Source organism: Aphelocoma coerulescens, chromosome 2 (assembly GCF_041296385.1).
Source record: "Aphelocoma coerulescens isolate FSJ_1873_10779 chromosome 2, UR_Acoe_1.0, whole genome shotgun sequence".
Taxonomy (NCBI): domain Eukaryota; kingdom Metazoa; phylum Chordata; class Aves; order Passeriformes; family Corvidae; genus Aphelocoma; species Aphelocoma coerulescens.
Window position 1 is genome coordinate 125,504,753 of NC_091015.1, and position 110,060 is coordinate 125,614,812.

The following is a 110,060-nucleotide window of genomic DNA, read 5'->3' on the forward strand; positions in this document are numbered from 1 at the left end:
GCTCACCTGCTCATGCAATTGAACAAAGAGTTCAGAGCAAAGTTGATGCATTATCTTTTATTGGCAGGCATATAATAAAAATGAGATATGCATGAGCAGGTCATATTTTTTTCATATCCATTATTTTACATATTTTAAAAAGCTATCTTTCACAGATCTTTTCTCTATATGTTGATTATTAACCATTCTGTAAGCATCACCAGGCTTCTTGATTACTTATTTGCAGCTAGGTATGAGGCCTGTCAAGATTATGTTTCTGATTGAGCTGGGACAAGTTCACAGCATGGCTGGCTTCCATAATCCTGTGTGGATAGGTTGGATGCTTTCTCTTATTCCTCAGGATGGCAAGAGTGACATATGCGTTCTGCAGGTTTTCATGCCAGTAGATACTGACCTGGATGTGACAGAAAAAGGCTGAAGAGAGGTATGAATGATCTTAAAATTCAAAATGATATGGACAGAAAAGGCTTCTTTCCCAGTTTTCTCTATTTTACAGCACTTCTCTGGAAGTCCTTTCCATTTCCTTTCTCTGTATTTTTGCATATATCTTCTGTAGGGCAGGTACATGTTTAAAGGGTGGAGCTGAACAGCTAGCAATAAAACTCCTGTAGTTTTTTTATATGCAGAAGTAGTCTTCTGTCTCTGGAGACTGATAGATTTAAGGTCCTAGGCCAATTGTTATATACACAACTGTTGGAAAATTAGGACACAGTTGGCCATGACTATGAACTTATGCAGAGCATTTACTTCAGTTTTCACTCTTCCAGAATAAGGGTGGAATTCTGTGTTTCTTGCTGTAGTAAAGTCCTGCTGTTCAGCTGAGTCAGTGTAATGGACAGTTGCCTGAATGCATTTAGAAATAGAGGGCCAAGCAGATTTTCTCTTCTTTATTAGCTTTCTTCCTTGCTGTGGGATTTCAGCACATCCCAATCTTGAATACATTTCTCTATGTAACATACTTTTGGATGGAGGAAAATGTTATCTTCCCAAGTCTGCCTGTAGGGAATTGACATGGGGAGAAGTGAAGAACTTTGAAGCATTCAGGTTTCCAGTGGTACAGGTGGGCCCTTACTCAGGTAGCTGGACATTTTAAAAAATGCCCCTAGAGATGTCTTTCTGAAAGTGAGCAACGTGGCAGAGCAGGGACTGAACCCGCCCTGGTGTCCCAGATGCTTTAGCTAGTGCTGCAAATGCTGGCTTACCCTTCCTGTCCTAACACTCTAGTTAGTCCTGTCACTGCTGCCTTTGATTTAGAAGGGCCGCTCTGAATAGAAAGACTGTACTCAGGGTGAGTAATGGTGGTGAAATTTGTCTTTTTAGTAGTTGATTTTTAAGCCTGAAAAATCTGGCATATTCACAAACTGTGAATCAGTGCATCCAGCTACAGATGTTATCCTCTGGAAATTGAGGATCCTGTACCCAGCCGTACTGCTGTCGAACTACATAAATGCTCTGAATGTGATTCCTGTTTCTACGACATCCAGAAGGTAGTTGCTTTCCCTTTGTAGAAGCAAAAGATCAGAGGAGGTAAAAAGCAAACTAGAGTAACACAAAGGAAGGGGAAAAAAATGTGTTCAAAAGACCTCTGTCTCTCCCCAGCTTCCTGCTCCCTCCCCCTGCCCCCTGCCTCCTCTTCCTTCTGTCTCTAAGGGTTAAATATGCAGAGGGAAAAAATTGCTAGACTTTATGTCTGTGCTTGGTGGGAACTATTAAATTACAGCTGGATGTTTTTAATTATGCCACACATAAATGCCTGAACACAACAGCGTTTTAATCCAAATGTGAGCCTCATTTATGTGTGTTCTGTGTTTGCTCTGAAATGCACTGGCTGGCACTTGTTTGTGGTGGCCCCTTTGTGGCATTTGTAACAGTGTGTGGGGTTTTTACCCCCCTCCCCCCTTTTTTTTCCCAAGTGCGAGGATGGGAGCTAGTGCTGGCGAGGGGGAAAGGAAATGGGTAATAAAACAGAGAGCTAAGCGGCTCACTGGAGCCAGCGATGCTGGGATCTGGTTAATTGCTCCGAAATGAAAAAGATTCGGGGGTTTTCATGAAATCCCATAGGTGCATTTGCCAAGCCTCAAATATTAGATTGAATTACAGTTTCTAATTCCTCCCCCCCTTTACCCACAGCCATGTGTCTTATTTCTTCCTAAAGCTTGTCCACTTTTCAGAGCAATGAATGTAAGAAGGAAGCTGACTAAGGACTGCCTGCCTGCTTGTTTTACACCTTCCCCACCTACGTCTTTTCCTAATCCTACCTTTTATTAAAAAACAAGAAATCTGTCTCTCTCTCCTCCAGCATATCCTGATCTGTTTGTGGATTTGAGGTTGAAATGTTGCCTATATATTTTGCCTTGCAAGGGGCTGTGGGGAGGGCGTACTGAGGAACACTGTCTCTGTCCCTTGTTCTCCACACCCACGCACTAGCTAAGCATAATATAATCCTTTTCTGCATAGCCACCAAGACTTGTTTTTTTAAAGGGGCTTTGACCTGTCCCTCTCATTTTCAGAAATAATTTTACATTGGCAGCTAGTTGTGCCAGCATTTTTACTATCCCACAAAGGGATTTCAGCACCTGATTTGTGGGTGCAAGGGGACTTCACTGGGAAATGACGTCAGTGGCGTGGCTTGGAGGAGTAGCTGTCTCTGAGATCAAATCCTTAAATGGTAGGATTGGCACCAACCAAACTGAAGCTAGAGCTGAGACTCTCCTGTGTATAAATTATATCCACAAATCAAGATGCAAACCTCTTTTCTGACAGTTATTTTGTTTTGTTAACCAGAGAACAATGTATATTTTCTTAGTCTGGACGTTTTGAGATGAAAAGTGCACCTTGGTTATTAGGCTGGTATCTGATCCAACTGTTGTTTCTCCCCTTGTGAGGAACTGGAAGTCTTTCCTCTTTCTTCCACCCTGGAGCTGGGAAGGCTGTCTGAGTCACCTAGTTCTGTCCCAGCCTTGGAACGGTCCTTTCTGCTGGAAATTTCTCTGCCATGTTTTCCTGACCTGATCCCACTGGTACTCTCAGTATCCCCCCACAGGCAGATAATTCTGACATACTTCTTACTCGGGGACCTTTTTTTTGTGCCTTCTGCTTTTGTTTAAACTTTTTCTTCTGTTTTGTGTAAAGGTGATCTGGCATGCCAGCCTCAATTGGCTGTCTCATTCCCTCTGTCCTCTTGGAAGTTGTTTCCTACATTCCTGTGTTATTTCTCACCTTCCTCCTTGGTGGAAGCTCCGCTGGAAAGGAGTGTGTGAAGTGTTCCTTCCAAATTATGCATATACATTAGCAATTAAATTTAAGTTCCTACTTTCAGTCTGCTGTGATTATTTTAAATAATTAAAAACGAAGAGCCCCATTTCCCACTCAAAGGCAAGAAGGATTTAGGCCACCATTTAACTGGCAGTGTTTATCCAGCTCCTCCTGCAGCCTCTGCTGTTAGGCACTAGTCTGGGCTGCCCAGCTTAAGAGAGCAGAGCAACTAAGGGCATGCTCGAGTAAAGCATGCTTTGATATTTCTGCTGTTTCCTTGTACGTGATCTCATGATGCATTGCTGTGGGGAGATCTAACTGTTCTGCCAACTCGTTTTCAAGAACTGTTTTCAAAGGGAATGGTTTTAAATTGCTCACTGGGGGGGTCATTTATTGTCTATTTTTTTTTATAGTGCTGGGTCCTCAGGCATTTGAGGGTGAAATCTCTATTGTTCACCCCACCTCCAGAATGATCAGAAATCATGGATTTTTACTTAGCCACCCACTGTCTTTTGACCTGAATACTTCAATTTTTCTTTCCCACCCAGTCCCTTCCTAATGTTAGCCACAGTCTTCCCATCTTGCTCTCACCCTGTAGGGTAAGGAAATGTGGTTTCATCCATGAATGACATTAATGCCATTGTGTGAATCATTAGTGGATCCAGCATCACAAGCCCTAGGGGATCAAATACTTGCAAACCACTAGAGAGAAATTCTAATATCAAATATGTGGCAGGACTCTTCCTAGCTCGAAGAAAACAAAACAACCCTATTTAATACCTAGAGAAGTCATAGTGCTTAGAGAGAGCCGAGGAGCTTGTGTAATAGCCTTGAGGGGCCCAGAAGTAACCATCCTGCTTCTCTCTCCTGTCTGTATTCCCTCTTGCCTCCTCTCCTCCCAGGCTCCCTCTCCAACCAGCTAACCAGATCCTTCCCACTTGTGGCATATAATGGCAGTATTTGAAGCCCTGACTAGGCTGTTGCCTTCTTCCTCAAAACAAACACAAAGTCAAGATGAAGCGTGACTAACTAAAAAAAAAAAAAAAAAAAAAAAATTAATAAAGACAGAAATTGAGCTTTTTGTGGTGGGGTGGGAGAAGAAAAACTGAACACCTGCTGTTCTGCTGTGGTGCCATCCCAATTGCCCTGGAGGCTGCTGTTAGTTCTGCCTTTGCAGGCTTTGTGCCAGTGTTTCTGCTTTGCCTTAGCACTTGGTGGAAGACAGCACAAGAGCGTGGGGTTGTCTCACAGCCCAAGGAAGAGTGTAAGATGTAACCTTGTGATTGCTTGCTGGCACCTCTGATGATCCCAACATTTCAGTGGGTGTTCAAAAGCTGATTACTTTTTTTGTTGTTGTTGTGTGTAATGGCAGGTTCTCACATTTTAAAGTTTTGTCCAAACATCCTCTGGGATGTAAACACACAAGACATATTTGGCTGGTGGCTCCTGCAGTATGCATTACGTGTGTAAGAACAGGAATATTGTGCATAGGCAGAGAAAGCAGATGGGAGTGCTCTGTTATGCATAACGGGACACAGATTTCCCTTAATGACCTCATCCTGCTAACCTTGAGGAGAAAATTCAAAGGTACGGCAAACCCTTTCTCTGTGGAAACACTTACTCCCAAGCATCAGGCATCAATACTTGACATTCCCTACAAAAATTAGGTGGTTAATAAATTTAGACAATCTATCTAAGTAACTGGCATAGCTAGATCATCCATGCTGCATATGGCCAACCTAGAGATGTGTAGAACTTCTTAAAATAGCTGTGGAAATATTTGTGTAAAGTTTATTTTTCATTTCTCTTCTTTTGCAAACTATGAATCAAAGTATTGGAATGTGAGAATCTCTGGTCCCAGATGGTGGTGGTGGGACCAGAACTGAAGGGAGGGTTAATTTTATCAAGTCTACAGAGCAATTTTGAAACAATTTGAAATTAGATAGGTTGGTTTTAACTGTGTTTGGATCTGAAACTCTTCACAAATTAAACCTGATCATTTGAATAGGAGTTCTTAGACTCTGTTTCAAGAGCAAATAAAGATGACAAAGAACTGGAGAGCGGAAATGTTAAAATTGGTATTCTGAGAAATATCAGGTAATACTCTGAATTTTCAAACTCTTCGATACTGACATCTGTAAGCAGAGATTTGGTAACTTACTTTTTGAAGCTCATTACCATAGTGAACTTGCTAGTTCTCTGGCAGCTCATAAGGTTTAGCCAGCAATGATGTCAGACTCAGCATTAAAAGTATGTGTGGAACAGATAAGATAAAAGATGCCTTTTTTCTTCTTTGAACATGGAGAGTTTTCTGGTTGTAGTTTCTTGAACTTGCTGAAGTTAATACAAGATAACACAAACTATTTTGGGATGGGGAGAGTAATCCTTTAGGCACAACAACAAAAAAAAGAAAACAAAGAGGAAAACTCCTCCTATCCAGACCCTAAGTATATAGAAGATTGATTTTCTGTGTGTGTGATTAAATGTCTTAATTTATTAAGTAAAAGACTTAGTGAAAAAAAGGAAAATTATGTTTAATCCATGCATACAGCTACTACAGTGTCTTTTTGAATAATGGATCTTTTCCTGCACATCAATGTTATTACAAAGCTGGAGAAGCATCAAAGGAATATTCTGCTTGCTGTATGAGCCTTGGGAAGTTAAGTGCTGAGAGGAGACTAGGTTATACTTTCCCAAACTGTGAAGCAGATAAAAATGGGACTAAAGATGGCTGTAGAAGATGATATATAGATACAAAGCCCTCACTGGTTGAATTTCGGATCAGGATTAACAATGTTCCATTCTTTATCAAGAACGTGGAAACACAATGGTATTTTAAAAATTGAACTAGATACTGTTCTTAACTGAAGATCTCTTCTAAATATCACATCTTTTGCTATTTCTACAGGAACTTATATGAACTGTGGTATAAGCAGTGAAAATGTAAACAGTAGCCAAGACATTTTAAAGAGATAGCTTCTATTAACAAGGTACAACATAAACAGACTTCAAGGTATGTGAGCATTCCTTATCAAGCAGAAGTTTTTATGATAGCTGAATAGTTTCATGATTTCTAAAAAGCTATTTAAATCAGTGGACTTAAAGTAACTCTTGTCAAAGTCAGAGTGAATTTTACCAGTGGAAACAGAATTAAGCCCTAAAGAGATCATTTTTTCAGCACCTTTGCAACTTTTCATCTGCCACCACTGGAGCCAATGGAAAGGGTTTCATTGACTTTGGCACATAAAGGGATGTTAGCTGTGTAACCCAAGATATCTTGTGAGTGCCAAAGAATAAACGAAATTTAGAATGAGACCAGCTTTGCTGTAATGGTGATGATATAATACTCAAGAGCAAACAACTAATAACCTCTTCTTAAAACAAGAATCCATCATGAATGCTCCCAGACCAAAGGGAAAATTTGCCTCTGGCCTCTGGGATTCCCAGCTGGGCAATGAAAAGAGGAGCTATATCATGCAGAAAATGATGAGGAAAGAGTAAAACCCCTCAGGAGAAAAAAAGCCTGTTTCTTTTCCCCTCCTCGTCTCCTGGCATACTTATCTTTACTGCTTGTGTAAAATTCCATTGAGAAAAACCAGTTCATGATAGAACAAACTGAGAAAGTGCTAGTTCAGACAGCCTCTTCTTTTCTTTCATGGATTAATGGCAACTGAAAATGAAAGGATTATTTAAGGCCACTTGGGCAATATTAAGTACTGCCTATTGTGTTAGTCTAGGATCACATGTAGCCTGGAAACCAAAGACAGCAAACCACATTAGGTTAGTCTAGGTGGACACCTAGGTTATGAAACAGGCAGTTCTTGGATTTGCTTGTCAGTAGTTACAGAATTGCCTGTTCTGAAGAAAGAAATTAAAAAAATGGTGGTTTGCAGTCAGCCTTTCTGAAATTCCCAGAGGAATAGCCATGTTACTCAACTCTAGAAAACAGTCTTAGTGACCATTCTCAGTGATTATTTTTTTATTTGGACTTCTGCTAAAGATACAAGAAGTCAAAGTTAAATCAAGTTCACTATTCATGTGTGTACTCATATGGGGCTGAGCTGGAAATGGTAATTTTTGAAAGTTGTAGCCTGTCCTGGTCAACCCATTTCAGAACAAGGGGAAATCTTTCTTCATCAAATCCATTCTGCTGTGTTTTCCTGTGAGTCAAACACAAACAGTTTTCAAACCTTTGCTGGGAAATGCAGTTCACAGTCTGGCAGGACCTGGGAAAATAAGAACTTAAGTCAGTGTACCGTGGAGTATATCCATCTCTCTCTGTGCTGGGACAGAAGCTGCCTTTTGAGCAGACATCTCACTTTGGCTTTTGCTTCTCTCTGTATCAGCTAAAGGTTCTGACTGCTCTGCTGCTCCATTTCTGGAATGGTAGAGGTGTGCTGGCAAAAATTTGCTTGAACTGGATCTGGAAATCTTCTTGCCTTGGATGGTGTGTTGTATGAACTGACATTTGTTTGGAGGAGTTGAGTGAGAGGATTTAATGTAAATGTGAGAACTTCCAATTTCAACAAACATGAATTTTGGGGTGTGTGCTGGTGCATCCACTTGTTTGTAACAGGAGGCCACAGGTCTTGTAGTACCTTGTTGAGGAAGACGCTTCAGTGATACTGTCTGGAGAATGACTAAAGGAAATTAAACACAGAAATAATCAGCAGAAACCTTCTATTTTTTGTTTGTTCTCCAGCAAGTGTGTTGGTAAATGGCCTTTATCCCGAATTGTGCCACTTCTGCTGTCCGTGCACCTCTGTGCTTCAGGACCTTGGCTGCCAGTGACCTAAGAGCTTTCATTGCAGATGGACATTACACAATGTTGGTGTCATATGGGACTTATGACTCTTTTCTTGCACAGATTAGGTATTCATTACTGGTATAGAAGATAAGGACCAAATCACAGATCTTTCCCAAGTGAACTGGCCTATTACACTGTGTGTTCTCCAATTACAGCTCTGGGTTCTTGAGAATTTAGAACTGATCTTGTAAAAGGTACACAGAAGTTATTTAAATCAACAATGAGGAGTGGGAAGAATTTACTTCTGCACAGAATACTTTGTGCCTTCCCACTTCTTTGCGTCTGGGAAACTCTTACTGCTTCTTTCTTCCTTGTTTGTTATAGTTTTGGATGTCTTGCTGTATTGATATTTCCTATTCTGAATATTTTGAGTCTTGTTAACAACTGTATGGTTGAATGATAATTTCTATTTTTTTCCTGTACAGACGTTGATGGAGGTTTCCTGATATTTAGATAATAGTTATTAAAAAACCCTCCAAATCCCAGGCTAAGGTTTTCAAATGGGCCCACGCTCACTTTACCCTTTTATCTAGCCTTTATTCTTTCAGGCTAGAAGACATTCTTTCCTATGTATTAAGGAGTGATTTGCTTTCTTCCCAGTCTGGATCTACAGCAATCTCCTGAGTTATTTTGTATAAGGTCCTTGTAAAGACGAGCAGGAATTTTTGTTCCCCTTCTCTCACACAGAAGTGAGGGCCTAGTTCTTGTTGTCTTTGCTTTGAGCAGTGGGGAGGAGGAATTCCTTCCTGACAGTTGAAAGGACGAACAATTTAGAAATACAAACATTAAAGGAGGGCAGGGGTTGTCATTCCTATACCACACTGGTGTAAATCAGCAGCAGGGTCAAAGGAATATACGTCCGTCACATCACTTCATGGGAAATCTTCTTGCTCCATGCCCGTATTTTCTCACAGGATTTTGGACCAGTTATGTCCCAAATTCTCGTTGGACTGGTCTTCTCATGCCAGAATATTCACTGGAAGAAAACCTGGGCCAAAGTGAAACAGTGTCATGCTTCAGTAGAACGCACAACCAGCAGGAGACATAGAAGAGAGACAAATGCTGTGAAGAGCCCTACCCCAAGGTTTGACCACAGGGAGCAAGGCTGGGGTGTCTTTACAAACGAGTGTATGGGAAAAGGGATAAACATTCAACCTATCCTATGGCTGAATGCCTAACATTATACAGTTAGCACTATCTATAATATACCCTGAAAACTCCAAAAACAAATTTTGACTGGATTTATGAGTTGTAGGACAGGAGCCAAGTTAGCTCTTACTTAGTCTTGATGTGTTTGGAGAGATCTCATCTTTATATGTCTGGAACTTTGTTTTTCTGACTTGGTTTCTTTATATCTCCAATAGTTTTTATCAAACTGTTAACAATGACATTCTTTCTCTAATTTGGCTTAGGGTCAGAAAAGGGGCTCTTAAACATACACATTTTGTTTAATTTGTTTAATTTCTTATTCAATTAACAGAGATTCTCCAGTCTTTGAAATTTTCAATTACCCTTTTCCTGCCTACTCAGGAAGTACTTGGCTTCCATTTTTCAGAGCAATTGTAACTTTTCCATTAATTTGGTAGCTGTGATAGCACTTGCCATCTGCCATGACACACACAAGCACTCACCCGCCCACCCATCAACCCACCCACTCACATACAATGGGATCTTTAAAGGGGCCCATAGCGTGTCCATAGAGGTAAATCTGATAAACCTCATCCAATAGAGGCCACCTAACCTCTAGTGTAAGTCACAGCCCTCAGTGTTTTTGTAACTTTGTCCATTCCCCTTGTAGAAAACTTCTGTCTGTGTCAAGTTGACTTTTACACATGGAAGGTTTCAGTGAAGTTGGTTTAACCCTTATTAAGAAGAGGGCAGAGGGTAATAATAAGTAATTTTGGCCTATGGTAGTATTATTTCCTCTGGCTTTGTTTCTTTCTCTTTGTCTTTTTCTGTCTCTGTGTCTCTAACCAATTCTTTTCCTGAGAGATCTTACATTTTCCTGTCCTGTAAAAGTCTACGCAAATCTGACTTAGGAGCAAATTATCTTTATACCTTGTGAGGAATGAGACAACTCTTTGTAGAAATTAAAACAATTTATTAAAACAGAAAAAAAGTTGAAAAATTGCAAAAAACTAACAAAATATAAAAATTTGGGATCCAGATGGCTCGAGAGATATGCCCCAGGAGCGCAGGGATTCAGGAACTTTAGGCTTAAGACAGCTCTGAACCTCAGGTAGAGAAAAAAATAAACTTGCAGTTTAGGCTGGTCAAAAAGAAATCTATTTCTAAAAAGCCCCTAGAAAGGGGTAGGCTTCTCCAGCACTGCCTTAGCAAGCTGGAGAGGATGGGAGAATGAGACTGACCACGTGTCTTTTTCTTCCTTTTATAGCTTTTGCTCCGCCCACAGTCCGCCCACAGCCCACCCACAGTCCACCCCCCTGGTTCAAGGCGGTTGGTGTTTTCCCCTTGACAGACCACCTCTGTCCACCAATGGCTCCTCCTGGTCAGAGGGGTGATATCAGTTGAGATAAGGGTCATGTGCTTATGGGGGGCTGGGCTGTTTGTTGCAACTGGGGTTTTTTTAAAATCTGCCTTGAAACCAAGATACAAGTAAAACATAAAAATACATCCAACACATCTTAAAACACTTGTAAAGGTATACAGTAAACACAGGAAGACCATAAAAACTTGATTAGTGTACCTGGACTGATGGATTGATTTTAACATTCAATTTAAAAATATTAAGCTCAAATTAATTAAAGCACTTAATATGCAAAGACCAAGCACAAATAGGGATTTCATGTATGACATACCTGCTCCTTGGATCACATCAAACATGTGCTGCTAACGTTCCTGAATGTTCTTTGTACAGATCATGCAGCTGGCCATGGATCAGTTAAAGTTTACAACATTAATTAAGGATGATCTCCTATACTAAAGGTGCTGGTCTAAATTACTGTTAGAATTGTGATACATCTTTGGATTTACCAGAGAGTTCATATCTGATAGATGTCAAAGTGACCCTGGGGCATGTAGGGAAGATTACATATAATTTCTTTAGGTTTAAACCTCATTAAAACATTGTTCCTATGAGATATGTGAATATTTCTGCCACACTTAATGACAGTTTTTGTTTTTAATTTTAGTTATTAGCAGATTCTTCACTATGCCCTATGATAAGATTATTGTATATTCACCTTCTCCATATTTTTCTTGGGCATTTTGCTCTCTGTTGGCTGAGAAAAAAATAATGAGATTTTTTTAAAGATACATGATAATTTTATACTTTCAGGTATGAATTAAAGACATAATTAAAGTTTAGATGCTCAGAAGATGTTTATCCTTACTGAATTGATATGGATCTGTTGGAGTCCAGAGGAGGGCCATGAAGATGATCAGAGGGCTGGAGCACCTTTCCTGTGAGGAAAGGCTGAAAGAATTGGGGTTGAAAAGCCTGGAGAAGACTCTGGGGAGACCTTATTGTGATCTTTCAGTACCTAAAGGAGCCTTGCAAGTGAGCTGGAGAGGGACATTTTACAAGTGATACAAGGGAGAATGGATTTAAACTGAAAGAGGATCAGTTTAGATGGATAGTAAGAAAAAATTCTCCATTGTGAGAGTGAATTTCCAGCTCTGGAACTGGTTGCTCAGAGAAGCTGTGGATGCCTCATCCCTGGGAGTATTCAAGGCCAGGTTGGATGGGGCTTTGAGCAACCTGGTCTAGTGGAAGGTGTCCCTGCCTGTGGCAGGGGGGCTGGAACTAGATTATTTTTAAGGTCCCTCCCAACCCAAACCATTCCATGATTCTATGAAACGATACCTTTTTGTATCATATTATTCATTATGTATCTTAAGTAATGATAAGTACTAGTAATTTGGTTCAGCAGGAGTGTTCATTTCTGTGTTTTGTTTTCTGGAGCAAATTTTATGCTAAGCAATGATCCACGTTTTCTATTGTAACACCTTATAACTGCAAGTAGGGTGTTTTTTTGTAAATATAAGTGCCCACAACTGTATCTGTAGAGAATGCATGCATATCCAACAAGAGCCACACCAGACCAAAGTGTGTAATGTGAACATGTATGTACATAGCACATTTATATGATATATGTGTGATTCATTAGAGTGTGTAGCTCTGTGTATTGTACCTGGGCAAGGAGGTGAAAGATCGCAGTGATTCCAGGGCCTGATTCACCACTACGTTTTAAACCTGGCTTTACGGGGCAGTTAAAGTGGGTTTACAGCTGTCTTGTGTCAGGGAGCTGAATGAAGCAACCAAGGAACTCAGCACAGAACTCCTGCTGTGCTGGAAGCTGCTCCCCAGGCATCCTTTCCAGAGAGCATCTCACTGAGAATGGAGCTGGGCGATAGTTGGAACAATTTGTGTTTTCACAGCACAAAACAGTGAGATCCTTTGAGACCTTCAGTGGACCTCAGCATATTCAAATTGATTGTAGGAGAAGTCCTGCTTGCTTACAAGTCTAATCCTACTCAGAGGGAGCAAGTACTACCACACTGCCTCTCTCTGCTCTGTGCAGAGCAGCATGGGCTGTGGTGGGTTTGTGTGCTTCAGTGCTGGGGTGGCTGCAATGCCATGACACCTCCTGAATTATCTGGATCATACCTGCAGTACAGAATAGGGCTGTGGACCCTCTGACAGTGAAAGAGAACAAACCAGGTAGAAATACCCCTGCCCACATTGCTTCTTAGATCTCTTTCTAAAGAGCAGTTTTTCGTTCTGAAGGGTAGTGCTGGAGGGCAATCAGTGCTTTTGTGCCTGAACTCTTCTTTTGTCCTGTTCAGCTATTCCTCCACCAATGCTGCCAAATAAAGGCTAAACTGTACTACAACTCAGCCTGGGGTGTCCAAGCACTTCAGTGCTGTGAAAGAAAGGTTTTTTTTCTTAAAAAAAAAAAAAAAAGAAAATAGGAAAAAAATTACATCTAATATAATAAATAGATACAAAATAAAAATACACACAGAAGACGTTATGCACACAATAGCTGGAAAGCAGGAGTGCAGCCATGTTTTCCTCTGTCAGTGGGTCAGTGTGTTCTGCAAGCACTTCCATCCTGTCGGGTCCCTGGTTGGTCTCCACCTGCTAGCCGGCTCACTCCAGAGGCAGCGCTGACCTGGCCTCTCCCTCATTTCGCTGGCGCCAGCGGCTTGATGGGCCTTGCACTTTGATTATTTGTGTTAACAGTTAATTTAGCACCATGGACACGTGTGCCAAAGCTGCCTCCACTTCCTGCAGCCTTCCAACAAATGGGACTTTTATGAGATGCCTTTCACAGCTCCCCTGCCTCCTCCAGCTCAACTCATTTGCCTCTTTTCTCCCCCACCCCTCCCCTGCCTTCCCTCCCCACCCCACCGTCTCAATCTCAGCTGTAATCTTTTCTACATCTTGCAGGAAAAGAGCTATTTCTGGCAGCTCTGTCTCTAACACTCGCCCCACTCAAACTGATTTAATGGAGATTTATAGATGCGAGGCTACGCAGCTCTGAGGCACTTTCTTGAAAAGTTTTTCTGTGCCTGTGTTACGTATGGAATTTATTTATTTAATGTTTGGTGTTGCAGCTACACTGTCAACTGTTTGCATGACATATTCCACATACTTTTTTTTTTTTTCACAAGAATTCCAGTGAAATCCTGTTACACAGCACATTTCTGGTCCAATTCATCCCAGCTGCTAACTTTACCAAGCTAAAATCTGACACCCAGGTCCAATTTCATTAAACCCCAGCCAGCATGGTTCTTTGTGATAATACTGACTCTTGTCTAAGGCAATATGTGTTTTGGCTCACAGCTATGAATAAATCCTGTCCTAAGTACCTTCTTCCTAGTATGCAGCACACTGCAATGGTCCAAAAAAAAAAAGCAGCTTCTGTAACTAGTTGTGGAGAAGAGAGACTTTTGTAATCATTTATCATGATTTTCCAAGTAAGCTCTCTGCTATCTTAAGAAATTATGTTCTCTAAAAATAAATGAGAACTTTAGTCATATATAACATCAAAACTGCTGTTTCTGTTGTCATTCCAGCTTTGATTGATGCAAAAAACACCCAACCTGGTATGTAAGGGATTCTATATTTACAGCCTAATACACATAACATATTTATTCTGTGTTATCCCTTTCCAAGTGCCCAAGTACTAAAATTAGCATTAAATATTCAAAATACAACCAGTTAAAAAAAAAAAAAATATTGGTAAACTCCTGTTTCATCTTCATTATTGGAGGGTGCTTTGTGTAAGTGCTCAAGAGGGTATGTGCTGGTGTTGGGACTCCTCCTGGACTCCTCCAGCAGGCACACATCACATCCAGTCCCACTTAGCCTCCACATGACACCTGGCTTTTGTGTGGACTTTCAGCCTGAGGGTTTATTTCACTTGACCGCTTTCCCATGCCTGAGTGGTGATACACATGGATGGTCCCCTGTCTGCTTACAGGAGCAGGAACTGGGGCATCCTCATCCTGCTAAGTGCTCCAGCTGGCTGCATCTCTGATGGCTTCAGGTGCAGGAGTCTCCTGATCCAAGCTGCTTACAGGAGCTGGGGCATAAAGCTGTTTCTCAGTGTCTCCCCTGAGTGACAATTCTTTTCCTTTTTTTAATGAAATTGAATGAGCTAAGTGTAACCTGTCGAGGACAAATCCTGTACTCTTCTCATCTTCCAAAAAAGCACTGTGTAAGCCCTGATTCTGCCGGCTCTCCTGCCTCCTGCTTGTTTAACAAATGGTATTTTGAAATAATGCCATAGTGTATTTTTAAATATCAAATTCTGCTGTGTTTTGAAATTGCAGATTCCCTTTGGTCAAGAAGGTTTTATCCCTGTGTTTAATATTTTGTTATTATGGTCTCTGCTAAGCTCCAGGACAGCACATTTTGGAGGTTGCTGGTGAATATCCTTTGCTTAGGCTGAGGCAGGTACTTTCCTGATGGATTTTTTTGTGACACCAAGGGAAAAGTCAACAAGTTGGAGGAATACAGATATTACCATTTCAGATCAGACCAGTTGTGCCTTGAGACCACTATTTTGCTGTGAGAGTAGCTAATCCTAGATGACAGGTTTTTTACAAATTAAACATACTTTGAGAATGGTTATCCTGTGTAAGGGTAGCAGCACTGGAAATTAAATGGGTTTTCCAGTCTCTCTATTGTGAAGCACATTGCTTTAGACTTTTTGGGAATTTACATTTGTTCTGGTCAGTTACGAGGTTTTACAAAAGACCTAGGAAGTGTTGAAATTGCAAGTTCGCGTTGGACCAAGTGTTGCAGAAACACGGTGTTTCAACACTGTGTACGTCATGAACCTGTAATTTCAACACTTTCTAAGAGTCACCAGAGTCTCTCAGGCTGAACTATGATATAACTAAGTGTTCTCCCCTGAACACTCAACTATCTTTTTTTTCCCCCTGCAAAATATAATTTGAAACACCATTTAGACACATTGAAGAGTTTAAAATTGTTTTATTAATAATGAAGGAAAGTCAAAGTAAAGGATTGCTGCAAATAGAGAAACTTGCTGACTCAAGTGGTAGAGGGGGTGAGTCCTTCTGCTGGATAAATACAGTGGACTAGGGTTGCAGTTTTAATTATGGATTCACTTGTGAGGGACAAAGCGGAATTTTTACAAGCTGTCTGTGGTTATGCTTCTGCCTTATGTCATTGCACACTGGTTCTGATAGCAAGTGTTAAACTCCTGCAAATGAATCTGCTATTACTTCTGCCTCTGGGCTGTGGGCTGTATCTCCCTGAGGCTCAGCCAGAGTGGGGAAGAGAGATGCAGCACAGCTTTGAATGCAATTTTAATCAATTTCTACCTGCCCTGCAGAGTTCACAGCAATAGAGCTGAGACTTGTGCATTGTGGCGTGTGCTCTCCTTCATGTCTCCCTCCTCAAATCACATGTAACAAGCATCCAGGATGCAACCTCCCTTTTAAAGACATCTCCTAACACTGGAGAAGCCAGGGCTGCCACAGCTGCAATAGTGAGAAGGGACAAGACCACCTTGACCTGTAAGACATCGTGGCTTTGTTTCCTCAACTGGCAGCCTGTCTGTTGAGTGACCTGATATTCCCATTCAGTGAAGAAATTCCTTGTTCCTAACACAACAGTTTTTGTGCACTGACTCAAAGCATTTTGCAAAGCTTGAGCAATGTCCCTTTATTAGATTGAGAAAATGAGGTACAGACAGACCAGAGCGATTGCTGGAAGTCCCCAGCAAGGGCAGCAGGGGTTGGAGGCCCAGTAGCCAAGTTCTTATTCAGTAGCCTATTCACTTGGAGACACTCTCTCCATTCACTCAGCTTCCCACCATGCTGTGATGGCAGGAGGGCAGGCAAGTATAAGGTGAGTTCTTGATGCAAAATCTTTGTTCTGCACTTTTCCTTATGTGTTTGCCTGACTTCAGTAACCTTTGAGAAGCATCCTTCTCCCTTTCATATCCCTTGATATTCCCTCAAGATCTAAATGACCAATATTTTCTTCAAGTATAACATTTTTCTCTTTTTGCATTTATGAGATGAATTGGGAAACTTCCTGTACCATCCCTGGGAAACTGGACAGGAACTCCTGCATTAACATAGCTTCTATTAAACATACACTGGTATGACTGTATCTGAGGGTAGGAGACAGAGAACTACTGGGAATAGCCAGGATTTCTCCCTGTTGCAGGCAATGCTGCTGAGAAAGCACAAACCAGCCACAGTGGTGAAGTCATGCAAATGCAATGCTACCAAAGGCCACAGGAATTGTGGAAAGATTTGTGTAAATATCTCATGCATTCTTGTGCTCTAAGGTTTATGGAAACAAAAACCACAGTCACAGAGCCCATGCCACATTTGCTCGTCCCTTCCCCCTTCTGTTTCTTCTCTACAGAAAGGTTGTAGAACAGTTTATGAGCGGCCAAGAAATTGAATTTTTTTTTTCTTTTTGTTTTTACTAGTAATGTTAAAAAAATAGTGGAAAAGATGGTAAGCATAAACAAGGTTAAGCAGGGTGCAAGGGGAAGGATGGCTGATTTGTGAGGATCATGTGAACCTCTGTTGTAAGCGTGCCTGGAAAAATACATGCCACACTCATGTTTCCCAAGTCACTTCAGACAACACATTGTCTCTCTCGCCCACCAACTGGACTCCCCTTTCCCTGCACCATTTAATTCAGTAGATCGTCCATGAAATTTGCTTACTCTCAAAGGGAAGATGCTGAATGTTTACCTTCCTGCTTCATTTTTGAGGTTTTATCATGCTCTCTTGAGAGGCTGACAATATCTGAGTCTAGACAAAACCAGCCCTGTTTATTCATGTCCTGGTGTCCATTCCTCTCTGTTATTGACTGCACCAAGGACATTCTCCCCTTCTTCAGATGCTTTGTATCATTTTAGATAGTAGTATCACACTAGAGAGGGACAGTCTACATGAGGGCTGTTATGAGTAAATAGTTCAGCAGAATAATGCACCTGCTGTTGGGGAATATACAGGTTGGTCCCAATGCTGCTGCTGGATGTGAGCTCCTAGGAGCTGGTGCTTGACTACGCCACACTGTTGGGAGAGGGAGAGCACTCTATCAGGTGTCCTTGTTTTCAGGTCTTAGCTACTTGCAGTCCCATATTGACAAGAGCGAGGATGGGAAAACCACAGAAGGAGCTGGTTAAAAGATACGTCCTTAGTCTGTTTAAATTAACCACCCCTTTTCAAGTCTAAGGGAGCTTTACCATCTTTTGAGTGGATCCACAGACCAGAGTGCAGGGAGCATGGGAGTGAAAGACTCCAGCAGGGGCTGGAAGCTGTGGAATTACTGAGAAAGAACAACTAGTATTGTCTCAGGGTAATAAGCAGCCAGGCTGCTGGCACAGAGGCTGCTGTGACCCAAATGCGATCATCTTTCTCATGTCACAAAACCCAAACCTTTTCTGTCTTCCCACAATGCCACAGCACCCAGTGTGTGCCACCCACCCGGTCCCCTCCATGCATTGGGGTGCATTTTTTTTTGTTTCCAAGAGGAGATTTTTACATGTAGGAAATTGGGCAGGATGAGCTGGTGCTAATACCAGGCTGACTACAAAGGCTGTGGAGCCAGGCCTTCCTTAGCCTGGCTAATGTCCTGGAGGGACATTGGCTGTGGCTCTGAGCAGGCCAGGTGCTTCAGCAGGTGGCACTGTGAGTCCTGCTCACCCACCGTGGGGCTTTTCTGCTTCAAGAGGTATTTTTCTTTTGGATAAGGAACAAAGCTGAGGTTCTGACCACTTGTGGTCTTTCTAAATGCCAAGGTATTTTTCAAAATACATGAGTGCTGGCCTAGGCATCCCAGCCAAACTGCAGGTTGGGTAGCATCCTACCAGTTCAGAGCTACACCAGTGATTCCACTGGGATATGATTTATTTCTTCACTTCCTGTCCTAGAGGAACACCCACAAAGTTGTGAAAGTTGTGCAGAGAGTACACAGTGCAAAGGAGGCTGCACTGATTGCTAGGTGAGAGTTAGCTTAGTAAGCGCTGGTGTTTCTGGAGTGGTTCTTCAGAGAAGTGAGCCGGAAAGAAATAGCTAAGCAGCTCCTAGTCAAGGGTGTTGCTGATACACAAATACAAATAAAAAAGGGGACAAAATGCTCCAACATGTCAGTTGTGAAACATTTATTAAATTAACAAGTCTACAAGGACCAATAACACCATCCTCACTGGTTGTTCCTTACAGGCACGGGCTTTAATTTTGCTTCAACAGAAACATGAGGAAGTTGGTGCTAGTTATCCTGCCCTGTTTTTTTCCAATCACCCAACTGGCAAAACTCGGTAGTGGTGATTTATTTACTTCTATCACTTTCTTCAGCTATGGGCTCAAAAGACAATTATTTGCTTGTATTACATAATCAGAGTTCTGTTTGGATAGATGATTTTATGTTTTATATTCCAGTGGACAGCATCATCAGCCTTTTTTTCATGAGGGAGTCCCTTGCTCACAGCACAAGATTTGGAAAGTTCCAGAGAGAGCACTTTCCTACCTGCTTCCAGATTCCCTCCAGCTTTTCTGTCCTCCTCCCTTCCGTGAGAGCTGCATGCGGGGTGCAGTGCTCCTGACCCTTGCAGAGTGCTATTTGCTTGTTTTATCTCTGAAAACAAAACAAATTTCTCTGTGTTTTGTTCTATTTCCTACATGATAGAATCTTTTGTTTTCACTTGCAACCTTTGCAGCTTCCAAGAATTTTTACTCCTTGTGGTTTGCTGAGATGCGCGGGGTTCAATAGTCTGCCACCAGGCCCTGGCCCAAGGTCGAGGATTCCCTCCTTTTCCTTCCCAGTATTGTGCTGCATCCTGCAAGGCCCTTCTCCTTACATTGCTGTGGCTGTCGTGACAAAGGGGACTGGCACCAGGCACACTCCTGCTGCCACGGTGACAGCTGCTGAGCACTCGCCAAGCTCTAATGACAATAGCATGACCTCAGATACTTTATTAAGAAAGAAAAACTTGAAAGGGAGGGTACACTTAAAAGCAGACAATAACACCTCGTCTCAATGCAGTGCATTGTTTTTGCAAGCCCAGGATAGAAATGCTTTAATATAATCTTGGCTTATTCTCTCCCAGCCCCTTTCCCCATTTTATGCACAGGTTCATCCACATCCATGGTGGACTCGAGTTCTCAACAGCCTCTGTGTGACTCAAAATATGCAAATAGATGTTATAGACCACTGGGCTCAGTATGAAGCCAGGCATCACATTGGCCAGGCTATACTTTTAATGCTGCTGTGACACTGGTTATTTCTCTGTGCTTCACTTTCTCTGGGGTGATAATGGAGTAAAATGGGGGTGATGGTACTCTGGTCCCCACAACAAAGCTACACGGGTCTGGATGGAGCTGTGCTGTGGATGGAGAGGAAGGCTGGGAGCTGTGCTGCTGCATGGAGCTTCTCTCCCACAGGGACATGGAAGGGGAGGATCCTGGTAGACAAGGGCTTGTGTTCAGCTGTGCCTGAACTCTGCAGCCGGGATGGCTGTGGCAGAAAACCTCTGCCTGAAGCCACACAGAAAGTCTGAGAATGAGTAAATAGGCTTGGCAGAAGGGGAAGTAGAGCTGGTCAGAAAAATTCTGACTAAACAAGTTTTCATTGGAATTTACCGATTCATCAACATCAAAGCACTTTGTGGAGAGGGTCCAATTTTGACAAAGTTGTTTCCAAAACCAGGCAGGGCTTGAAAACTGCCTGCTAGGCACATTTTGGAAACCTGGCTAGTTTTATGCTGATTTATGCTGTCGGTTCCTCAGCAGTTCACCAACTGGCTGTTAAGAAGTGTATCTTTCCAGGTGTAAGTCAGAAGTGACTGTCTTCAAGCAAGGAATCCTGTGGTGGTCAGTGTCTGTGATCCTGTTCCTGCTGCTTGTAAAACCCCAGGCTCAGGAACATCGGCTCTGCAGAGTGCTATCAACTTTTATCAGACACTCCTTTTTAAAAAACAGAGAAATCAACTGACATAAGAGTTGCTGCTTTCAGTTCTGAGACCTTTTAATTTGAATCTAGAAACAAAATGTCTGAGTTCTGGTTCTTTTCTATACATGCTAAAATAACTCCATTGATTGACACAGAATTACTACTCAGCTGAATTTGGGTTAATTGGAGAACTTCAGTGAATTGCTACATAACCATTGGAACATAATGAAGCCCACAAAAATACCTAGATATTTATCCTTTCCAGCTGGAGTGGAATTCTTCTTTTGCTTGTTATGGATGATACTAGTGGTAAACTTTAAAAACAAAAAGAGAGGAAGAAGAGGAAGAAAAAAATACTTGCTGGACCTGGTTCTTCTCAATGTGGAATTCCTCCTCTTTTATCCTTTGCAGCTGGGTTTGTGTGTGTGTGTGTCTATGTGTGTGTGTGAGACAGGGGGAGACAGAGAGGAAGGGGTATTTCACATTTCCCCTGATACGTTTTGTTTGGGGTTGTGATAGCAGGATTCATTGTGCATAATCTATATGGCTTTACAGAGCATTTCTTGAGCTTGTCTTCATGGGAGGAAAAACTGCTGGTGGTTTGTTGGTTTTTTTTTTTCCACAGAGGACTTTTCCAATGTCTAGTGTGAACATACAGTACTGGAGAAGCACAGAAATATGCCATTGCTTTCAGGCTTGCCCATGTCCAGATGTGCATCCCAAGATGTGCTAGCTTTGGGGAAACATAAAGCAAACTGAAAGGAACAGGATTTTACTGAAACAAACAGGATTCTACAAAAAGAAACAGACCAATAAAATCTGTGCAGAGAACACTTTCTTTCATAGTACCTACAATTACGCAATTGTGCTAATGCACTGTACTTCAAAATATGCCTGTATTTTGCAGCAGACTCTTTGCTAATTTTTTTTTTTTCAGTTGGACACAGGATAATCTTTTAAGTAATGGGTTTATTTTAGCTTTGTTTTTCCCACTCCCCAAGGTCTGCTAGGATTTCTCTCCTATCTTTTTTATGTGCCAATGACATTGGTTGTTACAAGGTCAGGATCAGGATTCATTGTGGGGGGCAACAGTGCTATAAGGGCTTGACATGAGATCAGAAGTAATGCTGCAGTGAATAAAAAAAAAAAAAAAGTAGAAAAAAAAACGTAGCAAGGCTCATGGTGCCGAAAGATCTGGGTTTTCCATCCAGACACCATCTGTGAAGCACTTGGGGACAGTGCCTAATGTCTGAGTCATCATGTTTGGCAGTCCTTTACTCAGTGGTCTGTTTCCCTGGGGGGAATATTCATTGGGGGAGAAAAGAAATAGTAGAAGGACGGAAGATAAACTGCCCTTTAGCCCCATGATTTATATTTGGTCAGAGTACCCCAGTTCTATTTTCCTTTCCTTGGAATGTATCTTGGACATGTTGTTTCAATATGAGACAATCAGCTGGGCTCTCAGAGGAATGTCCCTGGAGACTCAAAACAGCCTCCCAGTAGGGTAATATGTTCAGCAGAATTCTAAGATGTATTCTCCAACATCTGCTGTCTATTTGTGCCTCCAGAATATTCCCATCAGCATTTGGGGAATCAAAAGGCACTTTGAGAGATGGTCACCAATTCTCTACACTGCATGATAACTTGTAAAATGTTTACTTCTTTAAACTTCTACTGAACTGGTGGTTCCTCTTTTCTCTTTTCTTTTCTTTTCTTTTCTTTTCTTTTCTTTTCTTTTCTTTTCTTTTCTTTTCTTTTCTTTTCTTTTCTTTTCTTTTCTTTTCTTTTCTTTTCTTTTCTTTTCTTTTCTTTTCTTTTCTTTTCTTTTCTTTTCTTTTCTTTTCTTTTCTTTTCTTTTCTCTTCTTTGGCAACTAACAACAGAAGGACATGAAAATACACTTTAAATTATTTTTTCATATGAATGGGTTCTGAATGTAGTACTAACCTCCTGAGAAACAAGAAGGCTTAAGGAGTGATGCACAACGCAGTCAATGTCTCTTCTGGGCGTGTGACAGAAAAAAGAACTTATTAGACTGAACATTAGAAGTAAGTAGACAATCAAATGGACAGTGTTACATCTAAGATGCCATGTCCTCATTTTCATTCTTTCATTTGGTTTTAGGAACTCCATGCCAAAAAAAAAAAGGCAGACTCAGAAGTAGAAAAAAACTCCAGGCAGGTAGCAAAAATAGCAGAAAACTACAGAGAACATATTCCTTGTAGAAAGAAATTGAAAAAATTAAGATTATTTATGCAGGAAAGTAAAAAGAACAAGAGAACATGCAGCATGTGCAATGCAAGGAAAAATAGATAGTATGCAGAAAGCCAATTTAAACCTCCTTTTCAACCTTGTCAGTGATACAGGAATTAGGAATGTTCAGAAACAAAAGGAAATATTAATTGACACAATGTGCCATCAATCTGTGGGCATTGATTTTGCAGGGTATCATTTGCACAAACAGCAGAAAGTTGCCTGAAAGACTGAGAAAAATACTGTGTACAAATATTAAATGAAAATGCCATCTAGGCAAGATAAAAACAAATCCATCTAGCTTTATTCAGGAGGGCATATAAAGGTAAGAAGAAAGATGAGCACATTACCACAATGATGGGAGCACAAGAGAGCGTGTGTTCTTATGGCAGGGGGTCTCTTGGCCACCTGTTGGTATTCATGGGAAGCTGTCTGTATCCATGACACCAACTGTTATTTGATGTCGGTGACTGGGACCATTTAATAATTAAGAAATGGATTAAATTCTTTCCCATTGTTACACTTCCTCACAAGCTGTAAGATTTCATGAGGATGAGAGGGGGCATTTGTCCATGAAATGAAGACAGTGAGGAATTACAGGCAGCTCAGTCCTAGCACTGCTCTTATTGGCTGTGTGTGCAGACAAACTATCAAATTTGGTGGACCAGAAATAGGTATATTATGGCAATCTCCTATCACGAGGCAATGAAGCAAGCTGTGGCACTGCACACCAAGCACGTGAACTCACACCAAACAATAAAGAAAACATCTAAGGTTTTAAGGTTTTGATTTCATTAATCTTTTTTTTTTTTTCCTTTTTTCTTTTTTTTTTTTTTTCTAAGATCCTTTCTCTGTTTCTGTTCTGTGAAAGCCAAATAAAAGCAACAAATAACCGAAAAATCCCTAAACAAACAGTTGGGACTTTGACTTGCGAAACTGTATTTGCATGTTTGTTCTGAAGAGGTTCCCATAGCCTGGCTCTGACTTTTATCTATCCCCACAGGATGTACTCCTACACTTTTTCTTCCAGGGTCCCATGCTTCCTGTGGGTGTTCTCACAGCTGCCAATTCAGACAGCTCGGGTCTGGAATAGACTTTGCACAATCCTGAAGATGCTATTCTCTCACTAAGTCAAGTGATTCCATACAAAAATATGGCAGATGTTTAGCATCAGGAATCAAAACAGCATTTTCGCACCACACAGCACATTCTTCTCTTCCAGATACCTTTCATTTCCTCTCTACAGGATATGGAGCAATTTTCCTCTTTTGCTGCTGTTCATGTGAACTCAGGAATCTGTGAATTATACCAGGACATTTGAATTCCCCCTGTAATCTTTTCTGAGAGGTAGCGGGGCTTGGTTCACTGATATCTCATGCTTCATTTTTTCCTGCCTAGAAGATAAATACAGAGGTAATAAGACTGGGTTACTTCTTGTCCTTGGTTTTCAACACCTGAGAAAGAAGACCTCCTGAATAAAATCTGTACTTCAGAGAAAGAGTACCCATGGACCAAAATTACCTAAATGGGTATTAATTGTTCCTGCAGAGGGTCCTGCAAATTTTGGAGCTAAAGAGAGCCAGATTCCCTGATGCTGGAAATGAATATTCCTAATGACATCAGTGGGTATATTCCAGCTGATATTCCAGCCACCTGTGGCCTTGGATTAGCCTGTGGTATTTTCTTATGGTGTTCTAGCTTCTTTTTATGAGGTCTCATTGAGCTGTGCATGTGGTCCTCTTCACCAGACTTTTCACTGGCCCAGAGAAAGGCATTTTAGCATTGTGCTGAGCCCAGCTCACACTATTTCCCGCCTTGTCTCTGGAGTTCCTCAGTACTGCTCAATGCAAGGGTGCTGTGATACTGTATTGCCCACTGGAAAATGTCTTAAGTATACTTACGTAGTTCAGGGTGAAACTAACTTGGAAAAAGCTGTGCCTACCAGTCCCGATTCCAAGCAGCAAAAAGGAATTAATTAATTTGCAGTCTGATTTTCTGTCACAGAGACCCTGGGCTTTCCACACATTCTGAGTTTAGCACTGTGACACACTGTGTTAAAGCTTTAGACATAAAAAAAATGAACACATTGCCTAACAGAAGATAAAAGAACTGCATGGCTGTCACATAAATTATTTAAGCCAGTAATTAAATTACGTTCTTTGCCCCCCATTCACTAAATTACTTCATCAAGAAATTACAAGCTCTTTCTCTTCTCATGATGAGTCTGAGACCAAAATAAATAGGAGGTACATTACAAACCCATCACTATGTGCAATGCTGTTACTAATCCTCATTTTTACTAAGAATTTACACTATGCTGCCTGTGTTAGACAAATCTTTAAAGGAATCTATCACCATTTGGAAGGTGCAGAATTCATGCAGAATTATCCCTTCGACTTTTTAGTGTAGCTTGGTGATCAGGATTATCTGAAAGCTTTTAAAATCAGCATTTTTAACAATATGACCTTCCCCCAGAAAAAAATGTCCACTCTTTCTGCAAATGTTCAATTTTGCTTTAGAAGATTTAATGTCTTCTGTAGACTATAGGATTTTAAAAGCTTTACAGAAATATTTGGTCTTTTGCCCATTTTTGAAAAGGAGGGGATGGGACATTTTTAGACAGCTATGCAAAATAAGCCCCGTTTACACCAAACCCTTAACATAAACATATCATGCATAAGCTTAGCAGCTGTATAGAAGTCAGCAGAGAGAGTGGAAAGGCTTTTGAACTCATATTTCCACACTGGACAGATCTGCAGTGTTAATACTGGTGGCGGATGAGGGATAGACAAGACCAAGCATACTTCTGAAGTTTGTAACTCTGTCTTGTATGGCTTCCCTTCCAACATCTGGAGCTGGGGGAGAGGTGCTACACAAACCTGTATGACAGATTTCCTACCCAAGGCTTCCCATATGTGATGGGCAGCCTAAATGGTCTTTGTTGGTTTAGTGGTGGACTTGACAGTGCTGGATTAATGGTTGGACTCAATGATCTTAAAGGTAATTTCAAATCGAAACAGTTCTATGATTTTATGATTCTATTCTTTGACCATACAGAGAAGAATGACTACAGTTTTTATCAAGCAAACTAAATAAAGGGCAGTAATGTTGCAGGAAGGAAATGTTCAGTGCTTGGCCTGAATCTTGCAGAGGTCCCTGCATATTTTACCAGACACTTGCTGTGTTCTTTCAGGCTTCTCAGGAATGTCTCTAGCAGCAATATCATATGCAGTGTGTCACCCTGTGCGAGCGTCCTGGAGGAAAATGCAGGTCCTGCTCTGTACAGCTTCCTCCCCATAGACGACTGTTTTTACTTTTTCTGCTCAAGGGCAAAAGAAGGACTGAGCATCAGTATTACACCTCATTCTATAATTTTTTTTAGCCTGCAAGATTTCTAAGAAAGTTTTCACACTTTTGAAAATCCATTACTCTAGAGAGATAATAGTTCTTCTCTGGTTTACTCTACTCACACACTATGCTTTTGTATTTCAGACCCTTCTATGAGTCTGCTAGAGGCAGTAAGAGGAAAGGACCTTTCTCAGAGGCAGAGATTGCAGATGACCTCATGCTGAGGAGACAGGATGCAAAGCACAAAGCTTCTGAAGTACCCACGGGGCACCACATGGAACTTGGCAGGTTTGTGACACTTCTGTTTTGATTTGAAATATAGAAGGTCTATATTCCTGGAGTCTCCTGGCAAAATAAACATTTTAAAGCACATATTATTACAGACATGTTCTGGAATCAGTAAAAATTAGGTGTGCATATTTCAAATCAGTTTTTCTTTCAGCGCAGACTTTCCAGGCTGCAAAGACATACAACTATATTCTTAAATTTTCACTATTCTCTACAAGATGATTTCTCAACAGTCAGTGGGCAACAGAGTTTTCTTTTATTGAAAGTGTAGCCACCCAAGTTGATTATTTGAATATCCTTCAGGAGACTCATCTATTTTAATACATATGTTGAGAAAAATCATTCACAATCCATTCTACATTGGGGTTTAGGCTAAAAGCAACTTCAGTCTTCTTTCTGATGTAAACAGAAATCACAGTTGGATCTTTCCTGCTCTTCTCTGAAGAAAGTCTGTAACTTGCTGACAACTTGGCCCTTTAGCTAGTGCTCATGGTTCTTGCAAGTAGACATAACTTTATCTGGCCTAGACCATGTCGCAGCTACAATAATGTCTAATTTTAGTAGATAGTAATATTACAAATAGGTCCTTAGTAATAAGCTGGTTATTTGATGAACAGAAGTGTTATACTGGCTGCTAATTACAACCCTATGTTGGATATAGTACAAAGTACATATTCTCAGTGTTAGCCCAGAGGGCACTGGTTTCCAAAAGATAAAAGCTCTTCCAGTAAATTCAGTTGTAAGACTGGTGCCTGAGACTAATGGCACCAGACAGAAGCTTAAAAAAAGCTGTGGTACCTCCTCCTTAACAATTTGGATATATTTTTCCTTAGATAAATTAGGGGTTATTGACTAACATACTTGGGAACACAAACTCTGTGAACTGCTCGTTGAGTTTGAGTTGATCTATGTGGGGATCAGTCACGAACTAGCAAGGCAACGGCGTCATACATTTTACAAGATGGGAAAAAAGGTAAATATTACTAAATAGCTGTGATGCCATGGAAAGGGCAAAAGGTTATGAAAATTATTGGCTTGAGGAAGGAGTCATGTATACAGAGGGATGGAAACACTTGGCTAATAAGTGTGTGGCATTCCATGGCTGTGATATCAGAATTCCCAACACCAGGCAACTTCCCTTTTCTGAAATCTTTAGTAAATGCCTAAATTTCCCACAGATAAAGAAGAAAATCAAATGGGAAAGATAACCCCCTGTAAGTAGGAAAAGTTTTTGTACTAGAGAACAACACCACTCTTCAGTTGCATGGACACAGCCTCCTCAGTGCAGGTTAAATATTTAAGGACTCCAAAGAAGACCCCTGCTTTTTCTTTGGATACATTTTTCTCTGTTATTTCAGATGGATCAATTAAAAAGGACTATGGTGCTTTAACATAAAGGAATGAAACCTTGGTAAATAATTTCTGTCCTGTTTACTGCCACCTATGAGTTTTATCGTGAATTTTTAATCACCAAGTTCCTTAATACTCTCTATTTTAGGAAAAGATATTGCAGCTTTATTTTGTAGATATGGTCTGGCTGGGTATGTATCTGCTAGGATTAGTTGTGAGGCCTATTTCATACATCAGTATACTGTAAAATATGTTGCTGTCTCCATCTGGCTGCTCTGGATCTTGATGTGCAACCCTAAAAGGAAACCTTGGACATAGCAGTTCCCTTTGTGTCTCTTTTCTAAAAGTCTTGTGGAGAACTGCCCTATTTACTAGATAGAAACAAGACATTTCGCAAATTGTGGAGGTTTTTTTTGGTTATAGTATGTTTGTTCGAGTTAATTTTTCTTGGATAGTATTGTTGCATGGTGACAGAACTACAGACAGTGCTTTACCTACTGTAAGCCTTCCATATAACGTGAAAAGACTGTAGATAGAAGACCCTCAAAGAGGTACCCTTTGATGTCCCAACTACCAAAGTAAATTCAAGCCTGTTCCCATTTAAGCTTGTACAGAGAGAAGCATCTAAAAATATTAAAAGTGTTTTTTAATTCAGCGCATTGATGTGGATGAGAAATGATGCTCTGTTAGCATGGATGGACATGCTGTGGCTGTTTCCTGTATAAGAATAAGAGGTTTCACCTTATGGTCATTTATCCTGTTTACTTAATGCCACTTCTCAATATTCCACTCATTTTGGAATTCCTCAGGCACTGACTGTTCCTCTGAAATGCCAGGGAGCCTTGATAAAAGAAAAACCCACAAATGAGTAACAGTTTTACAAAGCTTTATATCTGAGAATCACCGGTCCTGCCATTTCAGCCACCTGCTGCCTGGTGTGGCACTGCGAACAACTACCTCACCCTCAGCCCCTGTGTGTTCTTGGTTCAGGCAGCTGCAGTGAGAATTCTTCTTCAGGCAGTCCAGCAGTGCAGGCTGCCAAGGTTCATCTCCTGTGTGCTAACCTACAGGGCCTCTGCATGTGAGAAACATGGAAGTATGACCCCTTTCCAATGGATGATCTAAGTAAAATTACATAAATGAAAATACAGCAGAGTCCGGTCATCTGTAGTTATTTATAACTTCTGTTGTTTGGTCAGCTGGAATCACACAAACGTGCTATTGTTAGGGGCTGCAAGTGTATGCATACAGATTTTGAAACGGGAATAATGAAAAATGAAAGGAGTAATTAACCAGATAAATGCTTGGTGTCTGTCTTACTCTGGCAATCTAATAGATGCGCGTATGAAGACCTGCAGTGCTATGGATAACTTGACCTCAGGCCTTCACCCCATGCCCAGCTCTGCCAGTGTGGAGAGCTGCTTTGATTGACTGACTTCCTAGAGAAGAGCATCAAGCCAGGACTTCTGCAAAAGACAGGCACAGTTCTTCCCTTTCCTTTAGGGGCAGGAGTTAGATTAGAATGGGGGAGTGGAGTGGGGAAGAGTGGGAACAGCAGAAATCGTCCTTACAGGAGAAGGAGGAAACCAAAAGAGCCTTGCATCTCAGGTTAGCTTTTCTCTATGTCTCCCCCACCCTTCTTGTGAACAGTAAGTCCATTTGCTATCTCCTTTTCCTTCCTTCCCCTTCCCTCCCTGCAATACTTGGCCTGGGAACAGGGTGAAGGGGGTTATTTGTAGTAGTACCCACAGCAAGCAAGAGGGTGGAGGCCCTTTGTAGCCTTGGCCAGGTAAGGGCTTGGAGGAGGCTGCTTACAGCCACCAGCTTTCTAGGAAGGAATGGAGTGAGGAGTGTCTCTGATACACAGCAAAATAGAAAAGCAGTTAAACAAGCACTGGAAAGCAAAGGGAGTGTGTTAGGGCTGTGTGAGGGGCCAAGCTGGCATCTTTGTGAGGGAACTGCTAGACTGTGTACTGGACAAGCCTTAGGTGCACGCTCTGCAACAATTGCCTATCAGATTGGGATCAACTTCTGCTCTGGGCAGATGTAACTTAATGCAAGAATTTAAAATATTGCAATAGTATGTTCAAGGCTTCTCAGATGTGCTGCAGTGTGGTGCCACATACTCAAATAAAACACGCTGCCTGTACCTCACCTTGATGCAGCCTTTTGTGCCTAAAAGCAAAGAAGACACTCCTCATTGCTCCCTAAGAACTGAGAGAGACAAAGCTGGATGCTCTGGGAAGCTTAACAGGAACCTGAGGAGACAAACAGGCTGCCTTTTTAGAAAGGAGCAAGCTAGAGAGAATAAGCAAATTTGGCCCCAGGCAATTTATATTTGTTCCTCTTCCCTTCTGCTTTGTGCAAATATTATCTGCTCTCTTAATTTTGGCATTTCTGCCCTTGCCTTGCAGACCTGTGGGGTGGGAAGTCAAGCAGGCAGCCCAAAGGCAGCACAGCCAGAAGAGAAACAGAAGGAGGATGTGGAAATAATTGGAAATCCCTGGGTTCCAGAAAGTCAGCAGAGAACATGCCAGCGCCCTTAAGCTAAGGAGGGACCTGGGAGAGGGTGCAGTTTGCATGTTTGGAAGGAGAGAGGGAAGTGCGTGTTAATAAGGCAGTGTGAAGGTCTGTGAACTGCAGGAGAGGCATTCGAGGTGGGAACCGCACCCTGTCTCTAATTCCCTCATCTAATCTGGCTGCAGCAGGAGCCCACACAGAAAAACTCTTTCAATCCCCTCACTGTCAGCCGTTTCCACACTGCTTTTGGGCTCTGCAAATGGCTAAAATGTGAAGCATGGGTGGTGTGTGTGTGCTGTGTTTTGTGTCAGGTTGTAAAGCTTTGAAGTTGAAAACTTGTTTTTAAAATAATTTTCCTCATGTTGTGAAGAACAAAGCAGCAAATTTGCTACCTGAAACAGCCCCCATATCAGTTAAATTATCAAGTGCAAATGGCTTATTGCAGTAATTCAGGAAAAAAACCAAAACGACCTCTTAAGAAACAGGCTATACATTTGAAAAATTTATATTCTTCTCGCTCAAGAACAGTGCACAAGCAATATGGGTGCTCCCAGCTCTGTTGGCTACCATGGTGTTTATCACACTCTGTCAGTGTCAAAAAGATCTCCTGTAGGCTGAACTGAAGAACTTTAGCTTGTTCTGCAGGACATTTGGCTGGAGCAAAGAAACTCCTCCACAGCCTGAGTCTTCATCAGGTTATTTCATATGTCAGTTCAGCCAGTCCAGAGACAGTGAAAATCACCCTTAAATGCCCCTTCTTGGAAAGTCCTCTGGAAGGCAGGGGAACTTCCCAACTTTAAACTACTGCCAGAACATCCTATTTCTGCAGACTCTTTGAGAAGAACTGCTTTGTAAGACTGTGTGCATTTCCTTGGGACACTCATCTGGGAAAAATCAGGATAATTTCTTTAATCAGGCATTGTGGCTGGGACAGGGAGAATCAGGGAGCCACATGACCTCTCTCTCATACGCCTGTCCTTTGTGGCTCTGTAGGACGGCGGGGGGAATCCATCCTCTACTAATGTGCCACTGCAGGCTTAGACAGCCCAATGAACCATTCTGTTTGCCCTCAGGCTCCTTCAACTTGAAATCAAGCAACAGAGCCACTTCCCTGCATGGAAGCTGCTCAGCAGGAGAAACAGGGAAGAGGTAGCAGCTGCTTAGAGCTCTCCCCTTTTGCATCCAAGCTGCTTGCTGGCCCTGAGGTGCAGGGAGGGGGAAAGGGTGATGGGAGGCAGCTGGGGAATGTGATGCCCTCTGTATCCTTCCTGTAGTGACAAGCCTTATTCAAACACTTCAGTTTAAAAAGCTCAGAGTGCAGCTCCAGGAGAATGCTTTCAATTCATAATCAAATATGGGGCAATAACAGATGGATAAAACAAACAAATGTGGGGGAGGATGAGGTACATACTCAAACACTCTGGAGTGTATTCTGGGAAGAAGACACCCACTTTCTACATGTTATTTCTCATTCAGGGAAATCTATAGGCAAGTGAACTTTGGGACCTTCTTCTCTGTGCTCAGAAAAATTGCTGGAAGATGCACCTCTATTTTTTTTTTAGTGTGGAAAGAGCTTTCATGTCCTTGCAGGCTTTGAAGTCCCAGCTGTATTACTCCTCTCCTTCTTACATGAGGAAACTGAGCAAGTAGCTTGTCTTTCTGATCAGCACTAATCCTACCCTGTCACTTTGCCAGGAGATGCAGCCTGTTGAGTGGAGCCCTGGCACAGGAACCCCTACGTGCATTAATGCTCCGCGGGCCTCATTGTGTTACACTCCTCACGATCCCTGCTCTGCAAGCTCTGCAAGGGGCTCTTCTCTCCACTGGGGCACTGGGTTACCACTGTATGTGCAGCCAACTCCATTGTTCTGTTGGTGATCATAATACATAGGGTTTTCCAGCAAAGACAGCCTCCATACAAGCTGGGGGGCTTCTCAAGGCACAGCGGGCCGGTCACCAGAAAAACAGCAGAATGCTTGAGGAGTTATCATCTTAATGTGCTTGAGTGCCTACAGCTCAGGACTGTGTATGAGACTTAAAACCTGCAGCAGACACAGGGACATAGGTAGTAAATGAAGGACCTGACAAAAATGTGTAAGGTGAACTTTCTTGGCTCAGTCTTGTTAATCAGTACAGGGTTACTAAGCAGAGAGGGAGGATCTCTACAGCTGGCAGGCCTGTGTGGTAGTAGCTATAAGTGAAGCATGTTATTGTCTTGGAAATCAAGTTTTAACTTCATGGGGAAATGGCACATAGATTATAATAGCAGAATTTCCCTTCTACTGTCTGTGCAGTCAGAGATCTCTGACCTTTCATTTGTTTTCAAATGTGATCAGTTTCTGCCACCTGTCAGCCAGCCACAGATGCAATATCATACCAGTAGTGAGGTAGAGGACAGAACAAAGTGTAGTCAGTTTGAGGAAATGGTAATATACAGTTCAAATCAGCAGCAGTAGTTTAATTCTAGAAACAACGACAAAATGCTTTTTATTTTTTCCCAAGTTCAGTTTTGGAGCCTCGTTTTGAAAACAGAATGTTTTCTTGGCATGCCTATACTGATTTCTTAAATGTGCCAGTGGAAGAAACATCATGCTCCTGTGTCTTCATCTTCTTTCTAATAAGATCCAGTTAAACAACTAAAGACATTAAAAATTCATTAGAGCGTTTCAATGGTGTAGTCAATGAGACCTGTTGTTTATCAAAGTGTTTCCAGCCAGATAAAATGTCTTTTTTTTTTTTTTTTAAATTCATATAGTGGAAGACATTTGTTCAGAGTGCTTTGTATAAAATTGATTTTATATTTATATGTAAATCATTTTACACTTCTCTAATGAAGCAGTAGGTAAAGTTAGGTAATAGGGCAGATCCGTGAGAACATCTCTGCTTCAACTGCCAAATTCCCCTTTAGGTCAAACAGCACAGGTGAATTACATCACAGTACTGGGGCAGTACTCAGCAATAAAAAGAGTTAATTGCAAATTCTTCATTATTATCTTCCTCATGAAGCATTTTTAGGGTACCTAAAGGTTTGCAAGTGAAAACGTGGTGAGCCAAATTGTGCTCTGATTTCCTAATGGTGTCTCAGAAAGAAGAACTTGGGTGATCCATATGAACTATCAGCCCCCAAATTATTGTTATGCTGACTTCTGACACGACTAGAAACATAGGAACCTTTGGACAAATCAAAATTGTATTGTCGAGACCAATGTGCCACAAGAAAATAACTTGCCAAGTCTCATTTTGAGAACACTAAATTGTGTTCTATATAGATTTCTGGAGCAGCATCAGGTTAACTGATACTTAATTTCTGTTCAGCTGCATTGAATGTGACCAAATCAAGAGCCAACATAGCTGATGCAGTTTCTTATCACCCAGAAACTTGCACAAGTTCTTCAAAAGCTGTTATCATGGAAATAGCTCTGTTCAATGTGATTTCAGTTCTACCTCTCAGTGTGGTTACTGAGAATGCTAGCTGGGAATCTGAAGGTAACCACAGTGTCCCAGTACAATAAAAGTTGAGCCAATCCATTAGATGTGCACGACCTTTCACAGGAATCTAGATTGGAGGTGACAACAATCTTGACAATTGAGTTAAGACCTATGTTGGTGAGGAAAAATTGTATGAGGCTTCCTGCAGTTCCCACCAGTCTAAACATGGTGGAGTCTGGTATTTTTGTTTGAAGGATTGTGTTATTCTTCTAAACATATTTGAAAGGGTAATGGACATTTATACTTGGAAGACTAGGGACCTATTTGAATTTATGAGATTTCAGTATTTTAAGCTTTAAATCAGTATTTAAAATGTATGCTTATCGTACGATATAAAATCTGTGGTTAAGTTTAGAACATAATGTTTCTCAAGATGTTTACATACATGAGCCAAACAGAGAAAAAGATTGTCAAATAATTTGATACCCAGCTTGGGAGAAAAACTTGGTTGAAATCTTTTCTGAGCTGTGAATCTTTAAAAAGAGTGATCTTAAGTGCACAGTATTTTTCAATGGAAGTCTGAAAAGACATAGTCTTACAAGGACGTACTTTATATGCACGCATTAAATATGTACTCTTAAGCCTCCAAAGAAAGATATATAAAGAGTACTACTTTCAGTAGTGTGATTTATCACCAACAGAACATGCTCAATTCTATGCATTTTCCCCTTGCATTTAGAAATTTATTCTTGTCAGAAGTACAGAAGCTTCCAAAGCTTCCTTTTCTTGTAAAGATGTGCCTGACCTTATCTTCTATAAAAAGCTCTCTTTTGGCTAACACTCTATTTACATAGGAATGCAAACATAATTAAATGCTGACAGCAAGAGGTCTGTTTGGGTGAAATCTGAATGAATATCTTATAGCGATGTGGTTAACAAACCTTATACAAATAATAAAGAGAAGCTGCACCCTCACACACTGGGCAGTGTTAGCAGAGGTGTCCTGGAGCGGAGGTATGTAAACAACGAGGTGGCAGTGTTGGGTTTGTGGTGTTGACAGCAGCATAAACAGCATAAAGAAGCCTTCTAAACAAAATCTCCAGCTGATCAGTGGAGCCGACCCACCACAGGCCTCCAGAGCTGCTGAGAAGGAGAGATGCATGACTAGAGGGTGCCTGTGTGTTTCCACTAGTAGGGAAGGCAGGGAAGACGTGCTGTGAGGTACTGTTCAGCCATGGGGCTGTGAACAGGTGTGACCCCCAGAGGCAGAGTGAACCTGGAAGCTGTAGAGGGCTGCTCATCAAAGGGCTTTAGCAGCACCAGGTCTTCTGCTGCCCAAAATTCCAGAAAAGGAAGAAGTAGCCCCACTAAAAGTTAATTCAGCAAAACACTAGACTTTCTCTGTCAGGAAAACACAGAGCAAGTGAAATTCTGACCACCTTAAATCTACAACAATGTTACAGCTGATTTCAGAGAGTTGTAGAATATTAACCTACCCCTCTTGCTAAGTCTCTCTAGCCCAAGCTGCCTGTGTGGTATTTGAGGGCACAGAAAGGGATCAATACTCTGTCTATCTTTCTCCTTTTCTAAATTCTCCCCCTGCCCGTTCTGTTGGAGTCAAAGACCAGTATGTGGTGTTGAAATCACCCACGGATGCTTAAGAGCAGTGCTGCATGAAGGAAATACTGATTTGCGCAGTGTTGTGGATCTTCCTAAGAACAGAGAGTGAGCCCAGGTACTTTCTTTTTTAAGTCACAGGCCATGAAAAGTAGCTCTAAGTGAGATATGAACTGCCCTGAACAGATGCAGCTGGTGTGTTTGACTGTGATAAGTGGTGGAAAAGCATGCCATATCTTCCCTTAGGAATGTGTTTATTGGTTGAAATGTTACATCCGAACATACCATTTTATACTGGTAACTTTAAATAGGGAATACATATATACTTGCAGCAAATACTTCAATAGATAGTTATATTTGGGTTTGCTCTTGTTAATGCAGTTATTCACTGTTGCCAATGTTTTAAAATCTATCTGTATAAACTTGGGCATTTAGAGCCATATTTCAGTTTACTAAGAAGTGGTCTCATTTTCCAAAGTACTGAGAGACTAAGAGACTTCTTGAAAAATAATTGTATGAGCATCAAGTGAGCTGTTGACATGATTGTGTGTAGATGGATGTGAACACAGTTGTTCATATAGAAACCAGGTCCACTTCAGATTCCGTTCCAGAAGATGTATAGGTGCATTAATTCAGGGCTAATGTGCTGTGTCTCAGCAGCAATAGCTTGTTAGTAAGTGATACCCGGGCTAAAAACAGAAGAAGAAACTGCTTTTGGAAGATTCCTAGGTTATGGTATTTCAAATTTCTTTGTAGCTGCAATTATACCTACTAAATAGTGAAGTATTTAATAGCATGTTTTGTATCACCACCTTTATTTGGATTGTAATGTAGCTGATTAAATTTGGAAGACTATACCAGCTTGTCCTTTCTTTTTAGTTGACTGATAAAAGTAATTTGTCACTGTTTCCATCGCAGGCCACATGATTAAGATCAGAGTCAAGAACACAACTGTGCAGATCTCAACCACTGGGACCATTGCTGTGCACTGAGATAACCAAAAAAGGTAGAGACTGAAAGAAGACAGTGTGATTTGAAATTAATCAAGATGTAACAACCCCCTTCTGTAGGCTGTGGTTGGGAATTCTCAGCTGAGCTGAGTGTGCCAATGGCTGATTCACAACTGCTGGCCTGTTCCTTCTCTGACCTAACGCTGTGCTCTCCTCACAGCTGCTGAGTTGCTGATAAATCCTCTGAAGTTGAAAACCTTGGGTTGCCTGAGGTTAAGGGAGTCCTGACAGTCTGCACCAGTTGAAGATCAGCCCCTGGGTGTCTGAACCCTACGGGGAGCATTTTATTCCAATGAGCAAGATGTTTGAGGGAACTGCAGGGACTGTGATCTGAGAATACTGAGGGGAAGCAACAGCCAAGACCCAAATGTTAGTTCCTTTGGTAGCAGCTAACACATTTCCTAACTGCAGTGTTGTCCATGTAACTTGAAAAGAATTCTGAATGAGTCTGTGGCAGAATAAACTAGTTAATGAGATCATGGGAGAGGGCTTTTTTTTCCTTGATGACCAACTGTTGTCTTGTCTGGCGGTAATAAATACATGACAACCACAAGTAATGGAAGAGCTTATAATTGCCAACAATACTGGATCCCAGGCTTTCTTTTCCATGGGCCAGTGAAGTGCATGGGCCACATTGTAGTTCAGAGGAAGAACAGACAGGCTGAAAGCAAAACACAGTTTCTCCCTTCCAGCGTGGCTTTTGCAGTGCTTCTGAAAAAAATTTAAACTCTCTGTGGAGAGTTAATCTTTAGAGATTTAGAGTAATTTCAGTTAATCTTTAGAGACCAGTAATAAAATTCTAGGAAAAATATGGAAAGGAAAAGATAGGATGCTTTCCATCAGGATGGCTGTGCTTGGTAGGAAGATCTGCTTCTGATTAACATGCCAAGAAAGTATTTAAGTTGAAAGAGAATTTTACTAGACACTTTTAAAGGAAACTGTTTAGAAAAATGCTATGTACCGACCTCTGAGAAAGATCTCCAGAATCAGTGTTCCTTCCAGTTCACTCTGAGGTTTCTACCTTCTCTGTCATGCACTCAATAGCAATAGTAATCATACCAATACTTTCTGTGCTGCAACACTCTCTACTTCAAAGCACTTCACAAACACTGGACTAGATTCAGTCTGGTCTTCTACAGATGTAAACTTTCTGTTGAAACCCTGGCTCTGTTATAGTGAATGGCAAATTTCCCACTGCCTTCAGTGGGGTTGAGATTTCACTCACTCCTTGTCAAAGAATTTGGGCAAAGCAAAACTTCTGAAAGAGGTGAATGTGATAGTTGAAAGGAGATGAAACCTCTCTTCATTGCAGGAAACACATAAATTCTCAACATGGAGGACAAGCACATCCAGACTGTTAGGGGAATGACAGAGGGAAGAAAGCCTAACCAATTATTTATCTCTAAAGTGTCTCTTTTCTCCTGAGTCAAGCATTAGGACAATTCTCTGGCTTTGTTGTGAGCTCAAACTTATAAGTGTATGGCATTTATATAAATATGACTATGGATAAACATCTGCTTGACTTACTAGCTTGGTTGTAGCTTACTGACTTATTGATAACCTTAGTTTTCCAGTACTTTTGCTTAGCATTGTCACTTGCAGTTGTTCATATCAGAACAGAAAGACTTTATGCCCCTTTACACAGGGGCAGACCAGTCAGGAGCCAGACCCTTGCTCGCATGCATGCTCAAATGTGTTTTACTTTTTAACACTTAAAACACTGCCAGTATCTTGAATATTTTTAGTCCTTTTCATCACATTGCTCAGTGAAGACAGCCTTTAAAGTCTTTTTGGGCCGAAGAAGATATTGTATGTTTTCAGAAGTATATTTAGACATGGCAAAATGTTAAGTGTTTATTTTGTATGATTAAACATTGCTTTTATAGTTTTCTGATCCCAAAGAAATTACTAGCCATACACAAGGCTGAAGAGGAGGCATAGCACTGAACATCAAAACTGAACAGTGAGGAAGATATTAAGAAATAAAAATGCTTTAAGAATTAGTTGAAACATTGAGTGATGTCGGCCAAGCTATTTTTGCTCCTTCAGATCAGGGCGCTGAACCTGAAATCCTTATTCAGGGTAGAATTTGTAAGATGTTGCCATCTGCCTTTGCTTTTGAATGATCCTACTGAGCAGTTCTACCCTCCTGGGGTTTATAAACCCCATCTGTCCAACAGTGTCTGTTACCTGAGCTGTTCTCGTTTTCAGCTTGCAGTTGGTACGTCCTGAATATGCCAAAGAGCAGTCCTGACATCTTGGCCTTGTTTTTCTTTCTGCTCTTCCACGTGTGTATCTTATTACATGGAAGTATGCTGAGAGGTAGTTTGCCATGTAAAAATGTGATGAAAATTGAAGGAGGACTTCAGATTTTGGCCACAGTTCTTCTACATTTCTTTTTCTATGTATAAGTCTTTACAGCACAGCCAGAAAAGAATGTGGAAACAGCTGAAAAGTAAGTTGCTCTTCTCCTCCTTAGGTCTAAAGTCATAATTTCTCTGCGTATTTTGGAGAAGCTGCCTTCCAAATATGAGCTTCACAGAGTTACCATGGCCTTGTATTTGCATTCTGTGCCTCATCACTAGGAGCAGCTGAACTAGTTTAAATTCTCAAAAGAAATGAGAAATTCATTAGAGACAATAAATCATAGACATCATGAACTTCTGACTAGTGTGAAGTCATTCAGAAATATATTTCCCACCAGAAATCTGCAGTCTGTGGTATTCCCATCAGGTGATTAATCCTCTGTCAGGGTGCAAAAGGAGACAAGGAAATACAGCAGATAAGGAATGCAACATTGCTTATGCTTCCAGACCCTGGGTGATAGAAACAAACTGCAATCAGTTGCAATGCCTTGCATTGTATGCCTTTTAAAAATTCTAAATTATGACTGAAGTTATAAAGTGCTCTGAAGTATAGATGTGTGAATGCATGTAGAGGTCTGTAGGTGTAAAGAATAAAAAATAAAACCACTGCATTAGCTTTCCTTACCAGCTTAAAATACATATTTTTGGATAGTTCTAAGGTTTTCAGTTTTTATTTTTTTCCCTTTGGGCTGGGAGAGCAGTCCCTGTAGTGTAAGAGGAGCACACAATATTTGAAATTGTCTGTTACAGTGATTACTGTCACTATTGGCCTCTGAGCGTGCTTGCTCTCATAGGAAAACTTGGCAGCATTGGATACTACCAGATGCTCAAAGATTGAGTAAAAGTGGAGAGGAATACAAGTGTATAAACCCAGGAGAAAGAACAACTCAGTGAACAGGAATTATGATTAAATACAAGAGAGAAGAGTGAGTTGGTGGTGTTTGGGTGAAAGATGCGATTTTTCTATAGCAGAGCTTGAAGTAATTTTGACTGAAATCAGGGATCTGAAAGGAAAGTGTGGATCCCCTTAAACATTCTTTCCCTGAACACCTCCAAATCTTGTGGTGATTGCTGTTTGACCTGACTGGCACTATCTGAATGGGAAGAGGATGGGAATGATGTTTGGAGCCATTGATAAGGATGCTGGTTGATGCTGCGTGCCTCAAAGAAGCAAGGAATGGAAGGTGAACAACTTTTGGCTGAAGTCCTTAAACCTTCTTGAATGGTTAAAAGGAAGAGAGTGCCATGTAATGAGAACTGAAATTTCATTAAAGGCATGGAACAGACTGTGTGGCTCTCATTTACACCTGCACAAATTTGGATTTGGTCCATGAAGCCCAGCTACACACTGGTGGAACTGAGCCTGGTGTCTTATGCATGGTCCCTGAGTCTGGCAGCAGTGGTGGGCAAGCTGCTATCAGGAAATGGGGCATGTGTTTCTGTCCTTAGATCTGTGTGCTAAGTGCTAGGCCTGGCCTGACAGATGTTAAAGTGCCTCTGAGTAAGCAGGGAAATTATATACAAAAGTTTCCTATTACAGCTGGAATAAACAATTTCTTAACTTTTGTGTATGCTTGTCTTTCAGAGAGGCACAGTGCTCTCACTCTCTAAGAGTGCTGATTAATTGCCACAGTTCCTCTGGATCCCAGCGCCTGTGGAACCTGTGAGAAACTCCTTTTCGTACTACTACACTGACTTCTCAAAAAAAGTTTAAGTGCTTCATAAGCATAAATTAATTCAGCCAAACAGCATTTCTGTGATGTGGGAAAACCTGTGCTGCCTCCCTGACACCACTTACTTGACTTGCTTAATATTACAAACTGAATCAGTGATGTAGATAAGAACCAAACTCAGGATCCCTATTTCTGACTTCCTTGCTTCATACAGTGAATGCAGACATGGCAAACTCGCAGTGTTCAACAAATGGCTGGACTGTAACTAGGGCACCTTTGCATGATAGTGCAAAAGCAATTCCTTTCAAGAATTCCTCCTCCCACTTCAAACGAGGAAAATGCTCTAAAAAACTCACTCTTAAAAATGTCGCACCAAACCTTTTCTGCTCTTTTTACCCCCCTATAACTGTGAGTGGCTTTATTTAACATTCACAATCCAGTTTCTGACATAGGTGGCTGAGTTAGCCGACTGGCCTTTAGATTTGGTTCCCTCTGGAGTCAACAGACAGGTGTGTATCTAGGAGGTTCTTCCAGAGGATGATTCAGAGCAAAAGTCCAAGTCAGGTGGTCAGATTTGAGCTGAGTGCCTAAAGCCTTGACAAACTCTTGCTCCTGTTTGCAATAGGTGGAGCTGGGATTCATCTGACAACACAGAATAAAAGAAGTTAAATATGTCTGACAGAAGAGGTGATTATGCCTATGCTATGTTTGAGCATCTGTGAGGGCTCCAAGCAATAGGAATAAATGTACAGTGGAGACATCTATGTTACAGGCAGCTGTCTAGCTTGATTCTCAGTGCTGAGCACAACTCAGTAACTACACATTAGTTTTTGAAGGCTGACTAAAATTGCCGGTTTTGCATTAATAATGGGACAACCTGTTGTCATTTGCCCTCTCACTTACATAAAAACTTCTGTCAGACATTAATTTTCCAGTGAGAGAGGCTAAATGCATGTGAACATTATCTGAGGTATCTTGAATATCTTTTCTAAAGACAAGACAATGACATTTCTCTGTACAAGTTCAAACATGACTCTCCCATGTTGCAAAGAACTGTCAAATTGAATAACAGGTACAGTGAAAGCACTTCTTTCCCAAACTATTCAAATGAGCATCACCTTAAATAAACAGAACCTGGCTAAGGGTTACATGAAAGATTTGTCATAGCAAGAAGTAATATTTGAATGATAATATCTCTTAATTTATTCATTATTTAAAGTTACTCTTTTAAATAGACCTAGAGCAGTCTTTCCCAGGTAACCCCTGAGATAAAGTTATCAGTCTCTGTCTCTCATCTTCACTGCATCCTGCTGTAAATAATGCCTTTGCACATGATATCTCCTACCAGTGGTGATTGCAGTAACTCTTTGGCTCCCAGCAGAAGTAGTTGGGGGTGTGGTTAAGCCAGGATGCAGCAAACATGATTCATACAAAAAACCTCAGACCTTGGACTGGTTGTAAGGGATTCCCACGTTTATTATGTGGGAAAGTGTTGAACATATTGTATAAATTATACAATGGAGCTGAAAGATTGGGATTTCCCTATGTTAGTCAGTTGGTTACTACACTAGATTTAGACCATCATTAAAGAAGAAAATAAGAATCTTTCTTATTATAGACAGCAAGACAATATTCAGGATACTTTTTAATTAAGAGAATCCCAGAGAAATTAGAAAGCGATGCAGAAATTGGAGCAGCAACTGATTTGCTTTTGTAAATAACCACAACCTTTACAATGAAATGGCTTGATACTTCTTTTTTTTTTCTTGAAAGCAGAGTCTCTTTAGCAATTCAGTTATATGGACAGAAGACATGACCTTTCTGTGGTATTCAGGGCATTTACATTGTCTGACTGATTCTACTTTAGTCATCTGTTATGGTGCAGTTTGGAGGAACCCAGGCTCCTCATACTGCCAGTACAGAGGAGGCAGGCATGATTTAGAGAAGCCAGGCTAAATGCCTAAAGGAATTTGAAGGAGATGGTGTGAATACCACCTGTGCTTCTACTCTGAACCTCATTTTTCAGGAACTTGTAGTTTTACTGTAAAATTTCTCTTGGAGCTCAAACTTTGCACACATGAAGTCAGAGACTTGTAACAGCCACCAATTTGTAACAGCTGAGGATCTGGCCTAGGATCTGTAATTTTGTTTTTAATAGCTATTTGGAAGAGATTATTTTACAACTTGTTCTAATATGTACATTCCCAGTAGACTGCTCAGGTAATTGCTTAGGCTGTAGTTCAAATATTACACAGTTTGAAATATACTTGCAGAAAAATCTATTTTTCTGTGTACAGAGGTATAGAACAGTAACTTCTTTGATATGTGTAGCTATTCCTTTGCAAACAAATCCAAAGTTGTAGGTGTACAAATGAATGAACATGCAAACATTTTCAGTTTGTATTTAAGGATATATTTGGAAATGTGTACCTTTACACAGCAAAAATTTGTTACCTGGCAGCACACAAGGTTTCACAGAAGAAAGAAAAAATGAAGACATGATCATGAAAAAGATGTTTGACATTGAAGAAAAGTCTTATATGCTATCTTCAGTTCTGCTGACTTTCTCATTGGCTTATATGAAAGATGTTTTCTACCTATAAATTTCTCTTATGTTCGCAGGTCACTAAGGCTTAGTTTAAACTGCTATGCTAAACTTATGTATATATTTATATTATGCATCTCCATAATTAATAAGAAGTTAAAGATCTCTGAGCCACAACAAATTAAAGTGATATTTCAAACAAGGTGTTCAAGCCTGATAATTTAGTGCTTTAAAGATCCTCCCTGCATAAATATGAAATTATTCTGAACTGGGCACACTGGATGCATAGGACAGCTTCATAAGTTAATTTTCCCAGGTTAGAATCCTGACAAACTGCCTCCGTTTGTATTGTGAAATGTATTTCTCAGCCCTGCTCCTGATTTCCCAGGGAACCCTGCCCTTTATATTAGAAGTGAATAATTAGATCACTGGGTTGAATGTTATTATGCAGCTTGCCAAGGTTGGGTACGCTATCACTTGCTAGAAGGTGTTCTCGGTCACCCTAATGATTGTAAGGCAGGACCGAATCTTTACTTTCCCTTGGGAATCAACCTCAGGGTGGCGTCACTCAGTCAATGCATGACTTCTTTCAGGGTTTAACAAGCCTCACCAAAGACTAAATGGTGTATTGTAAAACCAGACCTGCAAAGTCTCACACACCTAACAAATGAGTCCCACTCCTTTTTGCTTAAGGAAAAATTAAAACAAAGGAAAAAAAAAAAGGGTCTTGCCTAAAGGGATTTCTCAGTGCTATTAGGAAAAAAAAAAATCAAGTCAAACAAATCATCTTTCTCATACCTAGAGACTCAGTGACATTATCTTTTGCATGACACTGTAACTGTGCTTTGGTGGTAGTGATTAAATGTTGTTCAGCAGGCTAAGCCCTGTCTGAGAAGTTCTGTTTAAGAAAAAGGACTTTGTGTAGAATGGGTTGTTTGGCTTTCTAGCAGTTAAAAAAAGAGATGAGTAACAAGAGGTTGGGTAAGATTTTGAGGAAGATTTTTTACTACATGAGAAATAACTTCAAGAGAACTTAAAAGTAAATTTTTCTTTACTCCAGGAATCAAAATGCTTCACATTGAAACATTGTTAAACATTTAAATAGGTAAATAGTATTGATAATTGAAATGTTTTAAAATATATTCTTATCTTCCCTCTACACAAAATAATTGGGTAAAATAGCTGTATGTTACTCAGCACACTTAAACACCTCTATTCTGAAAAAGGACTGTAGCTGAAAAATTTCTATAGTTCAGTCAAAATGACCTGAATTTAATACTGCCTCAGAAGACAAACCAGGAATATATATATATTTAGCACATCTTGTACTTTTACATGCTGTAGGGCACATGTGAGTGCTCTAAGGAGACGATGAAACTGGCACTAAAGAAATTCACCCTGATACCAAGAGCATCTTTGAAGCAAATGCCTGCTGCAAGTTACAATATCAGTGCTTTGTCTTTATTCCACCTGCACGTTCATCTAAACTAAATATAGTGTAATGAATATCCTCCTAATGTGAAATATTTAACCTCTAAGAACCCTTTGTAGATACAGCTTTACCTTTTCATTTCACACACCTAAACCTTTGCTCACATTCAGCTATCCCTCCCCTATCCCCACACAACCTGTATGGGGCATCCACTTTTAAATAATAAGACACATAATTAGCCATTAATACACTAGAGGTTAATGAGTAGGTATAATCTCATTAACGTAATGGGAGTTACAGGTGTAACTTGTAAGCAGCCCTAGGCTGCCAAAGAGTGCAAAGGAGTTATTGCTATCTTTAAATAAAAGTTAAATAAACATGATTCATATCTAAATTTTCTTCATGTACCTTGGCATTCCAGAAAGTTTTATGATTTTAGCTGAGATGGTTAGTTCCTGCAAGCAAAAGGCTAGGAAGTTTGTCCTAGCTGAACTTCCTACCCAAAAGGATGCTGTTGATAGACTTTCCCAATGGGACTCAGACATTGTTTTCCTTTATACATTGCAACTTTTTGCTGTTGTTTTCTAGTAATTCAACTGGAAAATAAAATTTGGCAAAATATCTACACATCTATAATTCAAGATCACAGGAAAAATTCCTGCTGTGTTGTAGCGCACTAGAAAATTTAGGCAAATGTGACTTTCTGTGAAATGTATGGTTGTTGCTATCAACATATACATTGTGTATATATTGTACTTTGCTGCTGTGGTCTCAGGAATCACTTGTCTAAAGCCTGGTTTGGTTTGGAGCCAGAAATGCAGCTATTTAGCTCCACAAATATGAATATTAATGAAAAGCTTTTAATTTGTAATTGCAATGAACTAGTGAGCTTCTAAATGAGAGTGATCTCAGACACAAACACTACATACCAGGTACTTATTCTTCATTTTTAGGTATAATTTTTTAATAGATAACTTTTCATGCTTGTTTAAAGAAAAAAAATTCCTTACTGTTCCTTAACTAATTTGATTCCATTCATTGACCAGAATATTTCCCTGTGATAGCCAGAGGCACAATATGTTTAAATGTTCATTAAGTTCCACTAATTAATTACATAAATTTTGTTAATATATTATTGAGTGAGGGGTTTGTATTATATTACAAAAGAATCCTTTGCCCTATATTTCTTTTCTTAGAATGCCCCAGAGCTTTGTTTAAAATTATTAAACACCACTTCAATTGCAATTACAATTTTTATCATGAAAATGCAGTGCATTTACTAGATTTTTCAATAGCATCTTACTTTTTTTGAAGAAGCAGTGCAAAATGTAGCATGCTAGACCTTTGATGTCTCTGGAAAATGAATAGTGACTGCAGGGCAACTCCATCTAGCTATGGGTTGCTTGGGTCTCGTGGGAGAAAAGTTCAGTCCTATTCCGTCTGCTACAAGCTGGGAACCTGCTGCTTCCCTCTGTCTGCCTTCCAGAGTGTTTCACCTGCTCCCTTGCCAATCCCAGTCTCTTCAGCCAGGCCGTGGAGCAGCAGAAGGGAGGTGGGGCAGCACAGCAGTAAGTGGAGCGGGAGGTTTGCTGGCAGGGCTTTCTGAATTGCTCCAAGTCCTGAAGCTGGCAAGGGTGAGAGTGAAGCAGGTGAAAGGGCGTAGTCACTTAAAAAAAAAGGATGGGTGGAAAAAAGGAGTGGGAAAAGGGATTAAGACAGTTAATTTATCAGAGATGGTTAGAGAGATGGTGTTCACAAGGATATTCTTTTTCCTTCGAGCTTTATTGCTTAATGATAAAGATATCTACCCTTGATTTCCTTAAAGCTGTCTGAGAACCCGAACTAAAGATTGCCAGAGATTTCTCTTCAGTCAATGACTGCGAGGACTGGCTCCTCTTTCACAAGCATCCTCTGCTCTGTATTTTGTTTTGAGTTCAAATGGCACTGTGTCTAGGCATGGAATACACATGGCATTCTTTTGTCCCCATCACTTTTTTTTTTTTTGCAAATGTACCCATGAAGATTTTGCCTACTGTAGTACACAAGTGGCATACCTATTTCATGACTAAAGAAGCAAAGAGTTTAAGGCTGTATTTCCAAATCTGACCTCAGTATCTAAGGGACAGATTTCCAGTCAAATTCAGAACAAATTCAGCTCTCATCTACAATGATGTCAGTGGGTGTTTTCCAATGAATACAGGAATATGAGACTGGAGGAGACCTCTAAGTCAGCAGTCCTCTGCTGTCACAGACAATCACAGGGCATTTTCATGAACCAATAGAGCTTCATCTAAAATTTAAGCTAAAATTTTTGCTTTCCTGTCATAAGATTGCACCAGAACTTTCCTCCTTTACTGTTTAGAAGCCTTCCTATAACTATCACATTGTATTATCTCAGGGGGATCATGGCTTTTCTTCTAGGTTAACATCTTCAGAGGCGATGTGCACCTGCAGCTTCCACTGATGACCTTTCCAGCAGGCTTGTTCCCAAAGCTGAAAAAATCAAAAGCAAATCCCCCCATGTTCATTATCAGTAGTTTGAACTCAAAAGTTTTCAAGTCAGGAATGAACCCACATTAGAAATTGTATCATATCACTATGTCTCCGGTGCCTTGATACAAATTCAAATCCCTTTAGATTTTTATAGTCTTGAAATTGAGAGGCATCATGCATATGTAATTTTGACCAGTAAGAACCTATGCTGTTGACATTATCATTCAGTAAAATGTGCTGACTTGAGGGACATGAATGCATTGTGCAATGCCTGAGAATTATCTCTTACTAATTAATCCCTCTTTGTTTGTAATCTCATGGGAAATATTTTTTCCTGCATGGCTGGAAGGAATATATGGATGAATCCTTAAGGTGGCCTTAGTATTTTATCTATCTTTTTACAGAAATTCCCTTCTAGCTAAAAATAGGGCTAATTAACTTCCATAGTTAGAAGCCTTGTTTACCTCCATTGGCTTTCTTTCATGGATGCACTGAGTGCTGACTTTGCAGTATCAGCAGATTTATGTATTGCCTGAGGTTTAGACTTTTTCTAACTTCTTTTTTTTTTTCTTAGGCTTGTCGTTTACTATTAAAAGCTGTATAAACAAGCCAATATTGGGTTCTGATAATGAAAATAACTTGATGCATATACTTCTGTGTTAGTGTTTTCAGAGTCAGATCTCTGCAACCATTAAATCCATCAGAAAAGAGAACAGCCATTAATTTCTTACAATTAAAAGGCTTGATTCTCATTTTCCTTGAAGGACATCTGCATATTCTTCAACAAGGTATAAAGAAAAATAAAATCTTTAGTGATCGTGCTACTCCTTTATTACTACTACTGTAAATAAAGATTAAACTTAAAATTGTTCTTGTCTGCAAGCTTCAATTGAAAGCAACTTGATCAACACTCCTTTTCTACAAGAACTTTTCTTAACTGTCATTTTATAATTTTTTTTTTTCTTAACTGTCACCTGAAACATTTTCTCAAAGGTAGGACTTGGCACAGCAAGTTCCTTCTTATCTGACAGGAGCTGAGCATTCTCAGTCCTTTTTCTGGAGACAGACAGCTCTTCAAGGAGCTGGTCCACAAGCAGAATGGTTGTCTCAGGAACTGGTATATAATCACCAAAATGAAGGTCACTTAGTGCTATTTTCTTGTCAGATGACCCAGTGGAAGTTAACCATGGTTTTCCCACAAGAAAATTACTAGTTTTCTCCTCAGTCTTTATTAGATTTCATTGTAGATGCAAAAGAACATAGTGTCAAACAGCTGACTTTTCTTTTAATTAGCAAAACTGACAGTGGTTAGGTGAGAAGGAACTGATTAATAAAAATAATTCTGAAAAAGATAATTTAGTTGAGTAATATGCAAAACAAAAAAAAATATTTAAACACGGTTTCAGTGGTTAGAGATCTGTTTTTCTCAAAGACTGTCAAAGCAGTTAATCTGAGTGTTTCAACATCTCTATAAGCTATGAATTCACTTTTACTATCATAAATACTGAAAGGAAAGCAAGCCCTTTATTTTCAAAACAGCCTTTGATTTTGCTTCATACCATTTCAGTTCACTACTTTCAGACACACAAGGCTTGATTATCAGTGCTACTAAATAAAGTCTGCCTAAAATAGGGGAAAGAGGAGGGGAAAATACAGAACTTTGCAACATAGTTTTTTCTGTTCTTTGGTCCAAAATAGAAATCATCAAAATTGGCATGTGAATTCCCATTTCTATTCTTTCTATCTCTCCCACAATATCAAAGCAGACATATTAAGATTAGCATAGTATGTTTCAGTCTTCCTAATTTAAATTTTTTTCTGTTAGATATTTATTACACTGATTTTGGGAAACTTGGCTATGGACTCTTTTTTGCTGTCCAAAACAATTGTTTGCAACAAACCTTTCTTCTAGTGTAATTTGTATAGTATTTTGGAGGAACATTAGCAGTTTCTCTCTGAACAATAGGAAGACTGTGTCTTAGAAAGCTCTGGAAAGGATTTAGAGGTCAGAGAAGACAAGTCACTCAACATGAGTTCCCAGTGAGATGTTCTGGGAAAAGACTGATGTGGTCCTTTGATATATAAGAAGGGGAGTTGTGAGTAGCATAAGGAGGTGTTTTTACCTCTATCTGACACTGGGGAGACTAACACTGAAAACATGGCATACTGTTGCTGTCTCTTAGCAATGTTGTTGTAACTACAGTGGTCTAAGAATATGGGAAAGATTTGTAGCAAGGGATGCATTTTTGTTTATTGGACCAGCTCAGATGTTTGGAAAAATACAGCAAAACAGTCGGGCATATGGGCCCATCTTCATATCATGATGTCTGTATTAGGAAAAAATTGCAAGAATACAGAAAAGAGAAATAAAAATTTTCCAACCTGTGAAAAAACCCCAAGAGAATAAGAAAGAGAAGTAACACAAGATGTTCATCATATTAAAAACAATACTGAGTGCATTAATGTTTTCAGTTCAGAGCAAATTCTGGGCGCTAAGGGGCACTATGATTTGGAGATGAAAGTAATACTGAGGAGGAAAATAAAAACGTAATGAGGAAGAGAGAAACAAACAATTTAAAAGAAATAAGGCACAATTATTTAGAAAAAAAATGCAAGTAATGATGCCATGTGTATTTGTGCATGCATGTATTTGTACAAGTGCCTCCAGTAACTTTTGAACATGTTTTTCTGCAGTCACTCTTAGTGTGGGGCGGGGGGGTCTGAAAAGCAATTATGTTTCTACAGATTTCATTAAAGTATTTGGTCAAGAGTAGTGAAACATCTCTTCGAGCAATCCTGACAGAGAGATCCGTAGTGATCTGAAGTAGTAAGGGCCATAATGTGAGTTGTCCCATTAGTAACACACAGAGGATCCACAAGGAGTTGGGGAAAAGACCTTAAAAATGTTCTGTATATAGGAAGAAACTTTAATCAGAGCTCACAGCTTGTTAGGCATCGAAGTCAATCAACCATGAAACGAATCCATAGGGGACTAAGCTTTATTAGTCCCAAGCCTGTATTAGTTGTGTAATACTTAGGGTGATTAGCTGTAGGGATAAACTTCCAAGGGAGAAGTGGGTTTGCCATCTTTTGAAGTCTTTGGATGTCTTTTTTGGAAGACAGTGAAACACAAGTAATTGGGTTAACAACAGGAGCGAGTGCAATTGTATGGCCTTTATAACAGTGGAGGAGAGCCTGATGACCTAATGATTTTTTTCTGGCCATAAAAAGCTACGAATCCATGAATTATAAGTGCAAAGATGGGTCTTGTGAGGAACTGGCACAGTGTCGTCCAGCTAATTATCTCTATAGCTACTGCCAAACGTATGTCCAGGTGAAAGCACCCCAGCCTGGCTACCGGGTTAACGCGCTGTGCTCTAACATCTCTCATTGTTGTCAGTGGAATGTTAATAGATGACAGCAGCACAACAGGGGTGAGGACAGACAACTGGGAAAAGTTTAAGATAATGTCATCAGAACTGAGTGCTGTCACAGTATAATGGTCTCCTGCTGGTACCTAAATGCAGAGGAACTCACGGAAAATTAAACATCAAGGCATGTTCATTTGCAAAGCTGGAGATACGGATCCTATGGCACTCTCCTGTTACAATGGGCTTATTTCTTCCTTAATAAATGGATGTGGAATCAGTGGACCAATATATGCAGAGTTTTTTCTACATGGCCAGAAGCCAGGTGTGCTTTATTTTGTACTTCATTTAGATTACAGAGCATTTATCTACTAAACTAAAGATTAAAAAGTATAGATTCAGAGTGGATTTGGATTCTGCTGTTAATTCTGCCATGATTGTGATCTCTTTTAGCTCCTGAGTCAGGGGCATTCTTGATGTCAGAACAGTCAGTGCAGAACAGGCATTTTAATTCAAAAGTACCTCACAGTTTGGACATGGCAAGAGCACTCCTCCAGGCAGTTACTCTTACTTACTTGATAGATAATAGCTTATCAATATGCAGTATCTTGATCAGTTTGGGTTGTGTCTTCTCATGTAAGACCTATTGTGATGCAGGCCCAGGTAATACGCCAAAAGTTTAATGAAAAAAAAGCTGGAATTCCTCTGCAGACTATAAGGGAAGTAAGACAAGGCTCTGAATTTCCCTCTCTGTACACACAAGATGTATTACTTTATTGTGAGAATTTGTTAGGACATGCTAAAAGAATACAGACAGAAAGATGAGATTTGTATATATTCATATGACTCCAGGAACTAGTAGTTCAAGAGAAATACTGATTAGTGTAAGAGCTAAGCACAGAATAACCATGAGAGCTGGCAAGGATGATCCACAATTAATAATGTATGACAGGTCCAGTAACTAGCAACAGCTACTTGTTATTCTTTCATTAGCTATGAAACCATGTTACATTTGGATTTGGTTTCCATAAATATCTATGTGAGTATCTGGATCTAGAATTTTGGCTCAGATTCAATTGTAATTTGAATGTTATCTGAGTAGCTGAATCCTTTTGAATCTGTATCATTTAATACAGGGCAGCCACCTAGCATAAATACTGCTGTGTGACTGCTGGTATTTCAGTAAATTATTTTTTAAGACTTGCTTATACTCATCTTTTAGTAGGTTCACTTTAAACCAGCAATCTCAACAATTTTTTAAGAGATTTTCTGAGGAAGCCATGTTTCTCTTCTAATAGATATTAAACTTCCTTGTAGTCAAAAATGAATGATTTGACAAAGTTGCCACATGCATGGTCACCTTTGAGAATTAATGTAAGATTAATTTCTCCCATGTATAATACCTCAATCTTTCTGTAAATTTTAGCAGACTTACTGCATTGGTGAGAATGCTTCGTTGGTGAGAGTAATACCTTTTTGTTTTCATATTTTCCAGGTATTTTTGGTAGATTTTTTTTTCCTCACTGTGTTTTCCAGCACTATGTACTGCTGAAAGTGGAAAAGTTTGACGGAACAGTAGTCTTTCAGCATGACACATCATATGGAATCTTTCACTAGTGTCCTTTGTCCTGCAACAGCTGACAGAGTACCTGCACAGTAAATGATGTTTTCCAGACACCAGTGAAAGCCTGATGTTATTTCTTAAGAATGCAGCAGCTACACTACAAACTGGAATGACACCACTCTAGAGCTAATTCCTGTACTAGTTTCCCACCTGCCTTGCTGCAGAAACAGTTGCCCTTGCTGGCTGCAACGAAGATCCTTTAAAATCCTCCACTTGCAGGAATGCTGAGAATAAAAAGTGCAGTCCTCAAAATGCAGAGGTATAATTTAGGAAAATGCCAGGCTGATAGTGCTAATTACATGTGCAGAAAGATCAGAGTGTTGGAGGTGAGCCTGATTCTTCCAAGGTGTGCTCATTCATAAAGATGAGAGCCACCTTTCACACTGCACATGTCGTATTTCATACTGGAGGTAGTGGGAATCATTCTGGTATCTTATCCTGTCAGATCTAGCACACGATTGAACAGGGACAGGACTGGCTTTGTATCAGAGGCAGAGGGTTCCTGGAAAACACTTCAACATTGCAAGAAATGCTTTCAGTAATAATCTCTGAAATTTGAGAGGTGAATTTATCAGATTTTCTGTACTTCCTCCTTTTCTTGTATCCTAGAAGTATATATTACTGTCATGCTAGATCAAGATATATACATCACAATGAAATCATCATTATGTCTGTACTAGTGCTCCTGAGCTGGTATTGCAGGAGTGATAGAGCTTAAAATGGTACCATTAGAGCTTCAGTACTGTGGACAAATATTGTGCTGAACCCTTGAGTGTGTATTTCTTTAAGCATAGGGATATTAACCCTTTTTTTCTTAGCAGAATTCCTCTTTGAATAATTGTATTTGCCCATCTAAAATCCACCTTGTCACCTCATTTGAAAACACAATCATGTTTAACTTCCCCCCCAATACACTACATATTTATTTTATCCAATAAAAAAAGAAAGAACATTTTGGTGATGGTGGAATAATAAATCCTAAGGCAGAAATATTCTTTAAGTTGCAGCTGCAGGAAAGCAGTTTGGGTATTTTTCACTGAAAGGGTAATCAAGCACTGCAAGCTTGCTTCCTAGGCTGACCAGGGAAGTTATGGGATCACCATCCCTGGAAGTCTTCAAAAACATGAGGATGTGGCACTTGGGGACATGGTTTAGTAGTGAACACAGTGGTGCTGAGTTAATGGTTGGACTCAGTCTTGGAGGTCTTTTCCACCCTTGATGATTCTATAATTATATTTTGAGGTTTATTCTTATAAAAGCTCCCCTCCCCTATTTTCATTCTGTACTTAAGCACTTTTGATTTCAGAAGGGTGTGAGAACATACCTAAAGCTAAAATGTGTTAACTGCTCTCCTGAGTATTAATGTGTTCCTAATGCAGGACCTAAGGTTATAAATTGCATTGGTATTCTTAGAGATGAAAGAATTGTTCATGTTTCATTGTATCTTCTCCTTTAGGATAACAGCCATGCTACTGAATACTAAATAATAATAATAATAATAAAGAATACAGAAATCTATTAATTTATTTTGGCATGTTAGGGCATATGAGCTCCAACAAAACAAAACAAAAAGATTGATGAAAATTTGGAAATGACATGGAAAATATGTGAGAGATAGATTTGTATCATATATAAATGGTCTGCCATGCTGAGAAAATTGCATATATTTAACAGGTGCCATTATCTATATTTTCAAAGTGCCTATTTAAATCAACCTCTAAAAAAAGTAAAAAATACCAAACTCCTTCAAGCAAAAGCTTTGAAATCAGACAAATCACTCTCACCGCCCCCATCACTGAAGCAGTGCTCTGGCTCTGCTTGAAGCAGACAAAGTGCAGGAAGTTTAGAGCGGGAGCTGTGAGCGAAGGCCCCGTGACATGAGGAGGTGTTGCAGCTGATGCCTATCAGGCATCGCAGCAAAGCCAGCGCCTTCATGTCCTGTGCCAGCGTCCCAGCTGGGTGGGGGGCAAGCTGCAAACGGAGATTTGTCTCGTGCCCAAGCCTTTTGGCTTTCTGCAGCTCTTAAGGTCATGGATTTACCAGTGGACAGCAGGGGAGCTTCTCACCAGTTCGACCCCAGGTTTTCCCTGGCAAGGTCTAAGATGTATAGCTCCATAAAGCCACTTATTCATGGCGCAGCAACTGAGAAACAGCTCGAGCTGGTGCCTTCAAGGAGGGTGTCTCCACCAGAGAGTCTTGTGAGTCGTCAGACTGGGAAGTTTCCTTAACAATAAAATGGAAAAAAAAGAGAGCACTTGGTGTGCCCCGTTTGAAGCGCTGGAGAGGAAGGAAGCCCCAGGGCCCGGTTCTTCCCTCGCACACACGGGGACTGCTGGAGCCGGCGGTGTTACGGCTGAGTTAGAGGCGATGCGAGACCAAACGCGGCCTTTAATGCGCCTGGACAGGACGGGATTAAATTAACCTCGGGTGCAGCCGCAGGGATTGGAGGGGCTTTAGGCTGGGGATCCCCGCAGGTGTGCGGGAGCCCGGCGGGCAGCGCGGCCTGCGGGCGGCATGGGGCGCGCTGGCCGGAGCGCTGGCCGGGCAGCGCCGGCGCGGCGCAGTTGGGCTGGATCATTCCTGACACGGGGAGCGCGGGAGCAGCCGCGGCTCCAGCCTGTCGGCCGCTCGGCAGGTTGATGGATGTGCTGGCCTGCGAGCGCTCGCCACCCCGGCCAGTCCAGCCCATCCACAATGAGTTACAGTTTCCCGGTCCCCCTCCCGGCACCTCCTCCCCCTCTTCCTCCCCGCCGCCGCCCGCCTGCGAAGGGCTGTCCTCGCACGGCAGTGCCCGCTGGAGCTGGGCTGCCCCGTCTGGTGCCCCGCTGCACGGCCCTGCCCAGCGCCTGGCCGAGGGCAGCGCCACAGGCCGTGCCTCAGCTTTCCCGGTGGGAGGCATTTTCCTCTCTGGCTGAAAGGGATGGAGGTTTGACTGGAGGGCGGATGGTGCACTTGCGTAGCCCGGGACCTGGCCGGGAGCTGGCCCGTTCCCATCCCGCCCCTCGCCCCGGCGGCTCCCCGCTCCTCCCGGGAATGTGTCCGCAGGGGAGCCCTCCGCCCGCGGGGCGTCCCGAGGAAGTGCGCGGCACGGCCGTCTCCCAGGGAAAATGTGCTCCAGCCCTGCCGTGTTCCCACCAGCTTCTCTTTTCCTTTCCACGCATCTGTTTTCGTTTTCTCCACATTTATACTTTAAAGATGATGTTCGCCCCTCCACATCCCTTCTCTTTCCACCACCACCGCCACCCCTCCCTCCCCCCAGGAAGATGAATTTCATCTGGGTCTTGAAACAGGGCAAGGAACAATAAATATTTATGGGCACCAGGGGAAGGTTGAACTGTAAACCACCACTTATTCCTACGTCTCTTATGAAAGGAATTAGCATTGCAAAATTTACATTAAGAAAAAAAAAAAGAGGAGAGAGAAGCATTTCTATGATGTGAAAATGCTATGCCTCATACCTATTTAAACTGGAGCAAAATACGTCTTCACAGGGCCAGATCTGGGGCACGGCCTCTAAACTGTAATGGCCAAATTAAAACAAATGGCCAAAATTAAACACTCCAGCCCTCACTGAATGTGAAAGTTCAAGTGACGTGGAAATATGTGTGTAGCAGATCACTTTTCCACACTTCTACTTGAATGAAGTCTTAGGGAGTTTTTTTGAAACAGTTTTAAGCGTATTTAGAGATACTGTACAGATAAAGATACATAAGAACATAAAAATACCAATGCATGCAGCCAAGCACAAACAGCTTATATACCTCTAAATCCAGAAGGGGCCATAATAAGAGTGTTCAGTGTGGGTTGTTAGAAGCCCAGGCAAAGATAAAACTTCAATAAAAAGTATGTTCTTTTATGTTCAATGTTAGAGGAGAGGCAATGTAAAATAAGGATTTATGTTTGTGGGGGCAGGCAGAGGAATACAGGCTCTTTAATAACCTGGTGCTGCAGGAGAGGGAGCAAGCTCCAGCAAGGTTTCAAGAGCTCTCTCTGGCAGTGGAAAGGGCCTGAAGGGAACCTGGGTCTTTTGGAGCAAGGCTGAAGGCTTGGAGCTGGGCAAGGAGTACAGGGGTGTTTGGCAGATTGCCTGCTTCCTGGTAAATCTTGGTAGAGCACCTAGGCTTAAAGACCCATTTTTCCATTATTCCTCATTCCTATCAAAGTAAGTTTTGGAGTATGCTTCTGTTGACTTTTCTTTGAGCAAGAGTGATTCCCAAAGTGCCTTCACAGCAAAATCAGGTTGCTGTTGCCTTCAGTTCAAGTAAGATCGTGTTTAAAAATGGCCTGTTCAGGTGTTACTGTAGGCCTGCAATAGCTGGTTGAAATGGTTGTGAGTACTTAGCTGGTGCAAGGACAGTAAACAAGGCTTTGCCTTTTCTCTGTTGGTATCCCCAGTGGAGTAATACGTAGCTGCTGGTGATGGAGCATTTGCTATTATAATGGCCTTGGGCTGCTGGTTACTAACACATAACTGAGACTGAAACCAGTTTCCTCTGACTGAGGATGAAAAGTCTCTGCTGCTTCCTCAGAAGAGGAAGAATTGGAAGAAACCTCAGTTTCTCAGTAACTTTTGCCCTCTGTTTATTTATCATACTTATCCATAAGTTCTCCCCAAATCTTCTTATTACATTCCAGTTTTTATAAATGTTTTCTGGCTTCTGTGAAAGGCCAACTGAACTGAAACAGACACCAAATAAGTCAAATTTCATTGTCTCAATATGAGATCGATAACAGCATTTTCAGAGGAGAATGAGTCACGAGAAGTTGCTGGCAAGGGTATGGGGGTTGTATAACATCATCCTGAAAAACATAGTGTGACAAGGTTTCTTTGTTCCTTCACTTCCCTCCCAGAGACAATCAGACTTGTCATTTGTTCAATGGAATTACTAAATTAGTTATCCTCCTGAGTAAGAAAACTACTAGTAAAATATGCTCTTACACTAAGTCTCTATAAATCATTTGGAGGATGGAAGAGGAGAGGAGATTTTTTTTCTGTCTTGACTCCAGCATTTTTTATCCAAGTAATTTCTTGTGTACAATAGGCTCCAACAAGCCTTATGAAGTGGAGCTTCTGGAAATTCAGTCCATGACAAGGAGCTGAAGCTGATATGGATGTTAATAAAAACCATAAATGACAAGAAAACCGTGGAGTAACTTTCCTACAAACCAGATTTTTTGGAATACTGTGAAGCCTGTAACCAAGCTTTTGTAAGTGAAGGCTTGTTCTCAGAACTCTTAGAAAGCTCCTGATTGCTGTTACCTTTAATTGCAGTTACCCTAAACTGAGGGCAGATAAGTGTTGGACAGCTCTCTCACGTGTTTGTTTTTTCTCCTCATTAATGTTGATACTTTAATATAGGGTGGAGGCCGTGACATTGTACCAAGTTTGCCTGGTGTCCACCTGAAACTGAATGTGATGTGACCCTGTCCTGCATTTCTGTACAGAAGATGCTCCGTGAAACAGATTTTATATGGCACATTGAAACTCTTCCCAATAGCCTTTTCTTTGGGATAAAGAAAGACAGTATCAGGAATTGTCTACATTTTCTGGCTACATGGGATCATTTCTATGAATAATAATGGGGTTGTCATTCCCAAGCTCAGGCTTTCCCAGGCTTTGGGGTTAGCTGTGTGTAAAAATTCAGCTCTATCTCCAGACAACCTAGTGCTACCTTTAAAAGTATGGAACAAGAGCAGTAAAAGTCAATGAATGGATTCTCTCTGTGTTCAAAGAACTTTGGATCAAGATCTGAAAGAGTTAACTTGAGTTTGGGGTGTTTGAAATTTTTGTACCAGGGCACATTTGTGTTGTGATGTGTTATATGCTTAATAAATATAACAAAATAGCAGGTTTTCATTTATTTATGATACATAATATATAGTAGTTTTAAGTGGTGTGTTTTGTATAAAATCAAGCAATTTCTGGTGCAAAACTGCAATTTACATAAATAAAAATAAAAAGCATAAAGGAATAGGAGTTTAACATATAATTTGCTATTTTAGGAAAAAGACAGTCAAAGACTGAAAAATCAAATGGATTAGAAGTTTTAAATATTTTAATCAAGATTAGGGAAGGGCATGGAAATTAAGGGAAAATAATTGGTGAAAATGAATTTAGTTTACTTATGCAAAGTATAAAATGAAATAGCAGCTTATGTGTTAAAGAGTAATGGAACCTCTTGCAATTAATCTGAGATGTGTGGGACTGTGGAATAAGAAGGTTCCAGGCAGTTTGATACTGAGGAGAGAGGATGCTGTGAAGTGCCTTGTGCAAGAGGCTCTGGCTGCCTAGTGCCGTTCCGATGTGCTGGCGGGCAGCTCCTGCAGCTCCCAAGTGCTGCCCTCAGCAGTAGTTCCTCTGGAGGCGGCACATCCTCGCCTGAGTCAGTGCTCATGTCTCAATAGGACGTAGGGAACACTGCTGATGCAGGTAATATTTTTCAGAAAAGGTATTAAATGCCTTCTTCACAATTACTGGTCTTAAGTGTTCTTAATAATTTCCCTGGCAGTAGCAACTCCATGTTGCCCTAATCCTGGTTCCACCTGGGATCCTTCTTGTTTACCTAATTCCTTCTGAACTTGCAGGTTGGATGTGGCATTTTCCTTGCTTTCCTGTTCTAATCTGTTGGGTCATGTTGCTGTACACCATGACACATATATTGCTATCCACTGCAAAGAGGCTGTGGTTCACGAGTTGAGTCTTAATTAGAGTTTACCAAAATGTATTTTCAGTCTTGGAAAGCAAAGTGCTAAGCTATTGCTATAATAGTATTTACTATTTAATTACATTTCAGTACTGTCTGTAATGTTTTGGTTGCTCACCTTCTCGAGAATAAAATCCCTCTAGCTTTTAATGTGATTTTAGATCCTTGGTAGGTTACTAGTTCTAGATGCAAATCTCCCAATGTTTTCCACCTTGTTGCACATTGATCCATCCCACCCTGTAAGCATTTATTAAGCCACAGAATACCCTAGAGAATTAGAGAACGCCCCTATATTCGATGAAAGGCTGAAATGTGGGCACAAGTAATGTGATTTGTTGGAATTTGTCCAGCAGTTCACTGGCAGAGGTGGAAGCAGGCCCAGGTGTTTCAGCCTGGCTCTTCTGGCATGTGTGCACAGCAAGGGCTGGACTGCACCAGACCTTCACAGATGTTTACAGCCTGACATCCGTAGGTGAAATCTAAGAGATTCACCACAGGTAACTAAAAAGAGCCAATGTGGGCAGACAAATGCATCAGGGAATGCATGCCTGTGCTAACAGTGATGAATGTTCACAAGGTTGGAATTATTCGGAATAAATGAGTTGTTAAACTAGCTACCTAGGATACTGGTGGCAGTGTATTCATCATGGCATGGAGCTTACATACAAAAAAATAACCGTGGCATACCTGTGCAGGCTTGCTTCACTAGCAGGGCTAACCCTAGAACATGAAGTGAGTGGCAAATACTAGGCAAGGTTGTCACTGGGCATCCTGTGGCTTTTGATAAGGCAAGTTTGGAAAGCTGATTTTATGGATAAAGAAAAAAATATTTTCATGTGTTTTTGATAAAAACCACAGCATGAAATCTGGGTGGAAGTTAGTCACATCCTCACCTGATAAGGAAGTTTTCTTCAGTAAATGAGTTGTGAAAGCCTGCTTGCAATTAGATGGAACAACTCCAGATTCTACAACTACTTTTTCTGGGCCCTGATTTGTTGTTACCAGATTTGATCAACGCCTTTCTGAGCACAGCAGCCAGGTAGGGATCAGATCCAAAGCACATGCTGAGGGCTTTTAACTCTGGATAGCATCAAGAGGATTGGACTAAGATACTTTGGGAAAGGGCTTTCTATCCAGATAGGAGAGGTCATAAAAGCTATATGGAGGGAAAAAAGCCAGAGGATTGAGTTGGCTTGCAAGTGAGTTTGCAAGGTCAGAACATTTTATTTAAAAAGTGATTACAAAACTTGTTACAAATGCTGAGGGACCTAGAAAGGGATTAAGAGATCTTGTTATTTGTACGAACCCTCTTAGGACAGCAAATCTATCCATAAGCTAAAAAGGCTTGTGTGACCGTAATATGTGAGCAGAGTGCAGAGTGACTCTTCCCCTGCAAACAATGATAGGAAAAATGTTGCTTGGCTTTGAAGAGAGGCCCATTGTGTTCACTCAGATGCAAAGCCATCTTGTTTAGATTCTCGAAGGAAGAAGTCATAGGCTGTGAGGCTGACTGGGAGTCTGGGCAAAAAACAGCAGGGGAGGAGGCTTAGGATGCAGACAGGGACAAAACATCATTAATGGTAAAAGCAATAGAAGGAAGGTGGCAAGGGAGGAAAGAGACCTAAAAATAGTTTTATTTTCAGGAATATATTTGTGGATGTGTGTGTATACCATGTGCATGCATGTGGCGCACTTGAACTCAAAAGTAGCATATTTCTCCTGTAATTACTCAAAGGTAGGTATCTAAATCTCCTTAGTTTCAAAAATCACAGTTATATCTATATATTCTGTGTCCTTACATGCATGATTAAATTCATCTTTTCTTCCTTGTATACGTGGTTTTCCTTGGTTATAGTACATGACACCACCATAATTTTTCCTAAGTCTTCTTTTTAAAGTTGCTCATCATTTTCCAAAACGCTACATTATTTTCTAGTTTTTCCAAAATTGATCTTGGCTAAAGAGAGAGTTTTTTAAAAACTTGCAAAGTACACCACAGGACAATATGTATATTTTGATCTCTATGTACATCTTTTCACCAATCTCCACGTTTATATTTCTTTCTTTATCGGGATGGAGAGCAGAATGGAGACAAATAAATAAAAAGAAACATGACATTGCTAATATAAATGACCAGCCATTACTTCAGTGTCAGAATGCAATTAGATCTGACCTGGGACTGGAATTCACTTCTCAGCAGGCCTGCTTAATGATTAGTTTTATTGTTTCTTCATCACCCCTACTGGGGGGTTCATTTTTACTGGTAATGGAAAAAGACTGTTGCCCCGGATAAAAAGCTGAGCATGAAAGACAAAGGGCTGATTGAGGACTGCTAGGCTTTTCAGCCTGCATACCACCTCTTCTTTTGCTGTCCTGGCTGACAGCAGGAAAAACAGTGAAAGAGGTCAGATCTTAAAGGGCCTTCAGGGTAAGGAGCATCACGCTGTACTCAGAAATTGGCTGGAGAAGCTTTTATAGCTTAAAGCAGTTCTGATCACTGTTGTAAGACGAATTGAATGAGAATCTTTGCAGCAAGGTAATGTGCCAGACACTGCTGGTGTGATTGGTTTTGAGTCCGAGACATGGTTAGCAATGTAACTGTGGTTTGCAAACACCTGCTCACACTCCCAATCCCAGCATGCAGGTACAAGTACATTTCTAGCAACAGCTAGAAATTTCCCAACAGCTGCAACAGGTAAAGACTAGTTTAAACCCTTGGCAAAACTTGTGTGCCGGCTGCTACCTGTTCGGAAGTGTTTTCAAAGGGGATTATTATAAGTCCTGGCATAAGTAAGAAGAATACAAATAGTTCCTGTTTGTTTGCTTTGGTTCACTGGGTACATGAAACATGCAGTGTGACTCACAAAGTTGTAGGATGAGTATGAGGTAGAATTATAGACGTGCTATCTGATATTATGAGATGTAACAGGTGTCTGTGAAGGCAATTTCCCCATCTGGAAACAGTGCTTTGGGGAATTTAGGCTGCTGGTGGAGGAAAGGCTGGTTGGTTTACACTAATGACGATAGGTGATCTACCAGAGAATTGGAATTGGTGGTTTCTTCAGCTAATCATCCATAGGCTGAAGTGTGTATTGAAACCACAGTAACTAAATGTCTGAGTTTGCAAAAACTTGACTGGGGCTTCATGAAAACAAATACAAAGCTGAGAGTCTTGCCAAGAGCAATGACATTGCTCCCTCCTCACACCAGTTCAGCTGGAGAGAAATAAAAATAAAATAAAGCTTTTCAAATATCTTGATACTGTAAGTACAAGACTACCTATCCATTGGTGCAACCTAGTGATTGTTCAAGGACTTCAGCACAGCTACGCTGATCAAATCAATTGTGGAACTAGCCTTCAATGTTTAATACTGTAAGAAATCTCTAAATAATGAGCATTCATTTTAAAATAATGGATCTGCAACAGACCAAGTTAAGAAGGATTTAAAATTACACATTATGCGAGTGAAGAAAATGTGGTCAGCTGTGAACCTCAGACTTGCTCTCTCAAGTGAACTGTGAGCAGCAATGGCCTTTAAATTTGATTAAATTCTGACTTGGAAGCGAAGGACCTGAAATCTGAACATGCCAGGGACATGCTAGTGTCTGCAGTGTTGTGTGATTCACCCAAGGCCTGGGTCCTCAGAAAAACATGCTCTCGGGATCTATTTCAAGAGGGTAATTATGCCTTAAATTTGCCTAATTTGTATAGATGGTTCTTTAGCTCATATAGATCAGTATCATGGTGTCAGTTAGGGCCCCCACTTGGTGTCCCTAGGCTGTGTGAAATTCACCTCTTCAGCCTGCTGGCAAGTTTCAAACAGATTTGGAGTGATACAGCTGGGAGGGCTGGCAGGAGCTTCAGATCAGTGTTGAGCCTTGTGGCAAATTCCCCACAGCCATTCTGAGGTTTCTTGTGTGTCCTGCAGGTAAAACCACAGCCCCTGCGGTGGCTCCTCCGCACAAGGTGTTGAAGCAAATGAGTCCCCACGAGGTAGGAAAGAGTAGGGCATCTCTTTTTCCTTTCTCTTCTGCCAGGGGGTGGACTTCAGGGGAACCTCTGTGCTATTTGCTCCAAGTCTACTGCCCCAGAGCTTGGACGGTCACTCCTTGCTTTTAGTTTAGAGGTTTCCCAGGACTAACAGTGAATTGTGCAAGACTTAGAGACAAATGCTGTTGACACAGAGATTTGACAAGACATTTGTACAGAGACATGAACAAAGAGGTTTCTCTTGATGTTTCCTATCTTTTGCAAAGCTCACATATCAGGGTTTTAGTAGTGTAAGCAGTTGTGAGCTGCCTGTCTGCACAGAAGGTCAGGGTGGACTGGAAGGCTGTTTCCCTTATCCAGGGCTTTGTGTGAATTCCATTGGCAACATCTTCAGTCTCTGTCTTCCCTGCATATGCACACGTAATGGTCTGAGGACGTTCTCCATTGCTCTCTCTCTTCATCTGGGCTTTGCCAGGTACATGGGTCTTGGTGAGTCCCCCTGATCCTGTCTAGCTCTGTAGGCTTCTTACAGGGAGAGAACATCCACGCCTTTGGGAATATGTTAAGGAGACAAGGTAAATACCTATAGGCCCTGCTTGTGTAACACAGTACAGAGTCTTTGGGAAAGGACAACCCTTTTCCATGAAGATACTAAGGCACATGAAGCCTATGGAGGCAGGTGTTTACTCCTCTCTCTTATGTGAGCTGCCTGACATAATTAAGCTGCAGTGGGAGTCTGGAAGCTGTTTGACCCACAGTTTCCTCTGGCTCACATTTTCCCTTCATGCTCCCTGGGTTCTCCTGTGTGAGATTGTTGGCAAATGGTGGTGTGAGTCATGTAGGGTCATATGTTATGGTTGTGAGTTAAGCATAGTGCACATGGGAAAGGTATAGTGCAAAGCACTAGAACAGGGTTATTGGGGATGCCACCAGGTTTTGTGGGACTGGCGTCGCGCCTAACTGTGCTGTAGGTTACTGTGTAATGGTGTGCTCCACCATTGCTGGAGTGACCTAACAGGCCACGTTTCATATAGCTGAAGAAGCTAAGGACAGTCTCCAAAGGTTTTTATACTTTTAACTCAAATACTATTTGGTGTATAGGTAGGACAGTGTATGTTTTTTGGGCCAACCTCACATGAGAAAAAAAAATATCTGTGGAATAACTGGAGGTTAAGCTCTAGTCTTCAGCATCTTGAATGACTGAAGTCTCATCCTTTTTCTGTATGCAGTGGTTTCATTTCCTGGGGATGAAGAGAGGTAGTAGCAGAAGGAGAGCTATGAATGCCACTAGAGTGGAAGGAAATAGCTGCTGTTTTGCAGATCTCTAGGCTGGTGAATGCAGCTTGTCATAGCCTCACACAAAAGGATGGAGACAGTGTGTATAAGTGGTGTCTGTCTTCTCATTTGGCTGAATTACACACTAAAGTAATTTATAACAAAGGGGAAAAGGTATATTGTTAATAATTGTTATGTTAAAGAGCAAACCTAGCTTGCTGATTTAGCATCCATTTCCTCTTTTAAAAGAGAGAATAAAATGACAGTAGAGCATGGGGAGACTTGGGAGCAGTGGGGGCAATAGGAACATTTCAGAATAATTTCAGCCATATTTCTGCTAGGTTTGGTGGCTGCATTCTCTCATCTCCTTTTTTGTTATTTGAAGTGTCAGGCCCAGCATGGCCAGCAGGGACTCTGCATTAATTCACCATGGAATGTGGTGTCAAGCTCAGGGATGGAGAACAGTGAGGTCTTTGTGGAGTATTTGCTGTAAAGTGTGATGGGAGCTGAAGTAGAACTATAGAGGACTTTAGGAAATATTCAAATATGACATCAAAGTGGATGACATAAATTTCCTAAACTTGGTCAAGTTAGTTGCTGCTTGGTTACCTAATCTTGCATTTTATGGTTATTGATGGCTTGTCCTCTAGTTCTCTTCCTCTGGTTTGTGCACAGGCTGCACTGTCAGAATTGTTGAGCCTGGTTTGATGAAAATGCAGCCCTGAAGATCACATGAAGGTAACTCTGCCTGAGAGGGAACTTCCTCCATGGTGCTGATGGCGTTTCTGGGTTTATGGGCATACATGCTGCTTTTATGAGACCCTGCAAGAACCAGATGGGATTGCTGGTGATTCAGAATGTCAGTGTCGTGCTGGCCTGCCATGTAAATCTCTTGTTGACGTACACAAGGACCGTCATACTAATAAAACAGAGGACGCCAATAGCATGCCATTCCAGTGCCTTTTCATCAGGAAAGGAGTCAGTCAGAAAGCAAGGCAAATGTGAAGAGGTGCTTACTGATCCAGAACAGTTTGTTTGTAACTTGCATTGTTAAGTAATGCTGTGTCTGATGAGCTCAGCAGTCTTTTCACCAGATGGGAAACCATCAGTTTGAGTGCACTAGACTGTACACCAAAAAGTGGTGATTCATAGGGATGAGTCGGAAAACCCTCACAGTGAATAGCCAGATGTCTAGAGTGAGCCAGGAGGAAGCACTGAACTTTAGCTAGGATGTGCCTGAAGTCACAGCCATCACCAAGCCTCAGCAGGGTTTGTGGGAAGATTCCTCTATCTAGCCATGATCCAGAGCCCAGCATCCTCTTTGAAGTGTGCAAAAGCAAGTGGGTAACTTCTCTTCCACAGTGTAAGCAGAGGGAAGGCCTGCAGATTAGAGTGCTTGTCTGAATGGGGTAGACATGGGCTCCATCTTCTCCTTAGTCTCTGTGGAGGAGGGAGGAATCAAATCCTCCTCTTAGGCTCTCCCCCAGGTGTCCTTCTACCCTGTGCAAGATGGGATGACCCAGAGTAGTTTCTTGTTTGTGCCACTGTTTGGTGCACTTGTTTGCTGCTTGCAAGGACCATGAGATTCATCAAACCAAAGTGAGGAAAAAGCAGTGTGAGTCTGTTGCTTAGTGCTTAGGGTCCTCTATTGGGCTTCCATGCCCAAGTGTGTGTATTATTAACCTGGTATTGAATGAGAAGCACAAAGATATCAATGATGCAATTTCCTCTTCCTGATTCATTTAAATGCAGTGTCCACAACTGACTTTTTGTGGAGTCCTCAGTTTATCAGTGTGTGCTGAGCTTGTCCTGAAAGCACTTGTTGAATTTCTTTCCTTGCAGGATGCAAACTAGAAACCATGTTTCTAAATCATGTCTGAGTTCAGGAATAAATTGTTTATCAACGCAGATTCTGGCAATCTTGCACTTTTGTAGAAGTAATCTCCTGCAGCCTAGTGTATTTCACATCAAGTAAGAAGGGTTCCAGTGACTTTAGCCATCCTTAAGTTTAGGCACTTTTTTTTGGCCAAACTTTTTCATTTAGGTGTCTCATATCCACTCACCTCTGACTGCAAGATTATGTGTGTTCTAAGGCATATTTATACAGTCTTTTGCATAAATTTACTGCAGTTTAGGAGTTCTTTGGCTTAGGAGAGTATTTTCAATATCTTATTATGAATCTTTGATTTCTTCGCTGTTTCTATTTGACTGAAAGAAACAAATTGAAAGAAGAAACTCTCATCCAAAGTGCAGTGTATTTGTCTCCTGAGAAAATAAATTCTATGGAAATGAGGCTGTGAAGTGTGTGGATGTTTGAATTAGCTACAACCCCAGAAATACCACAGAAATAGCTTTCTCAGTTGTTACCTGAACTTCTAACATCAGATAAAATTTGCCATCAACTCTTCATAATCTTGTATTTTAAATTTTAAGGGATAAAATTTGACTGTATAGTTAGGCCTATATTTTCTCAAAAAAAAAAGGGATTTTTTTTCTCAAAAAAATTCAAAAGAGATTCCTGTCCTTACCTAAAATATGAATATAACCCTGTAAAAAAAGATCTTTAACTTTTTCCTGATACTGATAAGAACTTTTGTGTTCTTATTCCTTTCATATGCTTAGTTAAAATGATAATAATAAAAAAACCCCAAAACCAAAACACCCACGAGATTAAATGATGCATACACAGAAATGTGAAAAGAATGTTCTAAATTACTATTATTTTCCAAACATCATGTAATTCATTGACTGACTCATGTTTTATAGCAGCTTAGGCACTGCAGGCTGATGGCTGTCAGGTGTCAGTAAGCTGGCAGTTTAAAAGTTGCCTCTTTAAGTAGTCCCAAACAAATGAATTGCTCACTGTGTGAGGGTGGATTCTGGCCCAGTGTTTGCTGAGACACTGTTGGTTGAGGCCCTTATGATACTGCTGGTGTCTGGCTCTGCCTTCTGTGGTACATTTTTCCCTACCATGGGCTGGAAAAAGTGGTTAGAGGTAAGACTAAGAGGGGGTTCCAGAGAGTCAGTGAGTCTGAGGCCTTATCTAAACAAAAATGGTACCAATTTAACTGAACCTATTTAGACACAGAGGTTGCTGAATTAATGCCACCCTTTTTTTTTCTAGAATGAAGTCTGGGGAGAAGCATTATTCATGCCAGTACAATTTATACTGTTTCTAATGGCTATATTTCCCCCTTTGTGCTGTCAACAGCACTTGTTTTGTAACTCTTCTGTGCATATTCCAGCATATTCCTGGATGGTAAACGAGAAACCGGGTCCCTGCAGCTTTTGCTTTTTCATTTCTTCCTTCATAAGTTATTTCCTAACCCTTTTAGAGATAGTCTGAATATTTAGCACAAGTCTGTTAGTGTATTCTCTTGTAAGTGTATTCTCCTATCACCTTGTTTAGGGAGATGCTTCAAATAGTTTCTTTTAATTTTTTGTGCAATGTAGTGTATTAAGTGGAGAAAGGGAGACAGTTTGCAGCTATAGAAGGATTCTACCAAAGTTTGCTACATCAATTGGCAAAATAGATGTTTTTCATGCAGAATTTTCCCTCTTGTCTAGATACTGGCTCATGACTGACAGGAAAAAGCATGTATTGCAGACAATTTGTGTGAATGTATTCCACATAAATCAAGAGAGGGACCTAAGCAGAAAAACATAACTATAAGTTAATTTTCTTTGTTGCCAGAAGCATTCCTGGCACCTTCAGAAAGAGTTGGTGATAAGTGGTGGTAGAGGAGCCCAAGAAGCATCCCTTGTGAGCAGGCTTGTGTGTTAAACCACATGACTTCCAGGTCTCAGAGAAGGTGTGGTTTAAAAATGGAGAAATCACAGCAGCAAGCTGAAAGAATGACTTTTTTCCCCCTTGTAATAATACTGTCAGAGCTGTTATTACGTTTGGCCCTGGGAATAGATTGGAAGTGTTTCTCAGAAGGGAAGTGCTTCCAGCTCCATGTCTCTTTCAAGCGCTCCATTCCCATGTACTTGCTGGAAACCTTTCAGGAAACCACATTCCCTTTCCTGTCCCTGTTCAGCAGTGCAATCCTTCCCAGCCACTGCGGCTCACAGGCTGCCTCATCGTCCGGGCCTGGGAAAGGAATGTGACAACGAGGGGGCAAAAGTGCTGGCACTTCCAATCCCATCCTATGCTGCCTTGCAGAAGAAACCTCTCCTCCTCTGCCCTCCCTACCTTATGAAAGGGTTTTCTACATCCATGAGCATGTTTAGAAAGATCTGCAGTCTCTAATTTTCCAGTGTGTGGTGGGGGAATGTAATTTTAGCTGGAAACAGTCACATGGTCAGATCCTCAGCCTTGTGCGAATCTGCCCGATGCTCCTGAGGTCACACTGTGCTGTGTTCATTTACACTGACCCAGTGTCTGGCTCCCAAAGTTGCCCCTGATAGCCCCAAGTGATAGCTGGTGTCTGAGAGTATCACATGTGAATGAAACAGCACTGCTGTGAAGAAGAAATGCCTTGAAACTTTGCGCTGGTGCCATTTTCCAGACAACCAACAATTAAAAAAGACAGTAGGTGAAGAAATGCTGTTTATATTACAAGTTTCAATAAATAAGATAAAGGGACCAGGAATAAGAGAAGGGATCAAGGAACTGTTAATGACTGAGAGGACAGAATCATATTAGAGACAGAAATGTAAACTTGTTTTGCTATTGCAAAAAGCCCAGGAGATGCACATTTCATTCTGCAGAGAAATATTCTGATCAGTACTTTTTTTCCTGCCATAGCAGCAGGGAATTGAGCCAGCCAGCCTTTTTTATCCTCCCTTTAAACTAAACAATCAATTAAAAGAGAACACAAGGCAGGATAGTTTAGCCAGCTCTGTTAGTTTTAACAGAATGGGTTATTGGGCAATGCCATCGTGGCACAGAACAATCCCTCCTAGCTTCTGTGCCACAGGAGCAGTTAAGGCTTCCAAGATGAATTTCCAGCCATTGCTGTTAGGGCAATTGTACTGTTTTCTTTTTCTTTAGTTTTATGCTGTTTCATTTGCTTGTCATTTTTACTGTTTGCATTGTGTAGTGCATGGGTGGTAATGATTAGATAGTGATTCTCAGCACAACAGTTTCTCTTGAAGCAGACATTTGTCCACCCTGAGACAATTGCTCTCCAAAACTGAAGGAAAAAAACATGGGAGGGAAGACTTACAGCTACTGAAGTAAAAGAAAAGTGTCTTATTGACCTAAGTGGGCAGGAAAACTGGGAGACAGGTTGCTATTCTTTCCATGTTTTGAAAGATTTAAGAAATTGAGGCTTGGAAAAATTAGGATAAGTAGGTGACCTTTGGAAACTATTTGGAAGCTGCAGGTGCACAGTAGCTCTAAAAATTACAATGCTTACTTAGGCAGCAGAAATGGCTTCAGGGGACCTGGTTTCAGAGAAGGAGCTTAATTTTTATTTTTATTTTTTAATCTAAGTGGTTTAGTCTGTGGACATTATAGTTAAGTGGGCAAGGGTTGGGAGACTGAATTTTATTCCAGCTCCTGATGCTCCTTTAATGTGTCCCCTTGCAGTAGCTGTTAACCCTGTTGCACTTAGGAATCTGTAAACTGGGAATAGCAGTGTTGCCTACTTAAGTTTTGAAGCCTGACTAAATAATGTGTGTAAGAAACTATGTGAGGCCAAAGTCATTCTGGGGCTAATCAGTTGCAGAGATGGAGCTGACACACAGGACTGTCAATAATTTGACACCATATACATTTCCTTTACAGAAGTGGTTCCCAAACTTCACTGGCCCATGGGAAGCCCAGTGAGAAAGTAATGTGCTGCATGTAACAGATGCTTTACTCTTTTCCAGTGGTCTCCATTTTAACTCTTTAATTTCCAGCAGCCACCATGAATAGAGAGGATTTTAGCAAGCAGAATGGAAGACTGCTACCTCACAGGGATTTTAGAAGCATAAATGTTATCCCACTTTGTGTGAATTCATGAAGTCATTAAATAGAGGTTAGGAATTTTTTTTGTTATGTATTCTCCAGTGGGAATTAATTTTCCACCAGAGAATCTTTAGGGAAAAATGAAGGATTTCTTTTTTTTTATATGTTTAAAACATATTGTTTAAAATATCTCGTGACTTTCTGTGTTAAAAAAATGTGTCATCACCTTCACTTCATTCCATTAACTCAACTTGTTTTCAGCTTCAGCTGTGCAGTGTTTATCACTCTCTATTGTCACATATTACACAGCTGCAGGATGGCAAGGTTTTTTTTTAAAAATCAAAACAATAAAGCCAAACCCAGTCCAGAAGTGAATCTCCTGGTAGGTGTGAATGCTGTAGTGAGTAAAATGTCATTAAGAAGAAAGTGTTTGCTGAAGGATTTCAAATATTAAATTCAGAGGAAATGTTTGAAATGTTCATAGTCTGAAGCATCAGTAAAACTTATTTCCCATTAACAGTCATGAAGATGATTATGTTTGTATTAAATCAACAAAGTCAGAAGGTTTGAAGTGAAATGAAGAGCAGGAATTTTCTGCCCCTGGATCATGGTGTGGTCCATCTGAAAGGTTGCTGAGCTGTAAGATATGAATCCTATAATCTTCTTGCTGCTCTGCCATTCACATGAGGTAACATATTAAAGATTTACCATGTCCTTCAATTTGAATCACTTGAAATTAGCAACCATCTCAGAAAGTCTTGGCCATAACCGCTCTCTTCTTTTTCACAAACCCATCACAATAATAATGTGTAGCAGTCAGCTTGGTGAAGTGATTTGAAACCTGGGAAAAATGTGCTGCACAGGTAGTCATAACTAAGTGAGCAGAGCCATCAGCCACACTGAACACTGGGGCCGGGTCTGTTCCGAGCCAGTGTCAGCAGTGCCTCTGCTCTTCTCCCAGTACATGGGGACACCTACCAGGAGCATGGCCAGCTGCCCAAAGGGAGAGGACTCCTGGGACCTGGGACTAGCATGTGCTTGGCCAGTTTCTCAACTAATAGCGTTTTTTCAGCCCGTGTACTGGCATTCTGGGTACTGGGGACAAAACCATTCAGCAAGACAATTAAAGGTTGGTGTCTTTTAGTCCTGTCCCATACCTTGTGTTCTTCTGAGGATGCGGAACCTCCTAGAACAGGAGGCAAATAAGAAATCCTGTGCAGCAGTGACCCCAGTGAGAGGAAAAAATCAAACAGTATTTGCCATGAAAACAGATTTGTATTCATAATTTTAAATGGTTACAATATCCTTGTTGGAATGAGCTGCAAACTTGGTGCATCTGTCTCAGGAGTAAAGTGATATGCCACCCATACAGTGGTGAGACATAAATAATCATGCTACAAGTCATGTCTTCTATTAAAGAGCCTGATATCACCTGTTTCAAACTGAGGAGAAGTAATCTGTGAAGAACAGGATTTTTAGGCATCTGATGCTAAACTAAGACCCCTGCTTTGTACTCCTTTTACATCAACCAACTAGTTGATTCAACTGCTTTAGCAGAAACAGTAGTTAAATCACATTTAATTATGACTTGCAAACTTGACTCCTGACTCAGTGCACAGAATCTGCATTGCTATATGTTTATTTTTAAATTAAATTGGATAATATATTTTCTTCATGGGATCCTTCCTTATTCTCTGACTCTTCCCTTTATAGTTGCATTTGAGCAAAGGCATGCTCATATTTTAGAGTCAGTAGTGGCACATGGATATAAAGTCAAACAAGCCCAGCATTCTTCTACTTTATAGGTGAGCCTCCAGATCTCTCCATCTCCCATTCTCATTAAACAAAATCCCTGGAATTTGTGCTGTGTTGCTGTCTTCTAATATGAGGAAGTGGTGCAGTGGATGACGCATGGATTTGCCTCCAGGGGAGCTGGGTAGTATTCCCAGCTCTGCCATTTGCTGGCTAATATCCTGCAACTCACTTAGTGTTTTCATGTCTCAGTTTCTCCAACTGTGACAATGAGGCTGGTGTGCCAGCATTTCTCACTGAAATCAATAATAGATTCTTACTGAGTTCAGTGGGACTCCATTGCTCTGAGATTTGTGAGGGGAAAAAAAACCCTAATTGTTGCTTTTAATAAATTTTCCTTGCTTGTCTTTCATTAGTTTTACCTCACATGACCATGATTCAGATTTATTCTTAGCCTGCTTCTTTACCAGTATGAAACATAACCTCTCATACAAAGGTTTATCAGGATTTTTATAACTGCTCAATCCTTTTCTAACATTTCATAAATATTTCCCCCTTAAATTTCTACAGTATAATGCAAACATAATTCCTTACTCACATGTAATGGAATACAAATGGAAGGGACAAGACAGTATTATTCAAAAATGTTCGACTTATGAAATAATAAGTATTAGTTGACATGCCCCAGAGAGACATGACTGACCAGCTGCTCTGGGTGAAACAAATAAATAGAAAAATCCTTTATTAATGATGTATTCTGCAGTAGATTCTGTCTGGGGAATTCAGTAGAAATGGAATCTTTCTCATCTCTTTCCTATAAATGAACTAAGGAGAAGATTGAGTTCCTGGAGGTTTGGTAGGCACATAAACAGTGTACAAATACATATGGAATGGTCACATTGAGGGAGGATTTCAGCTTTGGTTATGACTACATCTTGAATTTTCTTTGGCTTCCTTCAGTTAGCTCAAGACTGTGGGTGAGACTTTCCAGATATAGACAACCAAAATTCTGACCAAAAAATACACACATTCTCAGGAGCAGATTAAAGCAGGATTCATGGATCTGGGCCTTGGGCTTGGAGGAGGCCAGTATAACCACAATGTTTGAATTGAAGCATCTGTCAGCTTAGGCTCCGGTGTTAGGGCTGTGGAGGTGGGAGGTAGAGCTGACAGGCTACGGAGGCGGTTGAGTCATGGGAGTTTTTACTGTAGTTTGGATGGATTTGGTTATTTTATTGCATTGGTCTAGCTTGCTTGAGGCATGCTGGTTGGCCTGACTCCAGGTCTTCTTTAGTCTGACTCTGCCCCAGCAGTGGGTCACTTTGTCCCACAAATTGTGTACTCACAGAGAATGCACTTTCTTTCTGATGTGAGATGGAAGACAGGCTAGCCATGGTAATGAGGAGTTTTGTGTACTAATACAAGCTTGTTGAATAATTTAGGTTGTGACAATGGTGTTGAGACCCTTTCCTTCAGCTCTTCCTTTTCCAGGCCAAAAGAACCCAGCTTGTTCAGCTGTCCTCTCAAGTCACGTACTCCAGCCCTTGGTCCACCTTGGTGGCCCTCAGCTTTACTTACTCCAGTTTGTCAGTGTCCCAAAATTGGATGCAGTACTCCAGATGTGGTCTCACAAGTGCTGAATAGAGAGGAATAATCACTTCCTTGACTTGCTGGTTATTTTCTTAATAAAACAGCCCAGTATGAGGTTGGCTTTTAATGCTGCAAAGACGCACTGCTGATTCATGTTCATTTTTTCCTCCAGGAATCCTGGGTCCTTTTCTGCAAAGCTGCTTTCCAGTCAGTTGGTCTCTAGACTATCCCAGATGCAGGACTTAGTATTTGCCTTTGTTGAACATCATGAAGTCATGCATACCGGTAGGAACAGATGCTCATTTTGCACACACAATGCATTATTGCAAATACAATTATCTGCTTGTACATGTATCCATCAGGTTTATAGGTTTATAGACACATTATACCAGTTTTTTTGTTGACAGCCTCATGGTTTCCAGCGAGCAATAAACTGGTAAAATTCCAAATATATGCATATATGCAGGAAGATTTCTCTGAGAACACTTCTAATGATAAACCTCTCTGTTAGGTAGGGTTCTGTTTTGTTTGTCACTTGCTCTCCTTGAATTTTCCCATTCTTAGATAAAGGCAGTGAGGACCACATGAGGTATATTGGTATAATCAGTAACACAGGCTTGTCTGGACCTCAGGAGATAAGTCTGTACTGTATCAGCAGACAGCACCCAAGAATGCTTTTCAAAGAAAAAAGTTTCCTCTATCTTTCAAAGGGAGCTTCCTTCTGTTGTCTTTATTGGAGGTCAGATTGCTGATTGGCCTCCTCCAGAGTTGGAGAAATTCCTCTGAAGACCCCTTAAATTGCATTTCAATTATACAGGAGACTGCCCTTGCAGGACCATTTTATTTCCAAGCCACCCCGTGGCTTCTCAGAGGTGATGTGGTTTTGGAATCCCCATTTCAGGTAAAAAGGAAAACCCTGTTCTGTCAGCCTCCAACAGACATGTGCCTGAAAAGGCATATCTAATTGATTTAGAGAGAATCAAGTGCTCTCTGTAGATAATGTTTGCACAGTGTAAATCTCTCACAAATTAGGCATTCAGAGGAATGTGTTCATCAGCAAGGAGTTACAGGGCAACATCAATCCTTAATGGCCAATAAATACGAAAGACAAACGATTCAGGACAATTTGACGTTATAGACTTAAAATGTTCAAATTTTTATTTCACAATTACAATGTAAAGTGAGAATTCTGGTTTCCAGATTTGCTGGTGAATGCTAAGAATTTCAAAATCAGCTGATATAACAGTATAAGTAAGACATTTTGAGCTTAAATGACTTAAAGAAAAGGAAGCAGATCCTAGGATAGGGTGAGATGGATTGAAAATACGCCAGGATGATTCAAATGCCAGACCCCAGTCTGGATTTGGGCCATGTGTAAATTTTGTTTGGTCTTTCCCAGGTCCATAAGAGATGAAGTCCCTGGCATTCTTGTGGAAGACTCTGTATTTCATACTATTTGTCATTCTTTTGGAGATCTGGAGTTTGTCTGCTATTTCCTGCAGAGAAAACCTTGGTAAAAGTCACCCAGAGAATCTCAGTAAAGGGGACTGCACTTTGGTAGAAGTCAAATGATAAGTCTTGTTGCAGTGATTTAATAAAGGCAACAGGTTATATCTCTATTGATTCTGGCTTATTTCCTCTACATAAAAGAAGAATTTTTGCTGCCTTTGATAATAAAACATATACCAGACTCTTATTATTTTTATTGGTAGAAGCCCTTGCAGTGTATAACTGTTAGCAGAAGAATGAAAAGTTCCAGGTAAAAAAATTGAGGGAAAGATATGAGTGGTAGTTAATTTTTCTGAAGCGTAATTAATATATCTGAAAACACAAAATGTTTGTTTTTCAGTTTCCTATCACATTTTCCATCTGGTGTCTGCAAAGCTTTTAAACTTCCACTTCCTCTGTGCAGTTTTGCAATATTCCTATTCACAGGAAGTAAGAGGAAGAGCTTTATGAGGGATACATTACAAATAGACTGTATGTCGGTGTTTGAACAAAATAGCTGGGCTCAAATCTGATCTGGTACAAACTGAAGACCCTTCAAAGGAAGTATGAAATTCAACTTGTTTGTGACCTGGTGCTTCATTCTGCAGCACTGGTTATTTTTTTGTACAAATTACTGTTATTTTTTTCCTGGTGCTTTTCACCTGTGATCTCAAAGAACCTTATTAAGCAAGACTGAAGATCTTTACAGTTTTTAGACTTGGTAACTGTAAATACAATCCATGCCTAAGAAGTGCTTCGAAGGCCAGGATTGGTAGCAGAGTTCACTGATTTGCTGAGCCAGGTCCCTTTATCCCCAGTTCAACGTGCTATCAATACACTGCTTTCCAGTGTAAATGAGTGTTTCATAAACAGACTGAAGAACAGCACAGCTCTCAACAGCTTGTGAAAACAAGAATAAAGCAGTCAATTATAGCTTTGTATCTTGATTGCAGAAAGATTGGTCGTAGGACTCATGAATGTGACAAGAACATAAAGGCACTGGTGGATTGCATTGTTCTGCTCCAATTTCCCTCAACAACAACGGGAACCCAAGATGCCAGTGAGGAGTGGCAGATTACTCTCAATAGTTTTGTAACAGCAGCACTGAGGTTATTACAATGTACATGTTACATAGCAAGGCTGTAGAAGCCTACATAGAGCCATTCTTTCGTGTTTTTTTTTTCCTCCTATTCATTTTTCCTTTCATCACTGAAGGCAGCTAGAGCCTTCTAGTGTGAAATTTGAGAGGAGAGCCAAGCTTCCTCTCCTCTAAACGTTCCAAACGATTGATGAACTCAAAATCTGCTTCAGGATCAACATCCAAGTTTTGCAAATGGTATCTATCTTACTAATTAGCTGATCCAAACCTCCACATTTCAAACTACAAATGTAAATATCCCATGACTTTAACCAATCTCCAGTCCAGCTGCAGGGTACTTATTCTGTTACTAATTTCTTACAAGTTTCACTTCTTATTCGTTTCACTTCTTATTCATATTTCTTTTCAAATTAATTGCCATAAATGCAGAGTGATTGAAGTTTGTTTTTTTGAAAGCTTGAAACAATCCATTCACAAATCTTTCCTCCCTCATGCACCTTCTCCTGCCTCCCCTTTCCCAGCCCACAGGTATAACAAAACTGCCTTGCAGGATGAGCCTTAAAAGTCTATGAACATAAGCTTGTAAATCTGGCTCATGAACAAGCTCTATTATTTTTAACTGCTTTTGTGTAAGACAGGAGGCTATGTAAAGAACAGGATGTTTTGAACATTGAACTCTGGTGCATTACCTAATACGGCTGCTACAGATTTGATGTAATTTCTCTGCAGGTGTCAAAGGCATCAAAAAGAGCATGCTACTGAGAGGTTAAAATTTTAATATATATAAACCCAGTGGAATTACTGATATATGTTTTTTATCAACAGAAATGCCAGGTTTGCAGTTTGTGTTATATTCAATTGCAATTACAACACAGCCTATTCTTGCAATCTATTTAGATTTTATTGTATTTTTAAATGACTGTAGACAGGATACTTAATAGACTTTTGTTAATCTCCACTTCTTTAGGAGATGCATGAGGTGAACCACTTCTGTCTTTCTGGGAACCTGGGGCTGCTGCATTTTGCTTAAATAGGGAAGGATAATTGTGTTCATATCTACTCTGCATGACTGCTCTGCAGCCAGGTTCTCAGTTGCTCGTCTTGCCTCAGTCCCTTGGGGAAATTCAATGATACAGAAACTAATCCTTCCAAATAATGCAGGTGTCAGAGGTCTGTGTAAGAGGAAGGCTTGGCAGAATCACTTGTGGAAATTTACACAACATCTGCCCACACAATGGCTGGACAGTACTGTCCTTCCTTCAGTTGTCAGGTGCATTGGAATGTGCATAGAAGAAAACCCAAAGAAAAGAGTAGATCCAAGATTCTAATGCATGAATAAAGGCAGTTATTGTCGGAAGTATGAACCATGATTCATTTTTCAAGCAATTTTTCTTGACTCATTAGAACCTTCTGTCTTGCAAAAGTGCACTTTGCATTAATTGAGCCATTAAAGAAAGAAGATACCATCGTATTTTATTAAGATTATAAGTTAATTTTGTCCTTTTTAAACTTTTGTCAGGGAGATTTACCTTTCTGACCACCAAACCTGAGCTTAAGAGGGTCCACTTATGATACACATGTAAACAAGGGCTTGATTTTACATGGTAAAAATATGGCTGAAAGTAAAGTGGAAGAACAGTGTTTTAGTGAGTTAGGAGCACAATACTGAGAGGGACTTCTCTGAAGAGGGAACACATTATTTGTTCTGCTGTTTCTATCTCTCTCACCCATTCAATTTCAACACCCTCTTCATGCTTCACTCATTTTGTGTCCTGGCTTCTAGATACATTCCTCCATGGTCACTTAGCATTGTCTGATATCATCTTACCATCATACACGATTCTTTACAGACAACTATTATCAGCTTTACGCTCACTTATTCACAAATTAGTGCCATTATTGTGGTGGATGAGCTAAGAACTGTGCTGCTCTTCGTGTCCTCTAAGTATCACATTTCCCCATGGCCATTCATTCAACACGGGGTGGGAAAAGTCACATTCCTTGCTAAATTCAGCTACTGTCTAATGAGACCCGCCTGTGTTGTCCTTCTGCGTGGAAATTCTGCCTGTTGAAAACACCTGTTCAATCACCCCATTTGTATTTCTGCCTGTGTGAGGAAAGTCCCAGTTGTACACTTACCAGTGCTTTGGCCAGCCTGTAAAGAGACAGTTTTTGAGGTCATTTTGATCCTAATCTTGCCATCCTGATCCGATACACTTTTTAAATGTCCATTTTGTCCTGCCATAAATGACTATACAAGGCATAGAGCAATGATGAGACTTGTCTTTGAGGGCTGGCAGAAGCACGGGCTGGACACTGGGATGTGAAGAGAAAGTGGAAGGCAGTGTCCTCCTTCTGATCCTCACAGAAGAGCTCATGATGTGACATGTATACTTTGTGCAAGGACTTGTCCTCAGTAGCAGATGTGTTCCTACTTGCTTGCTTGCTGGGGTTTTGTTGAGCTTCTCTATTGCCCTGCATCTAAGAGAATGATCTCAGTGCCTCCAGTGTTTGAAAACCCAGTATGAAAGTTATGCATAGGAATAATCATATTTTATTATTTATTCGTACATGATTACATATGTTCTTCATGGTCAGAATCAGAGCACCTTATACCTTATAGGAGGTAAAGGAATGGAGGGAAGAGAGCTCACTACCCCATCCTGTCAATGGAGTGCTAAGGAAAATTGAGTCCCATAGACAACTGTATGTTGTATTGCCAAGTCTTAAAGTTTTATTTCAAATCTAGTGATATTTGATATTTTTAAGCCTTCATTCCTTAAATCAAGGAGTACTGCAAGAATCTGAACATTCCTTATAAAAAAGAAGCTTTAATAATCTTATAGTGTGTTGGAAGGGTTTGAAAACTCACAAATTAGGAGACAAGAGAGGATGCTGCATATACTCTTTGAAAATCTTATGACTTTTTTTCTGCAGCCTTGGGATTTTTCAGCTTTGATTCACAATTTTTGGAAATTTAGAACAGCTGACAATATTTCTGTCCTTTTAAGGTGCTGCCATTTAACGCAGATGGTACTCTGAGGATAGCTTCTCTGGCAAAGGAGAGTCTTTAAAATGCATAGCTCATCTTTTAGAGTGCTTGGCACAATGGGACTGTGAGCTTTCTCTGAGAATTTCAGGCACAACCACAGTAAAAGTAATAAATAAATGAGGCATCTCATTCTATCCAGAGATGCAGTATAGAACTGCTGTTAAAGCACACATTTGCAAATAAAAGCAGCCTAAATTTAACTATGACTCAATTACATTAAATCTGACCCATTTTTGTTCTGTGTTTCAATTTAACACTTATTTACATTCTTAGACTTGGCGCTGTCGGAAGAGAAAGGAGGGGGAACAGGCATTTTCCTCCTCAGAATTGCCATAAAAAAATGGTGATTAGGAAAACACAGCTATAGTCAGCCTGAAGCTGAGTAGCTCATTTGAACCCACTATAAAAGAAAAGATCGTTTTCTCATCCTATTAAAACTGAGTTAGCAATGGCTGCGTAGGCGGCAGGAGATCAGAAATGAACGTCCAACTTGGAGTTCGTACAACTGGGGTCAGCTCCAAAGCAAACTGCCTGATTAGTGAAACAATTTGTTTTTTACAATGACAGCAAATAGGTAAATCTTGTGAGCGTCAGGAAATCCTGGAGGATTTTGAATGGGAGCACTGACTGGTTTGCAAGTTGCACTCTGATTAGAAGGCATCATTGCCTCTGGTTTTCATGCTCATGTTGCAGGGACATAAATAAGAGGGACTCAATTTTCTAGGGGCATTTATTTCTCTGTCTCTTCCTTTCTCCCTCTCTTGTTTTTACAGTCTATGTGTAATGACTAATTGGCTGTGTTTTCCCAGCTATTTTATGTTTCTCTTGCTCTGGTTACAAGTTGTACTAAAGCAGTATATCCACAGGGACCTATAGACAGCCAACATTGCCAAATGATACGCAGCATTCCCCTTTCTCTCTAAGTGTAAAACATTTACAAGTAAATTTACAAATGCATTAAGAACATTTCCTCAGTTGACTGTTAGTGTTTATTTCTTCCCCTTCTCCTCCCGGGAGCAGACACCTTCCAGCCCCTCAACTTTCACACACTGCTCTCCCGTTATTTGTCTCCTTCCCTCCCTGTCGCCCCTTTCCCTCCTCTCCCTCCTCCTCCTCTTCCTCCTCCTCCTCCTCCTCCTTTTCCAGTTCAGCGGCGCAAATTTCTGTTTGTGCCAGTGGGGCGGCCTGGCGAGACCGCAATTGCTCTACCCCACAGATTGACGAGCCCTCAGATGCCGATTTACTGTACATGGCAGCCACGCTGGAGCCGCGGCACATCTGGAGTGGAGTAAGCTTACTCAGAAACAGGGGCCAGCTCCAGCCGGAGCCAGCGGAGCCGAGCGCGGCGCTGAAAGGCAGCCCTCCTGCCTCCCCTTCCCTCCTCCCCGGGTACATTTCCTAATGTAAACAGAGGCCAGGGGGGAAGGACACAGTAACTCTTTGCTGCGTGTTTGTCATTTCATGTTCTTTATCTGCTTGAGGTCAAACTGGAGCTCTGGAAAAACAGAAGCTTTGCTTTCATTCTAAATAGCTGAAAGCCATTGCTGCTGAAGGGAAAAAAATAAAAAAAAAATAAAATAAAAAAAAAAAAGAAAGAGTTTGCTTTTGTGTTTATTTGTTCCACTTTATGGTAATTTCTGGGATAATTTCATTATCTGCAGTCAAATTGAAAACAAGCTGTCTATGCTAATGATACCAGTGTATTATTTTATGTACAGTAGGCGTGGAGCTCTTTAAACGACGAGTGAACTGCATTTCTGCTTATAGCTGTACTGCTTTAACTTCTTTTTTTTTATAGTCACAAAATGAGACTTTCCTTTTATTATCTTGAAACAAAAAAGATTAGCCATGGCTGCTTTGTTTTACAAAATGGTGAATACCTTTCACGGCCCAGTGCCAACCTGCTGTCCCACAAATGCATTCTGCGAAGAACATTATTGCAAAGAAAAAGTGTGCTTGTTCTAGGCCAGATATGCTGATTTTATAGTCCAGTTCACTGGACTGCTGAATTTTAATATCTGCATGTAAAGAAGTGGGAGAGATTTTTGAGGCATTTACTGACTGTCAGCAATCTGAAAGAGAACTCTGTGATCCTTTACAAGTTTTATATAATTTTTATTTCTTCTTTCTAATGGCAAAATGATAAAGTTTATAGGTTAGTTGTTCAAACAACATTAAATCATAAACAGAATCACAGAATCAACTAGGCTGGAAAAGACCTTTGAGATCATTAAGGCCAACCTATGACAATGCAAACATGCAATTTAAAATGGCTTTTCCCACTCAGTATTCCTTGCAACTCAATGGATTTTGCAGTGAATAAAGGAGAGAAAACAAACCTCAGAAAACATTGCTGATAACATACTGATGCTGATGTTGATTTAGCTGTCTTCATAATAAAAGTATGGTTCAGATGAGAGCAGTGGTTTATCTGGTATGGAGACTAGTTAAAAATCTCATTCAGTAAATGTATGAATAAACCACTGTAGGTCAGACCCTAAACCTTTTTTGTCTATAGGAGTAGAAAATCGTTGACCACCACATGGTTTTCCAGGGATGTTGGTTCGTTGTGGCTTCTCAGTTCACAGGCCACACTCAGTATTTTGGCCTTCTGGTGGATAAAATTCCAGATAAGTAGGTTGCTGCTTTGACTGTCTGTGAAGGCAAACCTATCTATCACATAGGAAGACGTGGGCTGGGCAGCAAATGTGACTGGACAGCAGTTCTTGTACCATGGTAGTGCAAAATTTCAGCAATGCATTCCCCACTACCCCATAGGGCTCTTCCAATTGCTATTTTATGTTCTGGGTAGATATACCATAATAATTGCACAAAAAGTAGCAATATAGGTTTCATATTTCTGTATTACTGTTCTAGTTGATTTTAGGAATTTCTTCACAATTGTGTTTTCTCTTACTTTCATGGTGTTTCAGATCCCACTAGGAAAGGGCCAAAATTCCTCAGGAAACATCTTGCCCAGGTCTCTGCCTTCTTACCAGGGGAAGCAGTGAGCATTACCTCCTTATGGCTGCTTAGAAACCATTTGAGGTGAAACTCAGTAAGGAGGGGAGAGGTGTTGGTCACCATGGGAAGACTGAAATGCACATCTCCAAGGTCCGGAATGACCTTTCTGTGCCTGAAGTCAGAAGCAGCATCATGGATCCAGGGAGAAATGCAAGGATGGTACACCCTTTTGCATGATCTAGATGATTACTGAGATTGATAAAATGGTTTCTTTGCAGTGAAATGATTTATTTGGAAAAAACTCCACATGTCTACACAGAAAGGCTGATGGAACCAGTCTCAAAAGCAAAAGCTGTTTGGCATATTTCAGAGAGATCTTGGCAGTTGACTTAAATCTAAGGTTTTTCAGGGACAGTTGGATTTTGGCTGAGTTCTTCTGGAAGCCTGCAGGGCTTTGGCTGGCAGACCATTGCTCAACCTTTCGACTGCCAGGGTAGAGGATTGATGGCCTATCATTGCAGGATGGCCCACCAAGTAGTCTACCTTTGAACTAAAGACCTCAGGCCTTCCAGGTTTCAAAACTGGGACAACACTTGTTTTGAAACTTTTTGATGTGTTTTGGTATTCACTGGAAATACTTTTATGAATTACCAAATCCTGACCCCAAAAAGTGTTCCATAGGAGTTTTTTGAACAGCTGCATTCTAGTCTAAGTTTAATGACCCTGAGGGGAAAAAAATAAAAAGCTTCTCCATAAAGGAGAAATAAAACAGAATCCAGTGAATGAGTCTGAAGCAGGACTTCTCTGACCCCTATTTACTGGGTAACTCTGCCTGTAATCCCACTGGTGTCCTTGAACATCCAGTAGATTGGTTTGGGCTCAACGACACAGTTCTTGTCTTAATTTTGAACGTGATATCCTGATAGGAATTGCTTAAGCATGGTTTATTTTTTCCCCTTTCCATTTAGTGCACATTTGAAGTTGATTCAACTCCTTGTTTTGCACTAATGCCAAAAGTGACCATGAAGTCTCGAAATGAAATAATCTTGGTAGATGACTACGCATCCTACTGATTATGCTATTGTTATTATATTAATAGCATGCTCTCCAGTTTAAGCAATGTGCAGGTGCAAAACTCTCATTCAGCAGTACATGACTCTTTTATCTGCCGTTTCTTGCCAGTAGATTTCCTGCCCATATGAATGTTTCTTGTGAAACTTCTGGAGAATAGCTGTTGGAGCTTTGCCAGTTGTAAGAAAACAAATACATAAACAACCCCTTTCCAAAACTCAACAAACTCCCCCTTTGTCAGTCATCTCTTTTTGAAACAACTAATTCATGATAGATGTTCTGCATCTAATAAAAAATATCAGTTGTGAAAAAATAAACAGTGTGGATTTATGTAGCAAAGGCAAAGGTAAGAACTTTCCTAGTGGTGCCAATAATGTCACCTCAGTGTGCCTGTGTATTGGTGTGCCCTTTTGGCTCACGTGGGTACCACCTCCCTTTAAATATGTGCCCATGTCTGTTGTTACTCAGTCATTCACTCTGTAACACTTCTTTTGAATCCCACCCTGATACATTAGGTTTAAAAGACAATTGGTCTTGGCAAATAATAATCCATTTTTAGAGAAATCTTAACTCTGTGTGGTTTTTTTTTAGGTAAGCAAGACTTTTGGATCTGCACACATGCTCAAACAGCAGTGAAACCTGTGAACTAGCACTCAGAAACTATATTTATTCCAGAAGGCTTCATGCTTTGTGACCGTCATTCAGAAATGAAGACAGAAGAGTACTTTGAGAATTGGAGGGGATTTAAGGGTTTGAAAAGTGTATCAGTAGGTGTTAGTCTGCAAGAACATATGTGTGTGGGAAAAGGGCAGCTAAACAAACCCAGCTATTAGTACTGTACTTTAAAAGGTGATAGATCTCTTTAAGATCAAAATAAACTGAGAAATCTGCCTAGAAGTAAAAAAAAGAATTTCCAGTTTCAAGTGTGTTATTTCCTTTCAATGTGATTATTTACAGTATATCTTTTCCATGTTTTTTGAAAAATGTTATTGACATCTGAATGGTATTTCAGCATATTATGACAGATGTGAAACTCAAACACCAATATTTGCAATATCTTTGACCCCAGTATAAACTGTAAAAAATTATCCTATTGTACTTTTTTTGCCTGCTTTCAGTGTTTTGTTTTGTTAAAGCAGTAGAGGATTAATTGAAATGGAGCCTGCCATTTGTTATTGGCATTTCTCAGAAGAGTAAGAACAGTCGTCAATTATATATTTTCCAACAAAAACATAAATTTAGTATATAAACGTTCAGATTATAATTCCACCCCAAATATATATGTATCCTAAAAATAAACCACAATAAATGTTAGACTAAGCAAAAATGAAGATCAGTGAAAGAATGAAGTAGAGCTAAAAAGGGGGGAAAAAGTAGAAAGAAAACCACAACAAAAATGCAGGCATTAAGTAATATAGTGGCTATGGAAAAAAAGAGCTTGAAGATGAAGTTAAGAGACAGAGAAAGGAAACTATCCACGATATTGTTGCAAAAGTACTATTATTACCTGGTGGGTGAAACTGTCATCACAGTCACTGCAGTCAATTCAGGTGTCCTGAAACACAACAAATAAAACCCAAGGGCTTTTAAATACCCAAGACTAAAGAAAGATGCCAAAGAATTTCAATGATCATCAAATGGTGATTTAAGGCCAGACCTTTTTCACTATCAAGTTTAAATTGAATTATACAAATAAGAATAGCAATGGTCTAAAGAATGACCCCCTTCTCAGATTTTTCGGAGGGAAGAAATAAGACTTGGAAGCTCTGATTTTGTGAGGGAAAAACTAATTTATTTGGAACTAGGTTTGTGTTTTGAATCTCTCTAAAATGAAGATGCATTTTGGCTGGGGCTCCAAGCTGGAACCATCTCTAATTCTGTTGTACACCAATTAAGAAAGTATAATTGACCTTTTATGCAGAGTATGATTGAAATCTGTGAGTCTAAATTATTCCTGTAAGTGAATTTGAACAAATTTGGTGCTTTTTAGTTGATTCAGCCCCACCACAGGACTCAGTTCTATCTTTAGATGAGCATGGGCAGCTCTTGTTAATCAGTAAGGATTGTACAAGTGTGACAATGGGCAGAGCAGGACCTGTTATTTTTCATTAATTTCGTAAAGTCCAGTTGTAGTATGAGTATGTTCCTCATTAGTAATAGCACTACTATATTGGTTTTCCAACAAAACTTGCAAAATATTTCATTACTTTTTGGTCCACTGAACTACTGAACTGCCAGTTCCTAACAGAAAGGAGCTGTAACTGAATCACTAGTAAAAGAAGCAGGAAATTAGATAAATGGGTAACACTGGTTTTACATGTCTAAATGAAAAGGTGTTAGTTTCAAATACAGAGCCTTTCAATATATTTTCCAAATTCTCAAAAGTGCCTGACTTTTGTTATTAAAATGCTGCACCAAATTAACTGATAGTGCAGCACTGCTCCTATGACTTGAAATGATTTAGTGCATGTGACCAAAAAAGGTGAAAATTCCTTATACCCTGACAGGCGCCATGATCTCTTTGGAAATTAAAAATCTTAGGGCTTGCATGATTGCAGGATGATTATTGGAGAGACAAAGATTTCTTTTCTGATAATTACATAACAAGACATTATTTGGAGGAAGCTAGTATTGTAGCCAGATAAATACCCTTGCTCATGCTGCCTGGAAAACTGTGGTAGGAACAGTTTTTGAAACACAGACAGCAAACATTGTGGAGAGAAGAACCCTTTTAACCTTCTCTTCTGGTAGGGAGAAGGAATTGTAAATGCAGGACAACAAGCTACATTGGATGAGAATCCTCCCAACCAACTCAGCCACTCGTGTTAACTATACCCGATTTAGGTTTCCATTAGAATCAGTGGAGGATGAGAGAGATCTCCAGAAGGTGACCTGTATTTTGGCTCTTTGAATTTTCAGCTGCTGGAGTTCTCTCTCCGTCGATTGCAAAGGGCATTTAAGGGGTCCCACAACTCATGGGTAGCTGCGTGTATTGAATTGGGATGAAGCTGGGTCATCCAGTATACATCATAAATGTAGGACATATTACAGAGCTACATAACAAATGGAGATCTTGGTCCCATCTAGGAAAACCCAAGCTGAACTTCTCTAAGTTTATATCAAGCCAAAGTCCACTGCTAGGAATGGAGGAGAAAGAGGAAAGAAAATGCATCCTGGGTGAAGAAATAAAACATTTTCTCAGATGCTTACTCAATATTGTTGTGCTTCAGGCTCAGGATGTTGCTTCATTGTCAAATGGCTGATCTTTCCTTGTCATGCTTTCCTATTGTTCTCCATTCCTTAAATAATCCTGGCTTTCAGCTGCATTTTTAATCCATTTAATTCATTTTCAAACCCCCTAAAAACAGAGATTAGTTTAGCAGATCAGGAATGAATTAGAAAAAAAGATTGCATAATGGACCTAGTTAAATTAGACAGTTGCTACTTGCCTTTGCATAGTTATAAAGATGCAGTTAATAGCTTCCACTTTATTTAGCTGCTAAATTCTGTTTTGTTTCAGAAATCCACTCCACTGCAATAACTACATTGTTCTTTGCTCATTAATCTCTATTATTTGCTCTTCTTTCAATTGTTGTGAAGTTTCAGTACATGGGCAGGCCTTTGGCAGAGAGATGAACGTGTCGATCTATTAGATCTTTTAGTCTCCATGATTTAGACAAAGTAGTACTATTATAATGGTTTACAGACTTTAGTGCCTCATCTTCAGCCTTCACTGTTCACGATGTCACAGCAGCTCTAAGGCAGAACTCCATTGTTGCAATTTGTTCTATACAAAGGGTACAAGAACAGCATAATGCTAATTATTATACAGTCAGTATAATACCACTATACTTGCAGTTAAATCAGAAAATAAGTAGGGGATTACAAGTAATAACTGAGGTTTGTTTTTTTTTTTTAAATTGCATTCATACCATGTATGACTTTATGACACTATATACTGCAGACTGTTGCCACAAACTTACTCCTTGAACTGAGTCTTGTACCATTACAAGCTCTGGCAGTAGGAGATATGTAAGTAGTTCTAGACATACTATAGTATTCTTCAGAAAAAGAGCAGTCCAGTGCAAGAATTACACTAATACAGCTGGAAATGTTGAAGCAGATTCCTCTATCAGCTTAATATTTATGTAGGCATTCTGTGAACAAAGCACCACTTGTTTTTCTCTTCATGTATTTTTAAAAAATGTATTGCAGTTAACATCTCATTAAACATGAAGGGAAAATGTCCCAGGGAATTCCTTTTGCTCTGATCTCATAATCAATATGGAGCAAATGTGGAGCAAATGCTTTATTCAAATTTCATCGGTTAGGTTCCCTGAAATCCACAGTTCTTTATCACCTTTTCTACTTAGTGTATCTGCTACATCTGATGTTCAGTGGTCATAACTATAATCTCTCTCCCCGTGTCTCTTTAATTTGCCTTTTCCTGTGATGGAGCAGTTCTCGACATTACATGTGTTTCATTTAAGATGTTCTATGTTTCATTCAACTGTATTTGCTGTGTTTGCTCTCCAGTCTTTAGGGTGGCAAAGAACAGAAAAAGAAAAGCAGCCTGAAATGACTTGTTTGAGCTCCTACATAGGAAACATAGCAGAAGAATATTATTAATTACTCCTGTATTTGTTGCTCTCAATGAAATTGCTTACAGCATTTCTGCACTTTTCAAAACATATTAATTAGGGTAGGTGATTGACTTATCTCTGGGACCTGCTGCACTACTAGTAGCTCTTAGACCACCTGAGATAGACAATGCTGTCCCACTGCTGTCCCTTGCCCAGGGGTTTGGACTCTGGCTAGCAGAAGACCAGAAATCTGACAATTTAATGCACTAAGCTGTGGTCTGCTCTTCAGAGTAGCAGCCACTGGGTACCATCAAGTGAAGCTCACTCAGACCTGTTACCTCATTCTTTGTGTGTTTATTTGAATTTGTAAGGTGTTTCCTGAAAAAAACTTTTATGAGAGGTCTGTATATGTTCAGAGTCTCTGCAGGGGCCCTTTGATAAAGTCATACTTTTTGTCTCTGAACTCTCAGGAGACTACACCCAGCCATTTGAATATTTGTGAGTGACCTCTAACTGCATAAATATGAATTCCAGTTTAATTAAGGATTTAGTCGAGCTCATATGAACGATATTTGCATGTTGTCCCATCTTCAGTCACGGCTCTGCCTGTTTCATGGGTTCAGAATAGTACTTCAGAGTTCAGACTGGCATAACAAATATTCCAGAGTCACTGAACAGGGTTGTCACTCTGGGTAGTTTACTTGGTTTCCTCAGCATTTAAAAATGGTGCTTGTCACTGATTCCCCACAAGCCTTTTCACTACCCTGCCAACTTCTTGAAGAGAAAAATAACTTCATATTGGTTTGAGGTGTTTCAAGAGTTATGTGAAGAGAAATGTCACTGTTGGTTGGGTGTTTTTTTTTTTTTTTTTTTTTTTTGGTAGGAATATTAGCTAAGATATGCACCTAAATAAACTACAATTCAGGAAGCATTTCTCTAGTCTCTCTACAGCAGGAATGTTCAGAAATATTCACATTTGAAAATGCTGTTGCACCAGTATATCTCAATAGCTATATCTGTTTGAAGAGCCTAATCTTTGGCAAAGTCCAGAAACCTGTTGCCATGCTTGGAGCAGAATCTATTTTAGCATCTGAAAAAGGATATGTCTTGCTACCTTAGTTTTCCAAAGTCCTTTTACAGTGAACAGTGTTCAGGTGAGAAATCCTTCCAGTGAAGATGCCTGTAGAGATGTCTGTCTCTGATGATTATTATAGAAGCACCTTTAATCTAAGCATCTTCCAGTAGATGTTTAACTTTAAGACTTAGGAAGTTAGGTGAGATGAATCCTTTTGCTTACATTTACATATCAAGCTTCTGCAATGTGGATTTCCAGAACTTGACCTTTCAAGCTTAACCTGGTATCTGAGCCAGTGGCTGAGGCCAGACTCCCTGGCATTTCCCACTGTGCTGGCTGGCTGTGAGGAGGCTTAAGGAGTAATATCCAAAACAAGAACATCTACTTACCGTGCTGTGTTCATGTGGACATCAACACTGCAAATCAGCATTATGCAAACAAACTCAAAAGAATCACTTAGGCTAGTAATTCTTAGGCCTCTGACTTTCCACCTATTGAAAGCTGTTCTTTGTCAGTTAAAAATACAAATGTCATTTTACCTTCTCTCCAACGGGAGGTCCACAGGTGACCGTAGTCATCACAGTCAATGCTAAGCTGCTGAAAGGGGAGTCAGGATTCACGTAAGAAGTTCCATGATTCCACCTCTGATCATTACCTTCACTTCAGAAACTTAGAATTTTGTGCACAGTCAACTCTCAGGTTTACTTACCCTGGATTTGATATGTCAGAGCTGGAAAATTCTGTTCAGCAGAAACACAGATATTGCAAAACATCTACGAACCAAGGAATGAACTGAATTCTGGTTGTGAAAAACGTGGTGCACAGGTTTCTGTAGAACACAGGAGCAGTGATGGAAAAGGCATAGCCGAGTGTTTCTGAGCTGTACAAAACATAGTCCTGTGCCAAAAGGAGTACTGTTAATGGTACATGAAAATGGATTGAATCTACAGTCCCAATAATGCTCTACAAATAAATGGAAAGTTTGTGCATGAGGAGAATTTTGGAAGTCATAGGGACATAAGAATTACCATTTTTTTATCAGACCCAAATCCTGCCTTCGTGAATATCGTGTCTTCGGCACTTCCTATTCTCTTTCTTTGTTAGCCTACCTGCGTCTCAGTTATGCCCAGAATTCCCAGTAAAATCAAGATTCTACTACCTAAGCATATGGTCAAAGTCATTCTATGCCCCAAAGAATTTACGGTCTGAAACTGGGAGAACCTCCAAATGGTTGGAGCTTACCCTATTGACATAAAATGATCTTTCACTGGCAAAATATCCTAAGCATCTACTTAAAAGGTGCTGAGTGACCTCATTTAAACCAATCCTTAGGATTAGGCACACTGTTTGTTTAAACATTTTTGAGATCCTGAGATATAAGAAGCTTTGGAAGTGCAAAGATTTTTTAACTGGCTTAATATATTTTTGTGTTTATTTGTAGATGTAGAACTTACTCAGTATAAAATTTGACAGCTAAGACTAGTCATGAAATGTCTCCAGGAAAATAAAAACCTGTTAACAATTTGCTGACATTCATGAAAACCCCTAAATGCTTCCAAATCTGCTTCCAGGTATTCGTATGCAAGAATCTGAGATCTTTTGCATTGCAAATATTAGCAAATGCTTTTTAAATCATGCTTGCTTTTCACACACCGTTTATGTAAGAGCTTTCTGAGTAGCAGCAAATTGTAGTCCTATTAAATTTCAGTTCACCTTCACACTGGTACTTGAGTAAAAAATGGTTTTTTGGGTATTTTATAGACAATCCAAGAGTAGATGTCAATCATTAAGGATCTGAATATAAGGTTACAAATAAGAAAATATGCTATTAATAATGAATGGGGAAAGTTCTCTCTGTTTTACACATGTGAGCAGTTCAGTCAGTTTACTAAACACTGTATTGGAACAGACGAGACTGTGTATGCCTTTTCACTGCTTTTTGAATTTTTCTAATTATGTGTGAGGAGTGCAGCAAATAGAAAGAAAATAAAAAAAGTACTTTGGAGTCTTGGGTTAATTACCAGCTTTGGATAACATTCTGTTTAAGGCAGCCATTTAATTTTTAAAGCATAATTTTTTTAAAGACAGCAGCTTTTAATTTTGTAATTCTTATACTTCTCTATGGGTTTATTTCTATTATATTCATCCTAGTTTAAATTTAACCATCTGGAGTGTAAGCACAAGTGGGAAGCGGAGAGAAAATGTCACCTTTTTTTGCTTTCTCTTGTGTATACCAAGTTTCTTGAGACGATCAGTGGGTGATGTACAGAAATTTTAATAATTTAGTCTATTCATTAATTCACTGGAGATGATGGTTTTTTATCATTTACAGTTTTGCTTCTTAATGGTTCTTCTGTCTTTCTCTAAGGAGTGCAGAACTGGGCCAGGCAGGGAAATAAGAACATCTGCAGTTCAGTAATAAAAAAGGAATTATTCTGGAAGACTGACTTTTACTCCTTATGTCCCCTTGTTACTATCCTTTTCACTTCCTTTTCCTCATCTTCTCCTTCAGTAGTTGAGCTCCCAGTTGTATTGATTCCTGGTAGGAGGATGAGCAGCCCCGGCATACCCGGTGTACAGCTGAATCTGCACCCAGGTCTTGCATCCTGCTGGTCTCTTTGGGGACAGAGGAGGTAGCAATCACAGGTATCAGAACCAAAATGTGCTGTTGCAAATTCCTCCTGAGGTGTTTTTGTTCATGCTTCCTAAAAAGTTTTACCACAGCTTGAAGCAGCCTGGGCGTTAAAGGTTTAGCTTTACTCCTCTGACCCTGGCCCATTTGCTCTGCCTTTGTTTTGGGAATTTCCAGGAGGAATATGGTGGTAGGATGTGTATGCACCTTACCTCGGGCCCAAAATCAACGTGGTTGTCTGCTTTAATTTATGCCTCTTCTGAAGCTGAACCTGCTGCAGTTTTGTGTCATCAAGGGCCTCATTTTGATCTGCTCTAAGCCCAAATCATTGGAGCAATGCATCTGTGCCAAATAACTCCCCCAAATGTGCTGGGAAGAGCACGGTAATAGAAAGGAAAGCACCCCTGCAACTGCCTTGCAGAACTTCTTTTCCCTGCCCCCATCATTTCTATAAACAACTTCTGATGAGGAAAGTGGGAATTTGGTGTGGAGAGTGGGAAGAAGACATCAGCTTGGAGAGGCGAGGGAAACTGGGAAGGGCAGGAGCTTGGGAGTGGGGTTTGCAAACCGGACCCTTGGGGAAAGTAGCTCTGTCTGGAAAAATAGAGTACAGAGCTGACAGTGACTGCAGATGTGTTGTCACTGCCAACAGCCTTAGTGGCCCAGGCTGTCTTGAAAAAAGCTGAATGCATGCAGTTGCCTAAGGAACAATGTTAAGTCAATCTTATAATTTTCCCTATTTGTATGAGATATCTTGTTTATTCTCTGTTATTTCACCTCAGAGGGTCTTTTCCAAAAGGGCTTGAAGGACACCTTAATTAGCAGCAGCAGTAATGGCTGGCAGGGAAGTAGCAGCATGTGTCCCCTTTCCTGCCCTGCCTTTTATTTGGTCAAGGAAGTCACTTGCACTTTCTTTCATCATTCCTCCTCCTCCTCCTCCTCTCTCCCTCCCCCGTGTCCTGACTCCCTGCCCGGATTCAAGAGCTTGAAGGTCTGCTGGTGGTAGCCGTGGTGGCTGCAGGGAGGAGGGAAGGGGGGGAAAAAGCAGAGGGAGTAAAATAAGTGTCAAGGAATTCATTGTCTGTTCTCCACCTGTTGTTATTCTGGTCCCAATCAACCTGCTAGCCAGGCTGGAGCCAGTGGCCATCTGGAAACACTGCTCTGTTTATAAACTTGGCATGAAGCAGCACTCCCGGGCCCTGACCTCCCACACAAATCTGGAAACAATTAGAGCAAGATGATAGGCAGGCAGGCAGGGAGAGGAGGGGAGGGAAAGAGCGCGTGAGAGAGGAGGCTGCAGAGAAGGGGAAAAACAGACAGAGTGAAGGGGAGCATGGAGAAGGTGGCAAATGTTTCTGAGATGCAAATATTTATGCCCACCTTAAATGACCGCTAGCTCATTAATTACTGCCCTTGCCAAAACAGCTTTTTTTCCGTGAAGGCTAAGGCGTGCCTTTTCACCTCCCCCAGCGACACAGGTTTTCCAAATTATATTGTATGTTTTACACTGCTAAAAGTTTGCCTTTAGGACTCATAGGAATGTGAGATGAGTCTGTTAGGTCCACACGCTCGGACCCATATGTGTTCTGTACTTGGTGGTATTGAAACCTGGAGTCCAAATATTGCAGCTCCTACCCATCTTAATTAGCACTAATGTCTTTCTCTGCTACTCACACACCCCAGCACGCCTCTCTCCAAAAAGGATGGCTGCCAGTCTCCAGCTCTCTGGAGTGTGGGAGTCATTTGGGCTCAATTCTCTCAAGCCTTCCCTCGCCCCACCCTCCCCACCCACTCCTATTGCAACTCATCATTGTCTTTACTGGGAAGGCTGTGCTTTTCCTGGTCAAACCAGACCTTCAGTCACTGGGTTACTCCCTTGCTCCGTTTTGGATTTTGGACCGTTTCCCAGCCCTGCTCTAGCTGTGCAGGTAGACAGTCTGCCCATCCACAACCTGTTCCAGTGGAGTCTTGAGGAGATCAAGGAAGAGCCACAAAACAAACCCATGCATTTCACTTTCTGCACACATGGTGTGGGCAATCCTGTTCATGCTGTCAGTGGTTTTAATGTAGCTAATACAGATGCCAGTGTGTTAATTCACCCCTCATAATGTGTTCTTTCAGTGTAACAGCTGCAAGAGCGAGTCCTGCCTGGTCGAGACAAACCTGACATTCATTTCTGCTGGCCTGCCTAAGGGAGGATCCCTTTTGGCTCACCTGATACATCTGCTACTTCCACATCCCAAGAAGTGTTTCAGGTGCAATAAAACATGGATCCTTCCTGGTGTGAGGAATGGCTAGTGGTGACATTGGTTTTCTCTGAGTGCAACCCAACAGATCTGTGGACTGGACTGGACTGGGTGTGGCCCTGGCAGCCATGGCCAGAGCTGCTGCTGGGTCAGCAGGACCTGAGCCAGTGTGGCAGTATAACCCACATCTTTCCATTTCCATGATTTTCTTCATGCACCAGCCTTATTGTGCCTCGCTTGTGAGGTGCATTAAAGGTTTATCTGCCCTGCAGTTCATAAAAAACACACGAAAAAACTACAGCTCAAGATGCCCAGGATAATTTTTTTGTGATGCAGCCTTCAACAGACTTGCCTCTGGTGCATCCCCTCAGGGTAGCCTTTGGCCCTTTGGTCTCACCAGAGCCAGTGGCTTGCCTCAGCTATTTTCTGCTGGCCACAATACAAGCATGGCCCAAGTAAGGCCAAGACAACTGATAATGCCTTAATGCTTGTAATACCGGCAGGACAGAAATGATCAGCTGCAAGGTGAGGGTTGCTTGGATTTCACAGCTCCTCAGGAGTGGTATGTTACACAGTGGTGGTTGTGGTTTGATGGGGGAATCGTTCTGAATGCTGCAGGAAGCACACAGGGTCCACTCTGCTTGTGTCATGCTGTATAACAGTTTCTCATAATCTAACACTGATTTTCCCTCAAATGGTGAGCTGCCACGTTTCAGTACATGCATAGTATCTGTGGCCTAATTCTATGGGGTGCTTGAAGTCTTTTGAATAGTCCTTAAAAGGACTTTTCCTGTCTAAGGGAGCTCAGTGGTTCAGACTCACTTTTCTGAATGAAATGTTGCTATCATAATTAGTGCTAATTGGCAGGTTTGTTTGCAGCCTCATCAGAGTCAGTGATTAGCTAAACAGAATGAGGAGGTTGTAAGTGCATGTCTATCCTACAGATATATAAAAGACCTCAAGGTCAATTCCTGCTAAAGCAGCACTTTTCAGAGCACTGTTTTCATGTAGTACCTCCTTCCCTTACCAGAAATTCATGTTTCACAACCACTGGTTACTTTTCTCAGATTTGCAGTAAGCATCAAGTTATTACATTAATGTCTGGTGTGGCTATTCCTATGTTGACCCACTCAGGAATGTATTTTGTTTTGACATGGCCTTGGAAACTTAAAGGAGTACGAAATGCACAACATGTAGGCATGTAAAAATAAATACAGGGAACCCACCAGACATGAATAGCAAGGAGGTAAGAAGCAATTCAGCCATAGGACTAAGAAACAAATGGTTTCTTTATGTGGCTCTGGCTGTTCGGTAGCTGTACTTCAGAGTAATGTAATGGGTTTTAATGTTCATAAAAATGTTCAATCTGGTAAACCAATTTTTAGACCCTTACACAGTCTTGTTGAAATTGGATTCATTTGAACTGTAATATAAAATATTGTGTTTACTTAACCCTTGTAAACTGATCTCCTTTGTCTTCACGAACTTGCTGGGCAGTTAAGGATCTAGCATTCCTTCCACAGTTAATAAAATTTTGCATTTTTCTCTCTATTCGTATACTTAATTACAGTCAGACCTGGTTAATCAACATCAAACTTTTTTAACGCTCATTCTTTTAGATAACTTTTGATTGAAAAATACATATGAAGGTCATGCACTGAGACTTTGTATAGTATTTAGGTTCCAAAACTCTGCTTAGATTTTTCTTGTGTGCAGCCCTGCAGATAGTGCAATGTGGATCAGCTGAGGCCTGATTGTACCTAGGATGCAACCTTTAAACCACATCAGAGGCTTTGGTCTTTATAAAAGGTGATAATCCATTTCTGTTGTCATTTTTGAATCATAGAGCCACTGATGTGAATGGCAGTTCAACATTCAAAGCTGCTCCTCTGTTTTCCCCTCTACCCATTCCCTGAATTTTCATCTGTCTTGCACCAAGGCCCCCAGAGACATTTCATACAGACATTTCTATGTTACTAGCAAGTGGGCAAGAATAAACTGCATTCCATATGGCCATTAGGCAACCCTTTTGCTACATGTATATTGCATTTCCCAAGGCACTCAGGATTTACAAAAATCCTTGAATGGTATAGTTGATGTTGATCAAAGAGTCCGTGATTCAAGAATTTATGAAGAAGGATTTTGAGGTTTTCAGTCTGAAATTTTGCAGGGAGTACAGTGGCTGGAATAGTGTTTAAAAATCCTAAGGTTTTTACTGGAGTCGGTTGGTGGGTAGGAGTGAAATCCCTTTACAGCCTTAAAAGATGATATAATTCGGTGTGCACTTTTGTTAATTTAACAATGAATGCCTGGCACTTGATTTGCTATGCATGGATTGTTGAGCTCCTGGGGACCATTTCACCCCACTCTCAGTGTGGAATATTAAACAGCGTACAAGATTAGAATTTTAGCTAAAAATGAATAGTGAAAGAACATAATGTTGCAACTTTGGCTTTCACCTCGGAACTGATTAATGACCACAGAAGATAAATGTAGAAGGTCAAACCTATCAATTTTAAAACACAGAGCAATTACAGAGCTGTCATTTCTTAAGTTCAAGCTTCCTGCTGCTATAAGTCCTGCTTGCAGTGGCTTATGCTGAGTGGTCAGTAAGGCTTATGAAGGGACTTTGCATAAGGCTGAATTTTATCAGGGTGACTTTTCAGCTGTGAATCAGATACACCTTTGTGTGTAAGCTCAATATTCTGATGCTACTAGGATAGATATGAAGCTGTGCAGGATTTTAGCAAAGCACCTACCAAAATGAGGCAAGAAAATCTGAGATCCTTTTGTGTGTATGCCCTTACATTTGTAATTTATGGAAGATAGCTTCATCTCTGAGGAACCATCTGTATTTCACTGGGATGCTGTTTTCTACCCAGTTTTATGACATGACTAATTGAAGCACTGGGAGATCAAGTGCCTCACTCAAGGTCACAGACCATTTTGGTAGCTCTGTCTCAAGCCTCGATTTCAGCATGACTCTGAGTTTGTGATAACACAACCCCTGCGAACTCCAAAATTAGAGGCAATGTAAATAACTGTGTATGGTGTAACCATAAGACTTTGTTGTTGTTGTCATTGTTGTTTGACATTCTCTTTTAAAACACTCTGTGGAGAGAGAGTACATGAAGAGTGCCCAGGAAGGGAGTAAGTGAAAGAAAACACTGTGTTCTGTGTTCACAAAGCAGTAAAAAGGACTTGTACAAACTATATTCATGTCCAGAGCTTGAATGTTTCAAAGTCTTTTCCACAGAGTGCCTTGTAATCATTATCCTCAGCATCCTGTTTAAGAGAAGCTATTAACTACTTGCAGTACTTTCCTTCTATTTTTCAGTAAGATAATATGAGGCAAAGGCCAAGAGCTAACGTCAGGTTGTGTCCAAAGCACTTTTTTTTTTTAGAAGAGGTCTGTTAGTCGATATTTTTGAAGTGGCAGAAAGGAAGCACCGGGGCAGTGTCCTTCCTGGCTCTGCACAGCTTCCTGCGTGCTTCCCTGCCGAAGTGTTAGTCAGAGCCCTGCAACAATTCATGCTCAGCCTCCCACGCCATCGTCTGCCTGGCTTTGATTTTCTGAACTTGTACAATCGACTGGCGGGTCTGGTCTCTGACTTAATGATGAGTGTACAGGTGGCAGAGCAAAGAGCCAGCAGAAATATCTTTGTGATTCAGAGATTGTGAATGATCTCTGTGTGTGTGTCTCTGAATACACCTGCCTTTTAATGCTGTAGTAGACAGGATTGCGTAATGTACCCAGATTAAAGTCTACAGGGCTCTTGGATAAACCCATTGTGGTAAAAGAAATTAAAAAAAAAATTACAGCTGACTGCTGACTAAACTCTTTTCATGCACACTTTTCTCATATCCCTGGTGATGAACTCTCCAAACTTCTTCCCACCTGTTTATGACTTGGCTCTCTGGGCCAGGTACTCTTCCCATTGGCACAAGTGCAAATCCAGTTACCTGATGTAAATTAAAACCTGTTGGGCCACTCAGGCTTCACATCGTTGTAGTCATTGTGGAGCCACAATTTGTGAATGGAGTGATGTCTAGCACTGTAATTTCCTGCAAATGGTGAAGGAGATGCTGATTTTGCCTGTGGCAACAGCTGCTGAGAAAAGGAAGAGAAAAACCTCTGCAAGAGCAGGAGATAACAAAGGCAATGTGCTGTGAAGAGTCAGTCAAAGAACTATGGTTATATTTGACTATATGTTCACTGAAAGAAACAAGGATTTGCAAGCTTTTGTTTTTCTGCCTCTTGTGAGTGTGCTTTCTATCACATATCCTTTCTTAAAAATATAACCAGCCTTTTTCTTCTCCCCTTTCTCTTCTAATAGTGCCACTATTGGTAGCTTCATCTTGAGAAACAGTGTAGTAATGCAGTTCAATATTTGTTCTCTCTCTTAGGCTTTTCAAAGTCCTTGAGCTAATTTTGTGTTAAAAACAAGCTGTCTCCTCAAAGAGAGCCCCACTGTTCTGATTTCTGTTGTCATTGCAGTGAGAGACTTGTTTTTGTCTCCCCATGGCTGAATGTATCAAGGAAAGCTAATGTAGAGCCTCTCAAGAAGCCATCAGTCTTTGACTTTTCTTTAAGAGGATGGAGGACAGCAGAGTTTAGGGAAGTTGTACCCAGGGGTAGTAGTGCTAACTCTCTGCACGTTTACAGCTGCTGTTGTGAGGGATCACACTGCTCTGCACCCTTGGTGTAGATTGCAAGGTAAATGTTTAGTGAGAAACCAGATACTGAAGCAAGAGATATGAAATGTTATGAGGACGAAAGGATTCCGCTGTTATCAGAAACATCTGTGTCTTCAGATCAGCCAGGGTCAACAAAGCCACCTGTGTTCTTCCTGCCACATATATGAAATATAATTTGAATAAAAAGACACAGCAGCTCATAAGAGACGAGAACTTTTTGCACCTCCTCTATTACCCTGTTATTAGCTTGATTTGCTGTCTGCAATTCAGGCTGTATTTGTGCACTTCATTGGGAATGGCTTTGTAATCATGTTCTGTAGATCACTCTTGTGATGATGAGTTTTGTGAGAATGCACCATTATGTAACAGGAAACATTAAGAGAGGAGTGGTATGGGTTAATGTACTCAATGATTTTAGATTATTAACATATTTTCTGTGCAGTTGTTAAACCAGATTTGTTGCTGCTTTTTTGTTGTTGTTGTTGTTGTTGTTCAATTCCATATTTTCATGTTAGTTTTGATAAAGCCAGAAAACTGCCCACATTGTTTTTGTACTCAGAATGGTTTATTGTGTGTTTAGTGTATTCCCAATGCAGCCTAAATGTTTGTATTATTATAGTAGCTCTGACATGTTCCCAAATAATATTATCTGGGATTTGATGAGTGACTACTGTTGATGTAATGCAAATGTGACCTATACTAAAAAAAAGTTTCTTCCATTTCTCTTGGACACTAAAGTTTGTCTGGTACATCAGCTTAGTTTTGTACTCAGCAGCTGCTTTAACAGCATTTAACACTGAGTCATGAAATGGGGTAGATCTCAATGAAGTGAAGTGAATGTCCATTCTGGGCCTGAAGTTTTACATTGTGTCCCCCAAATTTTTGGCAGGACACTCTATTTCTATTTCATCTACAAAAATGCTTCGCTTTTTGCAAGTATTGGAGACATGTGACTCTGTCAAGTTACATTTGCTGTTATTTTAGAAGAAATCTGTGAATGTTTTGAACAAAAACTTGTGGTGCATGGTATCTGTTTTACTGCTTTGTTCATGATTGTGTTATGTACCTTTACAGGGTGAATAGCAACTGGTAAGAAATAAAATTTTTTGCTGTTGTTGTTGTTGTTGTTGTTGTCATTTATATTCCCTTTTCATTATTTCAAGATAAATTTCTTCAGCACCCCAAGGTATTGACGGCATATATAACATTTAAAGTATATATTTGTCTTTAATATTATGATTTCATAACCCTAAAGATGTTAACACAAAAAAATAAGCCACTCTGCAGTACATATATGAAATGTGTGCATATATGACTATGTGTATTGGTGGTAAAGAATTTCCCTGTATCCTATTGAAGAAAAACAATCGAAAATAGAACTAGGAGGGAATTCACCTGCTTCAGCCCTCTGACTCAAGGCTTTTCATGCTGAGTATTCCTGACAGCTGTCTCTGGAAGTCCTTGAGCTGTTTGGTGCTGTACTGTAGGGCTTCCTGGTATTTTGCAGTTTGCATTCAGATTCAGAGACATCCCTGTTACCTCTTAGGTTGGGTTGTGCTGTGCTTGTGAAGGCCCTGATGAAAGGAAGAGCTGTCACTGTTGTGAGAGCTGTGCTGCCCTCTGCCATCTGCCATTGCTGCTTTTAGCACCGCACTGGTTAAAACTTCTCCTGTGGTCTAGTGGCAGGACCTGATAGTTTATGTTGTGACACATTACAGTGTCTCTTCAAGAGGAGCTGTGCTGAGGTTGGCCATGATAGGAAGGTCACTCAGATGTGATATGAGCACAGCACCTACCTACAGATTTTCAGAAACAAAAATGGCTATATGGGGCTTTTTATTTCAATTGACATTTTAATTTATTTTGCTGTTGTGAGATAGCAAAACCTTGCTTTTTGTTCTTTGGTGTTTATGGGTTTCTGCAAAGATGTAATGGTGATATTTTTTACAAAAGGTAACGGTTGTCATGCTTGTAAACCAGAATAATAAATCATGAAGTTTCTTTTTTCTTTTTGGTGGGCTCTTTCTGTCTGAGAGTTGCATTCCCTGTGCACTAAAAAGGACATGTTTCCTGACCACTAAACACCTTTTCCACTTCATGTAAGTTGACACTTGTGTTTGCAGCACCAGAAAAAGTGAAATCAACCAAAAGAAGTCAGGTTTTGTTTTTTAAATGGTCTGTGGGGCACAGATAATTTATACATCATCATCATCAGGTTACATAGGAGTTATGTTTCCTTTAGTGAAAACCAATTTTTTGAATGCTGAAATAAAATCCCTATTTCCAGCAATAACCAAGACTTTCAATTTTGCTTCTGCTGCCTCAGGAGATCCTCCTTCTAGGAAAACTGATTGCAGGAGACACACATTTTCCATAAGTTTTCTGCTGCCTTGTACTGTTTTCATCCATGCTCCTTAAGCATAAATTAATTTATGGAAGGTTAGCTATTTATTTCTCAGGGGTAAAAGGCTTCACCATAGGTGAGAGTCTGCAGCAGGAATCTTGGATATATAGAGGGTTGGATTTTATTACATTATTTCACTTATTAAAATGCAAAGATTACAGTGCAGTTGTCTGAAGACTGAGAGTAAAACTTAATCCCTGTCTGCTACCTGTTCTGTTGTCCCCAGAGCAATTCACCCTCAGCCCCCTCTTCCAAGGCTAAAGCACAAAAGCTGTGGCCTTGGGATGTGATACTAGAAGTGAAGTGGGGAGAAGAAGCATTTCAGGAAAAAAGGAATTTCTTCACCAAAACTGTATTTGTGGGTTCTTAAACTATTTGTGTTCCCATCAGAGCTTGTTCCTTCACAATTCAGATTCTCCCCTGGCTTAGTGCTGCAGTGAAATCATACTTCTATGCTTCTGACATTGCAAGGCTGTTGCCAGCATAGAAATGATTGTGATAACACAAATCCACCAGGGATGGGCAAAGTACTTCAATAAAAATAGCAACTGCAATCAATCTCAGCCCAAATTTTGAACTCCCCTCTTGCCTTTGTTTTTTTTTTTTTTAAGCTAACATGATTTCAATAAGTGCCTCCCTGAAATTAATCATGTGGACTCCACAGTCTTGGCTGTCTTCACTGATCCAGCTGCTGTCCTTAAATCTGACAATTTCCATTGCTTCCCTTGGGTTAGAGGGAGTGAGTACATTTTGGGGTATACCTTTGACCTGAGGAATGCATGGGATGGGAAGACATCAGCCAGCTGAGCCCAAAAGAAAATGTGCCAAAACTGAGACTGCCCTGATAAAATATAGCTTGAAAGGGGAGCTCTTGGAAGCCAGAGGGAAGGAGCCACTTTAGGTGCAGGGGGAGGGAGAAGGAAGATGAGGATGAAAAAGTCTGATTATGTTGGGGAGAATAAATCCAGAATAGTAGAAAGCTGTATCAGAAGATTTCCATAAGCCCTGGAGCATCCAGACCACACTGCCAGATTGTCTCAGCCTGAAGTGTGAGTCCTTGGGGTGAGGATGAACAGAACCTTGCACACTTTATGCAAAAGTGAAATTAAACAGCAGTGTGGGGTGCAGGGGTAATCTAACTTCTGTCTGCCTCTGTGGTGGGAAGCTGTCTCAGGCTGTATAGGGGTGGGTGAATGAATATGGCACAACTGATCCCTCCTGAACCTCAATGCAGGGGACAGGCTGTGCATTCCCAGGGAGAATGAACTCCAACAGGTCAACAGACCATGCAGCTTCAGTGCCCCTCGTAGGTCAGGACCTTGAGAAATCCCTCCTACTTATGCTTAGGCCATGTTAGGCATGAAAGATGTGAACTTGCTTTGCTGTACTCCAGGCACAGCCGTGGAGGTACCTGCTGGTTCGGTACAGTAGTGGCCACATGGCAGATGTGTCCTGGCTCAATCCTGGGCTTACAGAGCCATATGATTTTGGGATGCAGCTGGCTCATGCCTAGCTCGCTGGAGTAAGAGCAGAGAAGCAAAAGTCTCACTATGTCAATGCATCCCCGTGGGTGAAATGCAGCCGCTGTTCCTGCGGTTCTCTGTGAAAATTCAGCTGCAGAGAGAAAATCGGCTTGCAAGAGAAGGCTTCTAGCTTTTGGACACAACTAGTGCCATTAATTAGCACCTCTGGGGACACAGATGAAAAGATGCAGGAAGAAGGTGAAGGAAATTTGCAGTTAATGCTTGTGTGCTGGTGAGCTTTCCAGAGCGTGGAAGTTTCTCTTTAAGCCACGTACATGCTGCAGAGCAGGCGTGTGGGAAAGGTTACAGCGAATTTGCCCTCACATAAGAATCACTTCAGAGCAAATAACAGTCCCAACATGAGAAAATTATTTCAAGCCATGAGAAGCTGAAACATTGTTCAAGGACTTGTAAGATCTCTTTTTTGCATATCTTTTTTTTTTTTTTTTCCATTTGCTCAGCTATGGTAATATTTACAGTTTTAGGCATTTTGTTTATTGGCCACGGTGTTCATTTTAATCGAACTATCACATGCCTTGCTGTGGTCTATACTGCATCTTATTAGGCAGTAGCTGTGCAGTGCTCTCCCAGCATGAAATGTGCTGGCCTTTAGAAGCTGTGCTTCTTCATGACTCCGGTGTTTAATTGCACAGCAAGTGTGAAAATGAATTTGTTCCGTATAAAAAATAGTGGTATATATACAGTGCCATTGATCTCGCATTTCAAAATATGGTTAAAGCTATACTGAACAAATCCATAGCCAGTACTTCTGGATGTTTTCCCTCTGACTAATGGAAAGTTTGCTTGTGCCTGACAGCACAGAGGGGGCTGCCAAGATGGTGGTGGGGGAGGAAGGAGGCAGGAGCCCAAGGCAATTCCCATGGGTCTGGCAACAAAAGGAGCCAAACCTCCTTCTTTCTGGCCTGGCAGCCTCCGGCTCAGTGCCATCATCCTCTGTCCTCCCAGGGAAACTTTGCCATGGTGCCACCATACCACAGACTTTCTGGGCTGCCTGCAACTGGTGCATCTGCTGGGCTTGCCTAGCTGGTGCCAGGCACATCTCCAGGGGTGCCTCCTCCCTCCTGTGGCTCTGCAGCAGCCCTGCCTCTGCAGTTGCAGTGTGCTGGAACTGTGGCTGTAATGTGGAGTTAAAAATAACCACCCCAAACCTCCCAAAACTGGGTGTAATGGCTCTTCTAGGCTCCTCCCTTCTTACTGGCCACTGCCCAGATTAACCATGAGGAGATGGTCACTGGATACAGGCAATTATCACAGAGCCTGGGCAGATCTCATCTCATGATGACTTGTTAATGGATCATTTTTTTCCATTCTGAAGGATGTTTTGCTCTTAAATAGGTATGTACTCACAGCCTACTGTCAAGGCTTCCTGAACACTGAAAAAGAGAATTAATTTCTGACTGCAAAACTAAAGCCTCACCTAGTTTTGTCCACATTTCTCTTACTTCCTTTATGCCTTAACCTTCAAAATAAGGTTCAGGTGCTCAGTAACCATTTTTCAAGAAGTGGAAAGAGGCCAGCATGTTTCAGTGCTCTTAACTATGTGTGTGAAGCCAGTACTTTGTACCTGCAGAGGAGGAGTTTGGTGTTTTAGCCATAATTCAGCCATTACATCAGGACTTAGGAATTTAGACTTTTATTCTGCTTGGGGTAATTTCAGAACTGGGCCACGGCGGGATCAGTTCTGGATAGTCCTGAAACAGTGCTGCAACATCTGATGGGAAAACAGCTATGCTGCAAAGATGCAATGCAGAAACTGCCAGGGAATGGGTTTCCTCCCTGACTTCAGCAGAACTCCTTACACCATTTGGATCAAGGATGTTGTGATACACAGAAAGATGGATAAATTCACTGTTATGGTTTTCCAGACTGGATTGTGGGATTCTGTACTGGCCAAATGAGAAATAGGCAAACTACATTAGATATAACTTGAGATGGGCAGTCGCCACTACATGAGAAGTTCCCATGGAAGTTCATTAAAAGTTTCATCAATGGTTTGCAAGGAACACTATGAATTTGGTGTCAGTATAAGCTGTGGATGACAAAAAAAAAAAAAAAAAAAAAAAAAAAAAAAAAAGATGGGAATGACGAATAATAAACATAGGTCATATTATTTTATTTCAGCTGTATTTAAGGTCATACATCAAGAAAGATATGTCATTCTGGCAGAAAGGCAGAGGGTGAGTGGTATCTCTATCTTGAGAAGACATAAAATTGTCAAAGAAGTTGTTTTTTTGGTGTTCATGGATTCTCATGTTGTTTGTCTACAAGAGCTAGCACACAGTATGTGAATGGTGGTACATGACTGGTAGCTGAGAGGCCGTGTTACCTCTGTGTGGGGTGGTGGAGCTCTGCTGTAGCAATGGTTTGTCCAGTTCTGTTATTCTACTGTTTTTGTACCCACTTTTCTCATGGATGAAGCAGGGATGCAGCAAAGTACCACTATATATTTCCCATTATATATTTCACTAGATATTTGAAATCAACTCAAGGGAAAGAGATTTTGACCACTGGAGATTTCAAACAGATCTTGTGAAGTCGCTGGTCTGATTTTTGGTAGGATGGGCTTCAGAGAAGTTTGGCTAAGACTTTATTTCTTCAAGTTTTTTTAACAAACTGTGGCTTATGAAACAAACTTTTTCAATGAAATTGCTGACTAAAAATCACAAAATATACTTAAAAAACCCCCACATTTGCTCAGTTGACCTTACTATAAGAGGGGGAAACATGCTGTCACTATATATGTTATTAGAAAGTTCAACAGCAATAGGTAGCAGAAAATATAGGAACAGGTATTTTTCACATTTTTCAGAAGAGTAGTAGCTGGTGAGAGTCAGAAGGTTATCTAAGTGACTTTCTAACAATAAAATTTACTCTAAATTTACATATTCTATTGTGGAAAACATTTATTTATCTTAAAAATAGCCTTTTTGGAGAAGTATAGGAATGTAACTGTATGATCATGAGGTTTTATTTCATGTTCAGCAGACTATGGAATGTCTAAGTTATTGTCTTTCTTATATATTTTCTAATATTCCATGGCAATGATTTTTATACTATGAAACTTAAAATATCCTCGAGCTTCTCTGTGGATTTTAGCATCCAAAGGCTTGTGCAGTCTTTCAGCATCAGCAGGTGACATGGTTCTGGCAGAGAAGTGTAGTAAGGTTGAGGATGTGACCCATTACATGCATTTACTTTAAATTAAACAAACATTTTCTTCAGCAGACACAGGATATACCAGCATGTGTGTAAAATATTTATACTATCCCAGGCTTCCCACTGACACCAATAGAAATTTTGTGTATGAATATAGGGGGATCTTATTCTTCAGTTAACCTCCAGACTTGTGCATGTAGAAAATTCAGTGTTTGAAGTCAGATTCACAGTGGGTGTGAATCTTCATTGAGCTTTTTGGTGTTTGCTGATGTAGAGCAGCAGAAAATTTGGTCTCCCTCTTATTAAGTGCTACTTATTTAGAAAGTGGTGGCATAGATCAGCATATGGATCTGACCAAACAAGTGGTTCAATGAACACACAAGTGTCTGCTTTTTTAAGGCATGTGTACCTTGCTGTTGTTGACTCCAACAGAGGTATCCTAAGGGTGAAGCATAAATTTCCCCCTTATTAGAGACCACAGAAACAAGACAGGGAAAAGACATATGAATTCCCTCAGCATGTGAAAATCTTGTCCTAGATTCTATGATGAAAGTCAATTGATCTAGATAGTGTGCTTAGCAACTTTTATAAAGGCCAATAGCTACTTCCTTCATTTATAAATTGCAAGAGATTTTGCCCTTTAAGTTAATGAAAGAGAAGGTTGGTCAGCATTGTACCCAAGATAGTTTTGTATCAGCATGGTACCAAAGGTAGTTCTCCCATAGAGAATGGAGGGAATTGGAGAGAGAGGGGCACAGAGGTCCTGCTGGGTGAGGTGAATGTTGTTAGCTTGCCCAGGCAAAGCAGAGAGCTCTTAGTAGAGCAGCAACCCTAATGGGAGCTTCTGATCCCAGAATGTCAGGTGAGCCTTTCTTGCTGAGCTTATGGCTACTTGGTGAGATAAGAGCATACATTCACCATCATTGCAGGCATGAAAATGTGGTGTTAGTGTCTAGTGAATTGTGCCTCAGGAATTCTCCCATCCTGTTGTGTTAAGGGATCTTCCTTGTCTGTTTCTGAAAAGTAGCAACTTCCTGAATTACCTCTCACTTGTAATGTGCCATTTGAGCGCTCCTACTCTGCCTTAAGGCAAAGTTGAAGAGGAAAGATTTAATTCCTAGAAATTGCTAGAGATGACCATATGATGTGGTGCCTGTCTGAGCTACTATTGTCTCTCTTCTTGTGCCTGATGTTAGGACCAGCATGTAGAGGAGCCTTCCTGTGTAGGTTTAATACAGGCTGGTGCATGGGGAGAGCCTTGGCTCCTTATGAAGTTCTGTGATTAAACATCTTACTTTGTTCTCTAAAATAGGTTGTAAATTTGTACATCATTTTACCATCTCAACATATTCACCAGCTGTTGCTACAGTTTGGAGTCACTGTGCTAGACACCAGAACTATATCTGGATCCTGGATCTGTTGCTTGTCAATGGAGAGAATTAAAGCATATATCAAAGCAAAGCAACATTTCATTTACAACTATTAGAATTAGTCAGCTTGGAGCTTAAACCTGCATGCTGTGCTATTACAACTGGAACTCAGTGGAAATGGACCTGGGATCATTTATTTACTAATTAACCGTTGTCATGGAGTATGCCTTGCCAACTATACATTGCCACATCACCATTCTTGAAAGTCACACAGCAGGGAGCATGTGAAAGTGCTCTGTGTTAAGAAACACAACAACATTATTTCCAAACCTGCTAAACTGGCATTATATTCCCTACATTATTATATTTGGCTACTGTTTAGGGATGGAAGAATCAGGAACCTATAATTTAAAACCTTGTAGAATACCATGGTACAAAAACTTTTAGCTCATTTAAAGGTTTTATTCCATTTTGGAAAGTGTTAGACAAAGAGAAAATGTTTTTTTTCCTATGAGAACTATTTTTGGCTAAAACGATATCCAAAGTAAAAAGCTTTAATAGCTTCTGGGAACCCCTAGACTTCTGCTGTCTTCCCTCCTACCTTTATAAAGTCATCTGGTTTTGTACATAACAGCAAATTACACAGTTGCAAAGGACCCCTAATACTACACAGACATATGGCTTAGGTGGTGGATACAGTCTTTTGCAGAATCAAGTCTTCAATTCATCCTCCAACTAAAAATTATAGGAGTGCATTCAGTGATTAGTAGTATCAGATACAAGAGCTGACATCAGCCTTTGGCCATTCCTTACTCAGGGATATTCATTGCAAATGACAGTTTGATTCTACATTATGCTGCTCACACGCATTTGAAGGCTCTGCTTTTCAGAAAGTGCTGAATCTTCTACCATTGTTGGAAAATATGGAGTAGAGCTTTTGGAAATGTTACTTTGATTGTGCCTCCTCACTCACCAAGAGCCACACTTAATTTGAAATGAGTCACATTTGTTTTGGTGGGCCTATTTGAAGTAATTCTTCCACTCCATCTTTCTTCTCTCAAAGCCTCAGCTGGAGAACTGTGACCATTTTGGGTACTGGATACCAAGAAAGATACAAAAAAGTTGAGAAGGATCCAGACTAGGCTAGGAAGTCTGAGATATGGGAAAGACTGGAAAAACTGAGTTAATCTGGAAAATGAGACTTGGGGGCACAATGACAATATTCAAACACATAAAAGGTAGAAAGAAGGGAAAAGGATAAACTGTACATTTAAGTGATTTAAAGTGATTAAGTCACTGATTAAGAGTGATTTAAATAATACATTCCGTTGTAAAGATAACTGAAGTCTTAAAGATATCGCTGAAGTCTGCAGTATTGCTAAACTGAAGATGTTTGAACATCAGGATTAGCTGAACTGAAATTGATTCTAGCTTGTGCTGAGAAGAGTTTTTTTGATATTACTTCGAATATTATTTCCTATCATGCTGTAATTTTATTTATTGAAAGAAGAAATCATGGCTGAACATGGTCTTCATTTCCCAGCACAAATGATTTCAAGGATTAGTGTTTTTGCTGAATGTGTTATTTGGATAAAAGTTTGACCCTAAAAAGCCAAAGGATTTAGTATACACCTCCTAACAGCACACAGTTGGTCCGTAGTTTTGTGGTGTAGTGTTGTGAAGAGCTGGACTGGGGAGTGACTGAGCTGGATACTCCACTTCAGGCAAGGGAACTGTGGGAGAGGAAGAAAGAAAGGGACAACCAGGAGAAGTGGTCCATCTCATTCAAACATCAACAGTGATGAGGGGGAGAGGGAGTGAAGTCCAGAGAGGCTGAGGGAATGGTACTAAGAGCATGAGATATCAGAGAGTGGAAAAATCCTCGGAGTTCAAAAGAGTGTGAGAAGAGCCTCCAAGGGGAGAAGCGAAGTTTAAGAAATGGTAGGCATATATTTCTCTATCCTATAGGATATAAATTTGTGTTATATAAGTTTCTCTGGGTATCATCCACATCTTTCCTGTCCCAGCAAGACTGCTCTTGCTCTCAAGCCACAAGTAATGCATTGACTTGCTTTTTCTTTCTCACTAACCCCTATATATTTTGTGTGCTGGACTGTTCAGTGTCCCGGCTTCAAGAGGTGTGAAGAGCATCATGCTTCAAGTTAGGATGTATCTTAGCACCCATTAAGAGAGGCTGCTGCTTCGGTTCTTATATATAAAATGGGTTGTGCTGATGTTTCTTCCAGCTGTGATTCAAGAGAAATCATAAGACTGTTGTGTACTGTTGTGGTTTAAACCCAGACAGCAACTAAGTGCCACATAGTCACTTGCTCACTCCCTGCCCCTTGCCTGTGGATGGGGAGGAGAATTGGAAAAAAAAAATCAGTAAGACTCATGTGTTGAGATAAAAAACAATTGTTCACCACCTGCTGACTGATGCTCAGCCTGTTCCCCAACCACAGATCACCCCCTTGCCCCAGCCAACTCCCCTCAGTTTATACACTGAGCATGATGCTCTCTGGTATGGAATATCCCTTTGGGCAGTTCAGATCAGCTGTCCTGGCAGTGCTCCCTCCTGGCTTCTTGTGCACCTGCTTGCTGGCAGGGCATGGGAAACTGGAAAGTCTTTGACTTAGAGTAAGCACTGCTTAGCAACAACCAAAACATCAGTGTGTTATTAACATTATTCCCAACCTGAATCCAAAAAGCGCAGCACTGTACCAGCTACTAAGAATAAAATTGACTCTGTCCCAGCTGAAACCAGGAGATGAACACACGGACAGAAACCGTACGTGCCTAGTGCAAGATATCAAAGACCAGTTTCCCAAAGGTGTCTAATTCAGTGCTTTTAGGCTGAGGAGAGTGACAGGATGGCAGATATGTGCCCTTCTTTCTTCACCCGTGTTGTGTCCATGTGGGTCCTTGTTGCTGACCTGTGAACCTCACTCCATACTGCCTACTTCCCTGCTGATGGCGGGGGGCTGTAAGGCAGCTAACTCAGGCTTGTCAGTACAGTGGGTTTAATGCTTGCCATAGTTTGCCAAGGCAAAAGGAAGAGTCACAATACCTACACCCCTCTGTGGATTTAGCCCCAGATAAGCAACTGTAAATAGCCAGCTAACTTAACGTTGCTCTGGCTGTGCATGGGGTACTTTTTTGCTGAGTTAGTAAATATTTGCCCTTGCTTCCTTCACATGATTGTTCCTATTTGTGAATAATTACTCATATTAAAAAGTTATTTTCTATCTTTTGTTGTATTGAACTTTAATTAAATGGTAATAAATGTATTCATCTTCTTGAAAATGCAAACCGAGGAGCTCAGAATTTTGATATATGTAGTTTTTCCTCATCTCAAATTCGATGAAGTGCTCTAAATATTAATAAATAATTAAAATGAACATGAAAATTATCTACATCCTACTCTATTCTTTGACTCCCAAGATAAAAAAAAAATTAAACTTGAAAGTAATATTATATTCGCATGGTAAAAGGGATTATTTTGTGTGGTCCAAGAGGGTATAAGTAACAGTGGGGAAGAAACATTTCCAAACTGTGAGGGTTATTATTAGAATAATTAAACCTACTAACTGACTCTGTAAAGGTAGATAAAACAAAACCCAGTGTGTATCATTGTGTGCCCTGAAATACACATCTAATAAGGGAATAAAG

At 40.6% G+C, this 110,060-nt stretch overlaps 1 long non-coding RNA gene across 3 annotated transcripts; it reads left to right on the plus strand.

Annotated features, from left to right (window-relative positions):
* The first annotated feature begins 345 nt into the window (after positions 1-345).
* LOC138105087 (uncharacterized) lies at positions 346-74,545 on the plus strand. 3 transcript variants are annotated; one of them, XR_011148378.1, is made up of 4 exons: positions 346-424; positions 26,228-26,371; positions 73,182-73,294; positions 74,409-74,545. It is a non-coding gene; the product is annotated as an uncharacterized lncRNA (long non-coding RNA). The 3 variants fall into 3 exon arrangements; XR_011148377.1 differs by lacking the exons at positions 73,182-73,294; positions 74,409-74,545 and adding exons at positions 36,206-36,293; positions 40,249-40,327; XR_011148376.1 differs by lacking the exons at positions 73,182-73,294; positions 74,409-74,545 and adding exons at positions 36,206-36,293; positions 36,458-36,744.
* Positions 74,546-110,060: the final 35,515 nt, after the last annotated feature.